The 144,179-nt window shown below is 46.6% G+C and overlaps 1 protein-coding gene across 3 annotated transcripts in view; it reads right to left on the bottom strand.

The window, feature by feature from the left end:
- Window positions 1-141,158: 141,158 nt before the first annotated feature.
- LOC137346164 (zinc finger and BTB domain-containing protein 43-like) overlaps window positions 141,159-144,179 on the bottom strand; it is a 41,211-nt gene continuing 38,190 nt past the window's right edge. For all 3 annotated transcript variants that reach the window (XM_068009518.1, XM_068009516.1, XM_068009517.1), the window contains exon 2: window positions 141,159-143,795. In XM_068009518.1, coding sequence (XP_067865619.1) covers window positions 142,308-143,762 — 1,455 coding nt within the window. In that variant the 5' untranslated portion in view covers window positions 143,763-143,795 and the 3' untranslated portion in view covers window positions 141,159-142,307. The remainder of the gene's footprint in view (window positions 143,796-144,179) is intronic.

The following is a 144,179-nucleotide window of genomic DNA, read 5'->3' as shown; positions in this document are numbered from 1 at the left end:
AACACTGTGGGATTACCCTCCAACAGCATTGTGGGATTACCCCCCTCACAGCACTGTGGGATTACCATCTAACTGCACTGTGGATTTACCCTTAAACAACACTTTGGGATGACCCACTAACAGCACTTTGGGATGACCCTGTAACAGCAATGTGGCATTACACACAAACAACAGTGTGGGATTACCCTCGAACAACACGCTGGGATTAACCTATATCAGCACTGTGAGATTACCCTCTAACAACACTGTGGGATAACCCACTGAGCACTGTGGGATTACACTCTAACAACACTATGGGATTACCAACTAACAACACTGTGGGATTACCCTCTAACAACACTGTGGAATTACCCTCTAACAACACTGGGGGATTACCCTCTAACAGCACTGGGGGATTACCCTCGAACATCACTGTGGGCTAACACTGTCACAACCCTGCGGGTTTACCCTCTAACAACATTGTGGGATTACACTCTAACAGCACTGTGGAATTACCCTCCAAAACACTGTGCTATTATGCTATAATAGAACTGTGGGATTACCCTCTAACACCACTGTGGGATTACCCACCAACAACAATGTGGGATTATTCTATAACAGCACTGTGGGATTACCCTCTAACAACACTCTGGGATTATCCTATAACAGCACTGTAGCTTTACCCTCTAACAACACTGTGCGATTATTCTATAACAGGACTTTAGGATATACCCCCCTAAAAGCCAAGCAGCTAACAGCAATGTGGGATTACCCCCTAACAATACCGTCGCATTACCCTCTAACAGCACTGCGGGATTACCAGCTAACAACACTGTGGGATTACCATCTAACAGCACTTTGGGCTTGCCCTCTAACAACACTGTGGGATTACACACTAACAGCAGTGTGGGATTACCCAATAAAAGCACAATGGGATTACCCTCCAACAGCACTGTGGGATTACCCACTAAAAGCACAATGGGATTACCCTCTAACAGCACTGTGGGATTACCCTCCAACAACACTGTGGGATTACCCAGTAACAGCAGTGTGGGATTACCCAGTAACAGCAGTGTGGGATTACCCACTAACAGCACTGTGGGATTACCCTCTAACAACACTGTGGGATTACCATCTAACAACACTGTGAGGTTACCAGCTAACAGCATTATGGTCATACCCACTAACAACACTGTGGGATTACCCACTAACAGCACTGTGGGATTACCCTCTAACAACACTGTGGGATTACCCACTAACAGCACTGTGTGAATACTCACAAACAGGACTGTGGGATTATCCTCTAACAACACAGTGTGGGATTATCCTCTAACAATACGGTGGGATTATCCTATAACAGCACTGTAGTATTACCCTCTACCAACACTGTGGGATTACAAAGTAACAACACAGTGGGATTACCCACTAACAACAGCGTGGGAATACACTCCAACAGCACTGTGGGATTACCCTCTATCAGCACTGTGGGATTAGCCTATAACAGCACTGTGGGATTAGCCTCAAAAAGAACTCTGTGATTTTCCTACAACAGCACTGTGCGATTGCCCACCTAATAAAACTGTGGGTTAGCAGCACTGTGGGATTATCCTCTAACAGCACTGTGGGATTATCCTCTAACAGCACTGTGGGATTATCCTCTAACAGCACTGTGGTTACCCTCTAACAACAATGTGGAATTACCCTCTAACAGCACTGTGGGTTTATCCTCCAACAGCACTGTGGGATTATCCTCCAACAGCACTGTGGGATTACCCTCGAAGGATACTGTGGGATTACCTACTACAGATCTGTGGGATTACCACACTAACAGCACTGTGGGGTTATCCTCTAACAGCACTGTGGGATTATCCTCTAACATCACTGTGGGATTACCCTCGACGGATACTTTGGGATTACCTACTACAGATCTGTGGGATTACCACACTATCAGCACTGTGGGGTTATCCTCTAACAGCACTGTGGGATTATCCTCTAACATCACTGTGGTTACCCTCTAACAACAATGTGGATTTACCCTCTAACAGCACTGTGGGATTATCCTCTAACTGCACTGGGTGTTTACCCCCTTACAGCAACGTTGTATTACCCTCTAACAGCAATGTGGGATTACCCTCTAACTGCAGTGTTGGTTTACCCTCTAACAGCACTGTGGGTTTACCCACTAACAAGAATATGGAATTACACTCTTACAGCTCTATGGAATTACCTGCTACAGGACAGTGGGATTACACCACTAACAGCACTGTGGGATTACCCTCTAACTGCAGTGTTGGTTTACCCTCTAACAGCACTGTGGGTTTACCCCCTAACAGCACTGTGCTATTATCCTCAAAAACACAGTGGGAATAAACTCTAACAACACTGTGGGATTACCCTCTAACAGCACTGGGTGTTTACCCCCTTACAGCAACGTTGTATTACCCTCTAACAGCACTGTGGGATTACCCCCCCCCCCCCTAATAACACTGTGGGATTTCCCCCTAACAGAACTGTGGGATTATCCCCCTAACAGCTCTGTGGGACTATCCCCCCAACAGCACTGTGGGATTTCCCTCTAACAGCACTGTGGGACGACCCTCTATCAGCACTGTGGTATTATCCTCTAACAACACTGTGGGATTATCAACTAACTGCACTGTGGGATTACCGACTAACAGCACTGTGCGATTACCCTCTAATAACAATGTGGGAGTACCCTCTAAAGCTCTGTGGGATTATCCTATAACAGCACTCTGGTATTACCCTCGAAAAGCACTGTGGGATTACCCTCTAACAACACTGTGGGATTACCCTCTAACAACACTGTGGGATTACCCTCTAACAACACTGTGGGATTACGCTCTAAAAACACTGTGGGTATTATCCTATAACAGCACTGTGAGATTACATTCTAACACCACTATGGGATTACCCTGAAACAACACTGTGGGATCATCCTATAACAGCACTGTGGGTTACGCCCTAACAGCCCTGTTGGATTATCCTCAAACGTCACTGTAGGATTATGCCCTAAAAGCAAGTGGCATTACCCTCTAAGAACACTGTGGGATTACCCTCTAACAACATTGTGGGATTACCCACTAACAGCACTCTGGGATTACTATCTAACAACAATGTGGGATTACACACTAACAACAGTGTGGGATTACCCCCTAACAACACTTTGGCATTACCCTCTAACAGCACTGCGGGCTTACCTTCTAACAACATTGTGGGAACACCAACAAACAACACTGTGGGATTACCCTCTAACAGAACTGGGGAATAGCCTCTAACAGCACTGTGGGATTACCCTCTAACAGCACTGTGGGCGAACACTGTAACAACGCTGCGGGTTTACCCTCTAACAACATTGTTTGATTACCCTCTAACAGTTCTGTGGCTTTACCCTCCAAAACACTGTGGGATTATCCTTTCACAGCACTGTGGGATTACCCTTTAACAACACTCTGGGATTATCTATAATTAGCACCGCAGCCTCACAGCTCCAGCAACCCGGGTTCAATTCTGGGTACTGCCTGTGTGGAGTTTGCAAGTTCTCCCTGTGTCTGCGTGGGTTTCCTCCGGGTGCTCCAGTTTCCTCCCACATGCCAAAGACTTGCAAGTTGATAGGTAAATTGGCCATTAGCAATTGCCCCTAGTATAGGTAGGTGGTAGGGTAATATAGGGACAGGTGGGGGTGTGGAAGGAATATAGAACTAGTGTAGGATTAGTATAAATGGGTGGTTGATGGTCGGCACAGACTCGGTGGGCCGAAGGGCCTGTTTCAGTGCTGTATCTCTAAACAGCACTGTAGGTTTACCCTCTGACAGCACTGTGGGATTATCCTATAACAGGATTTTAGGATTACCCCCCTAACAAAACTGTGGAAGTACCCACTAACAGCACTGTGGGATTACCATCTAATAACACTGTAGGATTACACACTAACAGCACTGTGGGAATACCCACTAACAACACTGTGGGATTACACAATAAGAACAGTGTGGGACTACCCTCTTACAACACGGTGGGATTATCCTCTAACAACACTGTGAGATTACCCTCTATCAGCACTGTGGGATTACCCTCTAACAGTATTGTGGGATTAACCTCTAACAGCATTGTGGAATTACTTACTCCAGATCTGTGGGATTACCACACTAAAAACACTGTGGGATTACCCACGACCAAGACTGTGGGATTACACTCTAACAGCACTATGGAATTACCTACTTCCAGACAGTGGGATTACACCACTAACAGCACTGTGGGATTACCCTCAAACAGCAGTGTGTGTTTACCCACTAACAGCACCGTGCTCTTATCCTGCAGAAACACTGTGGGATTAAACTCTAACAACACTGTGGGATTACCCAGTAACAACACTGCTGGATTACCCACTAACAACATTGTGGGAAACCCTCTAACAACAAAGCATGATTACCCTCTAACAACAGTGTGGGAGTACACTCTAACAGCACTGTGGGATTACCCTCTAACAACACTGTGGAATTACCCAGTAACAGCACTGTGGGATTACCCACTCACAACATTGTGGGATAACCCACTAACAATAAAGCGTAATTACCCTCTAACAACAGCGTGGGAATACACTCTAACAGCACTGTGTGATTTTCCTACAACAGCACTGTGCGATTACCCACCTAATAAAACTGTGGGTTAACAGCACTGTGGGATTATCCTCTAACAGCAATGTCGGACTATGCACTGACATCACTGTGGATTACCCTCTAACAACACGCTGGGATTAACCTATATCAGCACTGTGAGATTACCCTCTAACAACACTGTGGGATGACCCACTAACAACACTGTGGGATTACCCTCTAATAACACTGTGGGATTACCCTCTAACAACACTGTGGGATTACCCTCTAACAACACTGTGGGATTACCCTCTAACATCACTGTGGGATTATCCTCTACCAGTATTGTGGGATTATCCTCTAACAGTACTGTGGGATTAACCTCTAACAAGTATGTGGTATTACACTCTAACAGCACTGCGGGATTACCCTCTAACTGCACTGTGGAATTGCCTACTACAGATCTGTGGGATTACCACACTAACAACACTGTGGGATTACCCACGAGCAACACTGTGGGATTACACTCTAACAGCACTGTGGGTTTACCCCCTAGCAGCTCTGTATGTTTACCCCCTAACAGCAACGAGGCATTTTCCTCTCAAAACACTGTGGGATTAAACACTCAACACACTGTGGGATTGCCCTCTAACAGCTCTCTGGGATTGCCCTCTAACAGCAATGTGGGATTGCCCTCCAACAGCAATGTGGGATTGCCCCCCTCACAACACTGTGGGATTACCATCTAACTGCACTGTGGATTTACCCTTAAACACCACTTTGGGATGACCCACTAACAGCACTTTGGGATTACCCTGTAACAGCAATGTGGCATTACACACAAACAACAGTGTGGGATTACCCTCTAACAACACGCTGGGATTAACCTATATCAGCACTGTGAGATTACCCTCTAACAACACTGTGGGATTACCCTCTAACAGCACTGGGGGATAACCCTCTAACAGCACTTTGGTATTACCCTCTAACATCATTGTGGGCTAACACTGTCACAATGCTGCGGGTTTACCCTCTAACAACACTGGGGGATTACCCTCTAACAGCACTGGGGGATAACCCTCTAACATCACTTTGGTATTACCCTCTAACATCATTGTGGGCTAACACTGTCACAATGCTGCGGGTTTACCCTCTAACAACATTGTGGGATTACCCTCTAATAGCACTGTGGGATTACCCTCTAACACCACTGTGGGATTACCCTCTAACAACACTGTGGGATTATTCTATAACAGCACTGTAGGTTCACCCTCTAACAACACTGTGGGATTATTCTATAATAGGACTTTAGGATTACCCCCCTAAAAGCCAAGTGGGATTACCCACTAACAGAGTGTGGGATTACCCCCTAACAATACTGTCGCATTACCCTCTAACAGCACTGCGGGATTACCAGCTAACAACACTGTGGGATTATCATCTAACAGCACTGTGGGCTTGCCCTCTAACAACACTGTAGGATTACCCACGAGCAACACTGTGGGATTACACTCTAACAGAACTATGGAACTACCTACTACAGGACAGTGGGATTACACCACTAACAGCACTGTGGGATTACCCTCTAACAGCAGTGTGAGTTTACCCTCTAACAGCACTGTGGGTTTACCCTCTAACAGCACTGTGGGTTTACCCCCTAACAGCACTGTGTGTTTACCCCCTAACAGCACTGTGTGTTTACCCCCTAACAGCAACGAGGCATTTTCCTCTAACAGCACTGTGGGATTACTCCCTAAAAGCTCTGTGCCATTATCCTCTAAAAACACTGTGGGATTGCCCTCTAACAGCATTGTGGGATTACCCCCCTCACAACACTGTGGGATTACCCTCCAACAGCATTGTGGGATTACCCCCCTCACAGCACTGTGGGATTACCATCTAACTGCACTGTGGATTTACCCTTAAACAACACTTTGGGATGACCCACTAACAGCACTTTGGGATGACCCTGTAACAGCAATGTGGCATTACACACAAACAACAGTGTGGGATTACCCTCGAACAACACGCTGGGATTAACCTATATCAGCACTGTGAGATTACCCTCTAACAACACTGTGGGATAACCCACTAAGAGCACTGTGGGATTACACTCTAACAACACTATGGGATTACCAACTAACAACACTGTGGGATTACCCTCTAACAACACTGTGGAATTACCCTCTAACAACACTGTGGAATTACCCTCTAACAACACTGGGGGATTACCCTCTAACAGCACTGGGGGATTACCCTCGAACATCACTGTGGGCTAACACTGTCACAACCCTGCGGGTTTACCCTCTAACAACATTGTGGGATTACACTCTAACAGCACTGTGGAATTACCCTCCAAAACACTGTGCTATTATGCTATAATAGCACTGTGGGACTACCCTCTAACACCACTGTGGGATTACCCTCCAACAACAATGTGGGATTATTCTATAACAGCACTGTGGGATTACCCTCTAACAACACTCTGGGATTATCCTATAACAGCACTGTAGCTTTACCCTCTAACAACACTGTGCGATTATTCTATAACAGGACTTTAGGATATACCCCCCTAAAAGCCAAGCAGCTAACAGCAATGTGGGATTACCCCCTAACAATACCGTCGCATTACCCTCTAACAGCACTCGGGATTACCAGCTAACAACACTGTGGGATTACCATCTAACAGCATTTTGGGCTTGCCCTCTAACAACACTGTGGGATTACACACTAACAGCAGTGTGGGATTACCAAATAAAAGCACAATGGGATTACCCTCCAACAGCACTGTGGGATTACCCACTAAAAGCACAATGGGATTACCCTCTAACAGCACTGTGGGATTACCCTCCAACAACACTGTGGGATTACCCAGTAACAGCAGTGTGGGATTACCCAGTAACAGCAGTGTGGGATTACCCACTAACAGCACTGTGGGATTACCCTCTAACAACACTGTGGGATTACCATCTAACAACACTGTGAGGTTACCAGCTAACAGCATTATGGTCATACCCACTAACAACACTGTGGGATTACCCACTAACAGCACTGTGGGATTACCCTCTAACAACACTGTGGGATTACCCACTAACAGCACTGTGTGAATACTCACAAACAGGACTGTGGGATTATCCTCTAACAACACAGTGTGGGATTATCCTCTAACAATACGGTGGGATTATCCTATAACAGCACTGTAGTATTACCCTCTACCAACACTGTGGGATTACAAAGTAACAACACAGTGGGATTACCCACTAACAACAGCGTGGGAATACACTCCAACAGCACTGTGGGATTACCCTCTATCAGCACTGTGGGATTAGCCTATAACAGCACTGTGGGATTAGCCTCAAAAAGAACTCTGTGATTTTCCTACAACAGCGCTGTGCGATTGCCCACCTAATAAAACTGTGGGTTAGCAGCACTGTGGGATTATCCTCTAACAGCACTGTGGGATTATCCTCTAACAGCACTGTGGGATTATCCTCTAACAGCACTGTGGTTACCCTCTAACAACAATGTGGAATTACCCTCTAACAGCACTGTGGGATTATCCTCTAACAGCACTGTGGTTACTCTCTAACAACGATGTGGAATTACCCTCTAACAGCACTGTGGGTTTATCCTCCAACAGCACTGTGGGATTATCCTCCAACAGCACTGTGGGATTACCCTCGAAGGATACTGTGGGATTACCTACTACAGATCTGTGGGATTACCACACTAACAGCACTGTGGGGTTATCCTCTAACAGCACTGTGGGATTATCCTCTAACATCACTGTGGGATTACCCTCGACGGATACTTTGGGATTACCTACTACAGATCTGTGGGATTACCACACTATCAGCACTGTGGGGTTATCCTCTAACAGCACTGTGGGATTATCCTCTAACATCACTGTGGTTACCCTCTAACAACAATGTGGATTTACCCTCTAACAGCACTGTGGGATTATCCTCTAACTGCACTGGGTGTTTACCCCCTTACAGCAACGTTGTATTACCCTCTAACAGCAATGTGGGATTACCCTCTAACTGCAGTGTTGGTTTACCCTCTAACAGCACTGTGGGTTTACCCACTAACAAGAATATGGAATTACACTCTTACAGCTCTATGGAATTACCTGCTACAGGACAGTGGGATTACACCACTAACAGCACTGTGGGATTACCCTCTAACTGCAGTGTTGGTTTACCCTCTAACAGCACTGTGGGTTTACCCCCTAACAGCACTGTGGGTTTACCCACTAACAAGAATATGGGATTACACTCTTACAGCTCTATGGAATTACCTACTACAGATCTGTGGGATTACCACACTAACATCACTGTGTGATTACCCACTAACAAGAATATGGGATTACACTCTTACAGCTCTATGGAATTACCTGCTACAGGACAGAGGGATTACACCACTAACAGCACTGTGGGATTTCCCTCTAACAGCACTGTGGGACGACCCTCTATCAGCACTGTGGTATTATCCTCTAACAACACTGTGGGATTATCAACTAACTGCACTGTGGGATTACCGACTAACAGCACTGTGCGATTACACTCTAATAACAATGTGGGAGTACCCTCTAAAGCTCTGTGGGATTATCCTATAACAGCACTCTGGTATTACCCTCGAAAAGCACTGTGGGATTACCCTCTAACAACACTGTGGGATTACCCTCTAACAACACTGTGGGATTTCCCTCTAACAACACTGTGGGATTACACTCTAATGCCACTGTGTTATTACCCTCTAACAATAATGGGATTACCCTCGAACAGCACTGTGGGATTACCCACTAACAACACTGTGGGATTACCCTTTAACAACACTGTGGGATTATCCTATAACCGCACTGTGGGATTACCCGCTAACAGCACTGTGAGTTTACCCTCTAACCGCACAGTGAGATTTTCATATAACAGCAATGTGGGATGTTCACCCTAACAACACTGTGGGATTACCCTCTAACAGCACTGTGGGATTACCGATTTACAGCACTGTGCGTTTACCAATTTACATTACTGTCGCATTACCCTCTAACAGCACTGTGGGATTACCATGTAACAACACTGTGGGATTACCATCTAACAGCACTGTGGGCTTGCCCTCTAACAACACTGTGGGATTACACACTAACAGCAGTGTGGGAGTACCCACTAAAAGCACAATGGGATTACCCTCTAACAGCACTGTCGGATTACCATCAAACATCAATGTGGGATTATCCTATAACAGCACTGTGGGGTGACCCTCTAACAACACTCTGGGATTAACCTATATCAGCACTGTGAGATTACCCTCTAACAACACTGTGGTATTAAACTCTATCAGCACTGTGGGATTACACTCTAACTACACTATGGGATTTACAACTAACAGCACTGTGGGATTACCCTTTAACAACACTGTGGGATTACCCTCTAACAGCACTGGGGGATAACCCTCTAACAGCACTTTGGTATTACCCTCTATCATCATTGTGGGCTAACACTGCAACAACGCTGCAGGTTTGCCCTCTTGCAACATTGTTGGATTACCCTCTAACAAAACTGTGGAATTACCCTCCAAAACACTGTGGTATTATGCTAGAATAGCACTGTGGGATTACCCTCTAACACCACTGTGGGATTACCCTCCAACAACAATGTGGGATTATCCTATAACAGCACTGTGGGATTACCCTCTAACAACACTCTGGGATTATCCTATAACAGCACTGTAGCTTTACCCTCTAACAACACTGTGGGATTATTCTATAACAGGACTTTAGGATTGCCCCCCTAACAGCCAAGTGGGATTAACCACTAACAGCAGTGTGGGATTACCCTCGAACAACACTGTGGATTAACCCATAACAAAACTGTGGGATTACCCACTAACAGCACTGAGGGATTACCCCCTAACAATGCTGTCGCATTACCCTCTGACAGCACTGTGGGATTACCATCTAACAGGACTGTGGGATTACCATCTAACAGCACTGTGGGCTTGCCCTCTAACAGCACTATGGGAGTACCCACTAACAGCACTGTGGGATTACCCCCCTAACAATGCTGTCGCATTACCCTCTAACAGCACTGCGGGATTACCATCTAACAGCACTGTGGGATTACCATCTAACAGCACTGTGGGCTTGCCCTCTAACAGCACTGTGGGAGTACCCACTAACAGCACTGTGGGATTACCCCGCTAACAGCACTGTGGGATTACCCTGCTAACAACACTGTGGCATTACCATTTATCTGCACTGTGGGATTAAAATCTAACATTGTGGAATTACCCTCCAAAACACTGTGGGATTATCATATAACAGCATTGTGGGGTTACCCTCTAACAACCCTCTGGGATTATCCTATAACAGCACTGTAGGTTTACCCTCTAACAGCACTGTTGGATTATCCTATAACAGGACTTTAGGATTACCACCCTAACAGCACTGTGGGATTACCCACTAACAGCACTGTGGGATTACCCCGCTAACAACACTGTGGCATTACCCACTAACAGCACTGTGGGATTACCCCGCTAACAACACTGTGGCATTACCATCTATCAGCACTGTGGGATTAAAATCTAACAACATTGTGGGATTACCCTCTAACAGCACTGTGGAATTACCCTCCAAAACATTGTGGGATTACCCTCTAACAGCACTGTGGAATTACCCTCCAAAACACTGTGGGATTATCCTCTAACAGCACTGTGGGATTACCGACTAACAGCACTGTGTGATTACCCTCTAACAGCACTGTGCGATTACCCTCTAACAGCACTGTGGTATTATACTCCAACAGCACTGTGGTATTATACTCCAACAGCACTGTGAGACTATCCTCAAACAGCACTGTCGGATTATCCTCTTACATCACTGTGGGATTACCCTTTAACAACACTGTGGGAGTACCCTTTAACAACACTGTGGGAGTATCCTCTAACAGCACTGTGGGATTAACCTCTAACAAGAATGTGGTATTACGCTCTAAAAGCACTGTGGGATTATCCTCTAACAGCACTGTGGAATTACCAACTACAAAACTGTGGGATTATCACACTAACCACACTGTTGAATTACCCACGAACAACACTGTGGGATTACACTCTAACAGCACTGTTGAATTACTGACTACAGGACATTGGGACTACCCCACTAACAGCACTGTGGTATAACCCTCTAACAACACTTTGGGTTGACCCTCTAAGATCATTGTGAGATTACCCCCTAACAGCGACGTGGGATTATCTTCCAACAGCACTGTGGGAACACCCCTCTAACAGCACTGTGCTACTATCCTCTAAAACACTTTGGAATTAACCTCTAACAACACTGTGGGATTTTCCTCTAACAGCGCTCTGGGATTACCCTCTAACAGCAATGTGGGATTACCCTCCAACAGCACTGTCCGATTACCTCCCCTAACAACACTCTGGGAAGACCCCCCTAACAAAACTGTGGGATTATCCCCCTAACAACACTGTGGAATTACTCCCCCTAACAGCTCTGTAGGACTAACCCCTTAAAAGGACTGTGGTATGACCCTCTAACAGCACTGTGAGACGACTCTCTAACAGCACGGTGGGATTAGCCTCTAACGGGCGGCACAGTGGTGCAGCAGTTAGCACCGCAGCCTCACAGCTCCAGGGAGCCGGGTTCGATTCTGGGTACTGCCTGTGCAGAGTTTGCAAGATCTCCCTGTGACCACGTGGGTTTTCACCGGGTGCTCCGGTTTCCTCCCACAGCCAAAGACTTGCAGATGATAGGTAAATGGGCCATTGTAAATTGTCCCTAGTGTCAGTAGGTGGCAGGGAATATGGGATTACTGCAGGGTTAGTATAAATGGGTGGTTGTTGGTTGGCACAGACTCGGTGGGCGTAAGGGCCCGGTTCAGTGCTGTATCTCTAAATAAATAAATAAACAGCACTTTGGGATGATCCACGAACAGCACTGTGGAATTACGCACTTACAGCACTGTGGGATCACCATCTAACAACAATGTGGGATAACCCTCTAACAACACTGTGGGATTACCCACTCACAGAATCACAGAATAATACAGTGCAGAAGAGGCCCTTCGGCCCATCGAGTCTGCACCAATACATTAAAACACCTGACCTGTCTACCTAATACCATTTGCCAGCACTTGGCCCAGAGCCTTGAATGTTATGACGTGCCAAGTGCTCATCCAGGTACTTTTTAAAGGATGTGAAGCAACCTGCCTCTACCACCCTCCCAGGCAGGGCATTCCAGCCCATCACCACCCTCTGGGTAAAAAAGTTCTTCCTCAAATCCCCCTTAAACCTCCCACCCCTCACCTTAAACTTGTGACCCCTTGTAATCGACCCTTCAAATCAGGGGAACAGCTGCTCCCTATCCACCCTGTCCATGCCCCTCATAATCTTGTACACCTCGATCAGGTCACCCTTCAGTCTTCACTGCTCTAGTGAAAACAACCCAAGCCTATCCAACCTCTCTTCATAGCTTAAATGTTCCATCCCAGGCAACATCCTGGTGAATAGCCTCTGCAACCCCTCCAATGCAATCACATCCTTCCTATAATGTGGCGACCAGAATTGCACACAGTACTCCAGCTGTGGCCTTACCAAAGTTCTCTGCAACTCCAACATGACCTCCCTGCTTTTGTAATCTATGCCTTGATTGATAAAGGCAAGTGTCCCATGTGCCTTTTTCACCACCCTATTGACCTGCCCTTCTGCCTTCAGAGATCTATGGACAAACACGCCAAGGTCCCTTTGTTCCTCAGAACTTCCCAGTGTCAGGCCATTCATTGAATACTTCCGTGTCACATTACTCCTTCCAAAGTGTATCACCTCACACTTTTCAACGTTAAATTCCATCTGACACTTTTCTGCCCATTTGACAATCCCGTCTATATCTTCCTGTAACCTAAGACACTCCATCTCACTGTTAACCACTCAGCCAATCTTTGTGGCATCCGCAAACTTACTGATCCTACCCCCCACATTGTCATTTATATAAACGACATAGATGACTAACAATAGTGGAGACAGCACAGATCCCGGTAGTACGCCACTGGACACTGGCTTCCAGTCACCAAAACAGCCATCTGTCATTACTATTACAAATTGGACGGTCTACACCTGGGCCGGACTGGAACCAATGTCCTTGGGGGTGCTTTTGCTAACGCTGTTGGGGAGGGTTTAAACTAATGTGGCAGGAGGATGGGAACCAAATGAGGAGGTCAGTGGACAGTAAGGAGCTAGTAACTAAAGCCTGTAAGGAACTAGATAATGAAGTCAGCATGATTAAGGGAAAGAGTAGGCAGGGAGCAGATGATGAAAGCAAAGGGACTGGTGGTCTGAGGTGCATTTGTTTTAATGCAAGAAGTGTAGTAGGTAAGGCAGATGAACTTAGGGCTTGGATTAGTACCCGGGAGTATGATGTTATTGCTATTACTGAGACTTGGTTAAGGGAAGGGCATGATTGGCAACTAAATATCCCAGGATACCGATGCTTCAGGCGGGATAGAGAGGGAGGTAAAATGGGTGGAGGAGTTGCATTACTGGTCAAAGAGGATATCACAGCTGTGCTGAAGGAAGGCACTATGGAGGACTCGAGCTGTGAGGCAATATGGGCAGAACAAAGAAATAGGAAGGGTGCGGTAAAAATGTTGGGGCTGTACTACAGGCCTCCCAACAGCAAGCGTGAGATAGAGGTACAAATATGTAAACAGATTATGGAAAGATGTAGGAGCAACAGGGTGGTGGTGATAGGAGATTTTAATTTTCCCAACATTGATGGGATTCACTTAGTGTTAGAGGTCTAGATGGAGCAGAATTTGTAAGGAGCATCCAGGAGGGTTTTCTAGAGCAGTATGTAAATAGTCCAACTCGGGAAGGGGCCATACTGGACCTGGTGTTGGGGAATGAGCCGGGCCAGGTGGTTGAAGTTTCAGAAGGGGACTACTTTGGGAATAGTGATCACAATTCCGTAAGTTTTAGAATACTCATGGACAAAGACGAGAGTGGTCCTAAAGGAAGAGTGCTAAATTGGGGGAAGGCCAACTATACCAAAATTCGGCAGGAGCAGGGGAATGTAGATTGGGAGCAGCTGTTTGAAGGTAAATCCACATTTGATATGTGGGAGGCTTTTAAAGAGAGGTTGATTAGCGTGCAGGAGAGACATGTTCCTGTGAAAATGAGGGATAGAAATGGCAAGATTAGGGAACCATGGATGACAGGTGAAATTGTGAGACTAGCTAAGAGGAAAAAGGAAGCATACATAAGGTCGAGGCGGCTGAAGAAAGATGAAACTTTGAAAGAATATCGGGATTGTAGGCGCAATCTGAAATGAGGAATTAAGAGGACTAAAAGGGGTCATGAAATATCTTTAGCAAACAGGGTTAAGGAAAATCCCGAAGCCTTTTATTCATATATAAGGAGCAAGAGGGTAACTAGAGAAAGGATTGGCCCACTCAAGGACAAAGGAGGAAAGTTATGCGTGGAGTCAGAGAAAATGAGTGAGATTCTGAACGAGTTCTTTGCATTGGTATTCACTGAGGAGATGGACATGATGGATGTTGAGGTTAGGGACAGATGTTTGATTACTCTTAGTCAAGTCGGCATAAGGAGGGAGGAAGTGTTGGGTATTCTAAAAGGCATTAAGGTGGACAAGTCCCCAGGTCCAGATGGGATCTATCCCAGGTTACTGAGGGAGGTGAGAGAGGAAATAGCTGGGGCCTTAACAGATATCTTTGCAGCATCCTTAAACACGGGTGAGGTCCTGGAGGACTGGAGAATTGCTAATATTGTCCCCTTGTTTAAGAAGGGTAGCAGGGATAATCCAGGTAATTATAGACTGGTGAGCCTGATGTCAGTGGTAGGGAAGTTGCTGGAGAAGATACTGAGGGATAGGATCTATTCCCATTTGGAAGAAAATGGGCTTATCAGTGATAGGCAACATGGTTTTGTGCAGGGAAGGTCATGTCTTACCAACTTAATAGAATTCTTTGAGGAAGTGACAAAGTTGATTGATGAGGGAAGGGCTGTAGATGTCATATACATGGACTTCAGTAAGGCGTTTGATAAGGTTCCCCATGGTAGGCTGATGGAGAAAGTGAAGTCGCATGGGATCCAGGGTGTACTAGCTAGATGGATAAAGAACTGGCTGGGCAACAGGAGACAGAGAGTAGCAGTGGAAGGGAGTTTCTCAAAATGGAGACGTGTGACCAGTGGTGTTCCACAGGGATCCGTGCTGGGACCACTGTTGTTTGTGATGTACATAAATGATTTGGAGGAAAGTATAGGTGGTCTGATTAGCAAGTTTGCAGACGACACTAAGATTGGTGGAGTAGCAGATAGTGAAGGGGACTGTCAGAGAATACAGCAGAATATAGATAGATTGGAGAGTTGGGCAGAGAAATGGCAGATGGAGTTCAATCAGGGCAAATGCGAGGTGATGCATTTTGGAAGATCCAATTCAAGAGTGAACTATACAGTAAATGGAAAAGTCCTGGGGAAAATTGATGTACAGAGAGATTTGGGTGTTCAGGTCCATTGTTCCCTGAAGGTGGCAACGCAGGTCAATAGAGTGGTCAAGAAGGCATACGGCATGCTTTCCTTCATCGGACGGGGTATTGAGTACAAGAGTTGGCAGGTCATGTTACAGTTGTATAGGACTTTGGTTCGGCCACATTTGGAATACTGCGTGCAGTTCTGGTCGCCACATTACCAAAAGGATGTGGATGCTTTGGAGAGGGTGCAGAGGAGGTTCACCAGGATGTTGCCTGGTATGGAGGGCGCCAGCTATGAAGAGAGGTTGAGTAGATTAGGATTATTTTCATTAGAAAGGCGGAGGTTGAGGGGGGACCTGATTGAGGTGCACAAAATCATGAGAGGTATAGACAGGGTGGATAGCAAGAAGCTTTTTCCCCAGAGTGGGGGATTCAAATACTAGGGGTCACGAGTTCAAAGTGAGAGGGGAAAAGTTTAAGGGGGGAAATGCATGGAAAGTTCTTTACACAGAGAGTGGTGGGTGCCTGGAACGCGTTTGCCAGCGGAGGTGGTAGACACGGGCACGATAGCATCTTTTAAGATGTATCTAGACAGATACATGAATGGGCAGGAAGCAAAGAGATACAGACCCTTAGAAAATAGGCGACATGTTTAGATAGAGGATCTGGATCGGCGCAGGCTTGGAGGGCCGAAGGGCCTGTTCCTGTGCTGCAATTTTCTTTGTTCTTTGTTCATCACTCTCTGTCTCCTACAGCTAAGCTAATTTTGAATCCACCTTATCAAGTTACCTTGTATCCCATGTGCATTTGCTTTCTTGATAAGTTTCCCATATGGGACCTTGTCGAAGGCTTTGCTGAAATCCATGTAAACTACATCAACTGCACTAACCTCATCGACACACCTGGTCACATGCTCAAAAAATTCAATCAAATTTGTTAGGCATGACCGCCCTCTGACAAAGCCTTGCTGACTATTCCTAATCAAATTTTGCCTCTTCAAGTGGTGATAGATTCTCTCCTTCAGAATTTTCTCCAATAGTTTCCCTACCACTGACGTGAGACTCACTGGTCTGTAATTCCCTGGCTTATCTCTGCAACCTTTCTTAAATAGTGGGATCACATTAGCTGTTCTCCAGTCCTCTGGCACCGCCCCCGTGGCCAGAGAGCAATTAAAAATTAAGTCAGAGCCCCTGCAATCTCCACCCTCGCCTGCCACAGCATCATGGGACACAAATCGTCCGGACCTGGAGATTTGTCCACTTTTAAGTCTTCCAGAAGCTCCAATACCTTGTCACTCCCTATGACAATTTGCTCAAGAACCTCACAGTCTCTGTCTCTGAATTCCATATCTACATCCTCATTCTCTTGGGTGAAGACAGATGTGAAGTATTTATTTAACACCCTACCAATGTCCTCTGGCTCCACCCAGAAATTTCCCCCTTGGTCCCTAATGGGTCCTACTCTTTCCCTGGTTATCCTCTTCCCATTGATATACTTATAGAATATCTTAGGATTTTATCTACTTTTACCAGCCAGAGCTTTCTCATATCCCCTGTTTGCTCTCCTAATTGCTTTCTTAAGCTCCATCCTGCACTTTCTGTACTCCACTAATGCGTCCATTGATTTGCTCTCCTTGTATTTGCTAAAAGCCTCTCTTTTCCCTCTCATCATACCCTGAATATTTCTGGTCATCCATGGTTCTCTGGGCTTGTTGCTCCTCCCTATTACCCCAGAGGGAACATGTTGGGCCTGTGCCCTCTCCATTTCCTTTTTGAATGCCCCCCACTGCTCTTCTGTAGATTTCCTGACAAGTAACTCTTTCCAGTCTACCTTGGCCAGATCCTGCCTTATTTTACTAAAATTTGCTCTCCCCAATCCAAAAACGTTTTTTGCAACTTGTCTATTTCTATCTCCATAACAAGCTTAAATTGTACTATGTTATGGTCACTATCACCAAAATGTTCCCCACCAACACATCAACCACCTGTCCGGCTTCATTCCCGAGAATTAGGTCCAGCACTGCACCCTCCCTTGTTGGATCCTCTACATATTGAGCTAAAACGTTCTTCTGTATACATTTTAAGATCTCCACTCCAACTCAGCCCTTAACACGATGACTATCCCAATTAATGTTGTGAAAGTTGAAATCACCTAATATAATTACCCTATTATTTTTACACACCTCTGCAAATTGCGCACATATTTGCTCCTCAATTTCCCGCTGACTATCTGGGGGTCTACAATAAACACCTAGCAATGTGGCTGTCCCTTTTTTATTCCTAAACTCTACCTATAAAGCTTCATTTGATGCCCCCTCCAAGATATCATCTCTCCTTAATGCAGTAACTGACTCCTTAACTAATATTCAACGCCCCCTCCTTTTTACCCCCTCCTCTCTCTTGCCTGAAGATTCTATATCCCAGGACATTGAGCTGCTAATCCTGCCCCTCCCTCAACCATGTCTCCATGATGGCTACTATATCACAATTCCACGTGTCAATCATTGCCCTTAACTCATCCGTTTTACCTGCAATACTCCTGGCATTAAAGTAGAGGCCTTCCAACCTGGTCTTACTCCCTTGAAACTTACTTCTGCTCTATTCCCTCTGAATTGTTTGCTTTCCTGTGCTTAGCTGTGTCCCTATTCTGCTGGGAGACTGCGTCCCCTTCCCCTGGCAAATTAGTTTAATCTCCTCCCAACAGCACTGGCAAACCCGCCAGCAAGGATGCTAGTCCCCCTCTGGCTCAGATGTATACTGTCCCGCTTGTACAGGTCCCACCTACCCCAGAAACGGTCCCAGTGGTCCAGGAATCTAAAACCCTCCCTCCTGCACCAACGCTTAAACCATGCATTCATCTGTGCTATTCTCCTATTTGTATACTCGCTAGCACGTGGCACTGGGAGTAATCCAGAGATTACAACCCGAGGGGTCCTGCTTTTTAGTCTACTGCCTAACTCCCTGAATTCTTGATGCAAGACCTCATCCCTCTTTCTACCTATGTCATTGGTACCAACATGGACCATGACCTCTGCCTTATCACCCTCCCCCTTCAGGATGCCCTGCAGCCATTCAGTGACATCCTGGACCCTGGCACCAGGGAGGCAACACACCATCCTGGAGTCACGTTGATGGCCATAGTAGCGCCTATCTGTTCCCCTGACTATAGAATCCCCTATTACTATTGCTCTTCCTCTTTTTCCCCCTTTCTGTGCAGACAGGCTGCTTGTGGTGACAGAAGCTTGGCTCTGTCCACACTCCCTGGAGGAACCAGCCTCATCAGCCTCCAAAATGGAATACTGATTTGCAAGTGGGATCCCAGGGCACTCCTGAACTACCTGCCTGTTTCTCTTGGACTGCCTGGTGGTCACCCATTCCCTTCCTTCCTCAAGTCCGTTCAGCTGGGGTCTGACCACCTCTCTATACGTGCTATCCACAATGCTCTCAGACTCGTGGATGCTCCACAGTGTTTCCAGCTGCCGTTCCAGCTCTGAAACCCAAGCTTCCAGGAGCTGCAGCTGGACACACTTCCTGCACACATGCTGGTCCTGGGGACTGGAAATGTTCCCGGATTCCCACATGCAGCAAGAGGAGCAAACCACGGCTTCAAGATCTCCTGCCATGACTAAACCTTTTAAATTTAAAACTATGGAAGATTATAATTTAAAAAACAATTAAGACTTGCTAAAACAATGACTTACAATTCAATCCACATTGAAAAGTACCCACCTGGACTTACTCACCAGTCAGCTGTGCTCTTTGGATGCTCTCGGATCCCCTCACTCTGAGGACAGGGAGGAAATGAAAGGAGCTCCTCGCTCCCTCCTCACCGAACTTCCTCAGTTACCAAACTTCCACTATAGCACTCTAAGGCAACCCAAAGTCAGCACTGTAAGATGGCCCACTTTTATACTGACTGAATCTAGCCCCTGAAAACTTGTTTAAACCAATTCTCTAATTAACAAAGTGCAGCTGCAAGCCAAGCCAGAGTGAACCCTGTTTAAGACTGGTCTAAAACTCGCCTACTCCAACCCAAACAGCAACTGTTAAATTAATCTGCTAAATAAAAGACAGATTAGATTTAAGATAAAATTAACCCTTAATTATCCTCAGTTACCAAACTTCCACTATAGCACTCTAATGCAATCCAAGTCTGCACTCTAGTCCACTAACAGCACTGTGGTATTATCCTATAATAGCACTGTGGGATTACCCACTAACAACACTGTGGGATTATCCTATAACAGCACCGTGGGATTATCCTCTAATAGCACATTGGGATTACCCACGAGCAACCACTGTGTGATTATCCTCTAATAATAATGGGATTACCCACTAACAACACTGTGAGATTACTCTCTAACTGCACTGTGGGATTATCCAAGAACAAAACTGTGGGTTTACCCTCTAAAAGCATTGTGGGATTATACTATAACAGCACTGTGGGATAACCCCCCTAACAACACTGTGGGTTTACCCACTATCAACACTGTGCAATTGTCCTCTAACAACAATGGGATTACCCTCTAACCACACTGTGTGATTACCCACTAACAACATTGGGGGATTGCACTCTAACAGCACTGTTGGGATTATCCTGTGACAGCACTGTGGGATTACTCTCTAACAGCACTGTGGGATTCTCCTAGAAACACAACTGTGGGTTTACCTACTAACAACAGTAAGGGATTATCCTCTAACAACACTGTGGGAATACACCCCCTGAAAACACAGTGGGATTACCCTATAACAGCACTGTGGGAATACCCGCTAAGAGCACTGTGGGATTACCCACTAAAAACACTCTGGGTTTACCCTCTAACAACACTGTGGGATTACGTGCTAACAACACTGTGGGATTACCCCATAAAAGCACTGTGAGATTACCCTCTAACAGCACTGTGTGATTACCCTCTGATAGCAGTGTGGGATCACCCCCTAACAGCACTTTGGGATTACCCACCTGACCAAACTGTGGGATTATCCTCTAAAAATACTGTGGGATTACCCTCTAAAAACACTGTAGGATTGCCCTCTAACAGCACTGTGGGATTAACCCCATAACAGTACTGTGAGATTAACACCCAAACAGCACTATGGGACTACTCACTAACGGCACTGTGGGATTGGCCACTAACAGCATTGTGTCATTACTGCCTAACAATGCTGTGGAATTAGCCTCTACAACACTGTGGGATTACCCTCAAACAATGTGGGATTACCCTCGAACTGCACTGTGGGATTACCCTCAAACAATGTGGGATTACCCTCGAACTGCACTGTGGGATTACCCTCAAACAATGTGGGATTACCCTCGAACTGCACTGTGGGATTACCCTCAAACAAGAATGTGGGATTACCCTCGAACAGCACTGTGGGATTATCCTCTAACAGCAATGTGGGATTACCGACCAACAGCACTGTGGGATTACCGAAGAACTGCACTGTGGGATATACTCGAACAACAATGTGGGATTACCCCCTAACAACACAGTGAGATTATCGACTAAAAGCACTGTGACATTACCCTCTAACAGCACAGTGGTATTATCCTCTAACAGCACTGTGAGATTATCCTCTAACAGCACTGTGGGATTACCTTCAAACAGCACTGTGGGATTACCCTCTAACAGCAGTGTGGGATTACCCTCTAATAGCAATGGGATTACCCTCTAACAGCACTGCGGGATTACCCACTAACAACACTATGGGATTATCCTGTAACAGCACCATTGGATTACTCTCTATTAGCAATGTGCGATTATCCTATAACAACATCGTGGGATTGCCCTCTAATAACAATGGGATTACCCTCTTACAGTACTACAGGATTATACACTAACAACACTGTGGGATTACCCTCTAACAACACTGTGGGATTACCCTCTAACAGCACGGTGGGATTACCTCCTAACAGCTCTCAGTGTTTACCATCTAACAGCACTGTGGGATTACCCTCTAACAGCACGATGGGATTACCCTCTAACAGCACCGTGGGATTACCCTCTAACAGCACGATGGGATTACCCTCTAACAGCACCGTGGGATTACCCTCTGACAGCACTGTGGGTTCAACCCCTCTCAGCACCATGGGATTAACCTCTAACAGCACTGTGCTATTATCCTCTAAAAACACTTTGGGATAACCCTGTAACAAAACTGTGGGATTTTCCTCAACAGCACTATGGAATTACCCTCTAAAACCACTGTGGGATTATCCTCCAACAGCACTGTGAAATTATCCTCTACAAATACTGTCGGATTACACTCTAACGGCACTGTGGGAATACCCTCTAAAAACGATGTGGGATTACACTCTAACAACAGTGTGGGATGACCCTCGAACAGCTCTGTGAGATTACCCTCTAACAGCACTGTGGAATTTCCTACAACAGGACAGTGGATTACCCCACTAACAACACTGTGGGATTACCCTCTAACAACACAGTGGGATTGCCCTCTAACAGCACTGTGGGATTGCCCTAGAGCAGCACTGTGGGATTGCCCTAGAGCAGCACTGTGGGATTGCCCTCTAACAGCACTGTGGGATTACCCTCTAGCAGCACTGTGGGATTACCCTCTAGCAGCACCGTGGGATTACCCTCTAGCAGCACCGTGGGATTACCCTCTAGCAGCACCGTGGGATTACCTCTAACAACATTGTGGGATTACCCACTAACCCCATTGTGGGATTACACTCTCGCAGCACTGTGGGATTCTCCTATAAAAAAACTGTGGGTTTACCCACTAGCAACACTGACGGATTATCCTCAAACAGCACTGTGGGATAACCCCCCTAAAAACACTGTGGGCTTATTCTCTAACAGCACTGTGGGAATACCCCCTAACAGCACTGTGGGATATCCCTCTAACAGCACTGTGGGATTAACCTCTAACAACAGTGTGGGATTAACCTCTAACAGCTCTTTCAGATTACCCTCTAACAGCACTGTGGAATTACCCTCTAACTGCACTGTGGGTTTCACCCCCGAACAGTCCTATGTGATTAACACCCAAACAGCACTGTGGGTCTACCCTCTAACAGCACTGTGGGATTGCTCACTATCAGCATTGTGTCATTATCGCCTAACAATGCTGCGGGATTACCCTCTAACAGCACTGTGGAATTAGCCTCTAACAGCAGTGTGGGATTACCCTCTAACAGCAATTTGGGATTACCCTCTAACAGCACCGTGGAATTAGCCTCTAACAGCAGTGTGGGATTACCCTCTAACAGCATTATGGGATTATCCTCTAACAGCACTGAAGGATTACCCACCAAGTGCACTGTGTTAGTACTGAAGAACTGCACTGTGAGATTACCCTGTAACAACAATGTGGGATTACCCTCTGACAACAGTGGGATTATCGACTAAAAGCACTGTGAGATTAGCCTCTAACTGCACTGTGGTATTATCCTCTAACAGCACTGTGGGATTATCCTATAACAGCACTGTGGGTTTACCCTCTAACAGAACTGTGGGATTATCCTCTAACAGCACTGTGAGATTATCCTCTAACAGCACTATGGGATTACCTTCAAACAGCACTGTGGGATTACCCTCTAACACTACTGTGGGATTATCCTCTAACAGCACTGTGGGATTACCCTCGAACAGCATTGTGGGATTATCCTCTAACAGCAGTGTGGGATTACCTTCTATCAACAATGTGGGATTGCCCTCCCACAGCAGTGTGGGATTACCCTCATATACAACGTGGGATTATCCTATAACAGCACTGTGGGATTACGCTCTGACAGCACTGTGCATTATCCAAGAACACCACTGTGTGATTACACTCTAACAGCACTGTCAGATTATCCTATAACAACTATGTGGGATTATGATTAGACAGCACTGTGGGATTAGACCCCTAGAAACACAGTGGGATTATCCTCTAACAGCACTGTGGGATTACCCTCTGACAGCACAGTGGGAATACCCCGTAAGAGCACCGTGGGATTACCCACAAACAGCGCTCTGGGATTACCCTCTAAAAACACTGTGGGATTACGCTCTAACCACACTGTGGAATTACCCTCTAAAAACTCTGTGGGATTACCCGCTAAAACACTGTAGGATTACCCTGTTACAGCACTGTGGGGTTAACCCCCTAACTGTACTGTGTGATCAATCCCCAAACAGCACTGTGCTACTACTCTCTAATAGCACTGTGGGATTGCCCACTAAAAGCATTGTGTCATTACCCCCTAACAACACTGTGGGATTACCGTTTAACAGCATTGCGGAATTAGCCTCTAACAGCACTGTGGGATCACCCGCTAACAGCACTGTGGGATCATCCGCTAACTGCACCGTGGGATTACGCACCAACAGCACAATGGTATTATCCTCTAACAACTGTGGATTTACCCTCTATCAACCATGTGGGATTACCCTCAAACAACACTGTGGGATTATTCTATAACAGCACTTTGGCATAACACTAACAGCACTGTGGGATTGTCCTCTAATGGCACTGTGGGATTACCCCCTGACAACACTGTGGGATTACCCTTTAAGAGCACTGTGGAATTACCATCTAACAGCATTGTGGGATTGCCCTCTAAGAGCGCTGTGGGATTACCATCTAACAGCACAGTGGGATCGCCCTCTAAGAGCGCTGTGGGATTACCCTCTAACTACATTGTGGGATTACCCTATTACAACACTGCGGGATTATACCCTAACAGCACTGTGGGATTAACCTGTAACAACACTATGGGATTACCCTCTAAGAGGTCAGTGGGATTAGCTATCTTTCAGCACTGTGGGAGTACCCTCTAACAAGACTGTGAGTTTAAGCCCATAACAGACATGTAGGATTACCCACGAAGACCACTGTGGGATTACCCTCTGACAGCAAAGTAGCGTTACCCACTAAAACACTGTTGGATTACCCTCTAAAAAATGGTCAGTTATCCTATAGTGGCACTGGGGGTTTACCCTCCAACAACACTGTGGGATTACCCTGCTAACAACTCTGTGGGATTTCCCACTAAGAGCACTGTGCGATATACCCCCTAACAGCCCTGTGGGATTAACCTTTAACAACACTGTGGGATTACCCACTAACAGCACTGTGGGATAACCCTCTAACAACACTGTGGGATTACCAGCTAACGGCACTGTGTGATTACCACCTAACAGCACTGTAGGATTTACCTCCAACAGCACTGTGGGATTACCCACTAAAACACTGTTGGATTACCCTCTAAATGCGATGTGGGATTAGCCTCTAACAACAATGTGGGATTACCCACTAACAATACTGTGGGATTATACTATAAGAGCACTGTGGGATTACACTCTAATTGCCCTTTGGGATTACCCACTAACACACTGTGGGATTCCCTCTAACAGCACTGTGGGTTGACTCTCTAACAACAATGTGGGATTCACCTGTAAGAACACTGTGGGGTTACTCACTAACAGTCCTGTGGGTTTACCCTCTAACATCACTGTAGGATTACCATGTAACAGCACTGTAGGAATACCCTCAAACAGCACTGTGCGATCATCCACTAACATCACTGTGGGATTACCACCTAAAAGCACTGTGGGATTACCCTTTATGAGCACTGTGGTATTACCTCCTAAAAGCACTCTTGCATTATGCCCTAGTAGTTCTGTGCGATTGCCCCCTAACAGCACTGTGGCAATACCCGCTAAAATCACTGAGGGATTACCCCCTGACAGCACTGTGGGATAACCCCCTAAAAGTACTGTGCGATTATCCCCTAACAGCACTGTGGGATTACCCTCAAACAGCACAGTGGGATTAACCAACAACAACACTGGTATTACCCCCAAACAGCACTGTGGGATTGCCCGCTAATAACACTGTGGGATTACACAACAACAACACTGTGGGATTACCCCATAACAGCACTGTATGATTACCCTCTAACAGGACTGTGGGATTCCCCTCTAAAAGTACTTTGACATTACACACTAACAATAATGTGGGATTAACCCATAACAGCACTGTGGGATTATCCTATAATGGCACTGTTGGATTATCCTTGAACAGCAATGTGGCATTTCCCTATTAACAACACTGTGGGATTACCCTCGAACCATACTGTGGGATTACCTGCTGAAAGAAATATGGGATTGCCCTCAAACAACAAAGTGGGTTTATCCTATAAAGGCACTGTGGGATTACACTCTAACAACACAGTGGGATTACCCCATAACAGCACTGTATGATTACCCTCTAACAGGACTGTGGGATTACCCCTACCCCCCCAACAGCATTGTGGGAGTACCCCCACTAACAGCAATGTGGGATTACCCCCCCCCCCCCCCCACAGCACTGTGGCATTACCCTTTAACAACACTGGTGCAATAGCCACTAACAGCACTGTGGAATTACCCTCCATCCACACTGTGGGATTACCCACTAACAAAACTGTTGGATTAACTTCTAACAGCACGGTAGCATTACCCAACAACAAAACTTGTATTACTCCCAAACTACACTGTGGGATGTCCCTCTAATAGCACTGTGGGATTCTACCCCTATCAGCACTGTGGGATTAACCACTAGCAACACTGTGGGATTACTAAATAGCAGCAGAGTGGGATTACTCTCTAACAAAACTGTGGATTCACCCACTAACAACACTGTGGGATTACCCTCTAACAGCACTGGGGGTTTACACTCCAACAACACTGTGGGATTACCCAGCTAACAACTCTGTGAGATTTCCCACTAAAAGCACTGTGCGATTACCACCTAACAGTCCTGTGGGATTAACCTGTAACATCACTGTGGGATTACCCTCTAACAGCACTGTGGGATTACCCTCTAACAACACTGTGGGATTATAAACTAATGGCACTGTGGGATTATCCTCTAACAGCACTGTAGGATTTACCTCCAACAGCACTGTGGGATTACCCACTAAAACACTATTGGATTACTCTCTAAATGCGCTGTGGGATTAGCCTCTAACAACAATGTGGGATTACCCACTAACAATACCGTGGGATTATACTATAAAAGCACTTTGGGATTAACCACTAACAACACTGTGGCATTACCCACTCACAACACTGTTGGATTACACTCTAACAACACTGTGGGATTACCCACTCACAACACTGTTGGATTACACTCTAACAACGCTGTGGGATTACCCACTAATGATACTGTGGGATTATCCTATAAAAGCACTGTGGGATAACCGACTAACCACAGTGTGGGCTCATTCTCTAATACAACTGTGGGATTATCCTTTAAAAACACTGTGGGATTGCACTCTAACAGCACTGTTGGATTACCCACGAACAACAGTGTGGGATTACCCTCTTACTGCACTGTGAGTTTTCCCTCTAACAGCACTGTGCGATTATACTGCGAGCAACAGTGTGGGATTACCCACAAACAACACTGTGGGATTACTAAATTACAGCATTGTGGGATTACTCCCAAACAACACTGTCGGATTAACCTCTAACAGCACTGTAGGATTTCCCTCTAACAGAACTGTGGGTTTACCCCCCTAAGAACATTGTGTGATTAACCCCTTGCTGCACTGTGGGATTAGCCTCTAACAACAGCGTGGGATCACCCTTTAACAGCACTGTGAGATTACCCACTAACAACACTGTCGGATTACCATCTAACAGCACTGTGGGATTACCGTTTTACAGCACTGTGGGTTTACCCTCTAACAGCACTGTGCGATTAACCTCTAACAGCACAGTGGGATTACCCTCAAACAGTATTGTGGGATTTCCCAAGAACATCACTGTGGGATGGCACACTAACAACACGGTTGGATTACCCTCTAACAGCACTGCGGGAAAACACTCCAACAGCACTGTGGGATTTCCCTATAACTGCTCTGTGGCATTTCCCTCTCAAAGCACTGTGGGATTGCCCTTTAACAGCACTATGGGATTTCCCTTTAACATCACTGTGGAATTACCCTTTAACAGCACTTTGGGATTATCCTCTAACCACAGTGTGGGATTACCCACGAACAACATGGTGGGTTACCCTCTAACAACATTGTGGGATTACCCACTGACAGCACTGTGGGATTACCCTCGAACAATACTGTTGGGTTATCCTCTAACAGCACTATGTGATTACCCTCTAACAGCACTGTCCGATTACTCCCCTAATGGCACTGTCGGATTAGCCTCGAAAAGGACTGTGGGATTACCCCCCGAACAGCACTGTGGGATTACCCTCTAACAGCACTGTGCAATTATACCCCTAGCAACAGTGTGGGATTACCCACTAAAAACACTGTGGGATTACCCACTAACAACACAGTGGGTTTAACATACAAATGCTGTGGGATTACCCTCTAACAACACTGTGGGATTACCCACTAACAGCATTTTGGGATTACCCACTAACAGCACTTTGGGATTACCCTCTAACAACACTGTGGGATTACCCACTAACAACACTGTGGGATTACCCACTAACAGCACTTTGGGATTACCCTCTAACAACACTGTGGGATTATCCTATAACAGCACTGTGGGAATATCCTCTAACAGCAAACTGGGATTACCATCTAGCAACACTGTGGGATTACCCACTAAAAACACTGTGGGATTAACCTACAAATGCTGTGGGATTACCCTCTAACAACACTGTGGGATTACCCACTAACAGCTCTTTGGGATTACCCTCTAACAACACTGTGGGATTATCCTATAACAGCGCTGTGGGAATATCCTCGAACAGCAAACTGGGATTACCATCTAGCAACACTGTGGGATTACCTCGTAACAGCAGTGTGTGATTCCCCTCTCAGAGCATTGTGGGATTACCGTCTAGCAGCATTGTGGGATTACCAAAGAACAACACTTTGAAATTACCCCCTAACAGCACGGTGGGATTATCCAGTAACAGCACTCTGGGATTACCCCATAACATTACTGTGGGATTACCCTCTATCAGCACTGTGGGATCACCCTCTAACAGGACTGTGGGATTACCCCCACCCCCCCCAAACAGTACGGAGGGATTACGCTTTAACAGCACTGTAGGATTACCCCCCGCCCCCCCCCCCAATGGCACTGTGGGTCTAAACTCTAAAAGGACTGTGGGATTACCCCCCAGCAGCACTGTGGCATTACACTCCAATAGGACTGTGGGATAAACCTGCTAACAGCCCTGTGGGATTACACTCTAACAGGACTGTGGAATTACCCCCCTAACAGCACTGTGTGATTATCCCCCTTCCAGCATGGTGGGATTTCTCTCTAACATCCCCCCCCCCCCCCCCGACCCGCCCACAGCACTGTGGGAGTACGCTCTCACAGGACTGTGGGATTATGCACCGAACAGCACTATGTCATTACCCTCTAACAGGACTGTGGGATTAACCTTTAACTGCAATGTGGTATTACCCGCTATCAGCACTGTGGGATTACCCACTTACAACACTGTGGGATTACAGTCTAACAAAACTGTGGGATTTTCCGATAATTGCACTGTGGGATTACCACCTAACAGCACTGTGGGATTACGCTCTAACAGCACTGTGCGATTACCCTCTAACCACACAGTGGGATTACCCACTAACAACACAGTGGGATTATCCCACAAAGGAACTGGGGGATTTGCCTATAATGGCACTGTGGGTTGATCCTTTAAATGCACTGTGGGATTACCCTCTAACAACACTGCGGGATTCCCCACTAACAGCACAGTGGGATTACCCTCTAAAAACACTGTGGGATTACCCTCTATAAACATTGTGGGATTAGCCTCCAACAACACTTTGGGATTACCCTCTAACAGCACTGTGGGTTTATTTAATAAATGCACTGTGGGATTACATGCTAACAACACTGTGGAATCACCCTCTATAAACACAGTGGGATTACCCTCTAAGAACACTGTGGGATGACACCTCTAACAAGAGTGTCGGATTGTCCACCAACAGAAGTGTGGGATTACCCTCTAACAGCACTGTGGCTTTACCCACTAAAAACACTGTGGGATTCCCTACTAACAACATTGTGAGATTACCCACTAACTGCACTGTGGGATTACTCTCTAGACGCACTTTGGTATTACATTCTAGCAACATTGTGAGATTACCCAATAACAGCACTGTAGGATTACCCTCTAACAACACTGTGCGATTACCCAGCAATAGCACTGTCGGATTAACCACTAACAATATTGTTGGATTATCCTATAAGAGCACTGTGCGATTACCACTAACAACACTGTGGGAATACACTCTAACAACACTTTGGGATTACCCTCTAACAGCACTGTGGAATTACCCCCCTAACAGCACTGTCGGATTACACTCTAACAACACTGTAGGATTACCCACTAACAGCACTGTGGGTTTACCCTCGAACAACACTGGGATTATCTTCTAACAACACTGTGGGATTACCTTCTAACAGCACTGTGGGATTCCCCTCTCAGAGCACTGTGGGATTACCCTCTAGCAGCACTCTGGGATTACCCAACAACAACACTGTGGAATTACCCCTTAACAGCACTGTGGGATTACCCTCGAACAGCACTGTGCGATTACCCCCTAAACAGCACTGTGCAGTTATGCTCTAACAGCACTGTGGGATCACCCTCTAACAGGACCGTGGGATCACCCTCTAGCAGCACTGTGGGATCACCCCCGCCCCAACAGCTCAATATTATTACTCCCACCCCACCACTCCAAACAGCACGGTGGGATTACACGTTAACAGCACTGCCGAATTACCCACCTAACAGCACTGTGGGATTAAACTCTAAAAGGACTGTGGGATTACCCGCTAACAGCAATGTGGGAGTATCCTCTAACAAGACTGTGGGATTAGTCCCTAACAACATTGTGCGATTACCCTCTACTGAACTGTGGGATTACCCACTAACAGCACTGTGGGATTACACTCTAAAATCACTGTGGGATTACACTCTAAAAACACTGTGGGATTACTCTCTGACAGCACTGTGGGATTGCTCTCTAACAGCACTGAGGGATTACCCTCTAACAATACTGTAGGATTACCCTCTAAGAGCACTCTGGGATTACCCTCTAACAGCACTGTCAGTTTACACCCCGAACAATACATTCGGATTACCCACCACCAACACTGTGGGAATACCCACTAACAACACTTTGGGATGACTCTCTAACAACACTGTTGGATTAACCTCTAACGGCACTGTGGGTATACTCTCTAACAGTATTGTATGATGACCCTCTAACAACACTGTGGGATGACCCACTAACAGCACTGTGGGATTAACCTCTAACAGCACTGTAGGTATGCCCTCAAACAACACTGTGGGATTAACCTCTAACAATTTTGTTGGATTACCCTCGAACAACACTGTGGGATTACCCACTAACAATACTGTGGGATTACCCACTAATAACACTTTGGGATTACCCTCTAACAGTACTGTGGGATTACCCACTAACAGCACTGTGGGACTACCCTCCAACAGTACTGTGGGATTACCCTCTAACAGTACTGTGGGATTACCCTCTAACAGTACTGTGGGATTACCCACTAACAGCACTGTGGGATTACCCTCCAACAACACTGTGGGATTACCCTCCAACAACACAGTGGGATTACCCCTCTAACAAGACTGTGGGATTACCCTCTAACAAGACTGTGGGATTACCCTCTCACAAGACCCGGCGATAAACCTCAAACAGCAACGTGGGATTACCACCCACCCCCCTAACAGTACTGTGTGATTACCCTCTAACGACGTTGTGGGATTGCCCTATTACAACACTGCGGGATTACACCCTATCAGCCCTGTGGGAATAACCTTTAACAAGACTGTGGGATTACCCTCTAACAACACTGTGGGATTACCAGCTAACAGCACTGTGGGATTACCATCTAACAGCACTGTGGGATTACCCTCTAACAACACTGTGGGATTACCAGCTAACAACACTGTGGGATTACCATCTAACAGCACTGTAGGATTTACCTCCAACAGCACTGTGGGATTACCCACTAAAACACTGTTGGATTACCCTCTAAATGCGCTATGGGACTAGCCTCTAAAAACAATGTGGGATTACCCATTAACAATACTGTAGGATTACCCTCAAACAGCACTGTGCGATCATCCACTAACAGCACTGTGGGATTACCACCTAACAGCACTGTGGGATTACCCTTGATGAGCACTGTGGTATTACCCCTAAAAGCACTCTTGCATTACCCCCTAGTAGTTCTGTGCGATTGCCTCCTAATAGCACTGTGGCATTAGCCACAAAGATCACTGAGGTATTATGCCCTGACAGCACTGTGGGATAATCCCCTAAAAGTACTGTGGGATTATCCCTAACAGCACTGTGGGATTACCCTCAAACAGCACAGTGCGATTAACCAACAACAACACTGGTATTACCCCCAAACAGCACTGTGGGATTGCCCACTAATAACACTGTGGGATTACACTCTCCAAACACTGTGGGATTACCCCATAACAGCACTGTATGATTACCCTCCAACAGGACTGTGGGATTACTACTAACAGGACTGTGGGATTCCCCTCTAACAGCAGTGTGGCATTACCCCCTCCCCCTAAAAGCACTGTTGGATTACACTCTAACAGGACTGTGGGATTCCCCTCTAAAAGGACTTTGGTATTACCCACTAACAATAATGTGGGATTACCCAATAACAACACTGTGGGATTATCGTTTAATGGCACTGTTGGATTATCCTTTAACAGCAATGTGGCATTACCCTATTAACAACACTGTGGGATTACCCTCGAACCATACTGTGGGATTAATCGCTGAAAGAAATATGGGATTGCCCTCGAAAAACAAAGTGGGTTTTTCTTATAAAGGCACTGTGGGATTACCTTCTAACAGCACTGTGGGATTACCCTCTAACAGCACTGTGGGAGTACCCCCACTAACAGGACTGTGGCGTTACCCTTTAACAACACTGGGGCATTAGCCACTAACAGCACTGTGGAATTACCCTCCATCAACACTGTGGGATTACCCACTAACAAAACTGTTGGATTAACTCCTAACAGCACTGTAGGATTACCCTCAAACAGCACTGTGGGATTACCCTTTATGAACACTGTGATATTACCCCATAAAAGCACTCTTGCATTACCCCCTAATAGTTCTGTGCGATTGCCCCCTAACAGCACTGTGGCATTCCCCGCTAAAATCACTGAGGGATTACCCCCTGAGAGCACTGTGGGATTACCCCCTAAAGGTACTGTGGGATTATCCCCTAACAGCACTGTGGGATTACCCCCTAAAAGTACTGTGGGATTACCCCCTAACAGAACTGTGGGATTTACCCTCAACCAGCACAGTGGGATTACCCAACAACAACACTTGTATTACCCCCAAACTGCACTGTGGGATGGCCCTCTAATAACACTGTGGGATTACACTCTAACTGCACTGTGGGATTACACTCTAACTGCACTGTGGGATTACGCTCTAACAACACTGTGGGATTACCCCATAACAGCACTGTATGATTATCCTCTAACAGGACTGTGGGATTACCCCCACCCCCCAACAAAACTGTTGGATTAACGTCTAACAGATCTGTGGGATTACCCTCTAACAACACTGTGGGACTATCCTATAACAGCACTGTGGGATTTCACACTAACAACACTGTGGGATTATCATCTAACAGCATTGTGGGATTCTACCCCTATCAGCACTGTGGGATTAACCACTAGCAACACTGTGGGATTACAAAATAGCAGCAGAGTGGGATTACTCTCCAGCAAAACTGCGGATTTACCCACTAACAACACTGTGGGATTACCCTTTAACAGCACTGGGGGTTTACACTCCAACAACTCTGTGGGATTTCCCACTAAGAGCACTGTGCGATTACCGCTTAACAGTCCTGTGGGATTCCCCTCTAACAGCAGTGTGGGATTACCCTCTTACTGCACTGTGGGTTTCCCCTTTAACAGCACTGTGCGATTATACTGCGAGCAACAGTGTGGGATTGCCCACAAACAACACTGTGGGATTACCAAATTACAGCATTGTGGGATTACTCCCGAACAACACTGTCGGATTAACCTCTAACTGCACTGTAGGGTTTCCTGCTTACAAAACTGTGGGATTACCCTCTAACAGAACTGTGGCTTTACCCCCCTAAGAACATTGTGTGATTAGCCCCTTGCAGCACTGTGGGATTACCCTCTAACAGCACTGTGGGTTTACCCTCTTACAGCACTGTGCGTTTACCTTTAACAGCACTGTGGGTTTACCTCTAACAGCACTGTGGGTTTACCTCTAACAGCACTGTGGGTTTACCTCTAACAGCACTGTGCGTTTACCTTTAACAGCACTGTGGGTTTACCTCTAACAGCACTGTGGGTTTACCTCTAACAGCACTGTGGGATTACATCCCTAACAACACTGTGGGATTACTCTGCAACAACAATGTGGGATTATCATATAGCAGCAATTTGGGATTACACTCTAACAGCTCTGTGGGTTTACTGACTATCAACACTGTGGGATTACCTTCTAAAAGCATGGTGGAATTATACCCCTAACAACACTGTGGGATTACCCACTAACAACACTGTGGGATTACTGTCTAACAACGCTGTGGGATTACCTTCGAACAGCACTCTGGGATTTCCCGCTAACAGCACTGTGGGATTGCCCTCTAATAGCACTGCAGGATTACCCTCTAACAACACTGTGGGATTACCCCCTAACAGCACGGTGGGATTACCCTCTAACAGCACTTTGGGATCACCCTCTGACAGGACTGTGGAATTGCCCCCCAACAGCACTGTGGGATAACCCCCCTAACAGCTCTGTGGGATTCCTCTCTAACAGAACTGTGGGACTACCCCCCTACCAGGACTGTGGGATTACTCCCCTAACAGTACTGTGGGATTACCCTCTAACAAAACTGTGGCATTACTCCCTTAACAGCACTGTGGGATTACCCCCCTAACAGCACTGTGGGATTACCCTCTAACAGGACTGTGGGATTACCCTCTAACAGGACTGCGGGATTATCCTCTAACAGTACTGTGGGATTACCCTCTAACAGGACTGTGGGATTACTCCCCTAACAGCACTGTGAGATTGCCCTCTAACAGGACTGTGGGATTACTCCCCTAACAGCACTGTGAGATTACCCTCCAGCAGGACTGTGGGATTACTCCCCTAACAGCACTATGGAATTACCCTCGAACAGGACTATGGGAGTTCCCCAATTGCAGCATTGTGTGTTTGCCCTCAAATAGGACTGTGGAATTACCCTTCTGACAGCACTGTGGGATTACCCTGTAGCAGGACTGTGGCATTACCCCCCAAATAGCACTGTGGGCTTACTCTCCAACAGAAATATGGGATTCCCCTCCAACAACACTGTGGGATTACCATCTAACAGCGCTGTAGGATTACCCTCTAACAGGACTGTGGGTTTACCCCCCTAACAGCACTGTGGGATTACACTCTAACAGCATTATGGGTTTACACACTAACGACACCGTGGGATTACCCTCTAAAAGCACTGTGGGATTATACCCCTAACAATGCTGTGGGATTACCCACTAACAACACTGTGGGTTTACCAATTAACCGCACAGTGGGATTACCCCCCTAACAACACTGAGGGATTTCCGTCTAACCACACTTTGGGATTACCCACTAACAACACTGTGGGATTACCCTCTAACAACACAGTGGGATTATCCCCTAAATGCACTGTGGGATTACCCGCTAACAGCACCTTGGCATTACCCTCTAACAACACTGAGATTGCCCTCCAACAACACTGTGGGATTACCCTCTAAGAGCACTGTGAGATTCCCCTCTAACAGGACTGTGGGATTATTCCACAAACAACCCTGTGGCATTACCCACCAAGAGGTGTGTGGAATTACCCCCCGAATAGCACTGTGTGATCACCCTCTAACAGGACTGTGTGATTATCCCTCTAAGAGCTCTGTGGGATTACCCTCTAACAGGAGTGTGGGATTACCCCCTAACAGCACTGTGGGAGCACCCTCTAACAGCACTCGGGGATTACCCACTAACAACTCTGTGGAATTACCCTCGAACAACACTGTGGGATTTTCCTCTAACAACACTGTGGGATTTTCCTAAAAATGCACTGTGGGATTACTCTCTAACAGCACTGTGGGTTTACCCTCTAAAAACAGTTTGGGATTACCCTTTCACCACACAGTGGGATTACCCACTAACAACACTGTGGGATTATTCTATAAATGTACGGTGGGATTACCCGCTAATAGCACCTTGGCATTACCCTCTAACAACACTGTGGGATTGCCCGCCAGCAACACTGTGGGATTACCCTCTAACAACACTGTGGGATTACCCAGTAACAACAATGTGGGACTGCCCTCTAACAACACAGTGGGATTGCCATATAAAGGCACTGTAGGATTAGGCTCTAACAGCACTGTGGGATTATCCTATGAATGCACTGTGGGATTGCTCTCTGACAGAACTGTGGGATTATCCTATAACAGCACTGTGGAATTATCCTCTAACAACACACTGGTATTACCGTCTAGCAATACTGTGGGATTAACCTATAACAGCACTGTGGAATTACCCTCTAACAAAACTGTGGGATTGCCGTCCAACAACACTGTGGGATTCCCCTCTCACAGCATGGGGGATTCCCCACTAACAACACTGTGGGATTATCCTATAAATGAACAGTGGGATTACCCAGTTACAGCCCCTTGGCATTACCCTCTAACAACACTGTGGGATTGCCCTCTAACAGCACTTTGGGATCACCCTCAGACAGGACTGTGGGATTGCCCCCCAACAGAACTGTGGGATAGCCCGCCTAACAGCACTGTGCAATTACGCTCTAACAGCACTGTCAGGTTACCCCCCTAGCAGCACTGTGGGATTATCCTCCAACAGGACTGTGGGATTGCTCCCCAAACATCAATGTGGGATTACTCTCTAACAGCACTGGGGGTGTTCCTCAGTAACAGGACTGTGGGATTAGCCTCTAACAACACTGTGGGATTGCCCTCCAACAACACTGTGGGATTGCCCTCCAACAACACTGTGGGATTACCCTCCAACAACACTGTGGGATTACCCTCCAACAACACTGTGGGATTACCCTCCAACAACACTGTGGGATTACCCTCCAACAACACTGTGGGATTACCCTGTAACAGCACTGTGGAATTATCCACTAACAACACAGTGGGGGGCACAGTGGTGCAGTGGTTAGCACCGCAGCCTCACAGCTCCAGCGACCCAGGTTCAGTTCTGGGTACTGCCTGTGCGGAGTTTGCAAGTTCTTCCTGTGTCTGCGTGGGTTTCCACTAGGTGCTCCAGTTTCCTCCCACTTACAAAGACTTGCAGGATGATAGGTAAATTGGCCTTTGTAAATTGCCCCTAGTGTAGGTAGGTGGTAGGGGAATGGTGGGGATGTGGTAGAGAATATGGGATTAATGTAGAATTAGTATAAATGCGTGGTTGTTGGACAGCACAGACTCAGTGGGCCGAAGGGCCTGTTTCAGTGCTTTATCTCTAAATGAATAAATAAACACTTTGGGATTATGCTCTAACAGCACAGTGGGATTAACCACTAACAACGCTGTCAGATTACCCATTAGCAACACTGTGGAATTGTACTCTAACAGAACTGTGGGACCACCCTCTAACAGGACTGTGGTATTACCCCCCAAAAGCACTGTGGGATTCCTCTCTAACAGCACTGTGGGATTATCCTTCTAACAGCACTGTGGGATTCCCTTCCAACAGCACTGTGGGATTACCCCCCTAACAGCCTTGAGGGATTACACTCTAACAGGAATGTGGGATTACACCCCCAACAGCACTGTCGGATTACCCCCTCACAGCACTGTGGAATTACACCCCTAATAACACTGTGGGATTACTCTAACAACACTGTGAGATTTTCCAATAGCAGCAATGTGAGATAACACTCGAACAGCAATGTGGGTTTTCCCACTATCAACACTGTGGGATAAACCTCTAAAAGCACTGTGGAATTATACCGCCAGCAACACTGTGGGATTAGCCACTAACAACAATGTGGGATTACCATCTAACAACACTGTGGGAGCACCCTCTAACAGCACAGACGGGCTCCCCTCTGACAACACTGTGGGATTACCCCCTAACAGCACTGTGGGATTACCCTCAAACAGCACTTTGGGATCACCCTTTGGCATGACTGTGGGGTTGCCCCGCAACAGCACTGTGGGTTAACCCACCCTAACAGCACTGTGGGATTATGCTCTAAAAGCCCTGCCGGATTTCCCCGCTAACACAACTGTGGGATTACCCTCTAACAGGACTGGGGGATTACCCTGCAAACAGCACCCTGGCATTACCATCTAACAGGATAGTGGGATTACCCCCCTAACAGCACTCTGTGATTACTCTCTAACAGGAATGTGGGATTTCCATCTAACAGCATTGCGGGATTACCCTCTAACAGAAGTGTGGGTTTACCCCCCTAACAGCCCGGTTGGATTTCATTCTCACAGCATTCTGGGTTTATACACTGACAACACTGTGCGATTAACCTCGAAAAGCATTGTGGGATTATACCCCAACAACACTGTGGGATTACCCACAAACAACACTGTGGGATTACCAAATAACAACACAGTGGGGATTACCCCCTAAAACACTGAGGGATTGCCCTCTAACAACACTGTGGGATTCCCCTTTCACAGCACTGTGGGATTACCCACTAACAACACTGTGGGATTCTCCTAAAATGCACTGTGGGATTACCCACTAACAGCCCCTTCGCATTACCCTCTAACAACACTGTGGGATTGCCATCTAACAGCACTTTGGGATCACCCACTGACAGGACTGTGGGATTCCCCCCCAACAGAACTGTGGGATAACCTCCCAAACAGCATAGTGGGATTACGCTCTAACAGCACTCTCAGATTACCCCCTGCAGCACTGTGGGATTAACCGCTAACAGAACTGCAGACTACCCCCCTAACATCACAGTGGGATAATCCTCCAACAGGACTGTGGGATTACTCCCCAAACATCACTGTGGAATTACCCTCTAACAGCACTGCGGGTGTTCCCCAGTAACAGAACTGTGGGATTACCCTCAAATAGGACTGTGGGATTACTCCCCTTACAGCACTGTGGGATTACTCTCCAACAGGAATGTGGGATTCCCCTCCACCAGCACTGAAGGATTACCCTCGAACAAGACTGTGGGATTACACCACTAATGGCCCTGTGGGATTACCCTCTAAGAAGAGTGTGGAATTACCCCCCTAACAGCACTGTGTGATCACCCTCTAACAGGTCTATGTGATTACCCCCCCCCCAACAGGACTATGGGATTAACCCCCTAACAGCACTGTGGGATTTTCCTCAAACAACACTGTGGGATTACCCCCGAACAGCACTGTGGGATTACCCTCAAACAACACTGTGGGATTACCCCCGAACAGCACTGTGGGATTACCCTCAAACAACACTGTGGGTTTACCCACTAAAAACCCTTTGGGATCACCATCAAACCACACTGTGGGATTATCCTATAACAGCACAGTGGGATTATCCACTGGCAGCAAACTGGGATTGCCATCTAGCAATACTGTGGGATTATCCTCTAACAGCACTGTGGAAATACCCTCTAAAAAAACTTTAGGATTGCCTTCCAACAACACTATGGGATTACCCTCTAACAGGACTGTGGGATTACACCCCTAACAGCACTCTGGGACAGCCCCCTAACAGGACTATGGTATTACCCTCAAACTACACTGTGGGATTACCCTCTAACAGCAGTGCGGGATCATCCTCTAAATGACCTGTGGGATTATCCTTAAAGAGCACTGTGGTATTAACCCCTAACTGAACTGCGAGATTGCCCCTTAATAGTACTGTGGGATTACACCCAGCACAGTGGCATTACCCTCTAAGAGCACTGTGAAATTACGCCCAAACAGGCTCTGGTATTACACTCAAACACGACTGTGGGATTACTCTCCAACAGCACTGTGTGATTACCATCTAATTGAACTGTGCGATTACCCTCTAACTACCCTGCGGCATTACACTCTAACAACACTGTGGGATTACCCTCCAACAACACAGTGGGATTACCCTCTAACAGCACTGTGTGATTAACCTCTAACAACACTCTGGGATTACCCTTTAATGACACTGTGGGATTAGCCGCTAACAACACTCTGGGATTACCCTCTAACAACACACTGGGATTATCCTATAAAGGCACTGTGGGATTGGTGTCTAACAGCACTGTGAGATTATCCTATAAATGCACTGTGGGATTTCCCTCCAACAAAACTGTGGGGTTATTCTGCAACAGCCCTGTGGGATTATCCTCTAAAATCACACTGGGATTACCATCCAGCAATACTGTGGGGTTACCCCCTAACCGACCAGTGGGATTAACCTCTAACAATCCTGTGGGATTACCATCTAACAGAACGGTTGTATTACCCTTTAACAGCACTGTGGGATAACCAAATTACAACATTGTGGGATCACCGTCTAACAACACTGAGGGATTACCCTCTAACAGCAACGTGGGATTATCCTCTAAGAGCACTGCGGTATTACCCCCTAACTGAACTGCGAGATTGCCCCTTAATAATACTGTGGGATTACACCCCAAACAGCACAGTGGCATTACCCTCTAAGAGTACTGTGGGATTACCCTCTAACAGGATTGTGGGTGTTCCTCACTAATAGCACTGTGGGATTACCCTTTAACAGCACTGTGCGATTACCCACTAACAGCAGTGTGGGATTACCCTTTAACATCACTGTGGGATTACCCACTAACAGAACTGTGGGATTAAGCTCAAACAGCACGGTGGAATTACCCACTAACAACACTGTGGAATTACCCTCTAACAGCACTGTGGGACAATCCTATAACAGCACTGTGGGATTCTCCTTTAAATGCACTGTGGGATTAACCTCTAACAGCACTGTGGAATTACCCTCTAACAGCACTGAGGGATTACCCCCTAACAGCAATGTGGGATTACCCTCTGACAGCACTGTGGTGTCACACCCTAACAGCACCGTGGGATTATCCTCTAAGAGCACTGTAGGATTACCCCCAATTGAACTGTGAGATTGCCCCTTAATAGTACTATGGGATTAACCCCCAAACAGCACAGTGGCATTACCCTCTAAGAGCACTGTGGCATTAGCCACTAACAGCACTGTGGGAGTACGCTCTAACGGGACTGTGGGATTAACCTCTAACAGCACTGTGGAATTACCCTCCAAGAACACTGTGGGATTACCCACTAATAGCACTGTGGGTTTGCCCTCGAACAACACTGAGGGATTACACACTAACAGCACTGTGGGTTTACCCTTTAACAACACTGTAGGATTACCCTCTAACAACACTGAGGGATTACCCCCTAACAGCAATGTGGGATTATCGTTTAAGAGCACTGTGGGGTTATCCCCAACTGAACTGTGAGATTGCACCTTAATAGTACTGTGGGATTAACCCCCAAACAGCAAAGTGGCATTACCCTCTAAGAGCACTGTGGCATTAGCCACTAACAGCACTGTGGGATTACGCTCTAACGGGACTGTGGGATTAACCTCTAACAGCACGGTGGAATTACACTCTAACAACACTGTGGGATTACCCACTAATAGCACTGTGGGTTTACCCTCGAACAACACTGAGGAATTACACACCAACAACACTGTGAGTTTACCCTCTAACAACACTGTAGGATTACCCTTTAACAGCACTGTCGGATTACCCTCTAACAACACTGAGGGATTACCCCCTAACAGCAATCTTGGATTACCCTCTGACAGCACTGTGGTATCACCCCCTAACAGCATTATGGGATTATACTCTAAGAGCACTGTGGGAGTATCCCCAACTGAACTGCGAGATTGCACCTTAATAGTACTGTGGGATTAACCCCCAAACAGTAAAGTGGCATTACCCTCTAAGAGCACAGTGGGATTAGCCATTAACAGCACTGTGGGATTACCCTCTAACAGGACTCTGGGTGTTCCCCACTAACAGCACTGTGGGATTACCCTCTAACAGGACTGTGGGATTACCCTCCAACTGTAATGTAGGATTACCCACTAACAGGACTGTGGGATTACCCTCTAACAGGACTCTGGGTGTTCCCCACTAACAGCACTGTGGGAATACTCTCTAATAGGACTGTGGGATTACCTTGCTAACAGCACTGTAGGATTACCCTCTAACAGGACTGTGGGATTACCCTCCAACTGTAATGTGGGATTACCCACTAACAGCAGTGTGGGATTACCCTTCAATATCATGTGGGATTACCCACTAACAGAACTGTGGGATTAAGCTCAACATCACGGTGGCATTACCCACTGACAACACAGTGGGATTAGCCCCTTACAGCACTGTGGGACAATCCTATAACAGCACTGTGCGATTCCCCTCTAAATTCACAGTGGGATTAACCTCTAACAGCACTGTGGGATTACCCACTAACAGCACTGTGGGTTTACCCTCGAACAACACTGTGGGATTACACACTAACAACACTGTGGGATTACCCACTAAGTGCAATGTGGGAGTACTCTACAACGGCACTGTGGTATTACATTCTAACAACATTGTGGGATTACCCACTAACAGCAATGTTGAATTACGCACTAAAGCACTGTGGGATTACCCACTAACAACACTGTTGAATCACCCACTAATAATACTGTGGGATTGTACTATAAGAGCCCTGTGGGATTATCCACTAACAACAGTGTGGGATTACTCGCTAACAACACTGTGGGATTACCATCGAACAGCACTGCAGGATTTCCCTCTAACAGCACTGTGGGATTACCTCTAAGTGCACTGTGGATTACCCCCTAATAGCCCTGTGTGATCCTCCTCTAACAACACTGTGGGATTACCCTCTAACAGTACTGCGGGTTTACCCACAAACAGCACTGTGGGATTACCAAATAACGGCACAGTGGGAATACCCCCAACAGCACTGTGGGATTACCCTCTAACAATACTGTGGGATTACTGTACTGTGGCATTTCCCTCTAAGAGCACTGTGGGATTACCCCCTAATAGCCATATGTGATATCCCTCGAACAGCCCTGTGGGATTACCTTCTAACAACACTGTGGGATTACCGACTAACAGCACTATGGGATTACCCTCTAACACCCTGTGGGGTTACCCTTTATCAACACTGTGGGATTATTCTATACCTGCACTGTGGAAATACCCCCTGAAAGCACTGTAGGATTACCCTCTAACAGCACAGCAAGATTACTCCCCAAACAACACTGTTGCATTACCCACTAACAACAATGTGGGATTAACTTGTAACTTTGGCATTACCCACTAACTGCACAGTGGGATTACTTACTAACTGCACTGTGGGATTACCCTCCAACAACACTGTGGAATTACCCTCTAACAACACTGTGGAATTACCCTCTAACCACACTGTGGAATTACCCTCTAACAACATTGTGGAATTACCCTCTAACAACACTGTGGGATTACCCTCTAACCACACTGTGGAATTACCCTCTAACAACATTGTGGAATTACCCTCTAACAACACTGTGGGATTACCCTCTAAGAGCACGGCGAGATTACCCTCAAAGAGCATTGCTGGATTACCCATTAACACTTTGGGATTACCCCCTAACAGCACTGTGTGATCACGCACAAACAAAAGTTAGGGATCACCTTCAAACAACACTGTGGGATTATCCAATAACGGCACTGTGGGATTAACCTTTAACAGCACTGTGGGATCACCCTCTAACAGCACTGTGGGATTACCTCCATCCGCACTGTGCAATTACCCTCCAACAAATCTTTGGGATAACCCTCTGACAGCTCTTTGGGATTACCCTCTGGCAGCACTTTAGGATTACCCACAAACATCCCTGTGGGATTACCCTCTAACACCACTGTGGGATTAGCCTATAATAGCACTGTGGCATTACCGTCTAACAGCGCCAATTGATTATTCTGTAACTGTACTGTGGGATTGCCCGCTAACTGCACAATAGGATTAAACTTTAACAACAAAGAGGGATTACTATCTAACAACATTGTGGTATTACCCACGAAGAGCACTGTGGGGTTGCCCTCCAGCAGCACTGCAGGATTACCCTGTGACAGCACCGTGGTAATACCCTCTAACAACACTGTGGGATTACGCTCAATGAGCACTGTGGGATTACCAAATAACAGCACTTTGGCATTACCCCCTAACAGTACTGTGCTATTATCCCCTAACAGTACTGCGGGATTACCCTTTAACATCACTATGGGATCACCCACTAACAGCACAGTGGGATTACCCTCTAACAGTACTGTGGCATTACCCTCTAACAACACTGTGGGTTAACCCTCTAACCATACTGTGGGATTATCGCCTAAAAGCACTGTGGGATTACCCTTTAACAGCACTGTCAGTTTACCCCCTAACAACACAGTCGGAATACCCACCAACAACACTGTGGGATCACCCACCAAGAACACTGTGGGATCAACCACCAAGAACACTGTGGGATCAACCACCAAGAACACTGTGGGATTACCCACCAACAACACTGTGGGATTACCCACCAACAACACTGTGGGATTACCCTCTAACAGCACTGTCAGTTTACCCCGTAACACTACTGTGGGATTATCGCCTAAGAGCACTGTGGGATTATCCTCTACGAGCACTGTGGCATTACCCTCTAACAGCACTGTGGCATTACCCACTAACAACACTTTGGGATTACCCCCTAACAGGATTGTGGAATCACCCTCTAACAGTACTGTGGCATTACCCGTGAAAAACACTGTGGGATTACCCACTAACAACACTGTGGGATTACCCTCTAACAGCACTGTGGGATTACCCCCTAACAACACAGTCGGAATACCCTCCAACAACACTGTGGGATTACCCTTTAACAGCACTGTCAGTCTACCCCCTAACAACACAGTCGGAATACCCACCAACAACACTGTGGGATTACCCACCAAGAACACTGTGGGATTAACCACCAACAACACTGTGGGATTACCCACCAACAACACTGTGGGATTACCCACCAAGAACACTGTGGGATTACCCACCAACAACACTGTGGGATTACCCTCTAACAGCACTGTCAGTTTACCCCCTAACAACACAGTCGGAATACCCACCAACAACACTGTGGGATTACCCACCAACAACACTGTGGGATTACCCACCAACAACACTGTGGGATTACCCACCAACAACACTGTGGGATTATCCTCTAACAGTACTGTGGGATTATCCCCTAACAACACCGTGGGATCACCCTTTAAGAGCACTGTGAGATCATCCTGAAAGAGCACTTTTAGATTACCCATTAACTACAGTTTGGGATTACCCCCTAACAGCACTGTGGGATCATGCACTAACAGCACTGTGGGATTACCCACAAACAAAATTTAGGGATCACCCTCAAACAACACTGTGGGATTAGCCTATAACAGCACTGCGGTATTACCGTCTAACAGCACCAATTGATTATTCTATAACTGCACTGTGGTATTACCCTCTAACAGCACTGTGGGATTACGCTCAATGAGCACTGTGGGATTACCAAATAACAGCACTTTAGGATTACCCTCTAACAGCACTGTGGGATTACCCTCAAACAACACAATAGATTACCCTCAAGAAAACAGTGGATTTACCATCTAACAGCACGTTGGGATCACCCTCGAACAGCACTGTGGGATTACCCTCTAACAGCACTGTGGGAGTACCCTCTAACAACACTCTGGGATAATCCCCTGACAGCACTGTGAGATTATCCCCTATCAGTGCGGGGGGATCACCCTCGAACAGCACTGTGGGATTTCCCTCTAAGCGCACTGTGGGATCACCCTCTAACAGCACTGTGACATTACCCTCGAAGAGCACTGTGGGATCCCGCTCTAAGAGCACTGTGGGATTACTAATAAACAGCACTTTGGGATTACACTCAAACAACACTGTGGGATTACCCTCTAACAGCACTGTGGGATTACCCCCTAACAACACAGTCGGAATACCCACCAACAACACTGTGGGATTACCCTTTAACAGCACTGTCAGTGTACCCCCTAACAACACAGTCGGAATACCCACCAACAACACTGTGTGATTACCCACCAAGAACACTGTGGGATCAACCACCAACAACACTGTGGGATTACCCACCAACAACACTGTGGGATTACCCACCAACAACACTGTGGGATTACCCTCTAACAGCACTGTCAGTTTACCCCCTAACACTACTGTGGGATTATCGCCTAAGAGCACTGTGGGATTATCCTCTACGAGCACTGTGGCATTACCCTCTAACAGCACTGTGGCATTACCCGTGAAAAACACTGTGGGATTACCCTCTAACCATACTGTGGGATTACCCACCAACAACACTGTGGGATTACCCTCTAACAACACTGTCAGTTTACCCCCTAACACTACTGTGGGATTATCGCCTAAGAGCACTGTGGGATTATCCTCTACGAGCACTGTGGCATTACCCTCTAACAGTACTGTGGCATTACCCGTGAAAAACACTGTGGGATTACCCTCTAACCATACTGTGGGATTACCCCCTAACAACACAGTCGGAATACCCACCAACAACACTGTGGGATTATCCTTTAACAGCACTGTCAGTCTACCCCCTAACAACACAGTCGGAATACCCACCAACAACACTGTGGGATTACCCACCAAGAACACTGTGGGATTACCCACCAACAACACTGTGGGATTACCCACCAACAACACTGTGGGATTACCCTCTAACAGCACTGTTAGTTTACCCCCTAACAACACAGTCGGAATACCCACCAACAACATTGTGGGATCACCCACCAAGAACACTGTGGGATCAACCACCAACAACACTGTGGGATTACCCACCAACAACACTGTGGGATTACCCACCAACAACACTGTGGGATTACCCTCTAACAGCACTGTCAGTTTACCCCCTAACACTACTGTGGGATTATCGCCTAAGAGCACTGTGGGATTATCCTCTACGAGCACTGTGGCATTACCCTCTAACAGCAATGTGGGATTACCCACTAAAAGCACTGCTGGATTACCCACTATCAACACTGTGGGATTTCCCTTTAACAACATTGTGGGATTACACTTAAACAGCACAGTTTGATTACCCTGTAACAGCACTGTAGGATTACCCTGTAACAGCACTGTGGGATTACCTTCTAACAGCACTGTGGGATTACCCACTAACAGCACTGTGGGATTACCCACTAACAGCACTGTGGGATTACCCTCGAACAACACTGTGGGATTACCCGCAAACAGCACTGTGGGATTACCCGCAAACAGCACTGTGGAATACCCCAGAAAACACTGTGGGATTACACTCAAAAAACACAGTGGGATTATCCTGTGAAAACAATATGGAATTTCTGTTTTGCAGCACAGTGGGATTACAATCTAACAGGACAGTGGGATTATCCTACAATTGTACTGTGGGATTATGCACTAACAGCACTGTGAGATTACAATCTCACAACACTTTGGTTTTTACCCTCTAACAGCACTGTGGGATTACAACCCCTAAAAACACTGTGGGATTACCCTCTGTCGGCACTGTGGGATCTGCTTCTAACAGCACTGTGGGTATACCTGCTGACAGCACTGTGGGATTACCCTCTAACAACTCTGTGGCATTACCCACTAACAGCACTGTGGAATCACCCACCAACAGCGCTATGGGTATGCCCTCTAACAACATTATGCGATTACCCCCTAACAACACTGTGGGATTACGCTCTAAGAGCGCGGGGGGATTACCTTCCATCAGCACTGTGGGTTTGCCCTTTAACAGCACTGTGTGATTAACCTCTAACTGCATTGTGGGATTACCCACTAAAAACACTGTAGGATTACCCTCGAAAAACACTGTGGGATTCCCCACTAACAGCACTGTGGGATTACCCTCGAACAACACTTTGGGATTACCCACTAACAGCACTGTGGGATTACCCACTAGCAGCACTGTGGGATTACCGTTTTACAGCACTGTGGGATTACAATCTAACAGGACAGTGGGATTACCCTCGAAAAACACTGTGGGAATCGCCACTAACAGCACTGTGGGATTACCCACTAACAGCACTGTGGGATTACCCTCTAACAGCACTGTGGGATTACCCTCTAACAGCACTGTGGGATTATCCTCCAACAACACTGTGGGATTACCCACTAACAAAACTCTGGGATTAACTTCTAAAAACACTGTGGGATTATCCTCTAACAGAACTGTGGCTAACCCCACTAAACAACTCTGTGGGATTACTCTCTAACAGCACTGTGGGGGTATACCCACTAACAGCACTGTGGGGTTACCCTCTAACAACACTGTGGGTTTACCCACTAACAGCACCTTTTGATCACCCTCTAACAGCACTGTGGGCATACCCTCTAACAGCACAGTGGGATTAACCACGAACAGCACTGTGGGATTACCCACTAAAAACACTGTGGGATTATGCTCTAACAGCACTGTGGGAGTACCCTGTAACAGCACTGTGGGATTACCCACTAAAAACACTGTGGGATTACGGTCTAACAGCACTGTGGGATTACACTCTTAGAGCACTGTAGGATTACCCTTTAACAACTCTGTGGGATCACCCTCAAACAGCACAGTTTGATTACCCCTGTAAGAGCACTGTAAGATTACCATCCAACAGCACTGTGGGATTACCCTCCAACAGCACTGCAGGATTACCCACTAACAGCACTGTGGGACTACACTCTAACAACACTGTGGGATTACGCACTAACAGCAGTGTGGGATTACCCTCTATCAACACTGTGAGATTACCCACTAACAGCACTGTGGGATTAACGTCTAACAGCACTGTAAAATTACCCTCCAACAGCACTGTGGATTTACCCTATTACAACACAGTGGGATCGCCCTTAACAGGGCTCTGGGATTACCCACCTTTCAGCACTGACAAGACTGTGAGTCTAAGCCCATGACAGCCCTGTGGGATTACCCACTATCAACACTGTGGGATTACCCTTTAACAGCACTGTGGGATTACCCTCTAACAGCACTGTGGGATTACCCACTAACAGCACTGTGGGATTACCCACTAACAGCACTGTGGGATTACCCTCTAACAGCACTGTGGGATTACCCACTAACAGCACTGTGGGATTACCCACTATCAACACTGTGGGATTACCCTTTAACAACACTGTGGGATTACCCGCAAACAGCACTGTGGAATACCCCAGAAAACACTGTGGGATTACCCTCAAAAACACAGTGGGATTATCCTGTGAAAGCAATATGGAATTTCTGTTTTGCAGCACAGTGGGATTACAATCTAACTGGACAGTGGGATTATCCTACAATTGCACTGTGGGATTACGCACTAACAGCACTGTGAGATTACAATCTCACAACACTGTGGTATTACCCTCTAACAGCACTGTGGGATTACAACCCCTACAAACACTGTGGGTTTACCCTCTGTCGGCACTGTGGGATCTGCTTCTAACAGCACTGTGGGATTACCCTCTAACAACTCTGTGGCATTACCCTCTAACAGCACTGTGGGATCACCCACCAACAGCCCTATGGGTATGCCCTCTTACAACATTATGCGATTACCCCCTAACAGCACTGTGGGATTACACTCTAAGAGCGCAGTGGGATTACCTTCCATCAGCACTGTGGGTTTGCCCTTTAACAGCACTGTGTGATTAACCTCTACCTGCAATGTGGGATTACCCACTAAAAACACTGTGGGATTACCCTTGAAAAACACTGTGGGATTCCCCACTAACAGCACTGTGGGATTACCCTCGAACAACACTGTGGGATTACCCTCGAACAACACTGGGATTACCCACTAACAGCACTGTGGGATTACCCACTAACAGCACTGTGGGATTACCGTTTTACAGCACTGTGGGATTACAATCTAACAGGACAGTGGGATTATCCTATGATTGCACTGTGGGATTAACCAGTAACAGCACTGTGGGATTACCCTCGAAAAATACTGTGGGAATCGCCACTAACAGCACTGTGGGATTACCCTCGAACAACACTGTGGGATTACCCACTAGCAGCACTGTGGGATAACCCCTGAACAACACTGTGGGATTACCCGCTAAAAGCACTGTGGGATTACAATCTAACAACACAGTGGGATTAAACTCTAACAGCCCTCTGGGATTACCCCGTCCACCAACAGCAATTTGGGATTATGCACTAACAGCACTGTGGGATTACCCTCTAAGGGCACTGTGGGATCACCTTCTAACAGCACTGTGGGTATATCCTCTGACAGCACTGTGGGATTACCCCCTAACAACACTGTGGAATTATCCACCAACAGCAATGTGGAATCACCCGCTAAAAGCACAGTGGGTATGCCCTCGAAAAACACTGGGATTAACCTCTCACAGCACTATGGGATTACCCCTCTAACAACACTGTGGGATCACCCTCTAACAGCACTGTCGGTATACCCTCTAACAGCACTGTGGGATAACCCTCTAACAGCATTGTGGGATTGCCCTCGAGCAGCACTGCGATTATGCTCTAACTGCACTATGGGATTACCCCCTAACAGAACTGTGGGATCACCCTCTAATGGCACTGTGGGTATACCATCTAAAAACACTGTGGGATTACCCTCTAACAGCACTGTGGATTACCCACTAACAGCACTATGGGATTACCCTCGAACAATACTGCGTGATTACCCACTAACAGAACTGTGGGATTACCCGCTTGCAACACTGTGGGATTGCCTGTTTGCAACACTGTGGGATTACCCTCTAACAACACAGTGTTATTTTCGTCTGACAGGACTTTGGGTTTACCACCTTTCAGCACTCTGGGAATATCCTCGAAAAGCACTGTGGGATTAAGCACTAACAACACTGCGGGATTACCCCCCAAAGACAATGTGGGATTGCGCACTAACAGCACTGTGGGATTACCCACGAACAACACTGTGGGATTACCCACTAACAGCAGTAGGGAATACCCTCGAACAACACTGTGCGATTACCCACTAACAGCACTGTGGGATTACCCACTTGCAACACTGTGGGATTGCCCGCTTGCAACACTGTGGGATTGCCCGCTTGCAACACTGTGGGATTGCCCTCTAACAATACAGTGTTATTTTCATCTGAAAGCACTATGGGATTAATGTTTTACAGCACTGTGGGATTACAATCCAACAGGACTGTTGGATTATCCTATAATTGCACTGTGGGATTACCCTCTAACAACACTGGGGATTATCCTCCAACAGCTCCGTGGGATAACCATCCTAACAACACTGTGGGATTACCCTCTAACAGCACGGTGGGATTAACCCCCTAACTACACTGTGGGATTACACTCTCAAAACACGGTGGGATTACCCTCTAACAGCACTGTGGGCTTTCCCTCTAACAGCACTGTGGGATTACTCTTGAACAACGCTGTGCAATTTACCTCCAACTGCACTGGGGGATTACACCCTAACAGCACTGTGGGATTACCCGCTAACAACACTGTGGTATTACCCTCTAACAACACTGTGGGATTACCCTCTAGCAACACTGTGGGATTACCCACTAACAACACTGTGGGATTATCCTCTGAAAGAACTGTGGGGTTACCGTTTTACAGCACTGTGGGATTACAATCTAACAGAATAGTGGTATTATTCAATAATTGCACTGTGGGATTGCGCACTAACAGCACTATGGGGTTACCCTCGAACAACACTGTGGGATTAACATCTAACAAACCTGTGGGATTACCCTCCAACAACACTGTGGGATTACCCTCCAACAACACTGTGGGATTACCCTCCAACAACACTGTGGGATTGCCCCTGAACAACACGGAGGGAATACACTCTAAGAGCGCGGTGGGATTAACACCTTTCAACACTGTGGGAGAACCCTCGATTAAGACTGTGAGTTTAACCCTATAGCAGCCCTGTGGGATTAACCTCTAACAGCAATGTGGGATTACCCACTAAAAACACTGTTGGATTACCCTCTAAAAACACTGTCAGTTATCCTATAGCGGCACTGTGGGATTAGCCTTTAACAGCATTGTGGGATTACCCCCGAAAATCACTGTGGGGTTAACCACGAACAGCACTGAGAGATTACACTCGAACAACACTGTGGGATTACCCTCTAACAACACTGTGTGATTACCCATTAAAAACACTGTAGGATTCCCCTCTAACAGCACTGTAGGATTCCCCTCTAACAGCATTGTGGGATTAACCTCTAACAACACTGTGGGATAACCCACTAAGAGAACTGTGGGATTACCCTCGAACAACACTGTGGGATAACGCACTAACAGCACCATAGGATTACCCACTAAAAACACTTTAGGATTACCCTCTAACAAAACTGTGGGATTATCCACTAACAACACTGTGGGATTCCCCTTGAACAACACAGTGGCCTTGTAGATGGCAGACAGACTTTGGAGAGACCGGAGCTGAGATACTCGCCACAGGATTCCCGGCTTCTGACATGCTCTTGTAGCCACACAATTTATTGGCTGGTCCAGTTCAGTTTCTGGTCAATGTTAACCCCCATGATGTTGATAGTGGGGATTTAGTGATGGTAATGCCATTGAACATCAAGAGGCGATGGTTAGATTCTATCTCTTGTTTGAGAGGGTCATTGCCTGGCACTTGTGTGAACAAAGAACAAAGGACAGTACAGCAAAGGAAAAGGCCATTCGGCCCTCCAAGCCTGCGCCGATCTTGATGCCTGCCTAAACTAAAAACCTTCTGCACTTCCGGAACCCATATCCCTCTATTCCCTTCCTCTTCATGTATTTGTCAAGATGTCTCTTAAACGTCGCTATCGTATCTGCTTCCACCACCTTCCCCAGCAGCAAGTTCCAGGCACTCACCACCCTCTGTGTAAAGAACTTACCTCGCACATCCCCTCTAAACCTTACCCCTCGCAGAATAAACCTATGTCCCCTAGCAACTGACTCTTCTACCCTGGGAAAAAGCTTCTGATTATACACTCTGTCCATGCCGCTTATAACTTTGTAAACCTCTATCATGTCGCCCCTCCACCTCCGTCATTCCAGTGAAAGCAATCTGAGTTAATCCAACCTCTCCTCATAGCTAATGCCCTCCAGACCAGGCAACATTCTGGTAAACCTCTTCTGTACCCTCTCCAAAGCCTCCACGTCCTTCTGGTGTTGTGGCGATCAGAATTGCATGCAATATTCTAAGTGTGGCCTAACTAAGGTTCTGTACAGCTGCAACATGACTTGCCAATTTTTATACTCTATGCCCCGACCGATGAAGGCAAGCATGCAAAGAACAAAGAACAAAGAACAAAGAAAATTACAGCACAGTAACAGGCCCTTCGGCCCTCTAAGCCTACGCTGATCCAAATCCTCTATCTAAACCAGTCGAATATTTTCTAAGGGTCTGTATCTGCCTTATGCCTTCTTGACTACCTTATCAACCTGCGTTGCCACTTTCAGTGACCTGTGGCCTTGTGCGCCCAGATCTCTCTGCCTGTCAATACGCCTAAGGGTTCTGCCATTTACTGTATACCTCCCACCTGCATTAGACCTTCCAAAATGCATTACCTCACATTTGTTCGAATTAAACTCCATCTGCCATTTCTCCGCGCAAGTCTCCAACCGATCTATATCCTGATATATCCTCTGACAATGCTCATCATTATCCGTAACTCCACCAACCTTTGTGTCGTCCGCAAACTGACTAATCAGACCAGCTACATTTTCCTCCAAATAATTTATATATACTACAAAGAGCAAAGGTCCCAGCACTGATCCCTGCGGAACATCACTAGTCACATCCCTCCATTCAGAAAAACACCCTTCCACTGATACCCTCTGTCTTCTATGACCGAGCCAGTTCTGTATCCATCTTGCCAGCTCACCTCTGATCCCGTGTGACTTCACCTTTTGTACCAGTCTGCCATGAGGGACCTTGTCAAAGGCTTTACTGAAGTCCATATAGATAACATCCACTGCCCTTCCTTCATCAATCATCTTCGTCACTTCCTCAAAAAACTCAATCAAATTAGTAAGACACGACCTCCCCTTCACAAAACCATGCTGCCTGTCGCTAATAAGTTCGTTTGTTTCCAAATGTGAGTAAATCCTGTCCTGAAGAATCCTCTCTAATAGTTTCCCTACCACTGATGTAAGGCTCACTGGCTATAATTTCCTGGATTACCCTTCCCACCCTTCTTAAACAAAGGAACAACATTGGCTATTCTCCAGTCCTCTGGGACCTCACCTGTGGTCAATGAGGATGCAAAGTTTTCTGTCAAGGCCCCAGCAATTTCTTCCCTTGCCTCCCTCAGTATTCTAGGGTAGATCCCATCAGGCCCTGGGGACTTATCTACCTTAATGCTTTGCAAGACACCCAACACCTCCTCCTTTTTGATAATGAGATGAGTGAGACTCTCTGCACTCCCTTCCCTAGACTCATCATCCACCAAGTCCTTCTCCTTGGTGAATACTGATGCAAAGTACTCATTTAGCACATCGCCCATTTCCTCTGGCTCCACACAGAGTTTCCCATCTCTGTCCTTGAGTGGGCCAACCCTTTCCCTGGTTACCCTCTTGCTCTTTATATATGTATAAAAAGCCTTGGGATTTTCCTTAATCCTGTTTGCCAATGACTTTTCATGACCCCTTTTAGCCCTCCTAACTCCTTGCTTAAGTTCCTTCTGACTGTATTTATATTCCTCGAGGGCTTCCTCTGTTCACAGCCTTCCAGCCCTTACGAATGCTTCCTTTTTCTTTTTGACTAGGCTCGCAATATCCCGCATTATCCAAGGTTCCCGAAACTTGCCAAACGTATCCTTCTTCCTCAAGTGCTTCATCTGTTCTTCGCCTTCCAGCCCTTATGAAGGTTTCCTTTAAACAGTGGGATTATCCTCTGAAAGCACTGCGGGATTACCGTTTTACAGCACTGTGGGATTACAACCTAAGAGGACAGTGGGATTACCCTATAATTGCACTGTGGGATTACCCTTTAACAACACTGTGGGAGTATGCTCTAACAGCACTGTGGGATTACCCTCGAACAGCACTGTGGGATTTCCCACTAACAGCCCTGCGGGATAAACCTCGAACAACACTGTGGGATTGACCAATAAATACACAGTGTGGGATTACCCTCTAACAACACTTTGGGATTAACCTCTAACAGCACTGTGGGATTACCCTCGAACAACACTGTGGGATTGCCCAATAACAACACTGTAAGATTACCCTTAAACAGCACAGTTTGATTATCCTGTAACAGCACTGTGGGATTGCCCTCTAAAAACACTGCGGGATTATCCACTAAGAGCACTGTGCGATTACCCTCTACCAATACTGTGGGATTACCCTCTAACAAAACTGTGCAATAGACCTCTAACAGCACTGTGGGATTATCCCCCTAAAAACACTGTGGGATTACACTCTAATGACACAGTGGGATCACCCTCTAACAGCACTCTGGGGTATACCCTCAAACAGCACTGTGGGATCACCCACTAACAGCGCTGTGGAATTACCCACTAACAGCACTTTGGAATCTCAATCTAACAGCACTGTGGGTATGCCCTCTACGAACACTGTGGGATTAACCTCTAACAGCACTGGGGGATTACCCCTCTAACAACACTGTGGGATCACCCTTAAATAGCACAGTTTGATTATCCTCTAACAGCACTGGGGGATTACCCCTCTAACAACGCTGTGGGATCACCCTCTCACAGCACTTTGGGTATACCCTCTAACAGCGCTCTGGGATTACCCTCAAACAACACTGTGGGATTAACCACTAACAGCACTGTTGGAATACGCCCCCAACAACACTGTTGGGGATTAGCCTCTAATGACACTGTGGGATCACCCTCCAACAGCACTGTGGGGGTACACCCTCTAACAGCACTGTGGGATTACCCCCTATTAACACTGTGGGTTTATCCTCTAACAGCACTGTGGGATCACCCTCTAACAGCACTGTGGGATCACCCTCTAACAACACAGTGGGATGGAATGCTAAAAGCACTGTGGGATTACCCCCCTATAAAAACTGTGGGATTACCCTTTAACAGCACTGTGGGATCAACCTCTAACAGCACTGTGGGTATACCCTCTAACAACACTGTGTGATTTCCCACTAACAGCACTGTGGGATTACCCTCTAACAACACTGGGGAGTAACCTCTAACAACACTGGGGAGCAACCTCTAACAACACTGGGGAGCAACCTCTAACAACACTGGGGAGCAACCTCTAACAACACTGGGGAGCAACCTCTAACAACACTGGGGAGCAACCTCTAACAACACTGGGGAGCAACCTCTAACAACACTGGGGAGCAACCTCTAACAACACTGGGGAGCAACCTCTAACAACACTGGGGAGTAACCTCTAACAACACTGGGGAGTAACCACAACAACATTGTGGGATTACCATCCTCGAAAAGCATTGCCAGTTATCCTATAGCGACACTGTGGGATTACCTGCTAACAGCAATGTCGGATTACCCACTAACAACATTGTGGGATTACCCTCTAACACCACAGTGGGATTATCCTGTGAAAGCACTGTGGGATTACCGTTTTACAGCACTGTGGGATTACAATCTAACAGGACAGTGGGATTATCCAATAATTGCACTGTGGGATTACCCCCTAACATCATTGTGGGATTACCCTCTAACAACACAGTGATTTTACCCGCTAACAGCACTGTGGTATTACCTTCTAACGGCACTGTGGGATTACCCCCAAAAATACTGTGGGACTGCCCTCTTAGAGCGCCTTGGGATTACCCACTGACTGCATTGTAAGATTACCCTATTACAACACTGTGGGAAAACCTTCTAACAGGACTGTGGAATTGCCCACATTTCAGAACTGCGGGAGCACCTCTGACAAGCATGTGAGTTTAAGACCATAATAGCCCTGTGGGGTTACCCTCTAACAGTAATGTGGGATTACCCACTAAAAACACTGTTGGATTACCCTCGAAAAGCACTGTCAGTTATCCTATAGCGGCACTGTGGGATTACCGTCTAACCACACTGTGGGATTACCCGCTAACAGCAATGTGGAATTACCCTCTAACCACACTGTGGGATTACCCACTAACAACACTGTGGGATTACCCTCTAACAACACTGAGGGATTACCCTCGAACAGCACTGAGGGATTACCAACTAACAGGACTGTGAGATTACCCTCGAAGAACACTGTGGGATTCGCCACAAACAACAGTGTGGGATTAGCCTCTAACATAATTGTAGGATTACCCTGCAACAGCACAGTTTGATTACCCTGCAACAGCACAGTTTGATTACCCTGTAACAGCACAGTTTGATTACCCTGCAACAGCACAGTTTGATTACCCTGCAACAGCACAGTTTGATTACCCTGCAAAAGCACAGTTTGATTACCCTGCAAAAGCACAGTTTGATTACCCTGTAACAGCACAGTTTGATTACCCTGTAACAGCATTGTGGGATTACACTCTAACAACACTGTGTGATTAACCTCTAACTGCACTGTGGGTTTACCCACTAACAGCACTGTGGGATCACCCTCTAACAGCACTGTGGGATTACCCACTAACAGCACGGTGGGATTACCCTCGACCAACACTGTAGGATTACCCACTAACAGCACTGTGGGATCACCCACTAACAGCACGGTGGGATCACCCACTAACAGCACGGTGGGATTACCCTCGACCAACACTGTAGGATTACCCACTAACAGCACGGTGGGATCACCCACTAACAGCACGGTGGGATTACCCTCGACCAACACTGTAGGATTACCCACTAACAGCACTGTGGGATCACCCACTAACAGCACGGTGGGATCACCCACTAACAGCACGGTGGGATTACCCTCGACCAACACTGTAGGATTACCCACTAACAGCACTGTGGGATCACCCACTAACAGCACGGTGGGATTACCCTCGACCAACACTGTAGGATTACCCACTAACAGCACTGTGGGATCACCCACTAACAGCACGGTGGGATCACCCACTAACAGCACGGTGGGATTACCCTCGACCAACACTGTAGGATTACCCACTAACAGCACTGTGGGATCACCCACTAACAGCACGGTGGGATTACCCTCGACCAACACTGTAGGATTACCCACTAACAGCACTGTGGGATCACCCTCTAACAGCACGGTGGGATTACCCTCGACCAACACTGTAGGATTACCCACTAACAGCACGGTGGGATTACCCTCGACCAACACTGTAGGATTACCCACTAACAGCACGGTGGGATCACCCACTAACAGCACGGTGGGATTACCCTCGACCAACACTGTAGGATTACCCACTAACAACACTGTGGGATCACCCTCTAACAGCACTGTGGGATCACCCACTAACAGCACGGTGGGATTACCCTCGACCAACACTGTAGGATTACCCACTAACAGCACGGTGGGATCACCCACTAACAGCACGGTGGGATTACCCTCGACCAACACTGTAGGATTACCCTCTAATAACACTGTCGGATTACCCACTAACAGCACTTTGGGATTACCCTTTAACAAAACAGGGGATTAACCTCTCGCAGCATTGTGGGATTACCACTCTAACAATACTGTGGGATTATCCTCGAACAGCACTGAGATTACCCCCTAACAACACTGTTGGATTACACTCTCATCACTGTGGGAATACCCTCTAACAGCACTGTGAGATTAACCTCCAAAAACACTTTGGGATTATCCTCTAACAGCACTGTGGGATTACCCCCTAACAACACTGTGGGGTTAACCTCTAACAGCTCTGTGGGATTACCCCCCTAACAACACTGTGGTATCACCCTCTAACAGCACTGTGGGGTTAACCTCTAACAGCTCTGTGGGATTACCCCCCTAACAACACTGTGGTATCACCCTCTAACAGCACTGTGGGTATACCCTCTAACAGCACTGTTGAATTACCAACTAACAGCACTTTGGGATTAATCTCTAACAGCACTCTGGGATTATCCCTGCAAGAAAACTGTGGGATTACCGTCGAACAACACTGTGAGATTACCCTCTGACAACACTGTGGGATTACCCACTAACAGCATGTGGGATTACCCTCAAACAGCAATGTGGGATTACCCACTAATAGCACTTTGGGATTACCCACTAACAACACAGTGAGATTGCCCACTAACAGCACTATGGTATTAACTTCTAACGGCACTGCGGGATTACCCCCTAAAAACACTGTCGGATTGCCCTCTAAGAGCACCTTGGGATTAACCTCTAACTGCACTGTGGGATTACCCTATTACAACACTGCAGGATTACACTCGATCAGGATGGTGGGATTACCCACCTTTCAGCACGGTGGGGGTACCTGTAACAGGACTGCTGGTTTCAGCCCATAATAGCATTGTGTTATTACCCACTAACATCACTGTGGGATTACCAACTAAAAACACTGTTGAATTACCCCCGAAAACCACTGCCAATTATCCGATAGCGGCACGGTGGTATTACACTCCAACTGCACTGAGGGATTAGCCTCTAACAGCACTGTGCGCTTACCCACTAACAGCACTGTTTGATCACCCACTAACAGCACTGTGGGATTAGCCCCTAACAACACTGTGGGATTACTCTCCAACAGCACTGTGGGCATATCCTCTCACAGCACTGTGAGATTATCGACTAACAGCACTGTGGGATTACCGCCTAAAAACACTGTGGGATTGCCCACCAACAGCACTGTGGGATTACCCTCGAAAAACACTGCGGGATGTCCCACTAACAGCACTGTGGGATTACCCTCGAAAAACACTGCGGGATGTCCCACTAACAGCACTGTGGGATAACCCCCGAACAACACTGTGGGACTACGCACTAACAGCACTGTGGGACTACGCACTAACAGCACTGAGGGATTACCTCCAAAACACTGTGTATGTACCCTCTAACTGCACTTTGCGATGACCCTCGAACAACACTGTGGGATTACCCATTAAAAGCACTGTGGGATTAGTCCCCTACCAACACTGTGGGATTACCCATTAACAGCACTGTGGGATTAGTCCCCTAACAACACAGGGATTACCCTCTAACTGCACTGAGAGATTTCCCGCTAACAGCACTGCAGGGTTACTCTCAAACAACACTGTGTGATTAACCTCTAACTGCACTGTGTGATTACCCCCCTAACGACACTGTGGGATTACCCTATTACAACACTGCGGGATTACACTCTATCAGGATGTTGGGATTACCCACTTTTCAGCACGGTGGGAGTACCTGTAACACGACTGCTGGTTTAAGCCCATAATAGCATTGTGGTATTACCCGCTAACATCACTGTGGGATTACCAACTAAAAACACTGTTGAATTACCCCCGAAAACCACTGTCAGTTATCCGATAGCGGCATGGTGGTATTACACTCCAACTGCACTGAGGGATTACCCACCAACAGCAATGTAGGATCATGTCTAAAAGCACTGTGGGTATTCCCTCTAACAACACAGTGGGATTAAACTCTAACAGCGCAGTGGGGTTACCCCCGTAAGAAAACTGTGAGTTTAACCCGATATCAGACCTGTGGGATTAACCTCTAACAGCATTGTGGGATTCCCCCCTAACAGTATGGGAATACCCTCTAACACCACAGTTTGATTATCCTGTAACAGCACTGTGGGATTACCCTCTAATAACACTGTGGAAATACCCTCTAAAAACACTTTGGCATTATGCAATAACAACACTGTGGGATTACCCTCTAATAACACTGTGGAAATACCCTCTAAAAACACTTTGGCATTATGCAATAACAACACTGTGGGATTACCCTCTAATAACACTGTGGAAATACCCTCTAAAAACACTTTGGCATTATGCAATAACAACACTGTGGGATTACCCTCTAATAACACTGTGGAAATACCCTCTAAAAACACTTTGGCATTATGCAATAACAACACTGTGGGATTACCCTCTAATAACACTGTGGGAGTACACTCTGATGACACTGTGGGATCACCCTCTAACAGCACTGTGGGTTTACCCTCTAACAGCACTGTGGGTTTACCCTCTAACAGCACTGTGGGTTTACCCTCTAATAACACTGTGGAAATACCCTCTAAAAACACTTTGGCATTATTCAATAACAACACTGTGGGATTACCCTCTAATAACACTGTGGGAGTACACTCTGATGACACTGTGGGATCACCCTCTAACAGCACTGTGGGTTTACCCTCTAACAGCACTGTGGGTTTACCCTCTAACAGCACTGTGGGTTTACCCTCTAACAGCACTGTGGGTTTACCCTCTAACAACACTGTGGGTTTACCCTCTAACTACACTGTGGGTTTACCCTCTAACAACACTGTGGGTTTACCCTCTAACAACACTGTGAGCTTACCCACTAACAGCACTGTGGGATCACCCTCGAACAGCACTGTGGGTATAAACTCTAACAACACGGTGGGATTAAACGCTAACAGCACTGTGGGATAACCGCCGCCCCCCCCCCCCCCCACAACAACACTGTGGGGTTACTCTCTAACAGCACTATGGGATCACCCTATAACAGCACTGTGGGATTACCGTCTAACAGCACTGTGGGATTACCGTCTAATAACACTGTGGGATTACCCACGAACAGCACTGTGGGATTACCCTCTAATAACACTGTCGGATTACCCACTAACAGCACGGTGGGATTACCCTCGAACAACACTGTAGGATTATCCACTAACAGCACTTTGTGATTACCCTTTAACAAAACTGGGGATTAACCTCTCACAGCATTGTGGGATTACCACTCTAACAATACTGTGGGATTATCCTCGAACAGCACTGAGATTACCCCCTAACAACACTGTTGGATTACATTCTCATCACTGTGGGAATACCCTCTAACAGCACTGTGAGATTAACCTCCAAAAACACTGTGGGATTATCCTCTAACAGCACTGTGGGATTACCCTTTAACAGCACTGTGGGATTACCCACGAACAGCACTGTGGGATTACCCTCTAATAACACTGTCGGATTACCCACTAACAGCACGGTGGGATTACCCTCGAACAACACTGTAGGATTATCCACTAACAGCACTTTGTGATTACCCTTTAACAAAACTGGGGATTAACCTCTCACAGCATTGTGGGATTACCACTCTAACAATACTGTGGGATTATCCTCGAACAGCACTGAGATTACCCCCTAACAACACTGTTGGATTACATTCTCATCACTGTGGGAATACCCTCTAACAGCACTGTGAGATTAACCTCCAAAAACACTGTGGGATTACCCCCTAACAACACTGTGGGATTATCCTCTAACAGCTCTGTGGGATTACCCCCCTAACAACACTGTGTGATTACCCTCTAACGGCACTGTGGTATCACCCTCTAACAGCACTGTGGGTATACCCTCTAACAGCACTGTTGAATTACCAACTAACAGCACTGTGGGATGACCCTCTAAGAGCACTGTGGGATGACCCTCTAAATGCACTGTGGGATTATCCCTGCAAGAACACTGTGGGATTACCCTCCAACAGCATGTGGGATTACCCTCAAACAGCAATGTGGGATTACCCACTAATAGCACTTTGGGATTACCCTCTAACAACACAGTGAGATTGCCCACTAACAGCACTATGGTATTAACTTCTAACGGCACTGCGGGATTACCCCCTAAAACACTCTGGGATTGCCCTCCAGGAGCACCTTGGGATTACCCTCTAACTGCACTGTGGGATTACCCTATTACAACACTGCAGGATTACACTCTATCAGGATGTTGGGATTACCCACATTTCAGCACGGTGGGAGTACCTGTAACACGACTGCTGGTTTAAGCCCATAATAGCATTGTGGTATTACCCGCTAACATCACTGTGGGATTACCAACTAAAAACACTGTTGAATTACCCCCGAAAACCACTGTCAGTTATCCGATAGCGGCATGGTGGTATTACACTCCAACTGCACTGAGGGATTACCCACCAACAGCAATGTAGGATCATGTCTAACAGCACTGTGGGTGTTCCCTCTAACAACACAGTGGGATTAAACTCTAAAAGCACTGTGGGGTTACTCCCGTAACAAAACTGAGTTTAACCCGATATCAGACCTGTGGGATTAACCTCTAACAGCATTGTGGGATTCCCCCCTAACAGTATGGGAATACCCTCTAACAGCACAGTTTGATTATCCTGTAACAGCACTGTGGGATTACCCTCTAATAACACTGTGGAAATACCCTCTAAAAACACTTTGGCATTATGCAATAACAACACTGTGGGATTACCCTCTAATAACACTGTGGGATTACCCACTAACAACACAGTGGGATTATCCTCTGAAAGCACAGTGGGATTACAGTTTTACAGCACTGTGGAATTACAATCTAACAGGACAGTGGGATTATCCAATAATTGCACTGTGGGATTAACCACTAACAGCACTGTGGGATTACCCTCGAACAGCACTGTGGGATTACACTCGAACAACACTGTGGGATTACCCATTAAAAGCACTGTGGGATTAGTCCCCTAACAACACTGTGGGATTACCCATTAACAGCACTGTGGGATTAGCCCCCTAACAACACTCGGATTACCCTCTAACTGCACTGAGAGATTACCCGCTAACAGCACTGCAGGATTACTCTCTAACAACACTGTGGGATTACCCACTTACAACAATGTGGGAGTACTCTTTAACAACATTGTGGGATTACCCACTAACAGCACTGTGGGATTACCCTCGAACAACACGGTGGGATTGCCCAATAAAAACACAGTGGGATTACACTCTAACAGCACTGTATGATTACCGTTTAACAGCACTTGAGGATTACCCTCTAACAACACCGTGGGATTACCCACTGACAGCACTGTGGGATTACACTCTAACAATACTGTGGGTTTACCCTCTAACAACACTGTGGGTTTAACCACTAACAGCACTGTGGGTATATACTCTAACAACACCGTGGGATTAAACGCTAACAGCACTGTCGTATTACCCTCGAACAACACTGTTGAATTATCAACTAACAGCACTGTGGGATCACCCTCTAACAGCACTGTAGGTATGCCCTCTAACAAGACTGTGGGATTAACCTCTAACAACACTCAGGGAGGAAACCTCTAAAAGCACCGTGGGATTACCCTCAAACAACACTGCGGGATTACCCTCTAACAACAGTGTAGGATTACCCTCAAACAACACTGTAGGATTACCCTCAAACAACACTGTAGGATTACCCTCAAACAGCAAAGTGGGATTCCCCTCAAACAACAAAGTGGGATTACCCTCAAACAACAAAGTGGGATTACCCTATAACACAGTGAGATTACCCACTAACAGCACTGTGGTATTACCCGCTAAAGGCACTGTCGGTGTACCCCCTAAACACTGTGGGACCGCCCTCAAAGAGCATCTTGGGATTACCCTCTAACTGCATTGTGGGATTACCCTATTACAACATCGCGCGATTACACTATCAGGACTGTGGGATTGCCCACCTTTCAGCACTGTGGGAGAACCTCTAACTAGTTTAAACCCATAATAGCCCCGTGGGATTACCTACTAACAGCACTGTGGGATTACGAACTAAAGACACTGTTGGATTACCCTCGAAAACACTGTCAGTTATCCGATAGCGGCACTGTGGTATTACACTCCAACAGCACTGAGGGATTACACTCAGACGACACTGTGGGATCACCCTCTAACAGCACTGTGGGGGTGTACCCTCTAACAGCACTGTGGGTTTACCCTCGAACAACACTGTGGGATACACACTAACAGCACTATTTGATCCCCCTCTAACAGCACTGTGGGTATACCCTCTCACAACTCAGTGGGATTAAACTCTAACAACACTGTGGGATTACCCCCGTAATAAAACTGTGGGATTACGCACGAAAAGCACTGTGGGATCACCCTCTAACAGCACAGTGGGTATACCCTCAAACAGCACTCTGGGATTACCCTCTAACAACACTGTGGGATTACCCACTAACAGCAAGGTGGGATTACCCTCGAAGAACACTGTGGGACTACCCTCGAAGAACACTGTGGGATTAGCTACTAACAGCACTGTGGTTTTACGCTCTAACAACACTGGGGATTAACCTGTAACAGCACTGTGGGATTACCACATTAACAACACTGTGAGATTACCCCCTAACAACACTTTGGGATTACACTCTCAGAACACTGTGGGATTACCCTCCAAACCCACTGTGGGATTACCTTCTAACAGCACTTTGGGATTACCCCTCCAACAACACCGTGGGATCACCCTCTAGCAGCACTGTGGGGATACCCTCTAACAGCATAGTGGGATTACCCTATGACAACACTGTGGGATTACCCCCTAAAAGCGCAGTGGATTACCCACTAACAGCATTGTGGGTTTGCCCTCTAAGAGGTTACTCACAAACTATATTGTGGGAATACCCTATTAAAACACTGCGGGATTACACCCTAACAACACTGTGGTATTACCCTCTAACAACGCAGTGGGATTAAATTCTTATAGCACTGTGGGATTACCCCTCTAACAGCACTGTGGGTATACCCTCTAACACCACTGTGGAATTACCCTCTAACACCAGTGTGGGATCACCCTCTAACACCAGTGTGGATATACCCTCTAACAACACTGTGGATATACCCTCTAACAACACTGTGGATATACCCTCTAACAACACTGTGGATATACCCTCTAACAACACTGTGGATATACCCTCTAACAACACTGTGGGATTACTGTTTTACAGCACTGTGGGATTACAATCTAACAGCACTGTGGAAATATCCTCTAATTGCACTTTGGAATTACCCACTAAGAGCACTGTGGGATTAGCCTTTAATAACACTGTGGTATTACCCTCGAACAGCACTGTGGGATTAACCACTAACAACACTGTGGGATTACCCTCTAACTGCACTTTGCGATGACCCTCGAACAGCACTGTGGGATTACACTCGAACAACACTGTGGGATTACACTCGAACAACACTGTGGGATTACACTCGAACAACACTGTGGGATTACACTCGAACAACACTGTGGGATTACCCATTAAAAGCACTGTGGGATTAGTCCCCTAACAACACTGGGATTACCCTCTAACTGCACTGAGAGATTACTCACTAACAGCACTGCAGGATTACTCTCTAATAACAATATGTGATTAACCTCTAACTGCACTGTGTGATTACCCCCCTAACGACACTGTGGGATTACCCTCTAATGACACTGTGGGATCACCCTCTAACAGCACTGTGGGATCACCCTGTAACAGCACTGTGGGATCACCCTCTAATAACACTGTGGGATCACCCTGTAACAGCACTGTGGGATTACCCTCTAATAACACTGTGGGATTACCCACGAACAGCACTGTGGGATTACCCACGAACAGCACTGTGGGATTACCCACTAACAGCGCGGTGGGATTACCCTCGAACAACACTGTAGGATTACCCACTAACAGCACTGTGGGATTACCCTTTAACAAAACTGGGGATTAACCTCTCGCAGCATTGTGGGATTACCACTCTAACAATACTGTGGGATTATCCTCGAACAGCACTGAGATTACCCTCTCATCACTGTGGGAATACCCTCTAACAGCACTGTGAGATTAACCTCCAAAAACACTGTGGGATTATCCTCTAACAGCACTGTGGGATTACCCCCTAACAACACTGTGTGATTACCCTCTAACGGCACTGTGGTATCACCCTCTAACAGCACTGTGGGTATACCCTCTAACAGCACTGTTGAATTACCAACTAACAGCACTGTGGGATGACCCTCTAAGAGCACTGTGGGATTATCCCTGCAAGAACACTGTGAGATTACCCCCTAACAACAGTGTGGCATTGCACTCTCAGAACACGGTTGGATTAGCCTCAAACAGCACTGTGGGGTTAAACTCCAAAAACACTGTGGGATTACCATCTAACAGCACTGTGGGATTACCCCCTAACAACACTGTGGGATTATCCCGTAAAATACTGTGGGTTTGCCCTCTAACAACACTGTGGAATTAACATCTAATAGCACTGTGCGATTACCCCTCGAACAACACTGTGGGATTACCCACAAACAGCACGGTGCGATTACCCACTAACTGCACTGTGGGATTACCCCATCACAGCACTGTGGGATTACCCCATCACAGCACTGTGGGATTACTCTCTAACGGCTCTGTGGGATTGCTCCCAAACAACACTGTGGGATTACACCCTAACACTGTGGTATTACCCTCTAACAACACAGTGGGATTTAACTCCTACAGCACTGTGGGATTGCCTCCGTAATAACAGTGTTGGAATACGCTCTAACAGCACTGTGGGATCACCCTCTAACAGCACTGCGGGTATACCCTCGAACAGAACAGTTGGATTAACCTCTAACAACACTGTGGGATTACCCACTAACAGCAATGTGGGATTTCCCACTAACAACACTGTGGGATTATCCACTAAAAACACTGTGGGATTACCCACTAACAACACAGTGGGATTACCCACTAACAACACAGTGGGATTACCCACTAACAACACAGTGGGATTACCCACTAACAGCCCTGTGGGATTACCCACTAACAGCACTGTTGGATTACCCACTAACAGCACTGTTGGATTACCCACTAACAGCACTGTGGGATTACCCGCTAACAGCACTGTGGGATTACCCGCTAACAGCACTGTGGGATTACTCGCTAACAGCACTGTGGGATTACCCTCGAACAACACTGTGGGATTACCCTCGAACAACACTGTGGGATTACCTTCGAACAACACTGTGGGATTACTGTTTTACAGCACTATGGGTTTACAAGCTAACAGGAGAGTGGGATTATCCTATAATTGCACTGTGGGATTACGCTCTAACAGCACTGTGGATTACCCTCCAACAACATTGGAAATTAACCTCTAACAGCTCTGTGGGATTACCGCCCTAACAACACTGTGGGAATACCCTCTAATAGCAGTGTGAGATTACCCCTCTAACAAAACCGTGGGATTACCCTCTAACAGAACGGTGAGTATACCCTCTAAAAGCACTGCGGGATTACCCTCTAACAACACTGTGCGATTACCCTCTAACTGCACTGTGGGACTACCCCCTAACAGCACTGTGGGATTACCCTCAAAGTGCACTGTGGGAGTACCCCCTAGCTACAATGTGGGATTACGCACTAACAGCACTGTGGGATTACTGTTTTACAGCACTGTGGGTTTGCAATCTAACAGGAGAGTGGTATTATCCTATAATTGCACTGTGGGATTACACACTAACAGCACTGTGGATTACCCTCTATCAACACTGGGGAATATCTTCTAACAGCACTGTGAGACTGCCCCTCTAACACCACTGTGGTATTGCCCTCGAACAGGACTGTGGGATTACCACCTTTCAGCACTGTGGGTGTACCCTCAAACAAGACTGTGAGTTTAACCCTATAACAGCTCTGTGGGATTTCCCGCTAACAGCACTGTGGTATTACCCTCTAACAATACTGTTGGATTACCCACTAACAACACTTTGGGATTACCCACTAACAGCACTGTGAGATAAGCCTTTAACAACACTGTGGGATCACCCTCCCCCCAAAAACAATTTGATTTGCCCACTAACAGCACTGTGGGATTACCCTTTTACAACACTGTGGGATTACCCTCTAACAACACTGTGGGATTACCCACTAACAACACTGTGGGATTTATCTCTAACAGACTTGTGGGAATACCCCACCCCCCAACAACTATGTAGGATTACCCTCCAACAGCACTGTGGAATTACTGTTTTACAGCACGGTGGGATTACAATCTAACAGGACTGAGGAATTATCTTCTAATTGCACTTTGGAACTACCCACTAACAGCACTGTGGGATTAGACTTTAACAACACTGAGGGATCACCCTCTAACAACACTGCGGGATACCCTCGAACTGCACTGTGGGATTAACAACTAACAGCACTGTGGGATTACCCACTAACAACACTGTGGGATTATGCACTAACAACACTGTGGATATACCCTCTAAAAACACTGTGGATATACCCTCTAACAACACTGTGGGATTACTGTTTTACAGCACTGTGGGATTACAATCTAACAGCACTGTGGAATTATACTCTAATTGCACTTTGGAATTACCCATGAAGAGCACTGTAGGATTAACCTCTAACAGCACTGTGGGATTACCCCACCCCCCAACAACTATGTAGGATTACCCACTAACAGCACTGTGGGATTACCCTCTAATAACACTGTGGGATTTCCACCCCCGAACAACAATGTGGCATTACCCTCTAACAGCACTGTGGAATTACTGTTTTACAGCACGGTGGGATTACAATCTAACAGGACTGTGGAATTATCTTCCAATTGCACTTTGGAATTACCCTCCAACAACACGGTGGGATTACCCTCTAACACGGTGGGATTACCCTCTAACACGGTGGGATTACCCTCTAACACGGTGGGATTACCCTCTAACACGGTGGGATTACCCTCCAACAACACTGTGGGATTACCCTCTAACACGGTGGGATTACCCTCTAACACTGTGGGATTACCCTCTAACACTGTGGGATTACCCTCCAACAACACTGTGGGATTACCCATTAACAACACTGTGTGATTAACCACTAACAGCACTGTGGGATTACCCTCCAACAACACTGTGGGATTACCCATTAACAACACTGTGTGATTAACCACTAACAGCACTGTGGGATTACCCTCCAACAACACTGTGGGATTACCCATTAACAACACTGTGTGATTAACCACTAACAGCACTGTGGGATTACCCTCTAACAATACTGTGGGATTACCCTCTAACACGGTGGGATTACCCTCTAACACTGTGGGATTACCCTCTAACACTGTGGGATTACCCTCCAACAACACTGTGGGATTACCCATTAACAACACTGTGTGATTAACCACTAACAGCACTGTGGGATTACCCTCTAACAATACTGTGGGATTACCCTCTAACACGGTGGGATTACCCTCTAACACTGTGGGATTACCCTCTAACACGGTGGGATTACCCTCCAACAACACTGTGGGATTACCCTCTAACACGGTGGGATTACCCTCTAACACTGTGGGATTACCCTCTAACACTGTGGGATTACCCTCCAACAACACTGTGGGATTACCCATTAACAACACTGTGTGATTAACCACTAACAGCACTGTGGGATTACCCTCCAACAACACTGTGGGATTACCCATTAACAACACTGTGTGATTAACCACTAACAGCACTGTGGGATTACCCTCCAACAACACTGTGGGATTACCCATTAACAACACTGTGTGATTAACCACTAACAGCACTGTGGGATTACCCTCCAACAACACTGTGGGATTACCCACTAACACGGTGGGATTACCCTCTAACACTGTGGGATTACCCTCCAACAACACTGTGGGATTACCCATTAACAACACTGTGTGATTAACCACTAACAGCACTGTGGGATTACCCTCCAACAACACTGTGGGATTACCCATTAACAACACGGTAGGATTACCCACTAACAACACTGTGGGATTTATCTCTAACAGACCTGTGGGAATACCCCACCCCGCAACAACTATGTAGGATTACCCACTAACAGCACTGCGGGATGACCCACTAACAACACTGTGGGATTACCACCCCCTAACAACAATGTGGTATTACCCTCTAACAGCACTGGGGAATTAATGTTTTACAGCACGGTGGGATTACAATCTAACAGGACTGTGGAATTATCTTCTAATTGCACTTTGGAATTACCCACTGACAGCACTGTGGGATTTGACTTTAACAACAATTTGGGATCACCCTCTAACAGCACTGCGGGATTACCCTCGAACTGCACTGTGAGATTAACAACTAACAGCACTGTGGGATTACACACTAATAACACTGTGGGATTACCCACGAACAACAATGTGGGATTTCCCTCGAAGAGCACTGTGGGATTACCCTCTAAAAGCACTGTGGGATTACCCTCTAACAGCACTGTGGGATTACCCTCTAACAACACGGTGGGATTACCCTCTAACAACACGGTGGGATTACCCTCTAACAACACGGTGGGATTACCCTCTAACACGGTGGGATTACCCTCTAACACGGTGGGATTACCCTAAAACATGGTGGGATTACCCTCGAACACTGTGGGATTACCCTCTAACAACACTGTGGGATTACCCACTAACAACACTGCGGGATTACCCTCGAACTGCACTGTGGGATTAACAACTAACAGCACTGTGGGATTACCCTCTAACAGCACTGTGGGATTACCCACTAACAACACTGTTGGATTACCCACTAACAACACTGTGGGATTACCCTCTAACAGCACTGTGGGATTACCCACTAACAACAGTGTGGGATTACCCACTAACAACACTGTGGGATTACCCACTAACAACACTGTGGGATTACCCACTAACAACACTGTGGGATTACTCTCTAACAGTACTGTGGGATTACCCTCTAACAACACTGTGGGATCACTCTCTAACAGCACTGTGGGATTACCCTCTAACAACACTGTGGGATCACCCACTAACAACACTGTGGGATTACCCTCTAACAACACTGTGGGATTACCCTCTAACAACACTGTGGAATTACCCTCTAACAACACTGTTGGATTACCCTCTAACAGCACTGTGGGATCACTCTCTAACAACACTGTGGGATTACCCTCTAACAGCACTGTGGGATTACCCTCTAACAGCACTGTGGGATTACCCTCTAACAACACTGTGGGATTACCCTCTAACAACACTGTGGGATTACCCTCTAACAACACTGTTGGATTACCCTCTAACAGCACTGTGGGATCACCCTCTAACAACACTGTGGGATAACCCTCTAACAACACTGTTGGATCACTCTCTAACAACACTGTTGGATCACTCACTAACAACACTGTTGGATCACTCTCTAACAACACTGTTGGATCACCCTCTAACAACACTGTGGGATTACCCTCTAAGAACACTGTGGGATCACCCTCTAACAACACTGTTGGATCACTCTCTAACAACACTGTTGGATCACTCTCTAACAACACTGTTGGATCACTCTCTAACAACACTGTTGGATCACTCTCTAACAACACTGTTGGATCACTCTCTAACAACACTGTTGGATCACTCTCTAACAACACTGTTGGATCACCCTCTAACAGCACTGTGGGATTACCCTCTAACAACACTGTGGGATCACCCTCTAACAACACTGTTGGATCACTCTCTAACAACACTGTGGGATCACTCTCTAACAACACTGTTGGATCACTCTCTAACAACACTGTTGGATCACTCTCTAACAACACTGTTGGATCACTCTCTAACAACACTGTTGGATCACTCTCTAACAACACTGTTGGATCACTCTCTAACAACACTGTTGGATCACTCTCTAACAACACTGTTGGATCACTCTCTAACAACACTGTGGGATCACTCTCTAACAACACTGTGGGATCACTCTCTAACAACACTGTGGGATCACTCTCTAACAACACTGTGGGATCACTCTCTAACAACACTGTGGGATCACTCTCTAACAACACTGTTGGATCACCCTCTAACAACACTGTTGGATCACCCTCTAACAACACTGTGGGATTACCCTCTAATAACACTGTTGGATCACTCTCTAACAACACTGTTGGATCACCCTCTAACAGCACTGTGGGATTACCCACTAACAACACTGTTGGATCACCCTCTAACAACACTGTGGGATCACTCTCTAACAACACTGTTGGATCACCCTCTAACAGCACTGTGGGATTACCCACTAACAACACTGTTGGATCACCCTCTAACAACACTGTGGGATCACCCTCTAACAACACTGTTGGATCACCCTCTAACAACACTGTGGGATTACCCTCTAATAACACTGTTGGATCACTCTCTAACAACACTGTTGGATCACCCTCTAACAGCACTGTGGGATTACCCACTAACAACACTGTTGGATCACCCTCTAACAACACTGTTGGATCACCCTCTAACAGCACTGTGGGATTACCCACTAACAACACTGTTGGATTACCCTCTAACAACACTGTGGGATTACCCTCTAATAACACTGTTGGATCACTCTCTAACAACACTGTTGGATCACTCTCTAACAACACTGTGGGATTACCCTCTAATAACACTGTTGGATCACTCTCTAACAACACTGTGGGATTACCCACTAACAACACTGTTGGATCACCCTCTAACAACACTGTGGGATCACTCTCTAACAACACTGTTGGATCACTCTCTAACAACACTGTTGGATCACTCTCTAACAACACTGTTGGATTACCCTCTAACAACACTGTTGGATCACTCTCTAACAACACTGTGGGATTACCCTCTAACAGCACTGTGGGATTACCCTCTAACAGCACTGTGGGATTACCCTCTAACAACACTGTGGGATTACCCTCTAACAACACTGTGGGATTACCCTCTAACAACACTGTTGGATTACCCTCTAACAGCACTGTGGGATCACCCTCTAACAACACTGTGGGATAACCCTCTAACAACACTGTTGGATCACTCTCTAACAACACTGTTGGATCACTCACTAACAACACTGTTGGATCACTCTCTAACAACACTGTTGGATCACCCTCTAACAACACTGTGGGATTACCCTCTAAGAACACTGTGGGATCACCCTCTAACAACACTGTTGGATCACTCTCTAACAACACTGTTGGATCACTCTCTAACAACACTGTTGGATCACTCTCTAACAACACTGTTGGATCACTCTCTAACAACACTGTTGGATCACTCTCTAACAACACTGTTGGATCACCCTCTAACAGCACTGTGGGATTACCCTCTAACAACACTGTGGGATCACCCTCTAACAACACTGTTGGATCACTCTCTAACAACACTGTGGGATCACTCTCTAACAACACTGTTGGATCACTCTCTAACAACACTGTTGGATCACTCTCTAACAACACTGTTGGATCACTCTCTAACAACACTGTTGGATCACTCTCTAACAACACTGTTGGATCACTCTCTAACAACACTGTTGGATCACTCTCTAACAACACTGTGGGATCACTCTCTAACAACACTGTGGGATCACTCTCTAACAACACTGTGGGATCACTCTCTAACAACACTGTGGGATCACTCTCTAACAACACTGTGGGATCACTCTCTAACAACACTGTGGGATCACTCTCTAACAACACTGTGGGATCACTCTCTAACAACACTGTTGGATCACCCTCTAACAACACTGTTGGATCACCCTCTAACAACACTGTGGGATTACCCTCTAATAACACTGTTGGATCACTCTCTAACAACACTGTTGGATCACCCTCTAACAGCACTGTGGGATTACCCACTAACAACACTGTTGGATCACCCTCTAACAACACTGTGGGATCACTCTCTAACAACACTGTTGGATCACCCTCTAACAGCACTGTGGGATTACCCACTAACAACACTGTTGGATCACCCTCTAACAACACTGTGGGATCACCCTCTAACAACACTGTTGGATCACCCTCTAACAACACTGTGGGATTACCCTCTAATAACACTGTTGGATCACTCTCTAACAACACTGTTGGATCACCCTCTAACAGCACTGTGGGATTACCCACTAACAACACTGTTGGATCACCCTCTAACAACACTGTTGGATCACCCTCTAACAGCACTGTGGGATTACCCACTAACAACACTGTTGGATTACCCTCTAACAACACTGTGGGATTACCCTCTAATAACACTGTTGGATCACTCTCTAACAACACTGTTGGATCACTCTCTAACAACACTGTGGGATTACCCTCTAATAACACTGTTGGATCACTCTCTAACAACACTGTGGGATTACCCACTAACAACACTGTTGGATCACCCTCTAACAACACTGTGGGATCACTCTCTAACAACACTGTTGGATCACTCTCTAACAACACTGTTGGATCACTCTCTAACAACACTGTTGGATCACCCTCTAACAACACTGTTGGATCATACTCTAACAACACTGTGGGATCACCCTCTAACAGCACTGTGGGATCACTCTCTAACAACACTGTGGGATCACCCTCTAACAACACTGTTGGATCACTCTCTAACAGCACTGTTGGATCACTCTCTAACAGCACTGTTGGATCACTCTCTAACAACACTGTTGGATCACTCTCTAACAACACTGTTGGATCACCCTCTAACAACACTGTTGGATCACCCTCTAACAACACTGTGGGATCACCCTCTAACAACACTGTGGGATCACCCTCTAACAACACTGTGGGATCACCCTCTAACAACACTGTTGGATCACTCTCTAACAGCACTGATGGATCACTCTCTAACAACACTGTTGGATCACTCTCTAACAGCACTGTTGGATCACTCTCTAACAGCACTGTTGGATCACTCTCTAACAGCACTGTTGGATCTCTCTCTAACAACACTGTTGGATCACTCTCTAACAGCACTGTTGGATCACTCTCTAACAACACTGTGGGATCACCCTCTAACAACACTGTGGGATCACCCTCTAACAACACTGTGGGATCACCCTCTAACAACACTGTGGGATCACCCTCTAACAACACTGTTGGATCACTCTCTAACAACACTGTTGGATCACTCTCTAACAGCACTGTTGGATCACTCTCTAACAACACTGTGGGATCACTCTCTAACAGCACTGTTGGATCACCCTCTAACAGCACTGTTGGATCACCCTCTAACAACACTGTGGGATCACCCTCTAACAACACTGTGGGATCACCCTCTAACAACACTGTGGGATCACCCTCTAACAACACTGTGGGATCACCCTCTAACAACACTGTTGGATCACCCTCTAACAACACTGTTGGATCACCCTCTAACAACACTGTTGGATCACCCTCTAACAACACTGTTGGATCACCCTCTAACAACACTGTGGGATCACCCTCTAACAACACTGTGGGATCACCCTCTAACAACACTGTTGGATCACCCTCTAACAACACTGTTGGATCACCCTCTAACAACACTGTTGGATCACCCTCTAACAACACTGTGGGATCACCCTCTAATAACACTGTTGGATCACCCTCTAACAACACTGTGGGATCACCCTCTAACAACACTGTGGGATCACCCTCTAACAACACTGTTGGATCACCCTCTAACAACACTGTGGGATCACCCTCTAACAACACTGTTGGATCACCCTCTAACAACACTGTGGGATCACCCTCTAACAACACTGTTGGATCACTCTCTAACAACACTGTTGGATCACCGTCTAACAACACTGTGGGATCACCCTCTAACAACACTGTTGGATCACCCTCTAACAACACTGTGGGATCACCCTCTAACAACACTGTGGGATCACCCTCTAACAACACTGTTGGATCACCCTCTAACAACACTGTGGGATCACCCTCTAACAACACTGTTGGATCACCCTCTAACAACACTGTGGGATTACCCTCTAACAACACTGTGGGATCACCCTCTAACAACACTGTTGGATCACCCTCTAACAACACTGTTGGATCACCCTCTAACAACACTGTGGGATCACCCTCTAACAACACTGTTGGATCACCCTCTAACAACACTGTGGGATCACCCTCTAACAACACTGTTGGATCACCCTCTAACAACACTGTGGGATCACCCTCTAACAACACTGTTGGATCACTCTCTAACAACACTGTGGGATCACCCTCTAACAACACTGTGGGATTACCCTCTAATAACACTGTTGGATCACCCTCTAACAACACTGTGGGATCACCCTCTAACAACACTGTGGGATCACCCTCTAACAACACTGTGGGATTACCCTCTAATAACACTGTGGGATCACCCTCTAACAACACTGTGGGATCACCCTCTAACAACACTGTGGGATCACCCTCTAACAACACTGTTGGATCACCCTCTAACAACACTGTGGGATCACCCTCTAACAACACTGTGGGATCACCCTCTAACAACACTGTGGGATCACCCTCTAATAACACTGTTGGATCACTCTCTAACAACACTGTGGGATCACCCTCTAACAACACTGTGGGATCACCCTCTAACAACACTGTTGGATCACCCTCTAACAACACTGTGGGATCACCCTCTAACAACACTGTTGGATCACTCTCTAACAACACTGTTGGATCACCGTCTAACAACACTGTTGGATCACCCTCTAACAACACTGTGGGATCACCCTCTAACAACACTGTGGGATCACCCTTTAACAACACTGTGGGATCACCCTCTAACAACACTGTTGGATCACTCTCTAACAACACTTTTGGATCACCGTCTAACAACACTGTGGGATTACCCTCGAACAACACTGTTGGATCACCCTCTAACAACACTGTGGGATCACCCTCTAACAACACTGTGGGATCACCCTCTAACAACACTGTTGGATCACCCTCTAACAACACTGTGGGATCACCCTCTAACAACACTGTTGGATCACCCTCTAACAACACTGTTGGATCACCCTCTAACAACACTGTGGGATCACCCTCTAACAACACTGTTGGATCACCCTCTAACAACACTGTGGGATCACCCTCTAACAACACTGTTGGATCACTCTCTAACAACACTGTTGGATCACTCTCTAACAACACTGTTGGATCACTCTCTAACAACACTGTTGGATCACCCTCTAACAACACTGTGGGATCACCCTCTAACAACACTGTTGGATCACCCTCTAACAACACTGTTGGATCACCCTCTAACAACACTGTGGGATCACCCTCTAACAACACTGTGGGATCACCCTCTAACAACACTGTGGGATCACCCTCTAACAACACTGTTGGATCACCCTCTAACAACACTGTTGGATCACCCTCTAACAACACTGTGGGATTACCCTCTAATAACACTGTTGGATCACCCTCTAACAACACTGTGGGATCACCCTCTAACAACACTGTGGGATCACCCTCTAACAACACTGTGGGATCACCCTCTAACAACACTGTGGGATCACTCTCTAACAACACTGTTGGATCACCCTCTAACAACACTGTGGGATCACCCTCTAACAACACTGTTGGATCACCCTCTAACAACACTGTGGGATCACCCTCTAACAACACTGTGGGATCACCCTCTAATAACACTGTTGGATTACCCTCTAACAACACTGTGGGATCACTCTCTAACAGCACTGTGGGATCACCCTCTAATAACACTGTTGGATCACTCTCTAACAACACTGTGGGATCACCCTCTAACAGCACTGTTGGATCACCCTCTAACAACACTGTGGGATCACCCTCTAACAACACTGTTGGATCACCCTCTAACAACACTGTGGGATCACCCTCTAACAGCACTGTTGGATCACCCTCTAACAGCACTGTGGGATCACCCTCTAACAGCACTGTGGGATCACCCTCTAACAGCACTGTTGGATCACCCTCTAACAACACTGTGGGATCACCCTCTAACAACAATGTTGGATTACTCTCTAACAACACTCTGGGATTACCCTCTAACAACAATGTTGGGTCACTCTCTAACAACACTGTGGGATTAACCTCTAATAACACTGTTGGATCACTCTCTAACAACACTGTGGGATCACCCTCTAATAACACTGTTGGATAACTCTCTAACAACACTGTGGGATCACCCTCTAATAACACTGTTGGATTACTCTCTAACAACACTGTTGGATAACCCTCTAACAACACTGTGGGATCACCCTCTAATAACACTGTTGGATCACTCTCTAACAACACTGTTGGATCACTCTCTAACAACACTGTTGGATCACTCTCTAACAACACTGTTGGATCACCCTCTAACAACACTGTGGGATCACCCTCTAACAACACTGTTGGATCACCCTCTAATAACAATGTTGGATCACTCTCTAACAACACTGTGGGATCACTCTCTAACAACACTGTTGGATCACCCTCTAACAACACTGTGGGATCACCCTCTAAGAACACTGTTGGATCACCCTCTAACAACACTGTTGGATCATACTCTAACAACACTGTGGGATCACCCTCTAACAACACTGTTGGATCACCCTCTAACAACACTGTTGGATCACCCTCTAACAGCACTGTTGGATCACCCTCTAACAACACTGTTGGATCACCCTCTAACAACACTGTGGGATCACCCTCTAATAACACTGTTGGATCACTCTCTAACAACACTGTGGGATCACCCTCTAATAACACTGTTGGATCACTCTCTAACAGCACTGTGGGATCACCCTCTAACAACACTGTTGGATCACTCTCTAACAACACTGTGGGATCACCCTCTAACAGCACTGTGGGATCACCCTCTAACAACACTGTGGGATCACTCTCTAACAACACTGTGGGATCACCCTCTAACAACACTGTTGGATCACCCTCTAACAACACTGTGGGATCACCCTCTAATAACACTGTTGGATTACTCTCTAACAACACTGTGGGATCACCCTCTAACAACACTGTGGGATCACTCTCTAACAACACTGTGGGATCACCCTCTAATAACACTGTTGGATCACTCTCTAACAACACTGTGGGATCACCCTCTAACAACACTGCGGGATCACCCTCTAACAACACTGTGGGATCACCCTCTAACAACACTGTGGGATCACCCTCTAACAACACTGTGGGATCACTCTCTAACAGCACTGTTGGATCACTCTCTAACAGCACTGTTGGATCACTCTCTAACAGCACTGTTGGATCACTCTCTAACAACACTGTTGGATCACTCTCTAACAACACTGTGGGATCACCTTCTAACAACACTGTGGGATCACCCTCTAACAACACTGTTGGATCACCCTCTAACAACACTGTGGGATCACCCTCTAACAACACTGTTGGATCACCCTCTAATAACACTGTGGGATTACCCTCTAATAACACTGTTGGATCACCCTCTAACAACACTGTTGGATCACCCTCTAACAACACTGTGGGATCACCCTCTAACAACACTGTTGGATCACCCTCTAATAACAATGTGGGATTACCCTCTAATAACACTGTTGGATCACCCTCTAACAACACTGTTGGATCACTCTCTAACAACACTGTTGGATCACCCTCTAATAACACTGTGGGATTACCCTCTAATAACACTGTTGGATCACTCTCTAACAACACTGTTGGATCACCCTCTAACAACAATGTGGGATCACTCTCTAACAGCACTGTTGGATCACTCTCTAACAGCACTGTTGGATCACTCTCTAACAACACTGTTGGATCACTCTCTAACAACACTGTGGGATCACCCTCTAACAACACTGTGGGATCACCCTCTAACAACACTGTGGGATCACCCTCTAACAACACTGTTGGATCACCCACTAATAACACTGTGGGATTACCCTCTAATAACACTGTTGGATCACCCTCTAACAACACTGTTGGATCACCCTCTAACAACACTGTGGGATCACCCTCTAACAACACTGTTGGATCACCCTCTAATAACAATGTGGGATTACCCTCTAATAACACTGTTGGATCACTCTCTAACAACACTGTTGGATCACTCTCTAACAACACTGTTGGATCACCCTCTAACAACACTGTTGGATCACCCTCTAATAACAATGTGGGATTACCCTCTAATAACACTGTTGGATCACTCTCTAACAACACTGTTGGATCACTCTCTAACAACACTGTTGGATCACTCTCTAACAACACTGTTGGATCACTCTCTAACAACACTGTTGGATCACTCTCTAACAACACTGTTGGATCACTCTCTAACAACACTGTTGGATCACCCTCTAATAACACTGTGGGATTACCCACTAATAACACTGTTGGATCACCCTCTAACAACACTGTTGGATCACCCTCTAATAACACTGTGGGATTACCCTCTAACAACACTGTGGGATTACCCTCTAACAACACTGTGGGATCACTCTCGAACAACACTGTGGGATCACTCTCGAACAACACTGTGGGATCACTCTCTAACAACACTGTGGGATCACCCTCTAACAACACTGTGGGATCACCCTCTAACAACACTGTTGGATCACTCTCTAACAACACTGTGGGATTACCCTCTAACAACACTGTGGGATCACTCTCTAACAACACTGTGGCATTACCCTCTAATAACACTGTTGGATCACTCTCTAACAACACTGTGGGATTACCCTCTAACAACACTGTGGGATTACCCTCTAATAACACTGTTGGATCACTCTCTAACAACACTGTGGGATCACCCTCTAACAACACTGTGGGATCACCATCTAACAACACTGTTGGATCACCCTCTAACAACACTGTGGGATCACTCTCTAACAACACTGTGGGATCACCCTCTAACAACACTGTTGGATCACCCTCTAACAACACTGTTGGATCACTCTCTAACAACACTGTGGGATCACTCTCTAACAACACTGTGGGATCACTCTCTAACAACACTGTGGGATCACCCTCTAACAACACTGTGGGATCACCCTCTAACAACACTGTTGGATCACTCTCTAACAACACTGTGGGATCACTCTCTAACAACACTGTGGGATCACCCTCTAACAACACTGTTGGATCACCCTCTAACAACACTGTTGGATCACTCTCTAACAACACTGTGGGATTACCCTCTAACAACACTGTGGGATCACTCTCTAACAACACTGTGGGATTACACTCTAATAACACTGTTGGATCACTCTCTAACAACACTGTGGGATTACCCTCTAATAACACTGTTGGATCACTCTCTAACAACACTGTGGGATCACTCTCTAACAACACTGTGGGATCACCCTCTAACAACACTGTGGGATCACCCTCTAACAACACTGTTGGATCACTCTCTAACAACACTGTGGGATCACTCTCTAACAACACTGTGGGATTACCCTCTAATAACACTGTGGGATCACTCTCGAACAACACTGTTGGATCACTCTCTAACAACACTGTTGGATCACTCTCTAACAACACTGTTGGATCACTCTCTAACAACACTGTTGGATCACTCTCTAACAACACTGTGGGATCACTCTCTAACAACACTGTGGGATCACCCTCTAACAACACTGTTGGATCACTCTCTAACAACACTGTGGGATTACCCTCTAACAACACTGTGGGATCACTCTCTAACAACACTGTGAAATCACCCTCTAACAACACTGTTGGATCACTCTCTAACAACACTGTTGGATCACCCTCTAACAACACTGTTGGATCACTCTCTAACAACACTGTGGGATCACTCTCGAACAACACTGTGGGATCACTCTCGAACAACACTGTGGGATCACTCTCGAACAACACTGTGGGATCACTCTCGAACAACACTGTGGGATCACTCTCGAACAACACTGTGGGATCACTCTCTAACAACACTGTGGGATCACCCTCTAACAACACTGTGGGATCACCCTCTAACAACACTGTTGGATCACTCTCTAACAACACTGTGGGATTACCCTCTAACAACACTGTGGGATCACTCTCTAACAACACTGTGGCATTACCCTCTAATAACACTGTTGGATCACTCTCTAACAACACTGTGGGATTACCCTCTAACAACACTGTGGGATTACCCTCTAATAACACTGTTGGATCACTCTCTAACAACACTGTGGGATCACCCTCTAACAACACTGTGGGATCACCATCTAACAACACTGTTGGATCACCCTCTAACAACACTGTGGGATCACTCTCTAACAACACTGTGGGATCACCCTCTAACAACACTGTTGGATCACCCTCTAACAACACTGTTGGATCACTCTCTAACAACACTGTGGGATCACTCTCTAACAACACTGTGGGATCACTCTCTAACAACACTGTGGGATCACTCTCTAACAACACTGTGGGATCACTCTCTAACAACACTGTGGGATCACCCTCTAACAACACTGTGGGATCACCCTCTAACAACACTGTTGGATCACTCTCTAACAACACTGTGGGATCACCCTCTAACAACACTGTTGGATCACCCTCTAACAACACTGTTGGATCACTCTCTAACAACACTGTGGGATTACCCTCTAACAACACTGTGGGATCACTCTCTAACAACACTGTGGGATTACCCTCTAATAACACTGTTGGATCACTCTCTAACAACACTGTGGGATTACCCTCTAATAACACTGTGGGATCACTCTCTAACAACACTGTGGGATCACTCTCTAACAACACTGTGGGATCACCCTCTAACAACACTGTGGGATCACCCTCTAACAACACTGTTGGATCACTCTCTAACAACACTGTGGGATCACTCTCTAACAACACTGTGGGATTACCCTCTAATAACACTGTGGGATCACTCTCTAACAACACTGTGGGATCACTCTCTAACAACACTGTGGGATCACTCTCTAACAACACTGTGGGATCACTCTCTAACAACACTGTTGGATCACCCTCTAACAACACTGTTGGATCACCCTCTAACAACACTGTTGGATCACCCTCTAACAACACTGTTGGATCACCCTCTAACAACACTGTTGGATCACCCTCTAACAACACTGTTGGATCACCCTCTAACAACACTGTGGGATTACCCTCTAACAACACTGTTGGATCACTCTCTAACAACACTGTGGGATCACTCTCTAACAACACTGTGGGATCACCCTCTAACAACACTGTTGGATCACTCTCTAACAACACTGTGGGATTACCCTCTAACAACACTGTGGGATCACTCTCTAACAACACTGTGGGATTACCCTCTAATAACACTGTTGGATCACTCTCTAACAACACTGTGGGATTACCCTCTAATAACACTGTTGGATCACTCTCTAACAACACTGTGGGATCACTCTCTAACAACACTGTGGGATCACTCTCTAACAACACTGTGGGATCACTCTCTAACAACACTGTGGGATCACCCTCTAACAACACTGTTGGATCACTCTCTAACAACACTGTGGGATCACCCTCTAACAACACTGTGGGATTACCCTCTAATAACACTGTTGGATCACTCTCTAACAACACTGTTGGATCACCCTCTAACAACACTGTTGGATCACTCTCTAACAACACTGTTGGATCACCCTCTAACAACACTGTGGGATTACCCTCTAATAACACTGTTGGATCACTCTCTAACAACACTGTTGGATCACACTCTAACAACACTGTTGGATCACACTCTAACAACACTGTGGGATCACCCTCTAACAACACTGTGGGATTACCCTCTAATAACACTGTTGGATCACTCTCTAACAGCACTGTTGGATCACCCTCTAACAACACTGTTGGATCACTCTCTAACAACACTGTTGGATCACCCTCTAACAACACTGTGGGATTACCCTCTAATAACACTGTTGGATCACTCTCTAACAACACTGTTGGATCACACTCTAACAACACTGTTGGATCACACTCTAACAACACTGTTGGATCACTCTCTAACAACACTGTGGGATCACTCTCTAACAACACTGTGGGATCACCCTCTAACAACACTGTTGGATCACCCTCTAACAACACTGTGGGATCACTCTCTAACAACACTGTGGGATCACCCTCTAACAACACTGTTGGATCACTCTCTAACAACACTGTGGGATCACTCTCTAACAACACTGTGGGATCACCCTCTAACAACACTGTTGGATCACTCTCTAACAACACTGTGGGATTACCCTCTAACAACACTGTGGGATCACTCTCTAACAACACTGTGGGATTACCCTCTAATAACACTGTTGGATCACTCTCTAACAACACTGTGGGATTACCCTCTAATAACACTGTTGGATCACTCTCTAACAACACTGTGGGATCACTCTCTAACAACACTGTGGGATCACTCTCTAACAACACTGTGGGATCACCCTCTAACAACACTGTTGGATCACTCTCTAACAACACTGTGGGATCACCCTCTAACAACACTGTGGGATTACCCTCTAATAACACTGTTGGATCACTCTCTAACAACACTGTTGGATCACCCTCTAACAACACTGTTGGATCACTCTCTAACAACACTGTTGGATCACCCTCTAACAACACTGTGGGATTACCCTCTAATAACACTGTTGGATCACTCTCTAACAACACTGTTGGATCACACTCTAACAACACTGTTGGATCACACTCTAACAACACTGTGGGATCACCCTCTAACAACACTGTAGGATTACCCTCTAATAACACTGTTGGATCACTCTCTAACAGCACTGTTGGATCACCCTCTAACAACACTGTTGGATCACTCTCTAACAACACTGTTGGATCACCCTCTAACAACACTGTGGGATTACCCTCTAATAACACTGTTGGATCACTCTCTAACAACACTGTTGGATCACTCTCTAACAACACTGTTGGATCACACTCTAACAACACTGTTGGATCACACTCTAACAACACTGTTGGATCACACTCTAACAACACTGTTGGATCACTCTCTAACAACACTGTGGGATTACCCTCTAATAACACTGTTGGATCACTCTCTAACAACACTGTGGGATCACTCTCGAACAACACTGTGGGATCACCCTCTAACAACACTGTTGGATCACCCTCTAACAACACTGTGGGATCACTCTCTAACAACACTGTGGGATCACCCTCTAACAACACTGTTGGATCACCCTCTAACAACACTGTTGGATCACCCTCTAACAACACTGTTGGATCACCCTCTAACAACACTGTTGGATCACCCTCTAACAACACTGTGGGATCACCCTCTAACAGCACTGTGGGATCACCCTCTAACAGCACTGTGGGATCACCCTCTAACAGCACTGTGGGATCACCCTCTAACAGCACTGTGGGATCACCCTCTAACAGCACTGTGGGATCACCCTCTAACAGCACTGTGGGATCACCCTCTAACAACACTGTGGGATTACCCTCTAACAACACTGTGGGATTACCCTCTAACAACACTGTTGGATCACCCTCTAACAACACTGTGGGATCACTCTCTAACAACACTGTTGGATCACCCTCTAACAACACTGTGGGATCACCCTCTAACAACACTGTGGGATCACCCTCTAATAACACTGTTGGATCACCCTCTAACAACACTGTGGGATTACCCTCTAACAACACTGTGGGATCACCCTCTAACAACACTGTGGGATCACTCTCTAACAACACTGTTGGATCACCCTCTAACAACACTGTGGGATCACCCTCTAACAACACTGTTGAATCACCCTCTAACAACACTGTGGGATCACCCTCTAACAGCACTTTGGGATCACCCTCAAACAGCACTGTGGGATCACCCTCTAACAGCACTGTGGGATTACCCTCTAACAACACTGTTGGATCACCCTCTAACAACACTGTGGGATCACTCTCTAACAACACTGTGGGATCACCCTCTAACAACACAGTTGGATCACCCTCTAACAACACTGTGGGATCACCCTCTAACAACACTGTGGGATCACTCTCTAACAACACTGTTGGATCACCCTCTAACAACACTGTGGGATTACCCTCTAACAACACTGTTGGATCACTCTCTAACAACACTGTGGGATCACTCTCTAACAACACTGTGGGATCACCCTCTAACAACACTGTTGGATCACCCTCTAACAACACTGTTGGATCACCCTCTAACAACACTGTTGGATCACCCTCTAACAACACTGTTGGATCACCCTCTAACAACACTGTTGGATCACTCTCTAACAACACTGTGGGATCACCCTCTAACAACACTGTTGGATCACCCTCTAACAACACTGTTGGATCACTCTCTAACAACACTGTGGGATCACCCTCTAACAACACTGTTGGATCACTCTCTAACAGCACTGTTGGATCACTCTCTAACAACACTGTGGGATCACCCTCTAACAACACTGTTGGATCACTCTCAAACAGCACTATGGGATCACTCTCTAACAACACTGTGGGATCACCCTCTAACAACACTGTGGGATCACCCTCTAACAACACTGTGGGATCACCCTCTAACAACACTGTGGGATCACTCTCTAACAACACTGTGGGATCACCCTCTAACAACACTGTTGGATCACCCTCTAACAGCACTGTTGGATCACTCTCTAACAACACTGTTGGATCACCCTCTAACAACACTGTTGGATCACCCTCTAACAGCACTGTTGGATCACTCTCTAACAACACTGTTGGATCACCCTCTAACAACACTGTGGGATCACCCTCTAACAACACTGTTGGATCACTCTCTAACAGCACTGTTGGATCACCCTCTAACAACACTGTGGGATCACTCTAACAGCACTGTTGGATCACCCTCTAACAACACTGTTGGATCACTCTCTAACAGCACTGTTGGATCACTCTCTAACAACACTGTGGGATCACCCTCTAACAACACTGTTGGATCACTCTCTAACAGCACTGTTGGATCACCCTCTAACAACACTGTGGGATTACTCTCTAACAACATTGTTGGATCACTCTCGAACAGCACTGTTGGATCACCCTCTAACAACACAGTGGGATCACCCTCTAACAACACTGTTGGATCACTCTCTAACAACACTGTGGAATCACCCTCTAACAACACTGTGGGATCACTCTCTAACAGCACTGTTGGATCACCCTCTAACAGCACTGGGGAATTACCCTCTAACAACACTGCGGGATTACCCTCTAACAACACTGTGGGATCACCCTCTAACAACACTGTGGGATTACCCTCTAACAACACTGTGGGATTACCCTCTAACAACACTGTGGGATCACCCTCTAACAACACTGTGGGATTACCCTCTAACAACACTGTGGGATTACCCTCTAACAACACTGTGGGATCACCCTCTAACAACACTGTGGGATTACCCTCTAACAACACTGTGGGATTACCCTCTAACAGCACTGTGGGATTACCCTCTAACAACACTGTGGGATCACCCTCTAACAACACTGTGGGATCACTCTCTAACAACACTGTGGGATCACCCTCTAACAACACTGTGGGATCACTCTCTAACAACACTGTTGGATCACTCTCTAACAACACTGTTGGATCACTCTCTAACAACACTGTTGGATCACCCTCTAACAACACTGTTGGATCACCCTCTAACAACACTGTGGGATCATTCTCTAATAACACTGTTGGATCACTCTCTAACAACACTGTGGGATCACCCTCTAACAACACTGTGGGATCACTCTCTAACAACACTGTGGGATTACCCTCTAACAACACTGTGGGATTACCCTCTAACAACACTGTGGGATTACCCTCTAACAGCACTGTGGGATCACCCTCTAACAACACTGTGGGATTACCCTCTAACAGCACGGTGGGATTACCCTCTAACAACACTCTGGGATCACCCTCTAACAACACTGTGGGATTACCCTCTAACAGCACTGTGGGATTACCCTCTAATAACACTGTTGGATCACCCTCTAACAACACTGTTGGATCACTCTCTAACAACACTGTGGGATTACCCTCTAACAGCACTGTGGGATCACTCTCTAACAACACTGTGGGATTACCCTCTAACAACACTGTGGGATTACCCTCTAACAACACTGTTGGATTACCCTCTAACAACACTGTTGGATCACCCTCTAACAACACTGTGGGATCACCCTCTAACAACACTGTTGGATCACTCTCTAACAACACTGTGGGATCACCCTCTAACAACACTGTTGGATCACTCTCTAACAACACTGTGGGATCACCCTCTAACAACACTGTTGGATCACCCTCTAACAACACTGTGGGATCACCCTCTAACAACACTGTTGGATCACTCTCTAACAGCACTGTGGGATCACTCTCTAACAACACTGTGGGATTACCCTCTAACAGCACTGTGGGATCACTCTCTAACAACACTGTGGGATCACCCTCTAACAACACTGTTGGATTACCCTCCAACAACACTGTTGGATCACCCTCTAACAACACTGTGGGATCACCCTCTAACAACACTGTGGGATCACTCTCTAACAACACTGTGGGATCACTCTCTAACAACACTGTGGGATCACCCTCTAACAACACTGTGGGATTACCCTCTAACAGCACTGTGGGATCACTCTCTAACAACACTGTGGGATCACTCTCTAACAACACTGTGGGATCACTCTCTAACAACACTGTGGGATCACCCTCTAACAACACTGTGGGATCACTCTCTAACAACACTGTTGGATCACCCTCTAACAACACTGTGGGATCACCCTCTAACAGCACTGTTGGATCACTCTCTAACAGCACTGTGGGATCACTCTCGAACAACACTGTGGGATCACTCTCGAACAACACTGTGGGATCACCCTCTAACAACACTGTGGGATCACTCTCTAACAACACTGTGGGATCACCCTCTAACAACACTGTGGGATCACTCTCTAACAACACTGTTGGATCACCCTCTAACAACACTGTTGGATCACCCTCTAACAGCACTGTTGGATCACTCTCTAACAGCACTGTTGGATCACCCTCTAACAACACTGTTGGATCACTCTCTAACAACACTGTGGGATCACCCTCTAAAAACACTGTTGAATCACTCTCTAACAACACTGTTGGATCACCCTCTAACAACACTGTGGGATTACCCTCTAATAACACTGTTGGATCACCCTCTAACAACACTGTGGGATTACCCTCTAACAACACTGTGGGATTACCCTCTAACAGCACTGTGGGATCACTCTCTAACAACACTGTGGGATCACCCTCTAACAACACTATGGGATCACTCTCTAACAACACTGTGGGATTACTCTCTAACAACACTGTGGGATTACTCTCTAACAGCACTGTTGGATCACTCTCTAACAACACTGTGGGATCACCCTCTAACAATACTGTGGGATTACTCTCTAACAGCACTGTTGGATCACTCTCTAACAACACTGTGGGATTACCCTCTAATAACACTGTTGGATCACTCTCTAACAACACTGTGGGATTACCCTCTAACAGCACTGTGGGATCACTCTCTAACAACACTGTGGGATTACCCTCTAACAACACTGTGGGATTACCCTCTAACAACACTGTTGGATCACTCTCTAACAGCACTGTGGGATCACTCTCTAACAACACTGTGGGATCACTCTCTAACAACACTTTGGGATCACCCTCTAACAACACTGTTGGATCACTCTCTAACAGCACTGTTGGATCACCCTCTAACAACACTGTGGGATTACCCTCTAACAGCACTGTGGGATCACCCTCTAACAGCACTGTGGGATCACTCTCTAACAACACTGTGGGATCACCCTCTAACAACACTGTGGGATTACCCTCTAACAACACTGTTGGATCACTCTCTAACAGCACTGTGGGATCACTCTCTAACAACACTGTGGGATCACTCTCTAACAACACTGTGGGATCACCCTCTAACAACACTGTTGGATCACTCTCTAACAGCACTGTTGGATCACCCTCTAACAACACTGTGGGATTACCCTCTAACAGCACTGTGGGATCACCCTCTAACAGCACTGTGGGATCACTCTCTAACAACACTGTGGGATCACCCTCTAATAACACTGTTGGATCACCCTCTAACAACACTGTGGGATCACTCTCGAACAACACTGTGGGATCACCCTCTAACAACACTGTGGGATCACCCTCTAACAACACTGTGGGATCACTCTCTAACAACACTGTGGGATCACCCTCTAACAACACTGTGGGATCACTCTCTAACAACACTGTTGGATCACCCTCTAACAACACTGTTGGATCACCCTCTAACAGCACTGTTGGATCACTCTCTAACAGCACTGTTGGATCACCCTCTAACAACACTGTTGGATCACTCTCTAACAACACTGTGGGATCACCCTCTAAAAACACTGTTGAATCACTCTCTAACAACACTGTTGGATCACCCTCTAACAACACTGTGGGATTACCCTCTAATAACACTGTTGGATCACCCTCTAACAACACTGTGGGATTACCCTCTAACAACACTGTGGGATTACCCTCTAACAACACTGTGGGATCACCCTCTAACAACACTATGGGATCACTCTCTAACAACACTGTGGGATTACTCTCTAACAACACTGTGGGATTACTCTCTAACAGCACTGTTGGATCACTCTCTAACAACACTGTGGGATCACCCTCTAACAATACTGTGGGATTACTCTCTAACAGCACTGTTGGATCACTCTCTAACAACACTGTGGGATTACCCTCTAATAACACTGTTGGATCACTCTCTAACAACACTGTGGGATTACCCTCTAACAGCACTGTGGGATCACTCTCTAACAACACTGTGGGATTACCCTCTAACAACACTGTGGGATTACCCTCTAACAACACTGTTGGATCACTCTCTAACAGCACTGTGGGATCACTCTCTAACAACACTGTGGGATCACTCTCTAACAACACTGTGGGATCACCCTCTAACAACACTGTTGGATCACTCTCTAACAGCACTGTTGGATCACCCTCTAACAACACTGTGGGATTACCCTCTAACAGCACTGTGGGATCACCCTCTAACAGCACTGTGGGATCACTCTCTAACAACACTGTGGGATCACCCTCTAATAACACTGTTGGATCACCCTCTAACAACACTGTGGGATTACCCTCTAACAACACTGTGGGATCACCCTCTAACAACACTGTGGGATCACCCTCTAACAACACTGTGGGATTACCCTCCAACAACAATGTGGGATCACCCTCTAACAACACTGTGGGATTACCCTCTAACAACACTGTGGGATTACCCTCTAACAACACTGTGGGATTACCCTCTAACAACACTGTGGGATCACCCTCTAACAGCACTGTGGGATCACTCTCTAACAACACTGTGGGATCACCCTCTAACAACACTGTGGGATCACCCTCTAACAACACTGTGGGATCACCCTCTAACAACACTGTGGGATTACCCTCTAACAACACTGTGGGATTACCCTCTAACAACACTGTGGGATCACCCTCTAACAACACTGTGGGATCACTCTCTAACAACACTGTGGGATCACCCTCTAACAACACTGTGGGATTACCCTCTAACAACAATGTGGGATCACCCTCTAACAACACTGTGGGATCACCCTCTAACAACACTGTGGGATTACCCTCTAACAACACTGTGGGATCACCCTCTAACAACACTGTGGGATCACCCTCTAACAACACTGTTGGATCACCCTCTAACAGCACTGTTGGATCACTCTCTAACAACACTGTGGGATCACCCTCTAACAACACTGTTGGATCACTCTCTAACAACACTGTGGGATCACCCTCTAACAACACTGTTGGATCACTCTCTAACAACACTGTGGGATTACCCTCTAACAACACTGTTGGATCACTCTCTAACAACACTGTGGGATTACCCTCTAACAACACTGTTGGATCACTCTCTAACAACACTGTGGGATTACCCTCTAACAACACTGTGGGATTACCCTCTAACAACACTGTGGGATTACCCTCTAACAGCACTGTTGGATCACCCTCTAATAACACTGTTGGATCACTCTCTAACAACACTGTGGGATCACCCTCTAACAACACTGTGGGATTACCCTCTAACAACACTGTGGGATCACCCTCTAACAACACTGTGGGATTACCCTCTAATAGCACTGTTGGATCACTCTCTAACAACACTGTGGGATTACCCTCTAACAGCACTGTGGGATCACCCTCTAATAACACTGTGGGATTACCCTCTAACAACACTGTGGGATTACCCTCTAATAACACTGTTGGATCACCCTCTAAAAACACTGTGGGATCACCCTCTAACAACACTGTGGGATTACCCTCTAATAACACTGTTGGATCACCCTCTAACAACACTGTGGGATTACCCTCTAACAACACTGTGGGATTACCCTCTAACAACACTGTGGGATCACCCTCTAACAGCACTGTGGGATTACCCTCTAATAACACTGTTGGATCACCCTCTAACAACACTGTGGGATCACCCTCTAACAACACTGTGGGATTACCCTCTAACAACACTGTGGGATTACCCTCTAACAACACTGTGGGATTACCCTCTAACAACACTGTGGGATCACCCTCTAACAGCACTGTGGGATCACCCTCTAACAACACTGTGGGATCACCCTCTAACAACACTGTGGGATTACCCTCTAACAACACTGTGGGATTACCCTCTAACAACACTGTGGGATTACCCTCTAACAACACTGTGGGATCACCCTCTAACAACACTGTGGGATTACTCTCGAACAACACTGTGGGATTACCCTCTAATAACACTGTTGGATCACTCTCTAACAACACTGTGGGATTACCCTCTAACAGCACTGTGGGATCACCCTCTAACAACACTGTGGGATTACCCTCTAGTAACACTGTTGGATCACCCTCGAACAACACTGTGGGATTACCCTCTAATAACACTGTTGGATCACTCTCTAACAACACTGTGGGATTACCCTCTAACAACACTGTGGGATTACCCTCTAATAACACTGTTGGATCACTCTCTAACAACACTGTTGGATCACCCTCGAACAACACTGTGGGATTACCCTCTAACAACACTGTGGGATCACTCTCTAACAACACTGTGGGATTACCCTCTAACAACACTGTGGGATTACCCTCTAACAACACTGTGGGATTACCCTCTAACAGCACTGTGGGATCACCCTCTAACAACACTGTGGGATTACCCTCTAACAGCACGGTGGGATTACCCTCTAACAACACTCTGGGATCACCCTCTAACAACACTGTGGGATTACCCTCTAACAGCACTGTGGGATTACCCTCTAATAACACTGTTGGATCACCCTCTAACAACACTGTTGGATCACTCTCTAACAACACTGTGGGATTACCCTCTAACAGCACTGTGGGATCACTCTCTAACAACACTGTGGGATTACCCTCTAACAACACTGTGGGATTACCCTCTAACAACACTGTTGGATTACCCTCTAACAACACTGTTGGATCACCCTCTAACAACACTGTGGGATCACCCTCTAACAACACTGTTGGATCACTCTCTAACAACACTGTGGGATCACCCTCTAACAACACTGTTGGATCACTCTCTAACAACACTGTGGGATCACCCTCTAACAACACTGTTGGATCACCCTCTAACAACACTGTGGGATCACCCTCTAACAACACTGTTGGATCACTCTCTAACAGCACTGTGGGATCACTCTCTAACAACACTGTGGGATTACCCTCTAACAGCACTGTGGGATCACTCTCTAACAACACTGTGGGATCACCCTCTAACAACACTGTTGGATTACCCTCCAACAACACTGTTGGATCACCCTCTAACAACACTGTGGGATCACCCTCTAACAACACTGTGGGATCACTCTCTAACAACACTGTGGGATCACTCTCTAACAACACTGTGGGATCACCCTCTAACAACACTGTGGGATTACCCTCTAACAGCACTGTGGGATCACTCTCTAACAACACTGTGGGATCACTCTCTAACAACACTGTGGGATCACTCTCTAACAACACTGTGGGATCACCCTCTAACAACACTGTGGGATCACTCTCTAACAACACTGTTGGATCACCCTCTAACAACACTGTGGGATCACCCTCTAACAGCACTGTTGGATCACTCTCTAACAGCACTGTGGGATCACTCTCGAACAACACTGTGGGATCACTCTCGAACAACACTGTGGGATCACCCTCTAACAACACTGTGGGATCACTCTCTAACAACACTGTGGGATCACCCTCTAACAACACTGTGGGATCACTCTCTAACAACACTGTTGGATCACCCTCTAACAACACTGTTGGATCACCCTCTAACAGCACTGTTGGATCACTCTCTAACAGCACTGTTGGATCACCCTCTAACAACACTGTTGGATCACTCTCTAACAACACTGTGGGATCACCCTCTAAAAACACTGTTGAATCACTCTCTAACAACACTGTTGGATCACCCTCTAACAACACTGTGGGATTACCCTCTAATAACACTGTTGGATCACCCTCTAACAACACTGTGGGATTACCCTCTAACAACACTGTGGGATTACCCTCTAACAGCACTGTGGGATCACTCTCTAACAACACTGTGGGATCACCCTCTAACAACACTATGGGATCACTCTCTAACAACACTGTGGGATTACTCTCTAACAACACTGTGGGATTACTCTCTAACAGCACTGTTGGATCACTCTCTAACAACACTGTGGGATCACCCTCTAACAATACTGTGGGATTACTCTCTAACAGCACTGTTGGATCACTCTCTAACAACACTGTGGGATTACCCTCTAATAACACTGTTGGATCACTCTCTAACAACACTGTGGGATTACCCTCTAACAGCACTGTGGGATCACTCTCTAACAACACTGTGGGATTACCCTCTAACAACACTGTGGGATTACCCTCTAACAACACTGTTGGATCACTCTCTAACAGCACTGTGGGATCACTCTCTAACAACACTGTGGGATCACTCTCTAACAACACTTTGGGATCACCCTCTAACAACACTGTTGGATCACTCTCTAACAGCACTGTTGGATCACCCTCTAACAACACTGTGGGATCACCCTCTAACAGCACTGTGGGATCACCCTCTAACAGCACTGTGGGATCACTCTCTAACAACACTGTGGGATCACCCTCTAACAACACTGTGGGATTACCCTCTAACAACACTGTTGGATCACTCTCTAACAGCACTGTGGGATCACTCTCTAACAACACTGTGGGATCACTCTCTAACAACACTGTGGGATCACCCTCTAACAACACTGTTGGATCACTCTCTAACAGCACTGTTGGATCACCCTCTAACAACACTGTGGGATTACCCTCTAACAGCACTGTGGGATCACCCTCTAACAGCACTGTGGGATCACTCTCTAACAACACTGTGGGATCACCCTCTAATAACACTGTTGGATCACCCTCTAACAACACTGTGGGATCACTCTCGAACAACACTGTGGGATCACCCTCTAACAACACTGTGGGATCACCCTCTAACAACACTGTGGGATCACTCTCTAACAACACTGTGGGATCACCCTCTAACAACACTGTGGGATCACTCTCTAACAACACTGTTGGATCACCCTCTAACAACACTGTTGGATCACCCTCTAACAGCACTGTTGGATCACTCTCTAACAGCACTGTTGGATCACCCTCTAACAACACTGTTGGATCACTCTCTAACAACACTGTGGGATCACCCTCTAAAAACACTGTTGAATCACTCTCTAACAACACTGTTGGATCACCCTCTAACAACACTGTGGGATTACCCTCTAATAACACTGTTGGATCACCCTCTAACAACACTGTGGGATTACCCTCTAACAACACTGTGGGATTACCCTCTAACAACACTGTGGGATCACCCTCTAACAACACTATGGGATCACTCTCTAACAACACTGTGGGATTACTCTCTAACAACACTGTGGGATTACTCTCTAACAGCACTGTTGGATCACTCTCTAACAACACTGTGGGATCACCCTCTAACAATACTGTGGGATTACTCTCTAACAGCACTGTTGGATCACTCTCTAACAACACTGTGGGATTACCCTCTAATAACACTGTTGGATCACTCTCTAACAACACTGTGGGATTACCCTCTAACAGCACTGTGGGATCACTCTCTAACAACACTGTGGGATTACCCTCTAACAACACTGTGGGATTACCCTCTAACAACACTGTTGGATCACTCTCTAACAGCACTGTGGGATCACTCTCTAACAACACTGTGGGATCACTCTCTAACAACACTGTGGGATCACCCTCTAACAACACTGTTGGATCACTCTCTAACAGCACTGTTGGATCACCCTCTAACAACACTGTGGGATTACCCTCTAACAGCACTGTGGGATCACCCTCTAACAGCACTGTGGGATCACTCTCTAACAACACTGTGGGATCACCCTCTAATAACACTGTTGGATCACCCTCTAACAACACTGTGGGATTACCCTCTAACAACACTGTGGGATCACCCTCTAACAACACTGTGGGATCACCCTCTAACAACACTGTGGGATTACCCTCCAACAACAATGTGGGATCACCCTCTAACAACACTGTGGGATTACCCTCTAACAACACTGTGGGATTACCCTCTAACAACACTGTGGGATTACCCTCTAACAACACTGTGGGATCACCCTCTAACAGCACTGTGGGATCACTCTCTAACAACACTGTGGGATCACCCTCTAACAACACTGTGGGATCACCCTCTAACAACACTGTGGGATCACCCTCTAACAACACTGTGGGATTACCCTCTAACAACACTGTGGGATTACCCTCTAACAACACTGTGGGATCACCCTCTAACAACACTGTGGGATCACTCTCTAACAACACTGTGGGATCACCCTCTAACAACACTGTGGGATTACCCTCTAACAACAATGTGGGATCACCCTCTAACAACACTGTGGGATCACCCTCTAACAACACTGTGGGATTACCCTCTAACAACACTGTGGGATCACCCTCTAACAACACTGTGGGATCACCCTCTAACAACACTGTTGGATCACCCTCTAACAGCACTGTTGGATCACTCTCTAACAACACTGTGGGATCACCCTCTAACAACACTGTTGGATCACTCTCTAACAACACTGTGGGATCACCCTCTAACAACACTGTGGGATCACCCTCTAACAACACTGTGGGATCACCCTCTAACAACACTGTTGGATCACTCTCTAACAGCACTGTGGGATCACTCTCTAACAACACTGTGGGATCACCCTCTAACAACACTGTTGGATCACTCTCTAACAGCACTGTGGGATCACTCTCTAACAACACTGTTGGATCACCCTCTAACAACACTGTGGGATCACCCTCTAACAACACTGTGGGATTACCCTCTAACAGCACTGTGGGATCACCCTCTAACAGCACTGTGGGATCACCCTCTAACAACACTGTGGGATCACCCTCTAACAACACTGTGGGATCACTCTCTAACAACACTGTTGGATCACCCTCTAACAGCACTGTTGGATCACTCTCTAACAACACTGTGGGATCACCCTCTAACAACACTGTTGGATCACTCTCTAACAACACTGTGGGATCACCCTCTAACAACACTGTGGGATCACCCTCTAACAACACTGTGGGATCACCCTCGAACAACACTGTGGGATTACCCTCTAACAACACTGTTGGATCACTCTCTAACAACACTGTGGGATCACCCTCTAACAACACTGTTGGATCACTCTCTAACAACACTGTGGGATTACCCTCTAACAACACTGTTGGATCACTCTCTAACAACACTGTGGGATTACCCTCTAACAACACTGTTGGATCACTCTCTAACAACACTGTGGGATTACCCTCTAACAACACTGTGGGATTACCCTCTAACAACACTGTGGGATTACCCTCTAACAGCACTGTTGGATCACCCTCTAATAACACTGTTGGATCACTCTCTAACAACACTGTGGGATCACCCTCTAACAACACTGTGGGATTACCCTCTAACAACACTGTGGGATCACCCTCTAACAACACTGTGGGATTACCCTCTAATAGCACTGTTGGATCACTCTCTAACAACACTGTGGGATTACCCTCTAACAGCACTGTGGGATCACCCTCTAATAACACTGTGGGATTACCCTCTAACAACACTGTGGGATTACCCTCTAACAACACTGTGGGATTACCCTCTAACAACACTGTGGGATCACCCTCTAACAGCACTGTGGGATTACCCTCTAATAACACTGTTGGATCACCCTCTAACAACACTGTGGGATCACCCTCTAACAACACTGTGGGATTACCCTCTAACAACACTGTGGGATTACCCTCTAACAACACTGTGGGATTACCCTCTAACAACACTGTGGGATTACCCTCTAACAACACTGTGGGATCACCCTCTAACAGCACTGTGGGATCACCCTCTAACAACACTGTGGGATCACCCTCTAACAACACTGTGGGATTACCCTCTAACAACACTGTGGGATTACCCTCTAACAACACTGTGGGATTACCCTCTAACAACACTGTGGGATCACCCTCTAACAACACTGTGGGATTACTCTCGAACAACACTGTGGGATTACCCTCTAATAACACTGTTGGATCACTCTCTAACAACACTGTGGGATTACCCTCTAACAGCACTGTGGGATCACCCTCTAACAACACTGTGGGATTACCCTCTAGTAACACTGTTGGATCACCCTCGAACAACACTGTGGGATTACCCTCTAATAACACTGTTGGATCACTCTCTAACAACACTGTGGGATCACCCTCTAACAACACTGTTGGATCACCCTCTAACAACACTGTGGGATTACCCTCTAACAACACTGTGGGATTACCCTCTAACAGCACTGTGGGATCACCCTCTAACAGCACTGTGGGATCACCCTCTAACAACACTGTGGGATTACCCTCTAACAGCACTGTGGGATCACTCTCTAACAACACTGTGGGATTACCCTCTAATAACACTGTTAGATCACTCTCTAACAACACTGTGGGATTACCCTCTAACAGCACTGTGGGATCACCCTCTAACAACACTGTGGGATTACCCTCTAACAACACTGTGGGATGACCCTCTAACAGCACTGTGGGATCACCCTCTAACAACACTGTGGGATCACCCTCTAACAACACTGTGGGATTACCCTCTAACAACACTGTGGGATCACCCACTAACAACACTGTGGGATTACCCGCTAATAACACTGTTGGATCACTCTCTAACAACACTGTGGGATTACCCTCTAACAGCACTGTGGGATCACCCTCTAACAACACTGTGGGATTACCCTCTAACAACACTGTGGGATTACCCTCTAACAGCACTGTGGGATCACCCTCTAACAACACTGTGGGATTACCCTCTAACAACACTGTGGGATTACCCTCTAACAGCACTGTGGGATCACCCTCTGACAACACTGTGGGATTACCCTCTAACAACACTGGGGGATTACCCTCTAACAGCACTGTGGAATCACCCTCTAACAACACTGTGGGATTACCCTCTAACAACACTGTGGGATCACCCACTAACAACATTGTGGGATCACCCTCTAACAACACTGTGGGATCACCCTCTAACAACACTGTGGGATTACCCTCTAACAACATTGTGGGATCACCCTCTAACAACACTGTGGGATCACCCTCTAACAACACTGTGGGATTACCCTCTAATAACACTGTTGGATCACTCTCTAACAACACTGTGGGATTACCCTCTAACAACACTGTGGGATCACTCTCTAACAACACTGTGGGATTACCCTCTAACAACACTGTGGGATAACTCTCTAACAACACTGTTGGATCACCCTCTAACAACACTGTTGGATCACCCTCTAACAGCACTGTTGGATCACTCTCTAACAGCACTGTTGGATCACTCTCTAACAACACTGTGGGATCACCCTCTAAAAACACTGTTGAATCACTCTCTAACAACACTGTTGGATCACCCTCTAACAACACTGTGGGATTACCCTCTAATAACACTGTTGGATCACCCTCTAACAACACTGTGGGATTACCCTCTAACAACACTGTGGGATTACCCTCTAACAGCACTGTGGGATCACTCTCTAACAACACTGTGGGATCACCCTCTAACAACACTATGGGATCACTCTCTAACAACACTGTGGGATTACTCTCTAACAACACTGTGGGATTACTCTCTAACAGCACTGTTGGATCACTCTCTAACAACACTGTGGGATCACCCTCTAACAATACTGTGGGATTACTCTCTAACAGCACTGTTGGATCACTCTCTAACAACACTGTGGGATTACCCTCTAATAACACTGTTGGATCACTCTCTAACAACACTGTGGGATTACCCTCTAACAGCACTGTGGGATCACTCTCTAACAACACTGTGGGATTACCCTCTAACAACACTGTGGGATTACCCTCTAACAACACTGTTGGATCACTCTCTAACAGCACTGTGGGATCACTCTCTAACAACACTGTGGGATCACTCTCTAACAACACTGTGGGATCACCCTCTAACAACACTGTTGGATCACTCTCTAACAGCACTGTTGGATCACCCTCTAACAACACTGTGGGATTACCCTCTAACAGCACTGTGGGATCACCCTCTAACAGCACTGTGGGATCACTCTCTAACAACACTGTGGGATCACCCTCTAATAACACTGTTGGATCACCCTCTAACAACACTGTGGGATTACCCTCTAACAACACTGTGGGATCACCCTCTAACAACACTGTGGGATCACCCTCTAACAACACTGTGGGATTACCCTCCAACAACAATGTGGGATCACCCTCTAACAACACTGTGGGATTACCCTCTAACAACACTGTGGGATTACCCTCTAACAACACTGTGGGATTACCCTCTAACAACACTGTGGGATCACCCTCTAACAGCACTGTGGGATCACTCTCTAACAACACTGTGGGATCACCCTCTAACAACACTGTGGGATCACCCTCTAACAACACTGTGGGATCACCCTCTAACAACACTGTGGGATTACCCTCTAACAACACTGTGGGATTACCCTCTAACAACACTGTGGGATCACCCTCTAACAACACTGTGGGATCACTCTCTAACAACACTGTGGGATCACCCTCTAACAACACTGTGGGATTACCCTCTAACAACAATGTGGGATTACCCTCTAACAACAATGTGGGATCACCCTCTAACAACACTGTGGGATCACCCTCTAACAACACTGTGGGATTACCCTCTAACAACACTGTGGGATCACCCTCTAACAACACTGTGGGATCACTCTCTAACAACACTGTTGGATCACCCTCTAACAGCACTGTTGGATCACTCTCTAACAACACTGTGGGATCACCCTCTAACAACACTGTTGGATCACTCTCTAACAACACTGTGGGATCACCCTCTAACAACACTGTGGGATCACCCTCTAACAACACTGTGGGATCACCCTCTAACAACACTGTTGGATCACTCTCTAACAGCACTGTGGGATCACTCTCTAACAGCACTGTGGGATCACCCTCTAACAACACTGTTGGATCACTCTCTAACAGCACTGTGGGATCACTCTCTAACAACACTGTTGGATCACCCTCTAACAACACTGTGGGATCACCCTCTAACAACACTGTGGGATTACCCTCTAACAGCACTGTGGGATCACCCTCTAACAACACTGTGGGATCACCCTCTAACAACACTGTGGGATCACCCTCTAACAACACTGTGGGATCACTCTCTAACAACACTGTTGGATCACCCTCTAACAGCACTGTTGGATCACTCTCTAACAACACTGTGGGATCACCCTCTAACAACACTGTTGGATCACTCTCTAACAACACTGTGGGATCACCCTCTAACAACACTGTGGGATCACCCTCTAACAACACTGTGGGATCACCCTCGAACAACACTGTGGGATTACCCTCTAACAACACTGTTGGATCACTCTCTAACAACACTGTGGGATCACCCTCTAACAACACTGTTGGATCACTCTCTAACAACACTGTGGGATTACCCTCTAACAACACTGTTGGATCACTCTCTAACAACACTGTGGGATCACCCTCTAACAACACTGTGGGATTACCCTCTAACAACACTGTGGGATCACCCTCTAACAACACTGTGGGATTACCCTCTAATAGCACTGTTGGATCACTCTCTAACAACACTGTGGGATTACCCTCTAACAGCACTGTGGGATCACCCTCTAATAACACTGTGGGATTACCCTCTAACAACACTGTGGGATTACCCTCTAATAACACTGTTGGATCACCCTCTAAAAACACTGTGGGATCACCCTCTAACAACACTGTGGGATTACCCTCTAATAACACTGTTGGATCACCCTCTAACAACACTGTGGGATTACCCTCTAACAACACTGTGGGATTACCCTCTAACAACACTGTGGGATCACCCTCTAACAGCACTGTGGGATTACCCTCTAATAACACTGTTGGATCACCCTCTAACAACACTGTGGGATCACCCTCTAACAACACTGTGGGATTACCCTCTAACAACACTGTGGGATTACCCTCTAACAACACTGTGGGATTACCCTCTAACAACACTGTGGGATTACCCTCTAACAACACTGTGGGATCACCCTCTAACAGCACTGTGGGATCACCCTCTAACAACACTGTGGGATCACCCTCTAACAACACTGTGGGATTACCCTCTAACAACACTGTGGGATTACCCTCTAACAACACTGTGGGATTACCCTCTAACAACACTGTGGGATTACCCTCTAACAACACTGTGGGATCACCCTCTAACAACACTGTGGGATTACTCTCGAACAACACTGTGGGATTACCCTCTAATAACACTGTTGGATCACTCTCTAACAACACTGTGGGATTACCCTCTAACAGCAATGTGGGATCACCCTCTAACAACACTGTGGGATCACCCTCTAACAACACTGTGGGATCACCCTCTAACAACACTGTGGGATTACCCTCTAACAACACTGTGGGATCACTCTCTAACAACACTGTTGGATCACCCTCTAACAACACTGTTGGATCACCCTCTAACAACACTGTTGGATCACCCTCTAACAACACTGTGGGATTACCCTCTAACAACACTGTGGGATCACCCTCTAACAACACTGTGGGATCACCCTCTAACAACACTGTTGGATTACCCTCTAATAACACTGTTGGATCACTCTCTAACAACACTGTGGGATTACCCTCTAACAGCACTGTGGGATCACCCTCTAACAACACTGTGGGATTACCCTCTAACAACACTGTGGGATTACCCTCTAACAACACTGTGGGATTACCCTCTAACAGCACTGTGGGATTACCCTCTAACAACACTGTGGGATTACCCTCTAATAACACTGTTGGATCACTCTCTAACAACACTGTGGGATTACCCTCTAACAGCACTGTGGGATCACCCTCTAACAACACTGTGGGATTACCCTCTAACAACACTGTGGGATTACCCTCTAACAGCACTGTGGGATCACCCTCTGACAACACTGTGGGATTACCCTCTAACAACACTGGGGGATTACCCTCTAACAGCACTGTGGAATCACCCTCTAACAACACTGTGGGATTACCCTCTAACAACACTGTGGGATCACCCACTAACAACATTGTGGGATCACCCTCTAACAACACTGTGGGATCACCCTCTAACAACACTGTGGGATTACCCTCTAACAACATTGTGGGATCACCCTCTAACAACACTGTGGGATCACCCTCTAACAACACTGTGGGATTACCCTCTAATAACACTGTTGGATCACTCTCTAACAACACTGTGGGATTACCCTCTAACAACACTGTGGGATCACTCTCTAACAACACTGTGGGATTACCCTCTAACAACACTGTGGGATAACTCTCTAACAACACTGTTGGATCACCCTCTAACAACACTGTTGGATCACCCTCTAACAGCACTGTTGGATCACTCTCTAACAGCACTGTTGGATCACCCTCTAACAACACTGTTGGATCACTCTCTAACAACACTGTGGGATCACCCTCTAAAAACACTGTGGGATTACCCTCTAATAACACTGTTGGATCACCCTCTAACAACACTGTGGGATTACCCTCTAACAACACTGTGGGATTACCCTCTAACAGCACTGTGGGATCACTCTCTAACAACACTGTGGGATCACCCTCTAACAACACTATGGGATCACTCTCTAACAACACTGTGGGATTACTCTCTAACAACACTGTGGGATTACTCTCTAACAGCACTGTTGGATCACTCTCTAACAACACTGTGGGATCACCCTCTAACAATACTGTGGGATTACTCTCTAACAGCACTGTTGGATCACTCTCTAACAACACTGTGGGATTACCCTCTAATAACACTGTTGGATCACTCTCTAACAACACTGTGGGATTACCCTCTAACAGCACTGTGGGATCACTCTCTAACAACACTGTGGGATTACCCTCTAACAACACTGTGGGATTACCCTCTAACAACACTGTTGGATCACTCTCTAACAGCACTGTGGGATCACTCTCTAACAACACTGTGGGATCACTCTCTAACAACACTGTGGGATCACCCTCTAACAACACTGTTGGATCACTCTCTAACAGCACTGTTGGATCACCCTCTAACAACACTGTGGGATTACCCTCTAACAGCACTGTGGGATCACCCTCTAACAGCACTGTGGGATCACTCTCTAACAACACTGTGGGATCACCCTCTAATAACACTGTTGGATCACCCTCTAACAACACTGTGGGATTACCCTCTAACAACACTGTGGGATCACCCTCTAACAACACTGTGGGATTACCCTCCAACAACAATGTGGGATCACCCTCTAACAACACTGTGGGATTACCCTCTAACAACACTGTGGGATTACCCTCTAACAACACTGTGGGATTACCCTCTAACAGCACTGTGGGATCACCCTCTAACAGCACTGTGGGATCACTCTCTAACAACACTGTGGGATCACCCTCTAACAACACTGTGGGATCACCCTCTAACAACACTGTGGGATCACCCTCTAACAACACTGTGGGATCACCCTCTAACAACACTGTGGGATCACCCTCTAACAACACTGTGGGATTACCCTCTAACAACACTGTGGGATTACCCTCTAACAACACTGTGGGATCACCCTCTAACAACACTGTGGGATCACTCTCTAACAACACTGTGGGATCACCCTCTAACAACACTGTGGGATTACCCTCTAACAACAATGTGGGATCACCCTCTAACAACACTGTGGGATCACCCTCTAACAACACTGTGGGATTACCCTCTAACAACACTGTGGGATCACCCTCTAACAACACTGTGGGATCACTCTCTAACAACACTGTTGGATCACCCTCTAACAGCACTGTTGGATCACTCTCTAACAACACTGTGGGATCACCCTCTAACAACACTGTTGGATCACTCTCTAACAACACTGTGGGATCACCCTCTAACAACACTGTGGGATCACCCTCTAACAACACTGTGGGATCACCCTCTAACAACACTGTTGGATCACTCTCTAACAGCACTGTGGGATCACTCTCTAACAACACTGTGGGATCACCCTCTAACAACACTGTTGGATCACTCTCTAACAGCACTGTGGGATCACTCTCTAACAACACTGTTGGATCACCCTCTAACAACACTGTGGGATCACCCTCTAACAACACTGTGGGATTACCCTCTAACAGCACTGTGGGATCACCCTCTAACAACACTGTGGGATCACCCTCTAACAACACTGTGGGATCACCCTCTAACAACACTGTGGGATCACTCTCTAACAACACTGTTGGATCACCCTCTAACAGCACTGTTGGATCACTCTCTAACAACACTGTGGGATCACCCTCTAACAACACTGTTGGATCACTCTCTAACAACACTGTGGGATCACCCTCTAACAACACTGTGGAATCACCCTCTAACAACACTGTGGGATCACCCTCGAACAACACTGTGGGATTACCCTCTAACAACACTGTTGGATCACTCTCTAACAACACTGTGGGATCACCCTCTAACAACACTGTTGGATCACTCTCTAACAACACTGTGGGATTACCCTCTAACAACACTGTTGGATCACTCTCTAACAACACTGTGGGATTACCCTCTAACAACACTGTTGGATCACTCTCTAACAACACTGTGGGATTACCCTCTAACAACACTGTGGGATTACCCTCTAACAGCACTGTTGGATCACCCTCTAATAACACTGTTGGATCACTCTCTAACAACACTGTGGGATCACCCTCTAACAACACTGTGGGATTACCCTCTAACAACACTGTGGGATCACCCTCTAACAACACTGTGGGATTACCCTCTAATAGCACTGTTGGATCACTCTCTAACAACACTGTGGGATTACCCTCTAACAGCACTGTGGGATCACCCTCTAATAACACTGTGGGATTACCCTCTAACAACACTGTGGGATTACCCTCTAATAACACTGTTGGATCACCCTCTAAAAACACTGTGGGATCACCCTCTAACAACACTGTGGGATTACCCTCTAATAACACTGTTGGATCACCCTCTAACAACACTGTGGGATTACCCTCTAACAACACTGTGGGATTACCCTCTAACAACACTGTGGGATCACCCTCTAACAGCACTGTGGGATTACCCTCTAATAACACTGTTGGATCACCCTCTAACAACACTGTGGGATCACCCTCTAACAACACTGTGGGATTACCCTCTAACAACACTGTGGGATTACCCTCTAACAACACTGTGGGATTACCCTCTAACAACACTGTGGGATCACCCTCTAACAGCACTGTGGGATCACCCTCTAACAACACTGTGGGATCACCCTCTAACAACACTGTGGGATTACCCTCTAACAACACTGTGGGATTACCCTCTAACAACACTGTGGGATTACCCTCTAACAACACTGTGGGATCACCCTCTAACAACACTGTGGGATTACTCTCGAACAACACTGTGGGATTACCCTCTAATAACACTGTTGGATCACTCTCTAACAACACTGTGGGATTACCCTCTAACAGCAATGTGGGATCACCCTCTAACAACACTGTGGGATCACCCTCTAACAACACTGTGGGATCACCCTCTAACAACACTGTGGGATTACCCTCTAACAACACTGTGGGATCACTCTCTAACAACACTGTTGGATCACCCTCTAACAACACTGTTGGATCACCCTCTAACAACACTGTTGGATCACCCTCTAACAACACTGTGGGATTACCCTCTAACAACACTGTGGGATCACCCTCTAACAACACTGTGGGATCACCCTCTAACAACACTGTTGGATTACCCTCTAATAACACTGTTGGATCACTCTCTAACAACACTGTGGGATTACCCTCTAACAGCACTGTGGGATCACCCTCTAACAACACTGTGGGATTACCCTCTAACAACACTGTGGGATTACCCTCTAACAACACTGTGGGATTACCCTCTAACAGCACTGTGGGATTACCCTCTAACAACACTGTGGGATTACCCTCTAATAACACTGTTGGATCACTCTCTAACAACACTGTGGGATTACCCTCTAACAGCACTGTGGGATCACCCTCTAACAACACTGTGGGATTACCCTCTAGTAACACTGTTGGATCACCCTCGAACAACACTGTGGGATTACCCTCTAATAACACTGTTGGATCACTCTCTAACAACACTGTGGGATCACCCTCTAACAACACTGTTGGATCACCCTCTAACAACACTGTTGGATCACCCTCTAACAACACTGTGGGATTACCCTCTAACAACACTGTGGGATTACCCTCTAACAGCACTGTGGGATCACCCTCTAACAACACTGTGGGATTACCCTCTAACAGCACTGTGGGATCACTCTCTAACAACACTGTGGGATTACCCTCTAATAACACTGTTAGATCACTCTCTAACAACACTGTGGGATTACCCTCTAACAGCACTGTGGGATCACCCTCTAACAACACTGTGGGATTACCCTCTAACAACACTGTGGGATTACCCTCTAACAGCACTGTGGGATCACCCTCTAACAACACTGTGGGATTACCCTCTAACAACACTGTGGGATTACCCTCTAACAGCACTGTGGGATCACCCTCTAACAACACTGTGGGATTACCCTCTAACAACACTGTGGGATGACCCTCTAACAGCACTGTGGGATCACCCTCTAACAACACTGTGGGATTACCCTCTAACAACACTGTGGGATCACCCACTAACAACACTGTGGGATTACCCGCTAATAACACTGTTGGATCACTCTCTAACAACACTGTGGGATTACCCTCTAACAGCACTGTGGGATCACCCTCTAACAACACTGTGGGATTACCCTCTAACAACACTGTGGGATTACCCTCTAACAGCACTGTGGGATCACCCTCTAACAACACTGTGGGATTACCCTCTAACAACACTGTGGGATTACCCTCTAACAGCACTGTGGGATCACCCTCTGACAACACTGTGGGATCACCCTCTGACAACACTGGGGGATTACCCTCTAACAGCACTGTGGAATCACCCTCTAACAACACTGTGGGATTACCCTCTAACAACACTGTGGGATCACCCACTAACAACATTGTGGGATCACCCTCTAACAACACTGTGGGATCACCCTCTAACAACACTGTGGGATTACCCTCTAACAACATTGTGGGATCACCCTCTAACAACACTGTGGGATCACCCTCTAACAACACTGTGGGATTACCCTCTAATAACACTGTTGGATCACTCTCTAACAACACTGTGGGATTACCCTCTAACAACACTGTGGGATCACTCTCTAACAACACTGTGGGATTACCCTCTAACAACACTGTGGGATAACTCTCTAACAACACTGTGGGATAACTCTCTAACAACACTGTTGGATCACCCTCTAACAACACTGTGGGATCACCCTTTAACAACACTGTTGGATCACTCTCTAACAACACTGTGGGATCACCCTCTAACAACACTGTGGGATCACCCTCTAACAACACTGTGGGATCACCCTCTAACAACACTGTGGGATCACCCTCTAACAACACTGTTGGATCACTCTCTAACAACACTGTTGGATCACTCTCTAACAACACTGTTGGATCACTCTCTAACAACACTGTTGGATCACCCTCTAACAACACTGTGGGATCACCCTCTAACAACACTGTGGGATCACCCTCTAACAACACTGTTGGATCACTCTCTAACAACACTGTGGGATCACCCTCGAACAACACTGTGGGATCACCCTCGAACAACACTGTGGGATCACCCTCTAACAACACTGTTGGATCACTCTCTAACAACACTGTGGGATCACCCTCTAACAACACTGTGGGATCACCCTCTAACAACACTGTGGGATCACCCTCTAACAACACTGTGGGATCACTCTCTAACAACACTGTGGGATTACCCTCTAACAACACTGTGGGATCACTCTCTAACAACACTGTTGGATCACCCTCTAACAACACTGTGGGATCACCCTCTAACAACACTGTGGGATCACCCTCTAACAACACTGTGGGATTACCCTCTAACAACACTGTGGGATCACTCTCTAACAACACTGTGGGATTACCCTCTAACAACACTGTGGGATCACCCTCTAACAACACTGTGGGATCACCCTCTAACAACACTGTGGGATTACCCTCTAATAACACTGTTGGATCACTCTCTAACAACACTGTGGGATTACCCTCTAACAACACTGTGGGATCACTCTCTAACAACACTGTTGGATCACTCTCTAACAACAATGTGGGATCACCCTCTAACAACACTGTGGGATTACCCACTAACAACACTGTTGGATCACCCTCTAATAACACCGTGGGATCACTCTCTAACAACACTGTGGGATTACCCTCTAACAACACTGTGGGATCACTCTCTAACAAAACTGTTGGATCACTCTCTAACAACACTGTGGGATTACCCTCTAACAACACTGTGGGATCACCCACTAACAACATTGTGGGATCACCCTCTAACAACACTGTGGGATCACCCTCTAACAACACTGTGGGATTACCCTCTAACAACATTGTGGGATCACCCTCTAACAACACTGTGGGATCACCCTCTAACAACACTGTGGGATTACCCTCTAATAACACTGTTGGATCACTCTCTAACAACACTGTGGGATTACCCTCTAACAACACTGTGGGATCACTCTCTAACAACACTGTGGGATTACCCTCTAACAACACTGTGGGATAACTCTCTAACAACACTGTTGGATCACCCTCTAACAACACTGTGGGATCACCCTTTAACAACACTGTTGGATCACTCTCTAACAACACTGTTGGATCACCCTCTAACAACACTGTGGGATCACCCTCTAACAACACTGTGGGATCACCCTCTAACAACACTGTGGGATCACCCTCTAACAACACTGTTGGATCACTCTCTAACAACACTGTTGGATCACTCTCTAACAACACTGTTGGATCACCCTCTAACAACACTGTGGGATCACCCTCTAACAACACTGTTGGATCACTCTCTAACAACACTGTGGGATCACCCTCGAACAACACTGTGGGATCACCCTCGAACAACACTGTGGGATCACCCTCTAACAACACTGTTGGATCACTCTCTAACAACACTGTTGGATCACTCTCTAACAACACTGTTGGATCACTCTCTAACAACACTGTGGGATTACCCTCTAACAACACTGTGGGATCACCCTCTAACAACACTGTTGGATCACCCTCTAACAACACTGTGGGATCACTCTCTAACAACACTGTGGGATTACCCTCTAACAACACTGTGGGATCACTCTCTAACAACACTGTTGGATCACCCTCTAACAACACTGTGGGATCACCCTCTAACAACACTGTGGGATCACCCTCTAACAACACTGTGGGATTACCCTCTAACAACACTGTGGGATCACTCTCTAACAACACTGTGGGATTACCCTCTAACAACACTGTGGGATCACCCTCTAACAACACTGTGGGATCACCCTCTAACAACACTGTGGGATTACCCTCTAATAACACTGTTGGATCACTCTCTAACAACACTGTGGGATTACCCTCTAACAACACTGTGGGATCACTCTCTAACAACACTGTTGGATCACTCTCTAACAACAATGTGGGATCACCCTCTAACAACACTGTGGGATTACCCACTAACAACACTGTTGGATCACCCTCTAATAACACCGTGGGATCACTCTCTAACAACACTGTGGGATTACCCTCTAACAACACTGTGGGATCACTCTCTAACAAAACTGTTGGATCACTCTCTAACAACACTGTGGGATTACCCTCTAACAACACTGTGGGATCACCCTCTAACAACACTGTGGGATCACCCTCTAACAACACTGTGGGATCACCCTCTAACAACACTGTGGGATCACTCTCTAACAACACTGTGGGATCACTCTCTAACAACAATGTGGGATCACCCTCTAACAACACTGTGGGATCACTCTCTAACAACAATGTGGGATTACCCTCTAACAACACTGTTGGATCACTCTCTAACAACAATGTGGGATCACCCTCTAACAACACTGTGGGATTACCCTCTAATAACACTGTTGGATCACCCTCTAACAACACTGTGGGATCACCCTCTAACAACACTGTGGGATCACCCTCTAACAACACTGTTGGATCACCCTCTAACAACACTGTTGGATCACCCTCTAACAACACTGTGGGATCACTCTCTAACAACACTGTGGGATTACCCTCTAACAACACTGTTGGATCACTCTCTAACAACACTGTTGGATCACTCTCTAACAACACTGTTGGATCACTCTCTAACAACACTGTGGGATTACCCTCTAACAACACTGTGGGATCACCCTCTAACAACACTGTGGGATTACCCTCTAACAACACTGTGGGATTACCCTCTAACAGCACTGTGGGATCACCCTCTAACAACACTGTGGGATTACCCTCTAACAACACTGTGGGATTACCCTCTAACAGCACTGTGGGATCACCCTCTAACAACACTGTGGGATTACCCACTAACAGCACTGGGGAATTACCCTCTAATAACACTGTTGGATCACCCTCTAACAACACTGTGGGATTACCCTCTAACAACACTGTTGGATCACCCTCAAACAGCACTGTGGGATCACCCTCTAACAACACTGTGGGATTACCCTCTGACAACACTGTGGGATCACCCTCTAACAACACTGTTGGATCACCCTCTAACAACACTGTGGGATTACCCTCTAACAACAGTGTTGGATCACTCTCTAACAACACTGTTGGATCACCCTCTAACAACACTGTGGGATCACCCTCTAACAACACTGTTGGATCACCCTCTATCAACACTGTTGGATCACTCTCTAACAGCACTGTTGGATCACTCTCTAACAACACTGTGGGATTACCCTCTAACAACACTGTGGGATTACCCTCTAACAACACTGTGGGATCACTCTCTAACAACACTGTTGGATCACCCTCTAACAGCACTGTTGGATCACTCTCTAACAACACTCTGGGATTACCCTCTAACAACACTGTTGGATCACTCTCTAACAACACTGTGGGATTACCCTCTAACAACACTGTGGGATTACCCTCTAACAGCACTGTGGGATTACCCTCTAACAACACTGTGGGATTACCCTCTAACAGCACTGTGGGATCACCCTCTAACAGCACTGTGGGATCACCCTCTAACAACACTGTGGGATTACCCACTAACAGCACTGGGGAATTACCCTCTAATAACACTGTGGGATTACCCTCTAACAACACTGTTGGATCACTCTCTAACAACACTGTGGGATTACCCTCTAACAACACTGTGGGATCACCCTCTAACAACACTGTTGGATTACCCTCTAACAACACTGTTGGATCACTCTCTAACAACACTGGGGAATTACCCTCTAATAACACTGTTGGATCACCCTCTAACAACACTGTGGGATTACCCTCTAACAACACTGTTGGATCACCCTCAAACAGCACTGTGGGATCACCCTCTAACAACACTGTGGGATTACCCTCTGACAACACTGTTGGATCACCCTCTAACAACACTGCGGGATCACCCTCTAACAACACTGTGGGATTACCCTCTAACAACACTGTTGGATCACTCTCTAACAACACTGTTGGATCACCCTCTAACAGCACTGTTGGATCACCCTCTAACAACACTGCGGGATCACCCTCTAACAACACTGCGGGATCACCCTCTAACAGCACTGTTGGATCACCCTCTAACAGCACTGTGGAATCACCCTCTAACAACACTGTGGGATTACCCTCTAACAGCACTGTGGGATCACCCTCTAACAACACTGTTGGATCACCCTCTAACAACACTGTTGGATCACCCTCTAACAACACTGTTGGATCACTCTCTAACAACACTGTGGGATTACCCTCTAACAACACTGTGGGATCACCCTCTAACAACACTGTTGGATCACCCTCTATCAACACTGTTGGATCACTCTCTAACAGCACTGTTGGATCACTCTCTAACAACACTGTGGGATTACCCTCTAATAACACTGTTGGATCACTCTCTAACAACACTGTGGGATTACCCTCTAATAACACTGTTGGATCACTCTCTAACAGCACTGTTGGATCACTCTCTAACAACACTGTGGGATTACCCTCTAATAACACTGTTGGATCACCCTCTAACAACACTGTGGGATTACCCTCTAACAACACTGTGGGATCACTCTCTAACAACACTGTTGGATCACCCTCTAACAGCACTGTTGGATCACTCTCTAACAACACTCTGGGATTACCCTCTAACAACACTGTTGGATCACTCTCTAACAACACTGTGGGATTACCCTCTAACAACACTGTGGGATTACCCTCTAACAGCACTGTGGGATTACCCTCTAACAACACTGTGGGATTACCCTCTAACAGCACTGTGGGATCACCCTCTAACAACACTGTGGGATTACCCACTAACAGCACTGGGGAATTACCCTCTAATAACACTGTGGGATTACCCTCTAACAACACTGTTGGATCACTCTCTAACAACACTGTTGGATCACTCTCTAACAACACTGTTGGATCACTCTCTAACAACACTGTGGGATTACCCTCTAACAACACTGTGGGATCACCCTCTAACAACACTGTGGGATTACCCTCTAACAACACTGTGGGATTACCCTCTAACAGCACTGTGGGATCACCCTCTAACAACACTGTGGGATTACCCTCTAACAACACTGTGGGATTACCCTCTAACAGCACTGTGGGATCACCCTCTAACAACACTGTGGGATTACCCACTAACAGCACTGGGGAATTACCCTCTAATAACACTGTTGGATCACCCTCTAACAACACTGTTGGATCACCCTCAAACAGCACTGTGGGATCACCCTCTAACAACACTGTGGGATTACCCTCTGACAACACTGTTGGATCACCCTCTAACAACACTGCGGGAACACCCTCTAACAACACTGCGGGATCACCCTCTAACAACACTGTGGGATTACCCTCTAACAACACTGTTGGATCACTCTCTAACAACACTGTTGGATCACCCTCTAACAGCACTGTTGGATCACCCTCTAACAACACTGCGGGATCACCCTCTAACAACACTGCGGGATCACCCTCTAACAGCACTGTTGGATCACCCTCTAACAGCACTGTGGAATCACCCTCTAACAACACTGTGGGATTACCCTCTAACAGCACTGTGGGATCACCCTCTAACAACACTGTTGGATCACCCTCTAACAACACTGTTGGATCACCCTCTAACAACACTGTTGGATCACCCTCTAACAACACTGTTGGATCACTCTCTAACAACACTGTGGGATTACCCTCTAACAACACTGTGGGATCACCCTCTAACAACACTGTTGGATCACCCTCTAACAACACTGTTGGATCACCCTCTATCAATACTGTTGGATCACTCTCTAACAGCACTGTTGGATCACTCTCTAACAACACTGTGGGATTACCCTCTAACAACACTGTGGGATTACCCTCTAACAACACTGTGGGATCACTCTCTAACAACACTGTGGGATCACCCTCTAACAGCACTGTTGGATCACTCTCTAACAACACTCTGGGAGTACCCTCTAACAACACTGTTGGATCACTCTCTAACAACACTGTGGGATTACCCTCTAACAACACTGTGGGATTACCCTCTAACAGCACTGTGGGATTACCCTCTAACAACACTGTGGGATTACCCTCTAACAACACTCTGGGATTACCCTCTAACAACACTGTTGGATCACTCTCTAACAACACTGTGGGATTACCCTCTAACAACACTGTGGGATTACCCTCTAACAACACTCTGGGATTACCCTCTAACAACACTGTTGGATCACTCTCTAACAACACTGTGGGATTACCCTCTAACAACACTGTTGGATCACCCTCTAACAACACTGTTGGATCACCCTCTAACAACACTGTTGGATCACCCTCTCACAACACTGTGGGATCACTCTCTAACAACACTGTTGGATCACTCTCTAACAACACTGTGGGATTACCCTCGAACAACACTGTGGGATTACCCTCTAACAGCACTGTGGGATTACCCTCTAACAACACTGTGGGATTACCACCCCCTAACAACAATGTGGTATTACCCTCTAACAGCAATGTGGAATTACGTTTTAACAGCACGGAGGGATTACAATCTAACAGGACTGTGGAATTATCTCCTAATTGCACTTTGGAATTACCCACTAACAGCACTGTGGGATTTGACTTTAACAACACTGTGGGATTACCCTCTAACAGCACTGCTGGATCACCCACTAACAGCACTGTGTGATTACCCTCTAATAACACTGTGGGATTACCCTCTAACAACACTGTGGGATTACCACCCCCTAACAACAATGTGGTATTACCCTCGAACAGCACTGTGGAATTACGTTTTAACAGCACGGAGGGATTACAATCTAACAGGACTGTGGAATTATCTTCTAATTGCACTGTGGGATCACCCTCTAACAGCACTGTGGCGCAGTGGTTAGCACCACAGCAGCACAGCTCCAGTGACCCGGGTTCGATTCTGGGCATTGCCTGTGCGGAGTTTGCAAGTTCTCCCTGTGTCTGCGTGAGTTTTCGCCGGGTGCTCCGGTTTCCTCCCACATCCAAAGACCTGCAGGTAATAGGTAAATTGGCTGTTGTAAATTGCCCCTCGTGTAGGGTGGTGATAGGGAATATGGGATTACTGTAGGGTTAGTATAAATGGGTGGTTGTTGGTCGGCACAGACTCGGTGGGCCGAAGGGCCTGCTTCAGTGCTGTATCACTAAATTAAAAAAAGATAAATAAAAAAAATAAATATACTCTCTAAAAGCACTTTGGAATTACCCTCTAACAACACGCTGGGATTACCAGCTAAGAACCCTGTGGGATTAACTCTAACAGCACTGTGGGATTACCGTTTTACAGCACTGTGGGATTACAATCTAACAGGATGGTGGAATTATCCTATAATTGTACTTTGGAATTTCCCACTAACAGCTCTGTGGGATTAGCCTTTAACAGCACTGTGGGATTACAATCTAACAGGATGGTGGAATTATCCTATAATTGTACTTGGGAATTTCCCACTAACAGCACTGTGGGATAAGCCTTTAACAACACTGTGGAATTACACTCAAACAGCACTGTGGGATTACCCTGGAACAGCACTGTGGGATTAACCACTAACAGCACTGTGGAATTACACTCAAACAGCACTGTGGGATTACCCTGGAACAGCACTGTGGGATTAACCACTAACAGCACTGTGGAATTACACTCAAACAGCACTGTGGGATTACCCTCGAACAACACTGTGGATTACCCTCGAACAACACTGTGGATTACCCAGTAAAAGCACTGTCGGATTATCCTCTATAAACACTGTGGGATTACCCACTAGCAGCACTGTGGGATTACCCTCGAACAACACTGTGGGATTACCCATTTACCGCAGTGTGGGATTACACTCGAACAACACTGTGGGATTACCCATTTACCGCAGTGTGGGATTACACTCGAACAACACTGTGGGATTACCCACTATCAGCACTGTGGGATTATCCCTAAACAAACTGTGGGATTAACCTCTAACAGCACTGTGAGATTACCCTCTGACAACACTATGGGATTTCCCTCTGACAACACTGTGGGATTACTGTTTTACAGCACTGTGGGATTACAATCTAACAGGACTGCCTAATTATCCTCTAATCGCCCTTTGGAATTACCCACTAACAGCACTGTGGGTATACCTCTAACAGCACTTTGGGATTACCCTCTAACAACACTGTGGTTACCCGCTAAGAACACTGTGGGATTGCCCTCGAACAGCACTGTGGGATTACGTTTTACTGCACTGTGGGATTACATCTAACAGGACGGTGGAATTATGCGATAATTGTACTTTGGAATGACCCACTAACAGCACTGTGCGATTAGACTTTAACAGCACTGTGGGATTACCCACTAAGAACACTATCAAAGAACAAAGAAAATTACAGCACAGGAACAGGCCCTTCGGCCCTCCAAGCCTGCGCCGATCCAGATCCTCTACCTAAACATGTCACCTATTTTCTAAGGGTCTGTATCTCTTTGCTTCCTGCCCATTCATGTATCTGTCTAGATACATCTTAAAAGACGCTATCGTGCCCGCATCTACCACCTCCGCTGGCAACGCGTTCCAGGCACCCACCACCCTCTGCGTAAAGAACTTTCCACACATATCCCCCCTAAACTTTTCCCCTCTCACTTTGATCTCGTGACCCCGTGTGTTTGAATCCCCCACTCTGGGAAAAAGCTTCTTGCTATCCACCCTGTCTATACCTCTCATGATTTTGTGCACCTCAATCAGGTCCCCCCTCAACCTCTGCCTTTCTAATGAAAATAATCCTAATCTACTCAACCTCTCTTCATAGCAAGCCCCCTCCATACCAGGCAACATCCTGGTGAACCTCCTCTGCACCCTCTCCAAAGCATCCACATCCTTTTGGTAATGTGGCGACCAGAACTGCACGCAGTATTCCAAATGTGGCCAAACCGAAGTCCTATACAACTGTAACATGACCTGCCAACTCTTGTACTCAAAACCCCGCCCGATGAAGGAAAGCCTGCCATATGCCTTCTTGACCACTCTATTTACCTCCGTTGCCACTTCAGGGAACAATGGACCTGAACACCCAAATCTCTCTGTACATCAATTTTCCCCAGGACTTTTCCATTTACTGTATAATTCACTCTTGAATTGGATCTTCCAAAATGCATCACCTCGCATTTGCCCTGATTGAACTCCATCTGCCATTTCTCTGCCCAACTCTCCAATCTATTTATATTCTGCTGTATTCTCTGACAGTCCCCTTCACTATCTGCTACTCCACCAATCTTAGTGTCGTCTGCAAACTTGCTAATCAGACCACCTATACTTTCCTCCAAATCATTTATGTACATCACAAACAATAGTGGTCCCAGCACGGATCCCTGTGGAACACCACTGGTCACACATCTCCATTTTGAGAAACTCCCTTCCACTGCTACTCTCTGTCTCCTGTTGCCCAGCCAGTTCTTTATCCATCTAGCTAGTACACCCTGGATCCCATGCGACTTCACTTTCTCCCTCAGCCTACCATGGGGAACCTTATCAAACGCCTTACTGAAGTCCATGTATATGACATCTACAGCCCTTCCCTCATCAATCAACTTTGTCACTTCCTCAAAGAATTCTATTAAGTTGGTAAGACATGACCTTCCCTGCACAAAACCATGTTGCCTATCACTGATAAGCCCATTTTCTTCCAGATGGGAATAAATCCTATCCCTCAGTATCTTCTCCAGCAGCTTCCCGACCACTGACATCAGGCTCACCTGTCTATAATTACCTGGATTATCCCTGCTACCCTTCTTAAACAAGGGGACAACATTAGCAATTCTCCAGTCCTCTGGGACCTCACCCGTGTTTAAGGATGCTGCAAAGATATCTGTTAAGGCCCCAGCTATTTCCTCTCTCACTTCCCTCAGTAACCTGGGATAGATCCCATCCGGACCTGGGGACTTGTCCACCTTAATGCCTTTTAGAATACCCAACACTTCCTCCCTCCTTATGCCAACTTGACCTAGAGTAATCAAACATCTGTCCCTAACCTCAACATCCGTCATGTCCCTCTCCTCGGTGAATACCGATGCAAAGTACTCGTTCAGAATCTCACCCATTTTCTCTGACTCCACGCATAACTTTCCTCCTTTGTCCTTGAGTGGGCCAATCCTTTCTCTAGTTACCCTCTTGCACCTTATATATGAATAAAAGGCTTTGGGATTTTCCTTAACCCTGTTTGCTAAAGATATTTCATAACCCCTTTTAGCCCTCTTAATTCCTCATTTCAGATTGGTCCTACATTCCTTATATTCTTCCAAAGCTTCGTCTTTCTTCAGCCGCCGAGACCTTATGTATGCTTCCTTTTTCCTCTTAGCTAGTCTCACAATTTCACCTGTCATCCATGGTTCCCTAATCTTGCCATTTCTATCCCTCATTTTCACAGGAACATGTCTCTCCTGCACGCTAATCAACCTCTCTTTAAAAGCCTCCCACATATCAAATGTGGATTTACCTTCAAACAGCTGCTCCCAATCTACATTCCCCAGCTCCTGCCGAATTTTGGTATAGTTGGCCTTCCCCCAATTTAGCACTCTTCCTTTAGGACCACTCTCGTCTTTGTCCATGAGTATTCTAAAACTTACGGAATTGTGATCACTATTCCCAAAGTAGTCCCCTACTGAAACTTCAACCACCTGGCCAGGCTCATTCCCCAACATCAGGTCCAGTATGGCCCCTTTCCAAGTTGGACTATTTACATACTGCTCTAGAAAACCCTCCTGGATGCTCCTTACAAATTCTGCTCCATCTAGACCTCTAACATTAAGTGAATCCCAGTCAATGTTGGGAAAATTAAAATCTCCTATTACCACCACCCTGTTGCTCCTACATCTTTCCATAATCTGTTTACATATTTGTACCTCTATCTCATGCTCGCTGTTGGGAGGCCTGTAGTACAGCCCCAACATTGTTACCGCACCCTTCCTATTTCTGAGTTCTGCCCATATTGCCTCACAGCTCGAGTCCTCCATAGTGCCTTCCTTCAGCACAGCTGTGATATCCTCTTTGACCAGTAATGCAACTCCTCCACCCCTTTTACCTCGCTCTCTATCCCACCTGAAGCATCGATATCCTGGGATATTTAGTTGCCAATCATGCCCTTCCCTTAACCAAGTCTCAGTAATAGCAATAACATCATACTCCAAGCCCTAAGTTCATCTGCCTTACCTACTACACTTCTTGCATTAAAACAAATGCACCTCAGACCACCAGTCCCTTTGCTTTCATCATCTGCTCCCTGCCTCCTCTTTCCCTTAGTCACGCTGACTTCATTATCTAGTTCCTTACAGGCTTTAGTTACTACCTCCTTACTCTCCACTGACCTCCTCATTTGGTTCCCAACTCCCTGCCACATTAGTTTAAACCCTCCCCAACAGCATTAGCCAAAGCACCCCCAAGGACATTGGTTCCAATCCGGCCCAGGTGTAGACCGTCCAATTTGTAATAGTCCCACCTCCCCCAGAACCGGTCCCAATGTCCCAAAAATCTGAACCCCTCCCTCCTGCACCATCTCTCAAGCCACGCATTCATCCTGACTATTCTTTCATTTCTGCTCTGACTATCACGTGGCACTAGTAGCAATCCTGAGATTACTACCTCTGAGGTCCTACTTTTTAACTTGGCTCCTAACTCCCTAAATTCTGCTTGTAGGACCTCATCCCGTTTTTTACCTATATCATTGGTGCCTATGTGCACAACGACAACTGACTGTTCACCCTCCCCTTTCAGAATGTTCTGCAGCCGATCTGAGACATCCCTGACCCGTGCACCTGGGAGGCAACATACCATTCGGGAATCTCGTTTTCGACCACAGAACCGCCTATCTACTCCCCTTACAATCGAATCCCCTATGACTATAGCCCTTCCACTCTTTTTCCCGCCCTTCCGAACAGCAGAGCCAGCCACGGTGCCATGAACCTGGCTACTGGTGCCTTCCCCTGGTGAGCCATCTCCCTCAACAGTATCCAAAACGGTATACCTGTTGTGGAGGGAGATGACCACAGGGGACACCTGCGCTGCCTTCCTGCTCTTTCTCTGCCTTTTGGTCACCCATTCCCTTTCTCCCTCAGCAATCCTAATCTGCGGTGTGACCAATTCACTAAATGTGCTATCCACGACCTCCTCAGCATCGCGGATGCTCCAAAGTGAGTCCATCTGCAGCTCCAGAGTCGTCATGCGGTCTAACAAGAGCTGCAGCTGGACACACTTCCTGCACGTGAAGGAGTCAGGGACATCAGCCGTGTCCCTGAGCTCCCACATTGAGCAAGAGAAGCATAACACGGGTCTGAGATCTCCTGCCATTTTTAATCTTAAACTTAACTTAGTCTGAAACTTAGAAAAAATGAAAAAGGAACGAAAAGTTTTTACCAATCACACGATAAAAAAAAAGAAGAAAAAGCCTTACCTTATCTACACACCACCGAGTCCTTTTTTTGTTGGTTAGAGGAGGAGGGCAGGTGGGAGACACTACCCGTGTAGTTTCTCGGGTTCAGAAAAGGCCCAAATATATAGAGTTTTACTTACCCAGCAGCCCCTTGGTCCGCCAAAAACAAAAGGGAATTAAGTTTAAGCTGAAACTGACCTTCCCAGCTGCTCACGTGTTCGCACTCTCTGCTCCCGAATAAGCTGCTGCAATGAAAGGTAAGTTATTTTAAACGGCCCAAATATATAGGGTTTTACTTACCCAGCAGCCCCTTGGTCCGCCGAAAACAAAAGGGAATTAAATTTAAGCTGTAACTGACCTTCCCAGCTGCTCACTCGCTCGCACTCTCTGCTCCCGAATAAACTGCTGCAATGAAAAGAATTTTCATTGTCAGATGAATTGTCGGATTACCCTCTAACAACACTGTGGGATTACCCATTAGCAGCACTGTGGGTTTACCCTCGAACAGCACTGTGGGATTAACCACTAACAGCACTGTGAGATGACCCTCGAAAAACACTGTGGGATTACCCTCTAATAACACTGTGGGATTACGCACTAACAGCACTGTGGGGTTAGCCTTTAACAACACTGTGGGATTAACCTCGAGCAGTACTGTGCGATCACCCCTCTTACAACATTGTGGGATCAACTTGTAACAGCACTGTGGATATACCCTCTAACAGCACTTTGCGATAAGCCTCTAACAACACGGTTGGATTACCCACTAACAACACTGTGGGATTACCCTCTAACTGCACTGTGGGATTACTGTTTTACAGCACTGTGGGATTACAATCTAACAGCACTGTGGAATTATCCTCTAATTGAACTTTGGAATTACCCACTAAGAGCACTGTGGGATTAGCCTTTAACAACACTGTGGGATTACCCTCTAACAGCACTTTGGGATTACCCTCGAACAGCACTGTGGGATTAACCATTAAAAGCACTGTGGGATTACCCTCGAGCAGTACTGTGCGATTACCCCTCTTACAACACTGTGGGATCAACCTCTAACAGCACTGTTGATATACCCTCTAACAGCACTTTGCGATAAGCCTCTAACAACACGGTTGGATTACCCACTAACAACACTGTGGGATTACCCTCTAACTGCACTGTGGGATTACTGTTTTACAGCACTGTGGGATTACAATCTAACAGCACTGTGGAATTATCCTCTAATTGAACTTTGGAATTACCCACTAAGAGCACTGTGGGATTAGCCTTTAACAACACTGTGGGATTACCCTCTAACAGCACTTTGGGATTACCCTCGAACAGCACTGTGGGATTAACCATTAAAAGCACTGTGGGATTACCCTCGAGCAGTACTGTGCGATTACCCCTCTTACAACACTGTGGGATCAACCTCTAACAGCACTGTCGATATACCCTCTAACAGCACTTTGCGATAAGCCTCTAACAACACGGTTGGATTACCCACTAACAACACTGTGGGATTACCCTCTAACTGCACTGTGGGATTACTGTTTTACAGCACTGTGGGATTACAATCTAACAGCACTGTGGAATTATCCTCTAATTGCACTTTGGAATTACCCACTAAGAGCACTGTGGGATTAGCCTTTAACAACACTGTGGGATTACCCTCTAACAGCACTGTGGGATTACCCTCGAACAGCACTGTGGGATTAGCCACTAACAGCACTGTGGGATTACCCTCGAACAACACTGTGGAATTACCCACGAACAACACAGCACAGTGGCGCAGTGGTTAGCACCGCAGCCTCACATCTCCAGGACACGGGTTCAATTCTGGGTAATGCCTGTGTGGAGTTTGCAAGTTCTCCCTGTGTCTGCGTGGGTTTCCTCCGGGTGCTCTGGTTTATTCCCACATGCCAAAGACTTGCTGGTTGATAGGTTAATTGGCCATTATAAATTGTCCCTAGTATAGGTAGGTGATAGCGAAATATAGGGACAGGTGTGGATGTGGTAGGAATGTGGAATTAGTGTAGGGTTAGTATAAATGGGTGGTTGATGGTCAGCACAGACTCGGAGGGCCAAAGGGCCTGTTTCAGTGCTGTGTTTCTAAGTTAAACTAACACTGAGGGACTATCCTCTAACAACACTGTGGGATTAACCCCTATCAGCATTGTGAGATTACCCCCTAACAACACTGTGGGATTACACTCTCAGAACACTGTGTGATTACCCTTTAACAGCACTGTGGGATTAAGCTCCAAAAACAGTGTGGGATTACCTTCTAACAGCACTGTGGGATTACCCCCTAACAACACTGGTATTAACATCTATCAGCACTGTGGGATTACCCCCTAACAATACTGTGGGATTACCATCTAACAACACTGTGCAATTAACCTCTAATAGCACTGTGGGATTAACCCACTAACAACACTGTGGGATCACCCTCTAACTGCACTGTGGGATCACCCTCTTACAACACTGTTCGATTACCCACGAACAACACTGTGGGATTAACCTTTAACAGAACTGTGGGATCACCCTCTAACAGCACTGTGGTTGTATCCTCTAACAACACTGTGGGATCACCCTCTAACAGCACTGTGGTTGTATCCTCTAACAACACTGTGGGATTACCCTCTAACAACACTGTGGGATTACCCACTAACATCACTGTGGGAGTATCCTCGAACAACACAGTGCAATTACCCTCTAACAATACTGTGGGATTACCCCCTAACAGCACTGTGGTATTACCCTCTAAGAGCACTGTGGGATTACCCTCTAACAACACTGTGCGATTACCATCTAAAAGCGCGGTGGGATTACCATCTAACAGCAGTGTGGGTTTGCCCTCTAAGAGCACTGTGTGATTACCCTCTAACTGCATTGTGGGATCACCCTATTGCAACACTGCGGGATTACACCCTAACAACACCGTGGTATTACCCTCGTACAGGACTGTGGGTTTACCACCTTTCAGCACTGTTGGAGTACCCTCGAACAGGATTTTGAGTTTAACCCTATAACAGCCCTGTGGGATTACCCACTAACAGCAATGTGGGATTAACCTCTAACAGCAATATGGCATTACCCAGTAAAATCACTGTCGGATTACGCGCTAAAACACAGTCAGTTATCCTATTGTGGCACTGTGGGATTACCCTCTAACATCACTGTGGGATTACCCACTAATAGCACTGTGGGATTACCTCGAAAAGCACTGTGGGATTAACCACTATCAGCACTGTGGGATTACCCTCGAACAACACTGTAGGATTATGCACTAACAGCACTGTGGAATTACCCTCGATAAACACTGTGCGATTACCCACTAAGAACACTGTGGGATTACCCCTAAAAACACTGTGGGATTACCCTCTAGCACCACTGTGGGATTACCCTCTTACAACACTGTGGGATTACCCACTAACAACACTGAGGGAATACCCTCTAACAACACAGTGGGATTATGCTCAGAAAGCACTGTGGGATTACCCACTAACAACACTGAGGGAATACCCTCTAACAACACAGTGGGATTATGCTCAGAAAGCACTATGGGATTACTGTTTTACAGCACTGCGGGAGTACAATCGAGCAGGACAGTGGGAATATCCTTAAAATTGCACTGTGGCATTACGCACTAACAGCACTGTGGGATTACCCTCTAACAACACTGGGGATCAACCTCCAACAGCACAGTGGGATTACCATCCTAACAGCACTGAGAGTATACGCAGTAACAGCACTGTGGGATTACCCACTAACAGCAAGTGTGGGATTACCCTCGAAGAACACTGTGGGATTACGCACTAACAGCACTGTGGCCTTATGCTCTAACAACACTGGGGATTAACCTGTAACAGCACTGTGGAATTACCACCCTAACAACACTGTGAGATTACCCCCTAACAACAGTGTGGGATTGCACTCTCAGAACACTCTGGGATTAGCCTCAAAGAGCACTGTGGGGTTAACCTCCAAAAAAACTGTGGGATTACCTTCTAACAGCACTGTGGGATTACCCCCTAACAACACTGTGGGATTAACCTCTAACAACACTGTGGGATTACCCTCTAACAACACTGTGGGATTACCCTCTAACAACACTGTGGGATTACCCTCTAACAACACTGTGGTATTACCCACTAACAACACTGTGGTATTACCCACTAACAGCACTGTGGGATTACCCTCTAACAACACTGTGGTATTACCCACTAACAACACTGTGGTATTACCCACTAACAGTAATGTGGTATTACCCACAAACAACACTGTGCGATTACCCACTAACTGCACTGTGGGATTACCCCATCACAGCACTGTGGGATTACCCTCTGAGAGCATATTGGGATTACTCTCTAACGGCTCTGTGGGATTGCTAGCTAACAACATTGTGGGATTACCCCCTAAGAGCGCGGTGGGATTACCCACTAACAGCACTGTGGGTTTGCCCTCTAAGAGCACTGTGTGATAACACTCTAACTGCATTGTGGGATTACCCTGTTAGAACACTGCGGGATTGCACCCTAACAACACTGTGGCCTTACCCTCTAACAACACACTTGGATTAAACTCTTACAGCACTGTGGGATTACCCCCGTAGTAACACGGTGGGATTACGCTCTAACAGCACTGTGGGATCACCCTTTAACAGCACTGTGGGTATACCTTCTAACAGAACTGTGGAATTACCCTCTAACAACACTGTGGGATTACACACTCACAGCAATGTGGGAATACCCTCGAAGAATATTGTGGGATTACTACGAACAGCACTGTGGGATTACTGCTGAAAACACTGTGGGATTACCCTCTAACTGCACTGTGGGATCACCCTCTTACAACACTGTTCGATTACCCTCTAACAACACTGTGGGATTAACCTTTCACAGAACAGTTGGATTACCCTCTAACAACACTGTGGGATTACCTACTAGCAGCACTGTGGCCTCACGCTGTAACAACACTGGGGATTAACCTGTAAAAGCAGTGTGGGATTCCCACCCTAACAACACTGTGGGATTACCCTCCAGCAGCACTGTGAGATTGCCCCCTAACAACACTGTGCGATTACACTCTCAGAATACTGTGGGATTACCCTCAAACAGCACTTTGAGATTAATCTCCAAAAACACTGTGGGATTACCTTCTAACAGCGCTGTGGGATTACCCTCCAACAACACTGTGGAATTACACTCTCACAACATTGTGGGATATCCCTCTGACAGCACTTTGGGATTAACCCCCCTCTCCCCCCCCCCAACAATACTGTGGGATTAACCTCTAACTGCACAGTGGGATTAACCCTCTAACAACACTGTGGGATCACCCTCTAACAGCACTGTGGGTATACTCTCTAACAGCACTGTGGGTATACTCTCTAACAGCACTGTGGGATTACCCTCTAACAACACTGTGGGATTACCATCTAACAGCACTGTGGGATTACCGTTTTACAGCACTGTGGGATTAAAATCTAACAGGAATGTGATATTATCCCATAATTGCACTTTGGCATTACCCACAAACAACAATGTGGGATTACCATCCAACAGCACTGTGGGATTACCCTCTTACAACACTGTGGGATTACCCGCTAACAACACTGTGGGATTACGGTCTAACAGCCCTGTGGGATCACCCTCTAACAACACTGTGGGATTACGGTCTAACAGCCCTGTGGGATCACCCTCTAACAACACTGTGGAGATACCAACTAACAACACTGTGGGGATACCCCCTAGCTACACTGTGGGATTACCCACGAACAACACTGTGGGATTACACTCTAACAGCATTGTCGGATTACCCTGGAACAGCACTGTGGGATTAACCACTAACAGCACTGTTGGATTTGCCTTGAACAACACAGTGGGATTACCCACTAAAAGCACTGTTGGATTACCCTCTAACAACAGAGTGGGATTCTCCTCTGAAAGCACTGTGGGATTACCCCTCTAACAATACTGTGGGATCAGCCTCTAACAACACTGTGGGTATACACTCTAACATCACTTTGGCATTACCCTCTAACTACACTGTGTGATCACCCGCTCAGAACACTGTGGGATTAACTCTAACAGCACTGTGGGATTACCGTTTTACAGCACTGTGGGATTACAATCTAACAGGACGGTGGAATTATCCTATAATTGTACTTTGGAATTACCCACTAACAGCACTGCGGGATTAGCCTTTAACAACACTGTGGGATTACACTCTAACAGCACTGTCGGAATACCCTGGAACAGCACTGTGGGATTAACCACTAACAGCACTGTTGGATATGCCTCGAACAACACTGTGGGATTACCCACTAAAAGCACTGTCGGATTACCCTCTAACAACACTGTGGGATTACCCTCAAACGGCACTGTGGGATCCCCCTTCAAGAGCACTGTGGGTATTCAATCTGACAGCACTATGGGATTCACCTCTAACAACACTGTGGGATTACCCTCTTACAGCACTGTGGGACCACCCTCTAACAGCACTGTGGGTATGCCCTCTAACAACACTGCCGGATTAGCCTCTAACAGCACTGTGGCATTACACCTCTAACTACACTGTGGGATTAACCTCTAAAGTCACTGTGGCATTACCCACTAAAAACTCTCTTGGACTACCCTCTAAAAACACGGTCAGTTATCCCATAGTGACACTGTGGGATTACCCATTAACAACACTGTGGGATTACCCACTAACAACACTGTGGGATTCTCTTCTGAAAACACTGTGGGATTACCCCTGTAACAACACTGTGGGTATACACTCTAACATCACTTTGGCATTACCCTCTAACAACACTGTGGGATCACCCGCTAAGAACACTGTGGGATTATCCTCTAACAGCACTGTGGGATTACCGTTTTACAGCACTGTGGGATTACAATCTAACAGGACGCTGGAATTATCCTATAATTATACTTTGGAATTACCCACTAACAGCACTGTCGGATTATCCTGGAACAGCACTGTGGGATTAACCACTAACAGCACTGTTGGGTTTGCCTCGAACAACATTGTGGGATTACCCACTAAAAGCACTGTCGGATTACCCTCTAACAGCACTGTGGGATTACCTTCGAACAACACTGTGGGATTACCCACTTACAGCAGTGTGGGATTACCCTCGAACACCACTGTGGGATTACCCACTTACAGCAGTGTGGGACCACCCTCTAACAGCACTGTGGGTATGCCCTCTAACAACACTGCCGGATTAGCCTCTAACAGCACTGTGGCATTACACCTCTAACTACACTGTGGGATTACCCACTAACAGCACTGTGGAATTAACCTCTAAAGTCACTGTGGCATTACCCACTAAAAACTCTCTTGGAATACCCTCTAAAAACACGGTCAGTTATCCCATAGTGGCACTGTGGGAATACCCCCTAACAACACTGTGGGATTACCCATTAACAACACTGTGGGATTACCCACTAACAACACTGTGGGATTACCCTCTAACAACAGAGTGGGATTCTCTTCTGAAAACACTGTGGGATTACCCCTGTAACAACACTGTGGGTATACACTCTAACATCACTTTGGCATTACCCTCTAACAACACTGTGGGATCACCCGCTAAGAACACTGTGGGATTATCCTCTAACAGCACTGTGGGATTACCGTTTTACAGCACTGTGGGATTACAATCTAACAGGACGCTGGAATTATCCTATAATTATACTTTGGAATTACCCACTAACAGCACTGTCGGATTATCCTGGAACAGCACTGTGGGATTAGCCTTTAACAACACTGTGGGATTACGCTCTAACAGCACTGTCGGATTATCCTGGAACAGCACTGTGCACTTTGGAATTACCCAGAAACAGCACTGTGGGAATTAGCATTTAACAATACTGTGGGATTACACTTTAACAGCACTGTGGGATTACCCTGGAACAGTACTGTGGGATTAACCACTAACAGCACAGTGGGATTACCCTCGAACAACACTGTGTGATTACCCACTAAGAGCACTGTCGGATGAACCTCAAACAACACTGTGGGATTACCCACTTACAGCAGTCTAGGATCACCCTCGAACAGCATTGTGGGTTTACCCACTATCAACACTGTGGGATTACTTCTAAAAACACTGTGGGATTAACCTCTAACAGCACTGTGGGATTACTATTTTACAGTACTGTGGAATTACAATCTAACAGAACGGTGGAATTATCCTCTAATTGCCCTTTGGAATTACCCACTAAGAGCACTGTGGGATTAGCCTTTAACAACACTGTGGGATTACCCTCGAACAGCACTGTTGGATTAACCACTAACAGCACTGAGGGATTACCCTCTAACAACACTGTGGGATTAATCTCTAACAGAATTGTGGGATTACCCCACACCCCAACAACTATGTGGGAATAACCACTAAGAGCACTGTGGGTTAACCTCTAACAACACTGTGGGTTAACCTCTAACAACACTGTGGGAATACCCTCAAACGGCACTGTGGGATCACCCTCTAACAGCGCTGTGGGATTACCCTCGAACAGCACTGTGGGATTACCCCCTAACAGCACTGTGGGATTACCCCCTAACAGCACTGTGGGATTGCAATCTAACAGGACGGTGGAATTATCCGATAATTGCACTTTGGAATTACCCAGAAACAGCACTGTGGGAATTAGCATTTAACAATACTGTGGGATTACACTTTAACAGCACTGTGGGATTAGCCTGGAACAGTACTGTGGGATTAACCACTAACAGCACAGTGGGATTAGCCTGGAACAGTACTGTGGGATTAACCACTAACAGCACAGTGGGATTACCCTCGAACAACACTGTGTGATTACCCACTAAGAGCACTGTGGGATTACACTCGAACAACACGTTGGGATTACCCACTTACAGCAGTCTAGGATCACCCTCGAACAGCATTGTGGGTTTACCCACTATCAACACTGTGGGATTACTTCTAAAAACACTGTGGGATTAACCACTAACAGCACAGTGGGATTACCCTCGAACAGCACTGTGGGATTACCCTCTAACAACACTGAGGGATTACCCTCTAACAATACTGTGGGATTAACCTCCAACAAAATTGTGGGATTACCCCACCCCCAACAACTATGTGGGATTACCCACTAACAGCAAAGTGGGATTACCCTCGAACAACACTGTGAGATCGCCCTCTAACAGCACTGTGGGATTACTGTTTTGCAGCACTGTGGGATTACAATCTAACAGGACTGTGGAATTATCCTCTAATTGCCCTTTGGAATTACCCACTAACAGCAATGTGGGATTAGCCTTTAACAGCACTGTGGGTATACCCTCTAACAGCACTTTAGGATTACCCACTAAAAACACTGTGGGATTACCCTCTAACAACACAGTGGGATTCTCCTCTGAAAGCACTGTGGGATTACTGTTTTACAGCATTGTGGGATTACAATCTAAAAGGACAGTGGAATTATCCTATAATTACTCTGTGGGATTATGCACTAACGGCACTGTGGGATTACCCTGTAACAACATTGGGGTTTACCCTCTAACAGCACTGTGGGATTACCGCCTAACAACACTGTGGGATTACACTCTCACAACACTGTGGGATTACCCTGTAACAACATTGGGGTTTACCCTCTAACAGCACTGTGGGATTACCGCCTAACAACACTGTGGGATTACACTCTCACAACACTGTGGGATCACCCTCTAAGAGCACTGTTGGTATATACTCTGACAGCACTGTGGGATTACCCTCTAACAACACTGTGGAATTACCCTCTAACAACACTGTGGGATTACTGTTTTGCAGCACTGTGGGATTACAATCTAACAGGACTGTGGAATTATCCTCTAATTGCCCTTTGGAGTTACCCACTAACAGCACTGTGGGATTAGCCTTTAACAACGCAGTGGGATTACCCTCTAACAGCACTGTGGGAATCTGCTCGAACAGCACTGTGGGATTAACCACTAACAGCACTGTGGGATTAATCTCGAACTACACTGTGGGATTACACACTACAACACTGTGGGATTACCTTCCAACAACACTGTGGGATTAACCTCTAACAAATTTATGGAATTACCCCCCCCCCCCCCAACAACTGTGTTGGATTACCCACTAACAGCCCTGTGAGATTACCCTCTAACAACACTGTGGGATTACCCGCTAACAGCACTGTGGGATTACCGTTTTACAGCACTGTGGGATAACAGTCTAACAGGACGGTGGAATTATCCGATAATTGCACTTTGGCATTACCCACCATCAGCACCATGCGATTAGCCTTTAACAATACTGTGGGATTACACTCTAACAACACTGTGGGATTAATCTCTAACAGAATTGTGGGATTACCCCACACCCCAACAACTATGTGGGATTACCCACTAACAGCACTGTGGGTTAACTTCTAACAACACTGCGGGATCACCCTCTAACAGCACTGTGGGTATACCCAGGAACTGCACTATGGGATTACCCTCTTACAACACTGTGGGATTACCCTCTAACAGCAGTGTGGGATTACCCTCGAACAACACTGTGGGATTACCCTCTAACAGCACTGTGGGATTACCCTCTAACAGCACTATGGGATTACCCTCTTACAACACTGTGGGATTACCCTCTAACAGCAGTGTGGGATTACCCTCGAACAACACTGTGGGATTACCCACTAACAGCACTGTGGGAATTAGCCTTTAACAATACTGTGGGATTACACATTAACAGCACTGTGGAATTACCCTGGAACAATACTGTGGGATTACCCACCAAGAGCACTGCCGGTTTACCCACTAACAGCACTGTGGGTATACCCTCTAACAGCACTTTAGGATTACCCACTAAAAACACTGTGGGATTACCCTTTAACAACACAGTGGGATTCTCCTCTGAAAGCACTGTGGGATTACTGTTTTACAGCACTGTGGGATTACAATCTAAAAGGATAGTGGAATTATCCTATAATTACTCTGTGGGATTATGCACTAACAGCACTGCAGGATTACCCTCTAACAACACTGGGGTTTACCCTCTAACAGAGCACTGTGAGAATACCACACTAACAACACTGAGGGATTACCTTCTAACAGAACTGTGAGATTACCACCTAACAACACTGCGGGATTACACTCTCACAACACTGTGGGATTACCCTCAAACAGCAATGTGGGATTAACGCTCCCAACCCCCATCAACACTGTGGGTATACACTCTGACAGCACTGTGGGATTACCCTCTAACAACACTGTGGAATTACCCTCTAACAGCACTGTGGGATCACCCTCTAACAGCACTGTGGGATTACAATCTAACAGGACTGTTGAATTACCCTCTAATTGCCCTTTGGAATTACCCACTATCAGCACTGTGGGATTAGCCTTTAACAGCACTGTGGGTATACCCTCTAACAGCACTTTAGGATTACCGACTAAAAACACTGTGGGATTACCCTCTAACAACACATTGGATTTATCCTCTGAAAGCACTGTGGGATTACTGTTTTACAGCACTGTGGGATTACAATCTAACAGGACTGTGGAATTATCCTCTAATTGCACTTTGGAATTACGCACTAAGAGCACTGTGGGATTAGCCTTTAACAACACTGTGGGATTACCCACTAACAGCACTGTGGTCTAACCCTCTAACGCCACTGTTGGATTACCCTCTAACAACACTGTTGGATTACCCTCTAACAACACTGTGGGATTACCGTCCATCAACACTGTGGGATTAACCTCCAACAACACTGTGGGATTACCCTTTATCAGCACTGTGGGATTACCCTCTAACAGCACTTGTGGTATTATGCCCTAACAGCACTGTGGGATTACCCTCTAACCACGCTCTGAGATTACCCTCTAACAGTACTGCGGGATTTACCCTCTAACAGCAATGTTGGTTTCCCCTCTAACAACACTGTGGGATTACCCACTAACAGCACCTTGGGATTACCTTCTAACAGCACTGTGGGATTATCCAGTAACAGCTGTTGGATTACCCACCAACAACACTGTGGGAGTACCCTCTATCAGCACTGTGGGATTACCCACTAATAGCTGTTGGATTATCCTCTAACAACACTGTGGGATTACCCCCTAACAGCTGTTGTATCACCCACTAACAACACTGTGGGATTATCCTCCAGCAACACTGTGGGATTACTGTCTAACAGCACTGTGGGGTTACCCACTAACAGCACTGTGGGACTACTGTCTAACAGCACTGTGGGGTTACCCACTAACAACACTGTGGGATTTCCCTCGAACAGCACTGTGGGATTCCCCCCTTAACCACATGGACATCAGCAGTTCAGAAGAAATCCCCTCCCTTTGTGAAGGGCAAATACAGATGGGCAATAAATGTCGGCTTGACGCCGTTATCCTGACAACAAATTTTTAAAAATCATAATTTCTGCCAACATCTCTTACCCGGGCTTTTTTAAAGTATTCGTTCATGTGATGAGAGCATCGCTGGAAATTTCAGGATTTACTGCCCATCCCTAATTGGCTTTGAGAAGGTGTTGGTGAGCTGCCTTCTTGAACTGCTGCAGTTTTTGGGGTGTTGGTACACCCACAGTGCTAATAGGAAGGGAGTTCCAGGATCTTGACCCAGTGACAGTGAAGGAACGGCAATATAGTTCCAACTCAGGTTGGTGTGTGGCTCGGAGGGGAACTTGCAGGTGGTGGTGTTCCCATGCATTTGCTGCCCTTGTCCTTCTAGGTGGTAGATGTCGTTGGCTTGGAAGGTGCTGTCAAAGGTCCGTTACTGCAGTGCTTCTTGTAGATGGTACACGCTGCTGCCACTGTGTGTCGGTGGTGGAGGGAGCGAATATTTGTGGATGGGGTGCCAATCAAGTGGGCTGCTTTGTCCTGGAAGGTGTTGACCTTCTTGAGTGTTGTTGGAGCTGCACCCATCTGGGCAAGTGGACAGTATTCCATCACACTGTTGACTTGTGCCTTATAGATGGTGGACAGGCTTTGGGGAGTCAGGAGGTAAATTACTTGCCACACTATACCCAGTAGAGTTGAGTGGCACAGAAGGAGGCCATTTGGCCGATCAAGTCCAGCTGGCTCTCCACAGAGCTATCCAGTCAGTCCCAGTCCCCCACTTGATCCCCATAGCCCTGCAAATCATTTCTCTCAAGCGGCCATCCAATTTCCTTTTAAAGTCATTGATTGTCTCTGCTTCCACCACCCTCGTGGGGAGCAAGTTCCAGGTCATCACCACTCGCTGCATAAAAAAAGTTCTTCCTCACATTTCCCCTGTATCCCTTGCCCAAAACCTTCCATCTGTGGCCCCTAGTCCTTGTATCATTCGTTAATGGGAACGATTTTTCCTTGTTAAACTTATCTAAGCCTGTCATAATCTTGTCCACCTCTATTAGATTTCCCCTCAATCTTCTTTGCTTTAAGTAGAACCACCCCAGCTTTTCCACCCTAACCTTGAATCCAAAATCCCCCATCCCTGGAATCATTCTGGTAAATCTCTTCTGCACCCTCACATCCTTCCTGACGTGTGGTGACCAGAACTGGACGCAATACTCCAGTTTGAGGCCTAACCAGAGCTTTATAAAGGTTCAGCATAACTTCCCTGCTTTTGTACTCAATGTCTCTATTTATGAAGCCCGAGATCCCATATGCTTTACTGACCACTCTCTCAAGATGCCCTGCCACCTGCAAAAATCTATGCACATGTACCCCACCCCAGGTCCCTCTGTTCCTGCATTTTTTAGAACTGTGCCATTAAGTATATATTGCCTCTCCCTATTCCTTCTGCCAAAATGCATCACCTCACATTTGTCAGTATTAAATTCCATCTGCCACCTCTCTGCCTATTCTGCTAGCCTATCTGTGTCCTGTTGCAGGCAGTTCATATCATCCTCGCTGTTTGCCTCACCTTCAAGTTTGGTGCCATTAGCAAATTTTGAGATTCTACTCTGTATTCCAAGATCCAAGTCATTTATATATAGCAAAAAAAGCATTCCTCCAAATCACTTCATTCCCAATGAGTTCTCCAGCTCCATCTCCAAGGCAAATGGGCCTGTACCTTCATGTACCAAGACGGTTCGCAGTAAACAGGAGCAACAGAGAGGGGCATAAGAAGGGAAGCAAAGGGAAAGGTAGATACTGGAGGTAAACATGTAGTGGGAAATGGCAAGAGGTATTTCAGCAAGGTGTGGTGGTAAAAGTGATCAGAGGTGATACCATGGCGAGGTATTTACATTCTCTTTTTCTATATCTTTCACCTTCTCTTGCTCACACCCATAGCACAAAACCTGCCTGAAATTCTGCTGGCACTCACCCCTGCCCCATAACCCAAAGCTCAAAGGCATGGTACAAACAGGAAGGTGTAGGAATCAGAAAGGCCAAGAGACTGAGACCGGAGAGGTAATGGATGGGGTGGAAATTGAGAGGCAGGATGTATTGGAAAGGCCGGCTATGCTTAGAATGGATAACCCGGCAGGTCCAGATGGTTTGTATCCCAGATTGCTAAAGAAGTGGGGTTGGAGATAGTGGAAGAGCTTGCCGTAATCTTCCAATCCTCCATAGATATGGGGGAGGTGCCAACGGATTGTAAAGTGCCAAATATGACACTCTTATTCAAGAAAGGGGGTAAGGACAGTCCTCATATCTAAAGGCCAGTTAGTTGATCATCAATGGTGGGTAAAGTATCAGAATCAGTAATCAGCTAAAAAAATCAACAGGCATTTGAAGAGGTTTGAGTTAATTAAGGATAGCCAGCATGGATTTGTGAAAGGCAGGTCATTCTTGACTAATCTAATTGAATTTTAAATGAAGTAACAGAGAAAGTTGATGAAGGGAATGTTGTCTATTTACATTTCATGAAAGCTTTTGACAAAGTACCACATAAAAGGCTGGTTAACAAAATTGAGGCTCATGGAAGAGGAGGGTCAGTGTCAGCTTGAGTAAAAAATTGGCTTAAGGACAGAAAACAGCGAGTCGTGGTAAATGGTTATTTTTAGACTGGAGGATGGTAGACAGTGGTGTTCCCCTAGGGTCAGTGCTAGGACCACTGCTTTATATGGAGAGTGACATTTCAAAATTTGCCAATGATACCAAATTTGGAGGTGTGGCAAACATTGAGGATGATGCAAATCCTCAGCAGGACTTAGACAGGCTAGCAGAATGGGCAGACCAGTGACAAAGAGAAGTTAATGCAGACAAAAGGTGATGCATTTTGGCAGAAGGGATGGGGAAGCCATATAGATTTAATAACACAGCTCTGCCTCCAAGCCAGAAGGTCATGTGGTTGAGTCTGAGCTGCTCTTGTAGCCAGTATTCCATTCATGAAAGAGTGGCCAGTGTCACCTCCCCTCCAGAAGACAGCACAGGAAGGTCCCAGTAAGAAACAATCAAGCTCCACCTTGTTTACTGGCATCAGGCCTGAGTAGCCAACCACATCGAAGTGGCAGTATCAAGCACATGCAGGCCATTCGACTGCTTGCACCATCACAAACAAGCCCAACAGCATCCGCACGGGTCAACTTTCTTGGGCGTAAATTCTTATCGGTGTTTGGGCGACACTGGGCAAGACCAGCATCTGTTGCCCATCCCTCGTGGCTCTGAGGGCATTAATAGCCAACAATATAGCGCAGGACTGGAGTCATGTGTAGGCCAGAGCAGTCTGTGGATTGGCTGGATGCCCTCTCTGTTAGTGAAACAGGTGGAATTTTTTTACAATCCATCAACCTTTTTATGGTCATTTCTAACCTGGTACCACTTTGCAAATCATTGGATTTTTACTGACTTCAATCCTCAAACTCGCTAGCAGCTGTCACTGGACAGGAAGCACGAGGATAAGCTTCTGGCTGATTATAATTCTCTCCTTGTTTTCCTTAAGAGCAGAAAAAAGCTAATGGGAGATTTAACAGGCCTTTTCAAAATTATAAAGGGTCTCCAATACAGTAAATAAGGAGAAACTGTTTCCACAGGCAGGAGGGTTGGTAACTAGAGGACACAGGTTTAAGGTAATTGGCAAAAGAATCAGAGGGGAGTTGAGAAACTTTTTCACGAGGCAAGTTATGATGATTTGGAATGTGCTGCGAGAAAGAGATTGAATAGTAACTTTCAAAAGGGAACTATCTAAGTAATTAGAGAGGGGAAATTAGCAGGCCTATGGGGAAAGATCAGGGAAGTGGGACTGATTGGATAGCTATTTAAAAGAGCTGACACAGGCACGATGGGGTGTATTCTATACCACAGCCAATAAAGGAAAGCATTCCATATGCCTTCTTCATCACTTTATCTACCTGTCCTGCCACCTTCAGGGACCTGTGGACATGCACTCCAAGGTCTCTCATTTCTTCTACCCCTCTCAATATCCTTCTGTTTATTGCATCGTCCCTTGCTTTGTTTGCCCTCCCCAAATGTATTAACTCATACTTCGCCAGATTGAATTCCATTTGCCACTTTTCCGCCCACTCAACCAAACCATTGATATCATTCTGGAGTCTACAGTTATCCTCTTCACTATCAACTACACGGCCAATTTTTGTGTCATCTGCAAATTTCCTGATCATGCCTCCCACATTTAAGTACAAATCATTAATATATACAACAGCAAAGGACCCAACACGGAGCCCTGTGGAATGCCACTGGAAACCGCCTTCCATTCGCAAAAACATGTCCACCATACCCTTTGTTTCCTGTCTCTGAGCCAATTTTGGATCCAACTCACCACATTCCCCTGTATCCCATGGGCTTTTATTTTACTGGTCAGTCTGCCATGCCGGACCTTGTCAAGTGCCTTACTAAAATCCATGCAGCCAACATCCACTGCACTACCCTCATCAATCTTCCTTCTTAAATCTTAAAAAAATTCAATTAAGTTAGTAAGACATGACCTTCCCTTAACAAATCCATGCTGACTATTCCTGATTAATCTATGCCTTTCTCAGTGTCAATTTATCCTATCTCGCAGAATCGATTCTAATAATTTACCTACCACCAGTGTCAGACCGGCCAGCCTATAATTATTTGGCCTATTCTTCGCACCCTTTTAAAACAATGAAACAATGTTCGCAGACCTCCAATCTTCTGGTATCTTGCCTGTAGCTAGTGAGGATTTCAAGATGATCCTCAATGCATCCGCTATTTCCTCCCTGGCTTTTTTTAAACAGCCTGGGATACAATCCATCCAGCCCTGGCAATTTATTCACTTTCAAGGATGTCAGACCCTCTAGTACTTCCTCTCATTATGCTTATCACATCTAATATTTCACACACCTACTCTAACTACAATGTCTGCATCATCCCTCTCCTTTGTGAAGACAGAGACGAAGTGCTCATTAAGAACCCTGCCCACATTTTCTACATCCACTCATGTTCCCTTGTACATCTCTGATCAGCCCTACCCTTTCCTTAGTCATCCTCTTGCTCTTAATGTATTGATAAAACATTTCTGGGTTTTCCTTGATTTCACCTACCGATAATTTTTTATGCCCTCTCTTTGCTTTCCTAATTTCCTCTTTTACTTCTCCCCTTGCACTTTCTGTACTCCTCTAGGCTTTCTAAAATATTAAGTTTTTTGTGATTACCATAAACTTTCTTTTTCTGCTTTGTCTTACCCTGTCTGCTTCTAGATAACCAGGGGGCTCTAGATTTGGCAGTACTATCCTTTTTCTTTGTGGGGACATGAATACTTTGTGCCCGTAGAATCTCACAGGTTTGCCACTAATTTTCCTTCAAGTAGCTGTATCTAGTCCACTTTTGCCAGATCACCTCTCCGCTTCGTAAAAATTTGCCTGCCCCCAATTAAAAACTTTTACTCCTGTCTTTGTCCCTTTCCATAATAGTGCTAAATCTAACTGTATTATGGTCACTATTTCCAGAATGATCACCATCTCCAAAATGGTCACCCACTGCTACTTCATCCACTTGCCCAGCTTCATTTCCTATGACTAAATCTAGAATTGTGCCCTCCCCACCACTCCCCTCCCCTCCCCGGGCTGGTTAAAATAAGTTCCCAAACGCCATTCCAGAATTTTGTGCCCTCTGTGCCCTTCACATTGTTTGTATCCTAATTGACATTAGGATAGTTGAAATCCCCATTATTGTCCTCTGTACCTCGGCTAATAAAGGATTCCATATGCTCTAAGCACCTTATCGACCTGTCCTGCTACCTTCAGGAATCTGTGGACATTCGCTCCAAGGTCCCTCACTTCCTCTACCCCTCTCAATACTCGCCCATTAATCGTGTATTCCTTTTCCCTTGTTTAACCTCCCCAAATGCACCACCTCACACTTGTCTGGGTTTAAATCCATTTGCTACTTTTCTGCCCACCTGACCAGTCCATCAACATCTTCCTGCAGTTAACCTCCTCGCTATCTACCACACTGCCAATCTTTACGTCGTCTGCAAGCTTCTCGATCATGCCCCCTACATTTACGTCCAAATCGTTAATATACACCACCAAAAGCAGGGGAGCCAGTATTGAGCCCTGCGGAACGTCACTGGAAACAGCCCTCCATTCTCATAAACATACATCAACAATTGCCCTTTGTTTCCTGCCACTGAGCCAATATTTTTATCCACCATGCTGCATTTCCTTGGGCTTTTTTTTTTTTAAAACCAGTCTGCCACGTGTTGTCAAAAGCAGTTAATGGGATTCGCACGTCCACAAGGTCCGAAGTAACTCAGGGCCACGACAGAGCGAGCGCAGGCGATTCCAAGTCCAGTCGGTTTCAAATTTGCTTTATTCACAAGGAGAACAGTTAAAATTCAACACTTTTTTTAAAAAAAAAGACATAAATAGTAAAGAACACAATGGAAAAAAAAAAACTACTGGAAATGCTGGAATTCTGATAGAAAAGATAAAAACACAAAGCGTGCGGAGACAATCGGCAGCATTGGGCAGTGCCTGTCCTGATGTCTGCAATCGAACCCTTCCACAGTTAGAAACAGCTTGCACTCACACAGTGTCTTTTACGGGCTCAAGACATCCCAAAGTGCTTTTCAGGCGATGACATACTCTTAGACATGTAGTCGCCGTTTATAATATCAGAAACGCAGCAGTCAATGTGCACACAGCAAGCTCCCACAAACAGCAATGTGATGACCAGATCATCAGTTTTAGCGATGGTGGGCGAGGGATAAATATTGCCCCCAGACCACCGAGGAGAAATGCCCTGCTTTTTCTTTGTAACAGCGGCTGTCGGATCTTTTACACCCACCCGAATGGGAATACGGGGCCAAGATGTAACATCGCATCTGAAAGACGGCACCTCAGAGAGTGCAACGCTCCCTCAGTCCTGGCACACCAGCCTCAATTTTGTGCTTGGGTCTCCGGAGTGGGACTCAACACCGCGACCTTCTGACTCGGGGGGGGGGGGGGGGGGGGGGGGGTGGCTGCTCGCTAAGCCACGACCAACATGGTTCTGAAATGTTTCTCCACCAGATGCTAAGTAAGCAACACCAAGGAGCAATTCCAGCCTATCCCAGTTCATTTTTCATATTAAAAAGCAGAAGTGGTTGTAAAAAAACACTTCAATGTGCAGCATCACAGCTTACAGATATATATATATATTTTTTTAATATAAAGTTAAATATCCGTTTCATGTAAAAATTGTCAGCATGATCTGGTTCAAAGGTTTAAAGCTGCATCGCGTTAGTTCCACTGCCTCACATTGGTAACTGTGGCTGTTTTAAGCGGCCAGCTCCCCATTTCCACTGCCGGCCTCTGATAACCGCCCACTCGAGATGATGCTCATCGGACCATCACCCCACCCACCCCGTCCCCCTCCCCCGCGCAGCCAGTTAACGTCCTCTTTGGTCGAGTGGTCAAGAGCGGTGCCTCACCGCCAGCTGGCGGAGCCCAGAGCGCCAGGTCAGAGGTCGGTGGGCCCGCTGAGATCGGAGGGCACGTCGAGGTCGGGCAGGGGGACAGAGGCGGCGGCGTGGTAGAGCTTGGCGCAGGCGTTGCGGTGGCGGGTGAAGCTGTCGCGCCACATGAACTTCTTCCCGCAGTAGTGGCACTCGTAAGGTTTGTGGCCCGTGTGGATCTTCATGTGGCCCATGAGGTGGTGCTTCATCTTGAACTTCTTGTTGCAGATGGGGCAGCCGAAGGGCCGGACGTTCAGGTGCATGCTCATGTGCCGGTCCCGCTGGCTCTTGTGGGCAAAGCTCTTGCCGCACTGGCATGGGTAGAGTTTGTAGACGCCGCCGGGAAAGTCCGAGCAGGCGGCTGCTTGGCCCGAGCTGGGGCCCGGTTCCCCCAGCACCCCGTAGGCCCCGTTCTCCTGGATCTCCCCGGGCAGCCTGGCGCCCTGCAGGACCGGCCCGTTGGGGCTCCCTGCCCCCACCCGGTCGAAGTGGAAGTCGTCCGAGGAGCCGTAGTAGTCGACTGGCTCGTCATAGCTGGGGTCCTCGGTGAACTCGTCGTATTCCTCGGGCAGCGAGTGCTCAGCGGGCTCCGGGGTCTCCGGCTCCCTCTTGCCCGGTGCCAACAGAAAGAATCGCTCCTCCTCGCTGCCCGGTGACCTTGCGCCCTCCGCCCTGCCGGTCTTCACGAAAACCCAGCGCTTGTGCGGCACGATGCTGGGCTGGCTGTAGGCCGGCACGGGGTAGGGACAATCGGCACTGTTGCCCACCCCCCCCTCGCACTCCCGACTGACCCCCTCGGCCCCAAACTTCTCCCGCTCGGCCGAATTGCTGATGACGTTGTCTTGCTCCGTCTCGCGGCCCGGGGAGGCCGGGCCCTTCTGGCCTTCCTCTTCGTCATCTTCATCGTCCTCCTCCTCCTCGTCCTCCTCCTGATGGCCCTCCATCTTGATGTCGTCCTCCTCGGGCCGCTCGAACTTGGCCGGCACAATAGCCCCCGGCTCCGGCCCGTGCCAGGGGCTGAGGTAGTTGCTGCTGCTGGGCGATTGGTTCTGGCTGACTGACTGCTGCTGGCTGGCGCCGGAGGGCTGGCTCTCCTGCAGGAGCTCAGTGCACTTGTCCACCACGTGCCACATCTGGAGGAAACTGGCCACCGTCAGGTAGCTGACGATCTCCGGCGACAGGATGGTGAGCTTGCCAGTGTAGGAGGAGGCCAGCACGTTCTCGAAGGCTTTGGGGCTCATGATGCCGGGCAGCACAATCCGGCTGGCATTCTTCAGGAGCACCTGGTCGTGGAAGTAGGGCGAGGAGGCCGCCAGCACGGCCCGATGGGCTTTGAACATCTGGCCCTGGAGGTGGATGGTGATGTCGCACAGCTTGCCCTCCATCCGCTGCTGGTTCAGCTTCCTCAGCAGGTTGTTGCCAAAGTTTGGGAACTCCACCTGAAACATCCCTGGCTCCATGGGGGGATGCCTTTCCCAGAGCCCAAGCTGTACCTGGTGGGGGGAGGGGGGGGGGAGGGGGGGTGGAGCGGGGGAGGCGGAGGGGAGGGCAAAAACAAACACACAAGTCAAGTTTAAGTTTGCAGTGAAGCAACGGAACACTTAACTGTGGACCCCATCTGGGAACGACCAAATAGTCAACCTGTCCACAAGTACATGTAGGGCCTCCCCTCCCCCAGCACCTCATAGCTCGAGTCAAATATCCCGTCCCTTCCCAGTTGAGCGACACTGACTGAGATAGCGGAATCCAGCTCCTCTCCACTCTCCGAGGAACAGTAAGAGGCCATTCAGCTCCTCAGGCCTGTTCCACTGTCAGTTAGACATGGTTTGTATTTTAACTCCTTTTACCAAGCATTGGCTCCATATCCCATAATACCT

Source organism: Heterodontus francisci, chromosome 29, assembly GCF_036365525.1.
Source record: "Heterodontus francisci isolate sHetFra1 chromosome 29, sHetFra1.hap1, whole genome shotgun sequence".
In the NCBI taxonomy this organism is placed as follows: Eukaryota; Metazoa; Chordata; class Chondrichthyes; order Heterodontiformes; family Heterodontidae; genus Heterodontus; species Heterodontus francisci.
The sequence above is the reverse complement of the archived record's forward strand: the minus strand, read 5'-3'. Positions and strand labels throughout refer to the sequence as shown.